Source organism: Lolium perenne, chromosome 6 (genome assembly GCF_019359855.2).
Source record: "Lolium perenne isolate Kyuss_39 chromosome 6, Kyuss_2.0, whole genome shotgun sequence".
Taxonomy (NCBI): Eukaryota; Viridiplantae; Streptophyta; class Magnoliopsida; order Poales; family Poaceae; genus Lolium; species Lolium perenne.
Genome location: NC_067249.2, coordinates 122,685,029 through 122,829,207, shown reverse-complemented (window position 1 = coordinate 122,829,207; position 144,179 = coordinate 122,685,029). Strand labels below are relative to the sequence as shown.

At 45.5% G+C, this 144,179-nt stretch overlaps 1 protein-coding gene across 2 annotated transcripts; it reads right to left on the bottom strand.

The window, feature by feature from the left end:
* Nucleotides 1-112,602: 112,602 nt before the first annotated feature.
* Nucleotides 112,603-113,802, bottom strand: LOC139832783 (uncharacterized). 2 transcript variants are annotated; one of them, XM_071822628.1, is made up of 2 exons: nt 113,663-113,802; nt 112,603-113,312 (listed from the first exon to the last, which is right to left on the bottom strand). In XM_071822628.1, the coding sequence occupies exon 2, from the start codon at nt 113,280-113,282 to the stop codon at nt 112,977-112,979; it is 306 nt and encodes a 101-aa protein (XP_071678729.1). In that variant the 5' UTR covers nt 113,283-113,312; nt 113,663-113,802; the 3' UTR covers nt 112,603-112,976. The 2 variants fall into 2 exon arrangements, with proteins under 2 accessions (XP_071678729.1, XP_071678730.1); XM_071822629.1 differs by having other exon boundaries at nt 112,603-113,309; nt 113,663-113,780.
* Between the last annotated feature and the right edge of the window lie 30,377 nt (nt 113,803-144,179).

Here is a 144,179-nt window from a genome sequence, read left to right as displayed (position 1 = left end):
ACGATGAGGGTGGCGAGGATTAGTAGAGTAGGATCAGTAGTACTCGAGCAATCGGCTCTTCTTTTGTTCCCCCTTTCTTGAGCAATCGGATCTTCATTGTAAAAAACCCTCCTTTATTAATGAAGAAGTGTTCCCAAATCAATTTTTTTCTTTTATGCTAATTTAGCCGATTTCCCCTCATACTGCCTTTGCCGATTGTCAACTTAATCAATGCCCAATGAGCCGATGGTAACGCATCGGTCCCTCGCAATCTATCCTTCAACTCTTCGACTGACGACTCTGAGAGCTGGTGTATAAATGTGGGAGACCCATGCCTTCAGGAGAGCCCTAGGACCGTTGCTGAAACAACTTGACGCTGAAGCTGATACTCTGTAGAATAGGTGCCACCTGCTCGCAAATCTCCCCGCGATAGTTTCCAGTGATGCTTTATAACCCTGCTCTATTTCTTTGCAGCAACAAGATGGCCCAGAGCCTGTCAATGATGATGGATCCCCTTTCAGATTCCTTTCAACAGCTCTGGTGGTCTTCTCCTGCAACAATTCACCACTTCTGAAGAAGGTTATGATGCAGAGCCAGCTGACAACACTCCAATCGGCTCTAAAAACAGAGGGTCTACCAGATCAGCTGCTCCCCGAGCCTCAGTTAAGGCGAGCACAGCGGCGAGGACGCACAGTTCAGTCGAAGGGCCTCGAACTCCGGCAATTCTGAGACAATCACCACGCAGAGCCAGCCAGACTTGCCACCGTCGGCTTCAAGAAAAGGTCAGCCCCTGAACCAGCCGTTTCCCAAACTCCCACCAAAAAAGGGCAGGGCAGCTCCATCCTCTCCTCGGCTCATGTTGCATGCCGACCCTTTGTCATTCTTATCGGCTAACCTCTTCCTCTGCAACTGATGACACCTCTAACAGCACTGCTGAACTGGCGACCTTGCACAAAGGGTTGGAGGTCCTCGAAGAGAAGGTTCGGGCAACAGCTCATTGAAGCTGAGGAAGCTCTCATCGTTCACTCCCTCGAGGAAGCAGAAGGCCTCGGGGCTGAACTGAAGACCGACTTGGTCGAAAAAACGCGTCTTGAACACGCGGCTGGTAGATCCTGTGTAATTTGTACTAGAGTTGATGGCTGTGCATCGGCTGTTCATCATGAGAATTTTTTTTTACTGGCCGATTTTTCTATCGGCCACTCAAATTTCACTGCCCATGTATCTCACATGTTCCTCTGATTATGTGCCCCCCGAGCTGAATCTGTCAGGTTACTGCAGATATCGGCTCTGCAGTTATCCAAGGCATTCTATTTGAACGTCAGCTCTGTTAGGACCAATGTTGACTTCTTCCAGCTCATCAGCCGATGTAAATCCGTTGCCCGTTCGATCGATGTTGAACACAGGCAGAACGTATGGTGAGGATAATTTTGGCCGATTGCTGGAATCGGCCTCCATGTTGATTAAATCACTCAATGAAGGTTTTGCAATGTTCGTGCTTCACTATGACTACGTGACATGCTTGAGACAAGATCATTACTTTTCATTTTTTGGGGGGGCGATCACAAGGATCGGCCTGCCCATGTACCTTCATAGACTTTGCTCCTGTTACACGGTCAGGCCAGTGGATAAGACCAGCCTCACCCCGTTTTTTGACACGTCGATGTACTCGCAGTCGTCCAAAGTGATGCCTGAGAGTGGCTCTTGGCCTTCCGTCTCCCAAACGTTCATGCCAGCCGTTGAAACCTCGGCTGTATCGTCTGCATGGACGACTTCTACTTCATCTCCATCCCACTGTATTAAGCATTGGTGCATCGTAGATGGAATGCAACAGTTGGCGTGGATCCAATCTCTCCCTAGCAGGACAGCGTAAGTGCTCTTGCTGTCGACAATGAAGAACGTCGTAGGGATGGTTTTCCTTCCTACGGTCAGATCCACGTTCAGAACACCTTGTGCATCAGATGCTTGGCCATTGAAATCACTCAGTGTCACGTTGGTCTTGATCAGATCCGAGCTAGAGCGTCCCAACCGACGTAGCATGGAGTATGGCATGATGTTGGATCGCCGCCCGGTGTCCACCGGCATCCTATTGACAAGCTGCCCATTGATATAACCTCGTAAGTACAGGGCCTTCAGTGTCTCAGAACTTCTTTCACGTGGCTTCTCAAAGATAACCGGCCGTGGGCCGCAGTCAAGTTGTGCCACAGGTGCTTCGTCTAATCCTGGAGCACAAAACTCCGCTGGAAGGATGAACACCATGTTTGTACTAGCCGATGTCTCATCATCGGCATTCCTTTGCTTGGGGCGCCACTCCATCTTTTATGGTCGACCCTCTTCGTCTAGGGTTCGTTGAATTTTCGCGGCCAGATCGGGCCGCGCCTTCCTTAGCGTGTGCAGGTACAACCTTTCGGCTTCCTCCAAACCGCGCAGTCGCTGAACCCTACGCTTTTGGGAATGGCTGAGTCCATCAGGGCACCACCTTGGCCGGTGGTACTTGTCCTCTTCTTCTTCATAGTCATCTTCCAACTCCTCGAGGTCTTCTTCCCGAGAGGACTCAGTTGGCTTGTTCTTAGATGGGAGAGGCCCAAGACGTTTGAACACTGACACGTCTGTTGCACCCTTCTTCTTCTGTCTACATTCTCGCGCTGCCGATTGTAGGCAATCGGCTCATTCCTGAATCCCAGCAGTGTTTGAAGAAAGGGCAGTCCCAGTGCTTGTCCACGTCGTCCTGTTCTCTCGACTTCTCCTTGGCGTAGCGCTCATATCCCTCCTCGTCGTGATCATGCCGACGATGTCTCCTGGCCTTCCTGCTAGCTAGACGATCCCATTCATCGTCTCTATTGTACCGCCGGCGCTGGTCATACTGACTCACATATTTATTGAGGAGATGATCAGAGAGAGGTCGTTGATATCGTACATTCTTCACTTCTCCCTCTGTGATGTAGCGCTTGCCATCGTGTCGGAGCCGATCGCGTGGAGCGGCTTCCTCTTTGTCCTTGCTACGAGAGCGGCTGCCCTCGCCTTTGTCCTTTCCAGAGTGGTGCCCAGGCTCGACCATGTTGATGCTTAACGAAAAACCTGGCTGGCACCCCTCGGGGTAAGCGTACTCCACCGTGTTAACGGCGGGGAAGGGGTGTGTGTCGACTTTCATGGCGTACTGGTTGAAGATTAGACGCCCTTGCTCTATCGCCATTTGGATCTGCTGACGCCACACCCTACAGTCGTTAGTGTTATGGCTGAACGTGTCATGCCATTTGCAATATGGCTTTCCATTCAGCTCCTGTGCTGTGGGGAGTTTGAGACCGTCGGGTAACTTCAGCTGCTTTTCCTTGAGTAAGAGATCAAAAATTTGCTCGGCTTTGGTCACGTCGAAGTCAAACCCTCTAGGAGGACCTTGTGGCTTCACCCATTTGCAGGACACGGGGGTTGCCCCCTGAGTCCATTCAGCTACTGCTACCTCTTGATCTCCCGCGGCCCCTTCATCTTCATCTGCTTCAACCAAGACTACCGCACGCTTGAATTTGTCCTGGTACAAGTCTGGGTGGCGCTGTTCATATAACGGCAGTTTCTGAACCATGTGCGCCAGTGAAGGGTAGTCTGCTTGGGAAGCCATATCCTTGATTGGTGATGCAAGGCCCACCACTGCCAACTCGACTACTTCTTTTTCAGTCACACGAGCCGAATAACATCGGTTCCTAACAGTTCTGAAGCACTGGATGTATTCTGCCACAGTTTCTCCACGCTTCTGACGTACTTGTGCTAGATCGGCAATGCCAGACTCGGAAGCCTCTGAGTGATACTGCATGTGGAACTGTTCTTCCAACTGCTTCCAAGTCCGGATCGAGTCTGGTGGCAACGAGGTGTACCACCCGAAAGCCGATCCCGTGAGGGACTGTGCGAAGAACCTCACGCGTAGTGGATCTGCAGCTGAGATCGTGCCCAGCTGCGCCAAATATCGGCTTACATGCTCGATTGAGCTGGAGCCATCTGCCCCACTAAACTTGGAGAATTCAGGGAGCCGATATTTGGGTGGTAGTGGGATCAAATCGTAGTCGTTGGGATACGGCTTGGAATAGCCGATTGCCCTCCTTTTAGGCACCATGCCGAACTGGTCTTTTAAGATCGTGCTGATCTGATCCGCCGTGCTAGCTGCAGGAGTTGAACTCTGAAGATTTGCTGGGGTGGCGTACTTAGCTAGCCACGCTTGCTTCTCGAGATCTGAGCTAGCCACAGGAGTTGAGCTCTGGAGATTCGTCGAAGAGGCATACTTAGCCAGCCACGTCTCGCTTTCTCAAGATCCGATCCGAAACTCCTCCCCGCTGTTCCGTAAGTCCCCCGCTGTTGCGGTCCGGTTCATGAGTGCCCGATTCTTGCTGTCCGGCACGTATGTGCACGTGTATCCGTGAGGGATCTCCTTGGGCGCCTCGTACAAGAACTGTAATCACTAGGATCGCCCCGATCTTGTAGACAACGAATGCCGGTGTATTCGGCACCTCTCGGTGCTGCCGCGAACGGCAGCGGTGGTCGGCTCTGGAGTGGTAGCTCCCCTTGATGAGTTCCTAGAGCTGGTCCTGACGGAGAGTACCGATGATTCTAGATTTCATGGAGCACTCGAAGAGCGACCCGCTCCAAAGTGTTCACCAGGCTCTCAGAGTGGCGGTGTAGCGAATGAGCTACCATGAAATTGATCTCCTAACGCAAGGACGTGGTGCGTTCTTCTGAAGGGGTGGACAGGTCCACTCCATCGAGCGCGCCTTCAGGTGAGAACCCTCTCCACCTGAGGCCGGGTGAGCGGGTCGGGGGGAAAGAGCCGCTGCGGTCGGCCGCGCGGAGAGCTTTGACATCGTCATACTTCTTCTTGAGCTCCTCTGGCAGATCCTCGTACGTGACTGGAGTACCTTCTGCCATCTCAGATGTAGATGGCGATGCAGTTGATGTCGAAGACGGTCCCACCGGGCGTGCCAGAATGTGTTGGCGTCCGAAACCCACCGGCGAGCTACGGCTGGCAACACGAAGAGCCGGGAACAACCTTAGGGCTGCGGCTGGCCCTGGTCCCTCCGAGCGACGGCCCGCAAAGCTCCTGGTACGCACGTCCCGATGCTGGTGCAAGGGCGTGCCACCTGACCTATACCTGGTCAGGAAGGTGATGGATTTGCTTCGCTTAGGTTTCCTGCATGGCATACACGTAAACATTAAATACGAGCCTCGATCGGCTCTCAGGTTTTCCCATGAATCGGCTCAAGGAGCCGATCCACCCATGATTCGTAAAGGGTTTACGATAGCATGGTGGTCCTGCTTGATCAACATAAAGCTAAAACGATCTACAACGATATAGGGTTTTCACCGCATAATCGGAACATCCTACTCGTGATTGAGCCTAGCAGCCACGCACGGTGTCAATAAACCAACCCTATATAAGGCCTAAAAACCAACATGAAGTTGATCCCCGGAACATCTTATCTAGGGTTAGCAAACTGCACCCTACGTGCCACCGGATCCTTCAACCCGTTTGCAAGGCCTAACTATGCAGATATTAAACTAATCCTTGAAGAACAAGGAACAATCATAACGGATCGGATCTACTAAATAATGATCAAGCAAGGTGCCGCCCTTACACCTAAGAAAGGTGTAAGGACGGCTAGACGTCTAAGGGTTGCATGAACGAAAGCATGTAGCAAGGTAAAACGATGCTAACCCTAACACATCTATGATAACTACGTTGCTCGCCATCAAAAAGGCTTCAGCACGAGCAACGCATGGACGATGAATAAACGTGTACTGCCTAGATCGCAAGATGCGATCTAGGCAGCATGATGCTTACCCGGAAGAAACCCTCAAAACAAGGGGTCGGCGATGCGCCAAGATTGGTTTGTGATGAACGTGATTGTTGTTTATCTCGATAACCCTAGATACATATTTATAGTCCGTAGACTTTCTAACGTGGGAATAATCCCAACCGTGCACGAGTCAAGTTTTATCTAACCGACACGTATCCTACTATATTTACAGATACAAGGGCAAACTGCCCAATCTTCGTGTATAAGGCCGGTTCACGTATTTCTTCTATGTATATTCTTCAAGCCCAATCTTGATCGCGGCCCACCTCTGACTCGGTCAAATTCGGGTGATAACAGGCATTGAGGTCAATCCGGTAAAAATCCGGGCAATTGAAAGAATGACTATACCGCGCGATCTCAAGGACGTGCAAAAGTTCACCGGTAGCTTGGCTTCGCTAAGCCGGTTCATAAGCAGGTTGGGAGAAAAAGCTCTGCCACTCTATGCTCTCATGAAGAAATCCGATACGTTCGTCTGGACCCCTTAGGCAGACACGGCGTTCAAATAGCTAAAAACAATGCTAGCCACAGCGCCCATACTGGCTTCACCTCTAGAAAGAGAGCCTATGCTATTATACATAGCAGCAACAAACCGGGTTGTGAGTGTAGTGGTTGTGGTTGAAAGAGAAGAGGAAGGAAAAACCGTCCAGAGGCCGGTATACTACCTGAGCGAGGTGCTCTCCCTCTCAAAACAAAACTACCCTCACTTCCAGAAAATGACTTATGGCGTGTTCATGGCCGCCACAAAGCTTAAGCATTATTTTGAGGAGCACCCCATGAAAGTGGTGAGCGAGGCGCCCATTTCCGATATCATGTGCAACAAAGATGCTAGCGGAAGGATCGCAAAGTGGGCAATTCAGATATCACCATATGTACCGGTGTATGAAAGGAGGGATGCCATAAAATCGCAAGCTTTGGCAGATTTCCTTGTTGATTGGGCTGAGATGCAATACAAGCCGCCGGATCAAAAGATAGAATACTGGAAGATGCACTTTGACGGATCCAAACTCAAAGAGGGTCTAGGTGCCGGTGTAGTGCTTACCTCACCTAAGGGAGATCATCTCCGGTATGTTCTGCAAGTACATTTCAGGGCATCAAAGAATGTCGCTGAGTACGAGGCTTTGATTCATGGGCTTAAAGTCGCAAAAGAAATCGGTGTGCACCGGATCATTTGCTATGGGGATTCAGATCTCGTGGTGCAACAGTGTTCCGGAGATTGGGACGCAAAAGATGCAAACATGGCCTCGTACCGGTTTCACGTGCAAAAGATTGCCGGCTTCTTTGAGGGCTATGAGTTTCACCATGTGCCACGAGCGGAAAATGAGGCCGCGGATGCTTTGTCCAAGTTGGGCTCATCTAGGCAAGAAATTCCTCCTGGAATAGCCTTGGCACACTTAAGGGTACCATCGATCAAACCAAGCCCGGAGTCGGAATCGATTTTCGTACCGGAATCGCACATAGTACCTATGGATATTGATGAAGGGAACCCGGGGACTGCTCCGGCAAACTCGGGGACTGCACCGGCAAACTCGGGGACTGCACCGGCAAGCTCGGGGACTGCTGCGGCTATACCGGAAGAAACAATGCTGGTGGATAACATGGAGATAGACGCACCGGTGTTTCTGGTTCGGGAGGCACCATCATGGGTTAAACCTATTAAGGAATTCCTGATCAACGGCACCTTGCCAGATGACGAAAACGAATCCAGAAGGATCCAGAGGAGGTCCAAAGCATACACCATCATCAATGGCGAGGTGTACAAGAGAAGTGTAACCGGTGTCCTTCAAAGGTGTGTGGAACCGGAAGAAGGAAAAGAAATGCTTGAGGAGATTCACCAGGGAGAATGTGGGCACCACGCTTCATCAAGGGCACTGGTAGCAAAGGTGTTCCGGCATGGGTTCTATTGGCCTACTGCTTTGGAAAATGCTGAGGATTTGGTAAGAAAATGCAATGGGTGCCAGAGGTACGCCAAGAAAAATCATACCCCAGCATCCGGTTTAAAAACTATACCACTAACTTGGCCGTTTGCTGTTTGGTGCCTTGACATGGTTGGCCCATTCAAAACTGCAAGAGGGAATATGACCCGCATCTTGGTTATGGTGGATAAATTCACCAAGTGGCTAGAAGTAAAACCTATTGCAAAGTGTGATGGGCGCACAACGGTGAAGTTTTTAAAAGATGTTATCTTGCGGTATGGATACCCGCATAGCATTATCACTGGCAATGGAACCAACTTTGCTCAAGGTGAGTTCAAAAGATTTTGTGAGGATAACAACATCCGGTTGGATTTGTGCTCAGTGGCACACCCACAAGGCAATGGCAAAGTGGAGAGAACGAATGCTTTGGTGCTTTCCGGTATCAAACCGAGACTAATCGAAGCGGTGGAAAAGTCACCGGGGTGTTGGCTCGATGAGCTACCATCAGTGTTGTGGAGCATAAGAACAACTCCAAACCGGTCCACCGGATACATGATGCGTGTGGTTGACACGTCCGTTGGGAACCCCAAGAGGAAGGTGTGATGCGCACAGCGGCAAGTTTCCCTCAGTAAGAAACCAAGGTTTAATCGAACCAGTAGGAGTCAAGAAGCACGTTGAAGGTTGATGGCGGCGGGATGTAGTGCGGCGCAACACCAGAGATTCCGGCGCCAACGTGGAACCTGCACAACACAACCAAAGTACTTTGCCCCAACGAAACAGTGAGGTTGTCAATCTCACCGGCTTGCTGTAACAAAGGATTAACCGTATTGTGTGGAAGATGATTATTTGCAGAAAACAGTAGAACAAGTATTGCAGTAGATTGTATTTCAGTATAGAGAATTGGACCGGGGTCCACAGTTCACTAGAGGTGTCTCTCCCATAAGACAAACAGCATGTTGGGTGAACAAATTACAGTTGGGAAATTGACAAATAAAGAGGGCATGACCATGCACATACATATTATGATGAGTATAGTGAGATTTAATTGGGCATTACGACAAAGTACATAGACCGCCATCCAGCATGCATCTATGCCTAAAAAGTCCACCTTCAGGTTATCATCCGAACCCCCTCCAGTATTAAGTTGCTAACAACAGACAATTGCATTAAGTATTGCGCGTAATGTAACTAGTAACTACATCCTTGAACATAGCACTAATGTTTTATCCCTAGTGGCAACAAGACATCCACAACCTTAGAACTTTCTCACACTGTCCCCGTATATCAATGGAGGCATGAACCCACTATCGAGCATAAATACTCCCTCTTGGAGTTACAAGCATCTACTTGGCCAGAGCATCTACTAGTAACGGAGAGCATGCAAGATCATAAACAACACATAGACATAACTTTGATAATCAACATAACAAGTATTCTCTATTCATCGGATCCCAACAAACGCAACATATAGAATTACAGATAGATGATCTTGATCATGTTAGGCAGCTCACAAGATCCGACAATGAAGCACAATGGGGAGAAGACAACCATCTAGCTACTGCTATGGACCCATAGTCCAGGGGTAGACTACTCACACATCACTCTGGAGGCGACCATGGCGGCGTAGAGTCCTCCGGGAGATGATTCCCCTCTCCGGCGAGTGCCGGAGGCGATCTCCTGGATCCCCCGAGATGGGATCGGCGGCGGCGGCGTCTCTGGAAGGTTTTCCGTATCGTGGCTCTCGGTACTGGGGGTTTCGCAACGGAGGCTTTAAGTAGGTGGAAGGGCAAGTCAGGAGGCGGCACGAGGGCCCCACACCACAGGGCCACGCGGCCAAGGGGGGGCCGCGCCGCCCTAGGGTGTGGCCACCTCGTGGCCCCACTTCGTCTCCTCTCCGGACTTCTGGAAGCTTCGTGGCAAAATAGGACCCTGGGCGTTGATTTCGTCCAATTCCGAGAATATTTCGTTACTAGGATTTCTGAAACCAAAAACAGCAGAAACAAAGAATCGGCACTTCGGCATCTTGTTAATAGGTTAGTTCCAGAAAATGCACGAATATGACATAAAGTGTGCATAAAACATGTAGATAACATCAATAATGTGGCATGGAACATAAGAAATTATCGATACGTCGGAGACGTATCAGCATCCCCAAGCTTAGTTCTGCTCGTCCCGAGCAGGTAAAACGATAACACAGATAATTTCTGGAGTGACATGCCATCATAACCTTGATCATACTATTTGTAAAGCATATGTAGTGAATGCAGCGATCAAAACAATGTATATGACATGAGTAAACAAGTGAATCATAAAGCAAAGACTTTTCATGAATAGCACTTCAAGACAAGCATCAATAAGTCTTGCATAAGAGTTAACTCATAAAGCAATAATTCAAAGTAAAGGCATTGAAGCAACACAAAGGAAGATTAAGTTTCAGCGGTTGCTTTCAACTCATAAAATGTATATCTCATGGATATTGTCAACATAGAGTAATATAATAAGTGCAATAAGCAAGTATGTAGGAATCAATGCACAGTTCACACAAGTGTTTGCTTCTTGAGGTGGAGAGAAATAGGTGAACTGACTCAACATTGAAAGTAAAAGAATGGTCCTCCATAGAGGAAAAGCATCGATTGCTATATTTGTGCTAGAGCTTTGATTTTGAAAACATGAAACAATTTTGTCAACGGTAGTAATAAAGCATATGTATCATGTAAATTATATCTTACAAGTTGCAAGCCTCATGCATAGTATACTAATAGTGCCCGCACCTTGTCCTAATTAGCTTGGACTACCGGATCATCGCAATGCACATGTTTTAACCAAGTGTCACAAAGGGGTACCTCTATGCCGCCTGTACAAAGGTCTAAGGAGAAAGCTCGCATTGGATTTCTCGCTATTGATTATTCTCAACTTAGACATCCATACCGGGACAACATAGACAACAGATAATGGACTCCTCTTTTATGCATAAGCATGTAACAACAATTAATAATTCTTCTCATATGAGATTGAGGATATTTGTCCAAAACTGAAACTTCCACCATGGATCATGGCTTTAGTTAGCGGCCCAATGTTCATCTCTAACAATATGCATGCTTAACCATAAGGTGGTAGATCGCTCTTACTTCAGACAAGACGAACATGCATAGCAACTCACATGAAATTCAACAAAGAGTAGTTGATGGCGTCCCCAGTAAACATGGTTATCGCACAACAAGCAACTTAATAAGAGATAAAGTGCATAAGTACATATTCAATACCACAATAGTTTTTAAGCTATTTGTCCCATGAGCTATATATTGTAAAGGTGAATGATGGAATTTTAAAGGTAGCACTCAAGCAATTTACTTTGGAATGGCGGAAAATACCATGTAGTAGGTAGGTATGGTGGACACAAATGGCATAGTGGTTGGCTCAAGTATTTTGGATGCATGAGAAGTATTCCCTCTCGATACAAGGTTTAGGCTAGCAAGGCTTATTTGAAACAAACACAAGGATGAACCGGTGCAGCAAAACTCACATAAAAGACATATTGAAAACATTATAAGACTCTACACCGTCTTCCTCGTTGTTCAAACTCAATACTAGAAATTATCTAGACCTTAGAGGAACCAAATATGCAAACCAAATTTTAGCATGCTCTATGTATTTCTTCATTAATGGGTGCAAAGCATATGATGCAAGAGATTAAACATGAGCACCCAAGACATTAATAGCAATTACTACATGTATCATTTTCCAATTCCAACCATATAACAATTTAACAAAGAAGAAACTTCGCCATGAATACTATGAGTAGAAACTAAGGACATACTTGTCCATATGCTACAGCGGAGCATGTCTCTCTCCCATAAAGTGAATGCTAGGATCCATTTTATTCAAACAAAACAAAAAACAAAAACAAACCGACGCTCCAAGCAAAGCACATAAGATGTGATGGAATAAAAATATAGTTTCAGGGGAGGAACCTGATAATGTTGTCGATGAAGAAGGGGATGCCTTGGGCATCCCCAAGCTTAGACGCTTGAGTCTTCTTGATATATGCAGGGGTGAACCACCGGGGCATCCCCAAGCTTAGAGCTTTCACTCTCCTTGATCATGTTGCATCATACTCCTCTCTTGATCCTTGAAAACTTCCTCCACACCAAACTTAGAACAACTCATTAGAGGGTTAGCGACAATAAAAATTAACATATTCAGAGGTGACACAATCATTCTTAACACTTCTGGACATTGCATAAAGCTACTGGACATTAATGGATCAAAGAAATTCATCCAACATAGCAAAAGAGGCAATGCGAAATAAAAGGCAGAATCTGTCAAAACAGAACAGTTCGTATTGACGAATTTTATCGAGGCAACAGACTTGCTCAAATGAAAATGCTCAAATTGAATGAAAGTTGCGTACATATCTGAGGATCACTCACGTAAATTGACATAATTTTCTGAGTTACCTACAGAGAAAACAGCCCAGAACCGTGACAGCAAAGAAATCTGTTTCTGCGCAGCAATCCAAATCTAGTATGAACTTTTCTATCAACGACTTTACTTGGCACAACAAAACACTAAACTAAGATAAGGAGAGGTTGCTACAGTAGTAAACAACTTCCAAGACACAAAATAAAAACAAAGTACTGTAGGTAAAAACATGGGTTGTCTCCCATAAGCGCTTTTCTTTAACGCCTTTCAGCTAGGCGCAGAAAGTGTGTATCAAGTATTATCAAGAGACGAAGTGTCAACATCATAATTTGTTCTAATAATAGAATCAAAAGGTAACTTCATTCTCTTTCTAGGGAAGTGTTCCATACCTTTCTTGAGAGGAAATTGATATTTTATATTACCTTCCTTCATATCAATGATAGCACCAACAGTTCGAAGAAAAGGTCTTCCCAATATAATGGGACAAGATGCATTGCATTCAATATCCAAGACAACAAAATCAACGGGGACAAGGTTATTGTTAACGGTAATGCGAACATTATCAACTTTCCCCAAAGGTTTCTTTGTAGAATGATCAGCAAGATTAACATCCAAATAACAATTTTTCAGCGGTGGCAAGTCAAGCATATTATAAATTTTCTTAGGCATAACAGAAATACTTGCACCAAGATCACATAAATCATTACAATCAAAATCTTTAACCTTCATTTTAATGATGGGCTCCCAACCATCCTCTAGCTTTCTAGGAATAGAGGCTTCGCGTTCTAGTTTCTCTTCTCTAGCTTTTATGAGAGCATTTGTAATATGTTGTGTGAAAGCCAAATTTATAGCACTAGCATTAGGACTTTTAGCAAGTTTTTGCAAGAACTTTATAACTTCAGAGATGTGGCAATCATCAAAATTCAAACCATTATAATCTAAAGCAATGGGATCATCATCCCCAATGTTGGAAAAAATTTCAGCAGCTTTATCACGGTGCAGTTTCAGCAGCTTTTAGCAGTTTGTAGTTTCTCGCGCTTTGCATTAGAAGTGGAAACATTGCTAACACCAATTCTTTTATTATTAATAGTAGGAGGTGCAGCAACATGTGTAGCATTAGCATTACTAGTGGTGGTAATAGTCCAAACTTTAGCTACATTCTTCTCTTTAGCTAGTTTTTCATTTTCTTCTCTATCCCACCTAGCACGCAGTTCAGCCATTAATCTTATATTCTCATTAATTCTAACTTGGATGGCATTTGCTGTAGTAGTAATTTTGTTATGATGATTTTCATTAGGCATAACTTTCGATTTCAAAAGATCAACATCAGCAGCAAGACTATCGACTTTAGAAGCAAGTATATCAATTTTCCCAAGCTTTTCTTCAACAGATTTGTTAAAAGCAGTTTGTGTACTAATAAATTCTTTAAGCATAGCTTCAAGTCCAGGGGGTGTGTTCCTATTATTGTTGTAAGAATTCCCATAAGAATTACCATAGCCGTTGCCATTATTATAAGGATATGGCCTATAGTTGTTACTAGAATTGTTCCGGTAAGCATTGTTGTTGAAATTATTATTTTTAATGAAGTTTACATCAACATGTTCTTCTTGTGCAACCAATGAAGCTAACGGAACATTATTAGGATCAATATTAGTCCTATCATTCACAAGCATAGACATAATAGCATCAATCTTATCACTCAAGGAAGAGGTTTCTTCGACGTAATTTACCTTCTTACCTTGTGGAGCTCTTTCCGTGTGCCATTCAGAGTAGTTGATCATCATATTATCAAGAAGCTTTGTTGCTTCACCAAGAGTGATGGACATAAAGGTACCTCCAGCAGCTGAATCCAATAAATTCGCGAAGAAAAATTTAGTCCTGCATAGAAGGTTTGGATGATCATCCAAGTAGTCAGTCCATGGGTTGGGCAATTTTTAACCAAAGATTTCATTCTTTCCCATGCTTGTGCAACATGTTCAGTATCTAATTGTTTAAAATTCATTATGCTACTCCTCAAAGATATAATTTTAGCAGGGGGATAATATCTACCAATAAAAGCATCCTTGCATTTAGTCCATGAATCAATACTATTCTTAGGCAGAGATAGCAACCAATCTTTAGCTCTTCCTCTTAATGAGAAAGGGAACAATTTTAATTTTATAATGTCACCATCTACATCTTTATATTTTTGCATTTCACATAGTTCAACAAAATTATTAAGATGGGCAGCAGCATCATCAGAACTAACACCAGAAAATTGCTCTCGCATAACAAGATTCAGTAAAGCAGGTTTAATTTCAAAGAATTCTGCTGTAGTAGCAGGTGGAGCAATAGGTGTGCATAAGAAATCATTATTATTTGTGGTTGTGAAGTCACACAACTTAGTATTTTCAGGGTTGGCCATTTTAGCAACAGTAAATAAAGCAAACTAGATAAAGTAAATGCAAGTAACTAATTTTTTTGTGTTTTTGATATAGCAAACAAGATAGCAAATAAAGTAAAACTAGCAACTAATTTTTTTGTATTTTGATTTAGTGCAGCAAACAAAGTAGTAAATAAAACTAAGCAAGACAAAAACAAAGTAAAGAGATTGAGAAGTGGAGACTCCCCTTGCAGCGTGTCTTGATCTCCCCGGCAACGGCGCCAGAAATTTGCTTGATGCGTGTGGTTGACACGTCCGTTGGGAACCCCAAGAGGAAGGTGTGATGCGCACAGCGGCAAGTTTCCCTCAGTAAGAAACCAAGGTTTAATCGAACCAGTAGGAGTCAAGAAGCACGTTGAAGGTTGATGGCGGCGGGATGTAGTGCGGCGCAACACCAGAGATTCCGGCGCCAACGTGGAACCTGCACAACACAACCAAAGTACTTTGCCCCAACGAAACAGTGAGGTTGTCAATCTCACCGGCTTGCTGTAACAAAGGATTAACCGTATTGTGTGGAAGATGATTATTTGCAGAAAACAGTAGAACAAGTATTGCAGTAGATTATACTTCAGTATAGAGAATTGGACCGGGGTCCACAGTTCACTAGAGGTGTCTCTCCCATAAGACAAACAGCATGTTGGGTGAACAAATTACAGTTGGGCAATTGACAAATAAAGAGGGCATGACCATGCACATACATATTATGATGAGTATAGTGAGATTTAATTGGGCATTACGACAAAGTACATAGACCGCCATCCAGCATGCATCTATGCCTAAAAAGTCCACCTTCAAAGTTATCATCCGAACCCCTCCGGTATTAAGTTGCTAACAACAGACAATTGCATTAAGTATTGCGCGTAATGTAACTAGTAACTACATCCTTGAACATAGCACTAATGTTTTATCCCTAGTGGCAACAACACATCCACAACCTTAGAACTTTCTGTCACTGTCCCAGATATCAATGGAGGCATGAACCCACTATCGAGCATAAATACTCCCTCTTGGAGTTACAAGCATCTACTTGGCCAGAGCATCTACTAGTAACGGAGAGCATGCAAGATCATAAACAACACATAGACATAACTTTGATAATCAACATAACAAGTATTCTCTATTCATCGGATCCCAACAAACGCAACATATAGAATTACAGATAGATGATCTTGATCATGTTAGGCAGCTCACAAGATCCGACAATGAAGCACAATGGGGAGAAGACAACCATCTAGCTACTGCTATGGACCCATAGTCCAGGGGTAGACTACTCACACATCACTCTGGAGGCGACCATGGCGGCGTAGAGTCCTCCGGGAGATGATTCCCCTCTCCGGCAGGGTGCCGAAGGCGATCTCCTGGATCCCCCAAGATGGGATCGGCGGCGGCGGCGTCTCTGGAAGGTTTTCCGTATCGTGGCTCTCGGTACTGGGGGTTTCGCAACAGAGGCTTTAAGTAGGCGGAAGGGCAAGTCAGGAGGCGGCACGAGGGCCCCACACCATAGGGCCGCGCGGCCAAGGGGGGGGGGGCCGCGCCGCCCTAGGGTGTGGCCACCTCGTGGCCCCACTTCGTCTCCTCTTCGGACTTCTGGAAGCTTCGTGGCAAAATAGGACCCTGGGCGTTGATTTCGTCCAATTCCGAGAATATTTCGTTACTAGGATTTCTGAAACCAAAAACAGCAGAAACAAAGAAGCGGCACTTCGGCATCTTGTTAATAGGTTAGTTCCAGAAAATGCACGAATATGACATAAAGTGTGCATAAAACATGTAGATAACATCAATAATGTGGCATGGAACATAAGAAATTATCGATACGTCGGAGACATATCAATACACTCCATTCTTCATGGTTTACAGAGCAGAAGCGGTCATACCAACCGACATCATCCATGACTCACCAAGAGTGCAGCTGTATACCGAGCAAGAGGTAAAAGAGGCCAGAGAAAATGATGTGGACTTGCTAGAAGAAGCAAGAGAGTTGGCATTGGCAAGAACAGCCATTTACCAACAAAACCTCAGACGCTATCATAGCCAGAAGGTTAACCCGAGAGTATTCCGGGAAGGAGACCTGGTGTTACGCCTGGTGCAGCACACTGAAGGCCGGCATAAACTTTCACCCCCATGGGAAGGTCCCTTCATTGTGAGCAAAGCTCTCCACAATGATGCCTATTACTTGATCGATGCACAGGAATGGAAAAAAGGAAAGGCGGACAGGTCCGGAGAGGAGAGCAAGCGTCCATGGAACGTAGCCCTGTTGCGTCCATTCTACTCTTGAAGTTGTGGTGTAAGAAGTTCCTTTTTGTACCTTATATGCTATGAATAAAAGATGTGGGAACCTCGAATGAATCTCGGGGACTACCCCTAAAGTTGCATGCAATATGTTTATTTTTTCAGTTCACCGGTTGCTTAGTGAACATTTTTTCTTTCCGGTTTAGTAGCGTGCTAAACCTACCGGAATCTTCGACTCTGCTGTTGTCCGCAACCCGGATTCATGGCAAGCAAGATAAACCGGTAGCAATTAAGCACGCGAACTACGAAAAGAGAGAGTGGGAACGAACAATCCGAAAAAGCTTAACTAACCCCGGTTAAACCAGTTTTTTGTGAAAATTTCGAGTTATTTCTAAGTTCAAGAAAGTGCTTGCTTGGTAAAAGAACTTTGTGCTCATATGCCAAAGAACGCCCAGAGAAGGCAGGCAGAGCCAAAGCAAAAGAGCCAAGTGTGCATCGAATTGGATGCGGAAACAATTCCGAAATCTTTGCAGTGCAAGAAAAAAGCAACATGATAAGCAAATACGCTAAGGCAAACATAAGTTAATTAACTACCGGTATAGTGTACCGGCATAAAATGTTGTAGCACAACCAGAAGATCGATTAAGTTTATCTTACATCATAGACCCCGGCATACCGGGGTAGAATTTAACAGACATTGTTTTGAAGTTAAACAGGGCAGACATGCAGATAACATGCAGTACTTAAGCAACAGGGGCTTCAGGAGGAGCGTCGTCGGCGTCGGGACCTTCCGGAGGTGCATCACCAGCTCCGGCCTCCTCATCATCTTCACCTTCCTCCTCGTCGCTCAGATAGTCCTTGACGTCTGGAGGAGGGGGGATGAAGGTGCGCATCTCGGCGTACTCCGCGATGTGGTACGCTCGATCCTGCCGCTTCGCGGTGAGGACCGGGTCCAAGTCAGTGGGAGCTTGCTCGCGCACGCCGATGAGGGCGTCCAAGTCCAGGTCCGGATACCAGGAGCAGGCAACGCGAAGCGCTGAGTCCGCTCCAGCACGGGCAGCTGAGCACTACCACTCCTGGATCCTTCGACCGGCACCCTTCAGGCGGTCGCTGATGAGCGAGAAGGTGTCCGGCACCTCTTCTCTAGGCCAGAGAGTCCGGAAGAGCTGGGTGGCCACCTGCGGAATGTCAGAGAGGTTCCGATCCACACAACGCATGTGGGAGACCCGCGCGTTCAGCGCGACCAAGTGGTCATAGGGGTCCCAGGGCGCATCCAAGTTAGCATATGCCTGTGCAACCCGGCGCTCTCCAACCTTCTTCACGGCGTACGCCTGGGAGTCCGGGAAGAGCCCTGCAAGACAAAGGAAAGAAGCTAAGCAAATGCTACCGAAAGAGATAAGCTTATAAGCAGAAACCGGAAAAGAAAAAAGAGAAACTTACGGAGGGCAAGCGCGTCAGTTTGCGTGACCAGAAGGTCATACTCCTTCTGCTCCGCCTCCAGCCGCGCGGCCTTGTCCTCGGCTGCTTTCCGCGCCTTGGTGGCCTCCTCCAGCTCAGCCTGCAACACCACATTGGAGTTGCCAGCATCCTCCAGCGTCTCGTGCAGCTTGGTCTCCGCAGCGGCTTGGGTGGCCTTCATCTCCTCGTTGTGCTTGAGCCCAAGCTGGATGAGCTGGTCCTTAAGCTCCTTGGAGATGGCCTTCTGGGTGCTCAGGTCCTCCTGATGCTGCCGGATGAGCTGGTCCTTTTCCTCTGGAACCCGGAAAGAAGTTGTTAGCAAAAGTTGAACTGATAAAGTGAAGAGGAAACAAGTCAACCGGAAAAGAAGAAGCAGTACCTTGGACGGCGGCAAGCTGAGTCCTGAGGGCCTCAATAGAAGCTTCCGGGATAGCTGTTAAAGCAGACAATCATAAGTACTAAGAGAAAGAAAATCTTCCGGTAAGAGGATGCCGGAGGCACAGAAGTTTACCTTGGCTCTTGCTGTGTGCCTCAGCGAGATCCCGGTGCTCCCAAAGAAGCTCCTCAAAGAGGATCTTCCGAGCGTCAGCCGTGGTCTGATCAAGAAAAAGATGTTAGCTAAGTTTCGCGCTAAGTGCAAAGATCTTAACCCGAAACTCGGGGACTGGCTATGCCGGTTTCGCGCGTTTTTAGCTAAGTTTCGCGCTAAGAGCAAAGTTCTTAACCCGGAACTCGGGGACTGGCTATGCCGGTTTCGCGCGTTTCTAGCTAAGTTTCGCGCTAAGAGCAAAGATCTTAACCCGAAACTCGGGGACTGGCTATGCCAGTTTCGCGTGTTTCTACTTAAGTTTCGCGCTAAGAGCTACGCTCTCAACACGAAACTTGGGGACTGGGAAGATAGACAAGATTCAGCAAAAGAGAAACTGGCATAGATTTTAAAAGTTGAAGGGAAAATAGAAAAGATCCGGAAGAAAAGAAACCGGTGTGAATCGAAAAACGGAAAAGGTTGGTGAGACTTACCATCATATTGTTCGTGGCATCGAACCACGCGCTGTTGATACGTCCAATTTGCATCACTATTTTATATCATAATTTGCTGTTATTCATTGATATATTTCATATTGGGACACAATACTTATGTTATTTCATCTATTTTGCATGTTTCATCATTATTGGAGGATCAAGCACCGGAGCTGTGGATTCTCACTGGAAAAAGCACCGTCAGAGCGCAATATTTCGGAAGATCAACTGTGGGAGGAAATTATACCAAAAATTCTATTTTTCAAGATGACGAAGGAAGCCAGAAGGAGGAGCCAGAAGGAGCCAGGGTGGGCCCACACCCTAGGGCGGCGCGGCCCAGGCCCTGGCCGCGCCGCCATGTGGTGTGGAGGGCCCACGGCCCCTTTCGCCTCCTTTTCTTCGCCAAACCCTTCGTCCCGAAGACCTAAGCCACAGAGGGTACCTCGTGAAGAGTTACAGCCGCCTCTGCGGGGCGGAGAACACCAGAGAGAAAAGAGCTCTCCGGCGGGCAGGAATCCGCCGGGGAAATTCCCTCCGGGAGGGGGAAATCGACGCCATCGTCACCGTCATCGAGCTGGACATCATCGCCATCACCATCATCATCATCTCCACCATCATCACTGCCGTCATCACCGCTGGACACCGTCACCGCCGTAGCAATTTGGGTTTGATCTTGATTGTTTGATAGGGGAAACTCTCCCGGTATCGATTTCTACTTGTTGTTGATGCTATTGAGTGAAACCATTGAACCAAGTTTATGTTCAGATTGTTATTCATCATCATATCACCTCTGATCATGTTCCGTATGATGTCTTGTGAGTAGTTCGTTTAGTTCTTGAGGACATGGGTGAAGTCTAAATGTTAGTAGTGAACTATGGATGAGTAATATTCAATGGTGTGATATTTAAGTTGTGGTGTTATTCTTCTAATGGTGTCATGTGAACGTCGACTACATGACACTTCACCATTTATGGGCCTAGGGGAATGCATCTTGTACTCGTTTGCCAATTGCGGGGTTGCCGGAGTGACAGAAACCTAAACCCCCGTTGGTATATCGATGCAGGAGGGATCGCAGGATCTCAGAGTTTAAGGCTGTGGTTAGATTTAATTCTTAATTACTTTCTTGTAGTTGCGGATGCTTGCAAGGGGTATAATCACAAGTATGTATTAGTCCTAGGAAGGGCGGTACATTAGCATAGGTTCACCCACACAACACTTATCATAACAATGAAGATTATTTAGCCGTATGTAGCGAAAGCACTAGACTAAAATCCCGTGTGTCTGTCCTCGAGAACGTTTGGTCATTATAAGTAAACAAACCGGCTTGTCCTTTGTGCTAAAAAGGATTGGGCCACTCGCTGCAATTGTTACTCTCGCACTTTACATACTCGTACTTTATTCAACTGTTACATCAAAACCCCCTGAATACTTGTCTGTGAGCATTTACAAGAATCCTTCATCGAAACTGCTTGTCAACACCTTCTGCTCCTCGTTGGGATCGACATTCTTACTTATCGAAGATACTACGATACACCCCCTATACTTGTGGGTCATCAAGACTATTTTCTGGCGCCGTTGCCGGGGAGTGAAGCGCTATTGGTAAGTGGAATTGGTAAGGAAAACCTTTACTGTTGTGCTGATTTTATTTCTGCCTGCTGGTATAAGTCATTATGGAGAGATCTTCTCTTCAATTTCTATTTGGGAAATCTACTACTACTGCAACGGTAGTGGATGAGGCGCCAGGTGAGGAAGTAATACCATATAAAATACCTATGAAAATTATTGAACGTGTTATGGATAACCGCTATGAAGGGGATGGAACTGTCCACCCCGGTGATCATTTACTGTTTTTGCATGCATTATGCGGGTTATTCAAATGTGCAGGTATTGCTATGGATGAAGTGAGGAAGAAATTATTCTCTTTATCGCTGTCCGGTAAAGCGGCGCATTGGTATAAATTACTGGATAATGGGGATTCTCTTGAATGGAATGATATTGTGCCCCGGTTTTATTCTAAGTTCTATCCTCCAAGTGAAATTCATAAGGATCGGAATCGCATATATAATTTTTGGCCTCATGATGGAGAGAGTATTGCCCAAGCTTGGGGGAGATTGAAGTCTTTAATGCTCAAATGCCCCATTCATGAGCTTCCTGGTAATGTTATTATTGATAATTTCTATGCAAGACTTTCTTTTCAAGACAAGACCTTGCTGGATACTTCTTGTTCTGGATCATTTACACGCAACAAAGAAGAGTTTAAAAGGGACCTTCTCGATCGAATCCAAGAAAATACTGAAGGTTGGGAGAACGACAAGGATAGAGAATCAGGTATAATTTATGATTATAAATGCATTGAAGCTTTTATGGATACTGATAAATTTCGTAATATGAGTGCTACATATGGTCTTGATTCTCAAGTTGCTGTAAATCTTTATAAAGCTTTTGCCTCTCATTATGAATTGCCAAAGAAGAATTTTGATAAGTATCATGAACCGTATAAAGATAAAATTGATTCATCTATTAATAAATGCGTTGTAGTTGAAACTGCTGATCATGTTATTCCTGAAGCTTATATTGAAAAAACTCCTTTCCCTGCTAAAATGAAAGAGTACTCTGTTATAAATAGTGCGGTTCATAAAAATGAAAAGAAACCTGTAGAACCTGAAGAACAAATAAAAGTTGAACTCATTGTTGCAATAGTTAAAGATCTTGTGACTGAAAATGTGGAGGATGGTCATATTATTTTCTGTGAAGATGCTTCTAATATTGTTTCACATCCTAATAAACCCAAACAAGCTAGTGTTCCTATGCTATCTGTTAAAATTGGTGATCATTGCTATTATGGATTGTGTGATATTGGTGCAAGTGTTAGTGCTATTCCTTATGAGCTTTACACGGAGATTATGCACGAAATTGATTCTTGTGAACTTGAAGATATTGATGTGGTTATTCAGCTGGCTAATAGAGAAACTATTTCTCCAATTGGTATTGTTCGAGATGTGGAAGTTTTATGCGGTAAGATTAAATATCCTGCTGACTTTTTGGTACTTGGTTCTGCTGCTAGTGATTATTGTCCTATTATTTTTGGTAGACCTTTTCTAAATACTTGTGGAGCTATTATAGATTGCAAGAAAGAGAAAATTTTGACTAAATTTGCTGGTGAATCTTATGAGTTTAACTTCTCTAAATTTACTAAAACTCCTTATAAAGCTGATTTGCCTAGTAATGATTTTAAAATGGAGCAATGTGCATCTATTGTTCTTGTTCCTAACAATCCTTTGCAGCAACATTTGGAGGATAGCGAGAGTGAAATTTTTAGGAAAGAAAGAGATGAGCTTGAGGAAATTTTTCTTCGCCAACCTATTCTCAAGCATGATTTACCGGTGGAAGATTTGGGTACAACACCGCCACCTAAGGACGATCCTGTTTTTGGTTTAAAGCCTTTACCCGATAATCTTAAATATGCTCATATTGATGATAAGAAAATATATCCTGTTATTATTAGTTCTAAGCTTTCAGAGATTGAGGAAGAAAGGTTATTGGAAATATTGAAGAAGCACCGAGGCGCTATTGGCTACACTCTTGATGATTTGAAAGGGATTTCTCCTTCTATTTGCCAACACGCTATTAATATGGAAGATGATGCGAAGCCTGTTGTTGAACCTCAGCGTCGTCTAATTCCAAAGATGAAGGAAGTGGTAAGGAATGAGGTATTACGACTTCTTGAAGCTGGTATTATATATCCTATTGCTGATAGTAGGTGGGTTAGTCCTGTGCACTGCGTTCCCAAGAAAGGAGGTATGACTGTTGTGCCTAATGATAATGATGAGCTCATTCCTCAAAGAGTAGTTGTAGGGTATAGAATGTGCATTGATTTTCGAAAAGTTAATAAAGTTACTAAGAAAGATCATTACCCTTTACCATTTATTGATCAAATGTTAGAAAGATTGTCTAAAAATACTCATTTTTGCTTTCTTGATGGTTATTCTGGGTTTTCACAAATTGTCATAAAGCTAAAGATCAAGAGAAAACCACTTTTACTTGTCCCTATGGAACTTATGCTTATAGACGCATGCCTTTTGGTTTATGTAATGCTCCTGCTACTTTTCAAAGATGCATGTCTGCTATTTTTCATGGTTTTTGTGAAAGTATTGTAGAGGTATTCATGGATGATTTTTCCGTCTATGGGAATTCTTTTGATAGTTGCTTGCGAAATCTTGATAAAGTTTTGCAGAGATGTGAAGAAACTAACCTTGTTCTTAATTGGGAGAAATGCCACTTTATGGTTAATGAAGGAATTGTATTGGGACATAAAATTTCTGAGAGGTATTGAAGTTGATAGAGCTAAAGTTGAAGCAATTGAGAAGATGCCCTATCCGAGGGATGTTAAAGGTATTCGTAGTGTTCTTGGTCATGCTGGGTTTTATAGGAGATTTATTAAAGATTTCTCCAAGATTTCAAAGCCTCTTACTAATCTTCTTCAAAAAGATGTACCATTTGTTTTTGATGATGATTGTAAGGAAGCTTTTGATACTCTTAAGAAAGCCTTAACAACTGCTCCTATAGTTGAACCCCCTGATTGGAACTTACCCTTTGAAATTATGTGTGATGCTAGTGATTTTGCTGTAGGCGCTGTTCTTGGACAGCGAGTAGATAAAAAGCTGAATGTTATTCATTATGCTAGTAAAACTCTTGATGCTGCTCAAAGAAATTATGCTACAACTGAAAAAGAATTATTAGTCGTAGTCTTTGCTTGTGATAAATTTAGATCTTATATTGTTGATTCAAAAGTTACTATTCATACTGATCATGCTGCAATTAGATACCTAATGACAAAGAAAGATGCTAAGCCGAGGCTTATTAGATGGGTACTTCTTTTGCAAGAATTTGATTTACATATTGTAGATAGGAAAGGTGCTGATAATCCCGTTCTTTGATAATTTGTCTAGATTGGAAAATATTGCTTATGATCCTGTTCCTGTTAATGATAGTTTTCCAAATGAACAATTGGCTGTAATAAAGGTGAGCTCGCGAGACAGTCCTTGGTATGCTGATTATGCTAACTTTATTGTTTCCAAGTACTTGCCTCCAACCTTTTCAGCTCAGCAAAGGAGGAAATTCTTTTATGATTTGAGGCATTATTTCTGGGATGACCCACACTTATATAAAGAAGGAGTGGATGGTATTATGCGAAGATGTGTTCCCGAATATGAACAACAGGAGATATTGAGTAAATGTCATGGTAGTGCTTATGGAGGACACGCCGGAGAAAGAACCGCGCAAAAGGTTCTACAATCAGGTTTTTATTGGCCAACTCTCTTCAAGGATGCGAGAAAGTTTATTTTATCTTGTGATGAATGCCAAAGGGTTGGTAATATCTCCAGACGCAATGAAATGCCCATGAATTATACTCTTGTTATTGAACCGTTTGATTGTTGGGGATTTGACTTCATGGGACCTTTTCCGTCTTCGGAAGGTAACACTCATATACTTGTTGCTGTTGATTATGTTACTAAATGGGTGGAAGCTATAATTACAAAAAGTGCTGATGGTGAGACCTCTTTAAGAATGCTTTTAGATATTATTTTTCCTAGATTTGGAGTACCTAAATATATTATGACTGATGGAGGTTCTCACTTTATTCATGGAGGTTTTAGAAAAACTCTTGCTAAGTATGGTATTAATCATAGAATTGCTTCCGCTTATCATCCTCAAACTAGTGGTCAAGTAGAATTATCAAATAGAGAGATTAAATCTATTTTGGGAAAGAACGTTAATAAAACTAGAAAGAATTGGGCTAGTAAATTGAAGGATGCACTTTGGGCTTATAGAACTGCTTATAAAAATCCCATGGGAATGTCACCTTATAAAATGGTTTATGGGAAAGCTTGTCATTTACCTTTAGAACTAGAGCACAAAGCTTATTGGGCTGTTAGAGAATTAAATAAAGATCCTAAACTTGCCGGTGATAAGAGGTTGTTGCAATTGAGTTCTCTAGATGAATGGAGAAGTGAAGCTGATGAAAATGCTAAACTCTTTAAAGAGAAAGTTAAAAAATGGCATGATAGGAGGATTATCAAAAGAGAATTTAATATTGGGGATAAAGTCCTATTGTATCGGTCTCGTCTCAGATTCTTTGCAGGAAAATTACTCTCGAAATGGGAAGGACCATATGTTGTCGAGGAGGTGTATCGTTCAGGAGCAATCAAAATTAGCTCTCTCCAAGGCAATGCTACACAAGTGGTGAATGGACAAAGACTCAAGCATTATATCTCAGGTGATTCCTATAATGTTGATGTTGATATTATTCAAGTGGAAACACCGGAAGCTTTCATCAAAGGGCAAATTGACAAATCTCATTTAACTCGACTTTGAATAGGTAACAGTACTGGTAATGAAAAGTACGCAATTTACTTTCCGAACTATATTTTTGCTGTTTTTGGAAAATATGAGAAATTACGAGTTCGAAACGGAGTGGAAAGGACGCACGAGGGGGTGCCACCATAGGGCGGCGCGGCCTGACCTGGGCCCGCGCCGGCCTATGGTTTGGCCGCCCCGTCGCCCCTTTCCGACTCTGGTTCGATCTGGTACTTTCCGTTTGTCGTGAAAATTTTTGCTATATAATCCCCCGGACCCCTGGAGGTCCGTATATCGTGTTTTTGACGCGTTTTGTTTCGAGCTGTTTCTGCCAGGATCTGTTTTCGGTTTAGAAGCACCATGGTCTCCAGGAACAAGGGCAAGGAGTTTCCGGATGAAGATGATCGAGATCTTGGGTGGAAAGAGGAAGACAAAGACGTCAAGAAAGAAGATGAAGAAGAGGTGGAGGAAGACTCGCGCGCACGCCCGCGTGCTACCATCGCAAGCATCAAGGTGGTGGACAACCCTTTTAGTGCAAACAAGAGCGCAAGAATTCGCACTGGAGGAGCGGTTCCACGTCATTACCTAGCTCCGAAAACATCTCCATCAGGCACTCATCACCCCTTCCACAATCTAATTTTCAATAATCAAATTGAAGGGACTCCCAAGGCAGCTTTGCCTAGCCAGTGGGATATAGATCGCTCTAACATTGCAGGAGAGAAGGAGCCTGAGGATGAAGAGTGGGGAAATAACTCCAAGAGCTGGGATTCGCCATCAGACAGACTCTTTAACCGCGTCGAGCACAACTCAGAGATGATTCGCAATCTCATATACAGGATTGACGAGCTTCAGGAGCTTATTGAGAAGCTTGTCAGGAATTCATCACCACCATCGCCGAAGGAGTAATTCATCATCGGTATTGGCATCCCCTTGGTTTGTTCCAAGCTTGGGGGAGTGCCGCGGTATCACATTATCACTACCTTTTACTTTTTATTGTCAAGTAGTGTCATATCATGAGTAGGGAAGTTATCATATAAGATGGGTTGCGTTTGGAAGTATCTCTCCTTTAGTTGGTTATCTATGTATCCCTTGGTGTGAGTTATCGTTATGGAATATTAATGAGAAGTCTTATCATTTACATATTGCACATCTTATTTAGTTTGCAATCTCTACTATATGATTCACCTTGTTGTTAGTATTGGTATCACTTTGGGAGCATTGAATAAATCTATTTGGTTTTGGCAAACTTTGCATTGGTCAATAGCAACAACATTTTGAGGTTTAAATAGAAAAAAGAAATACATGTAGATGTTTTATTGTCTTTCTTGTTTGCTCATAGCTTATTATTCTGAAGTTAAGATTGTTTGTGCTTACAAGGAAGATGCTTGATTGTTTCTATCACATGTATATTTGTTTGTTTCCCTCGACTCTTATGCTTGCTAATTAACCTTGCTAGCCAAAGATCTGTACTGAGAGGGAATACTTCTCGTGCATCCAAACCTTAACCCAAACCTATGTCATTTGTGTCCACCATACCTACCTACTACATGGTATTTTCTGCCATTCCAAGTAAATACTTCATGTGCTACCTTTAAACAATTCAAAACTTAGTATCTCTTATTTGTGTTAATGTTTCATAGCTCATGAGGAAGTATGTGGTGTTTTATCTTTCAATCTTGTTGGGCAACTTCCACCAATGGACTAGTGGCTTCATCCGCTTATCCAATAATTTTGCAAAAAGAGCTGGCAATGGGATTCCCAGTCCCAAATTAATTAAACTAAATAGACACTCCTCCATGGTATGTGATTGATGGACGGCACCCGAAGGATTCGGTTAGCCATGGCTTGTGTAAGCAAAGGTTGGGGGGAGTGTCATCATCATAATAAAACTAAAATAAAAAGGCACTCCTTCATGGTATGAGATTGTTGGCAGGCACCCGATGATTCGGTTAGCCATGGTTCGTGAAAGAAAGGTTGGAAGGAGTGCCACATAAAATGAAAATAATATGGGAGCCGCTCTTAGGAGGTTGTCTGGCAAGGGGGTTAGAGTACCCGCTACCAGTCGTTGACAACAACAAACACCTCTCAAAATGTTACTTTTATTATCTCTATATGATTTCAAAACTGAAAAAGCTCTAGCACATGATTTAATCCCTGTTTCCCTCTGCGAAGGGCCTGTCTTTTACTTTATGTTGAGTCAGTAAACCTATTTCCCTCCATCTCAAGCAAGCATTTGAGTAGTTGTGATCAAACCATTATATTGTGATTTGCTACATCATGTCTTTTATTCTTCCTTGTTTAGTACAAGTTTTACCTGAATGAATATAGCTTTGCAAGTTATCAATGATCATGAGAAGACCATTATGATTGAGTATGCAAGTTGTGCCTTATAAACTTTAACATGAGAGCGCTGCTCAATGAGATAAATATAATCTGTTAATTGTTCTCTGACCAAGAACGAAGTTTGCCATCACCAATCATGATTTCTCATGCACCTTTACTTGAGATTACCTTATACTTGCTTCAATATGAGTTATAAGAGGTTGTTTACTATAATGTCCTGTGTGAATGAATATGATGCTTCTTGTCCGTATTTTATTCATCGACTCTTCACTCCATAAACATGTGGTCATGTCTATCGAGCTCAGTTTCGCTTGGGGACAAGCGAAGTCTAAGCTTGGGGGGAGTTGATACGTCCAATTTGCATCACTATTTTATATCATAATTTGCTGTTATTCATTGATATATTTCATATTGGGACACAATACTTATGTTATTTCATCTATTTTGCATGTTTCATCATTATTGGAGGATCAAGCACCGGAGCCAGGATTCTGCTGGAAAAAGCACCGTCAGAGCGCAATATTTCGGAAGATCAACTGTGGGAGGAAATTATACCAAAAATCCTATTTTTCAAGATGACGAAGGAAGCCAGAAGGAGGAGCCAGGAGGAGCCAGGGTGGGCCCACACCCTAGGGCGGCGCGGCCCAGGCCCTGGCCGCGCCGCCATGTGGTGTGGAGGGCCCACGGCCCCTTTCGCCTCCTTTTCTTTGCCAAACCCTTCGTCCCGAAGACCTAAGCCACAGAGGGTACCTCGCGAAGAGTTACAGCCGCCTCTGCGGGGCGGAGAACACCAGAGAGAAAAGAGCTCTCCGGCGGGCAGGAATCCGCCGGGGAAATTCCCTCCGGGAGGGGGAAATCGACGCCATCGTCACCGTCATCGAGCTGGACATCATCGCCATCACCATCATCATCATCTCCACCATCATCACCGCCGTCATCACCGCTGGACACCGTCACCGCCGTAGCAATTTGGGTTTGATCTTGATTGTTTGATAGGGGAAACTCTCCCGGTATCGATTTCTACTTGTTGTTGATGCTATTGAGTGAAACCATTGAACCAAGTTTATGTTCAGATTGTTATTCATCATCATATCACCTCTGATCATGTTCCGTATGATGTCTTGTGAGTAGTTCGTTTAGTTCTTGAGGACATGGGTGAAGTCTAAATGTTAGTAGTGAACTATGGATGAGTAATATTCAATGGTGTGATATTTAAGTTGTGGTGTTATTCTTCTAGTGGTGTCATGTGAACGTCGACTACATGACACTTCACCATTTATGGGCCTAGGGGAATGCATCTTGTACTCGTTTGCCAATTGCGGGGTTGCCGGAGTGACAGAAACCTAAACCCCCGTTGGTATATCGATGCAGGAGGGATCGCAGGATCTCAGAGTTTAAGGCTGTGGTTAGATTTAATTCTTAATTACTTTCTTGTAGTTGCGGATGCTTGCAAGGGGTATAATCACAAGTATGTATTAGTCCTAGGAAGGGCGGTACATTAGCATAGGTTCACCCACACAACACTTATCATAACAATGAAGATTATTTAGCCGTATGTAGCGAAAGCACTAGACTAAAATCCCGTGTGTCCTCGAGAACGTTTGGTCATTATAAGTAAACAAACCGGCTTGTCCTTTGTGCTAAAAAGGATTGGGCCACTCGCTGCAATTGTTACTCTCGCACTTTACATACTCGTACTTTATTCAACTGTTACATCAAAACCCCCTGAATACTTGTCTGTGAGCATTTACAGTGAATCCTTCATCGAAACTGCTTGTCAACACCTTCTGCTCCTCGTTGGGATCGACATTCTTACTTATCGAAGATACTACGATACACCCCCTATACTTGTGGGTCATCAGCTGTCCAGCTCCTTGACGGCCCGACGCAGCCGCATAAAGTGCTCCTCTGAGCACCGAGTACCAGCAGGGTCAGGCGCCGGTAGCCGGTCCTTGCCCAGGCCGCGGGTCGCCTCAGACACGTCCACGGCGTTCCACTTTTCGGCGTAGGGCAGCAGGTGCCCCAGCTCTCGGCCTTCGCGCTGGAACTCCGTAATCCGGCCAAGCAGGCCGGTGGCCTTTTCACCGGCAGCGATGGCAGCGCGGGTGGCGTGCAGCACCAAGGGCTGCTGGCCGCCGGAGGAGGTACCGGAAGCCGTCGCCTTCCCCTTGACGATCTTCAAGGTTTTGGGCGGCGGCGGCGTTGGCGTGGCCCCGGCTGGCTCAGCGCGAGGAGCTTCCGGTGGTGGCGTTGGCGTGGTCCTGGGAGAAGGGGGAGCGTCAGGCGCGTCACCCGGGTTGGAGCTTGTCGGCGCGGAAGTATCCGGCGCGGCTCTGGAGGGGGAAGAATCCTTGGTCTTCTTCTTCTTTCTTTTCTGGACGGGAGGAACCAAAGGTTCCGCCCGCCCGACAGCTTCTTCTTCGGCACCGATGTTGCTGGCGCCGGTGTCTTCTTTTTCTGGAGGGGAGATAAGTTCCTCCTCCGCGCGGTGATCTGGCGGTGTAGGGGCCGCGCGCCCCGCACTTGTCGTGCCTCCCAGAGGGGAGGCAGAAGCGTTGCCGGCACCAGATGGTGTCGGGCTTGTATGAGGAGGAGGGGTTGAGGTCCTTGCAGATCCACCAGAGCCCTCAGGCCTTGGGCCGAGCTTGAGCGCAGGGCTGAATGAGAGAAAAAGAAAGGGTTGGAAAAAAGCAACCGGAAAAGAACTTGGTAAAAACAAAACAAGTAGAGAAGCGGGGGCTTACCCAGAAGAGGTCGGCATCTGTTTTCCCTTGTAGCGCCTCACGCCTGCGACCTTCCCCGCAAAGGGTTCCGTCCGGAAGCGCTTGGAAGGAGGGGCCTGGCTCGAACCGGCGTCAGACGCCGGAGCTTTGTTCTTCTGGCCTTGGGCCATGAGCTTCTCAACAAACTCTTGGCATGCCTCGGCCCGCAGGGGAGGAACATGCTCGTGGACCTGCGGGTTGGTGTTGGCTGAGGGAACATCTACAGAGGAACAATAACAGAAGAATATAAGAGATCAAAAAGAAGAGCTACCTTGTCAACACCCGGATTTTTGAAGTCCGGATGCCTATTATGTCATACATCGCAATCCCAGGAAATTGTTGTTGCGAGGCATAATAGTTAAGTATCACAGTCATCATTCATTACAACCCATAATGTCTTACAACTTGGAATCACATGACCCATATTACACAAATAGTTGATCTACTGATCAACGAACAAACACAAGTTCATAGCGGAAGCGTAAGATACAAGGACTCTCTAGTCCACAGGCCAACGCTTGACGTTAGAAGCTCCTAGTTGTGGTAGACGTCCTGCTGATCGTCATCCTCGTACTGCTGCTCGGCTTCATAGTCTGGCCATTTGAATAGCCAGGGACAAAGCCGTGAGTACTTTATGTACTCGCAATCTAATACTAATGTAAGTACTAACATTACTATTGAGGGTGTTCTAAGCTCTAAGTTTATTTGCACAAAGCCAATTTTATTTCATAAACACTTTTGTAAACAACTCCCCGAATGCTAACTAACTCAAGTGGGAACATTAGTGTCATTCCCACAACTCAGTTGTGATTCAAATTCAAAGTCACCATTCAAGTTCAAAAAGATATAAATTCTGATGACGAAAACAGAATGGCCTTTCCAATTGTCCATATCCGCGGACGCGGCTATTCGAATAGTTCTACACTCTGCAGAGATCGCACACTTGTGCCACAACATTTGATTTCATCCGTCAGGGATAAAACCCTGAATAATCGTAACTCAGTACGCGGATCATCAACCATTAACCTTTCACTTACGCACCCTAGTATAGGCACCTCTCCCCATGAGCTTGGCCTCCCGGTGAAAACCAACTGTTAACCCGGGAACTGCACAGGGCTTGGGCCGGACATTCACCTCATATTCACGTCATATCATATCATCTCTTTTGTTGTAGAGGCAGCTTTCGGCATAACCCCGATGACGCTTGTTTAGAGGGAACCCATACTAAGACACATAAACTTCCAGTTAAGCCCTACCCATAATCAGGTATTGTGGGGGTACTTAATATTGGGAAGGTATCGCATCCAACTCAATCATCAGTTTTTAACCAAAGTCACCAAGTCAAACTTCAGTGTCATATTCACCTTCAAAATCTTTCAATGGAAATGACTAATCATTCCAAGGTTTTCACCATCATCATTTCATCAACACATGTTCCCATCTAGAGTAGTCATTTTAAATTTAGCACTAGCAACTATGTATGAGGGGTGCTAAGTATTTGCTTTGCTTCTAGGCTAAGTTTGATACTCTTGTACTAACTCCATACTAACCTAGTAAATCATAAATCAAAAAGTACTTTGATAAAACGAAAGTAAATAAAGCTTGTAAAGTAAAACTGGGGAATAGGCTCATAAGCATAAAGTAAATGGGGTAATGCCTTGCTCATGGTGAGCTTTGCACTTTGCAAGAGTATTATCTTGCCTTGGTTGGGAAACTGGTCAAAGTGGTCTTCTTCTTCCTGGAAGTAGACCTCCTCCTCCTCCTGATACTCCTCGGTACTAGCGTCTAAAATACGAATACGGAGTACACAATCATCACACCAAACTAATCTACTAAGCTATGCACAATCATGGTTCACACACTTAAACTAGCCTCACATATTACTATTAAATTGGTGGATGGTTTCTTCTTATCAATTAAGAAAAATAATTTCCTCTCATTATCTTATTAAGATTTAATTTCTCTTATGCATAATATGTGACCTAGGTTGACCCAAGTCAACCTCTTCACACTTATCATTTAGAGAAAAGATTTAAATGAGGTGAGCACCTCATACCATTTAATTCTAGCATAACAAGGATTTAATATCACCAACAATTCCTATGGGACCTAAATAACCAGAGTCTCCACTTCACTTGGAATTGGTGGTGACAAGATTTAAATGAGGGAAACTCCCACATAAGATTTATTAATAGTTTTGGACAAAATCTTTGACTAGAAAATAGCCATAAGGGCATTTAAATCAACTCAACCATGATCATTCAAAGTAAGCATGGCATATTTTTGTAGAAACAATTAGTATAAGTGAAATGTGAATTATTGGAGGTGGAATTAACTGAAAAGCATTTATGGTTGATTTTTAAGAATTATTATAAGGCAGAAAAGTCCCTGCCTTGTTTATTTTGTCATTTTAATTCTACAAAAGATCTAGGGTTCTATCCAGTGGCATTGTGTAGATAATTTCATAAGGTTTCCAGAAATATAAAGTTTGTAAAATTTGGCCGAGTAGATTTGTCACAATTGAATTTCAAAGTTTGCATCAGATTGGATATTTCATATACTCTGGAAAATTTGAATTCAAACTGGTGGGCTTGCGCGGGAAAAAGGAGTTGGGCCGGCCCACTTCGCGTCCAGCGCGAGCAGGCCGTCTGACGGCGGGTCCCACGCGTCAGTGGGTTTTACCCCAGCGAAACGGTATGTGGAATGTGAGCCGCACGATTAGAAGAGGATCGCACGGCCCAGAGACGTCATCGTCTCCGGCGAGAGAGGAGCTTACGGGCGGCGACGGTGGACGGTGGGCGAGGTCGTCGGAGCTCCGGGGTCGTCGGAGGGGTGCGCCGCGTCGTTGTCGAGGATGGGGAGGCGCCTGGAAGCAGCGGCGTCTCCAATGGTGGCCTCCTGCTCCGGCGGCGTCCGTGTACTGGCGGCGGCGTCGATCTTGCGATTGGCGGTCTCCGGCGGCTTTTCTATGAAATTGAGGTGGCAGGGGGAGTTCTGAGGAAGAGTGGAGGCGATTGGCGTGCTCAGTTTGGACGGAGGGGTCCTCCTTTTATAGCGGCGAGAGGTGGCTGTGGCGCCCGGCTAGGTTTGCCATGGTCGCCGTCGGTCCAGGGCCGCGAAGAGCCAAGTGATGGGCGCGGAGTGTTGGCGACGTCCATGCGGTGCTGACGCGCTTGACGGTGATGAAAACGAGGCACTACAGCGGCGGTGAGCTTGACGGGAGCTCGCGGGCAGTGGCGGATGGGCGTCGACGCGTTCGTCACCTGCGGCGTTCCCGCGGGCCAGCGAGCGTGTCCAGGCGTGTCACGGTGAGGTGAGGCGTCGACTGGCGGTGAGCGTGAGGGCTGAGGTGATGCGTGGACGCGGGGCGTCGTCACGCTCTGGGCGTCCAGGGTGCTCGCCATGCGCGCTCTGGCGCGGCATGGGCGTTGCCTGGGCGTCACTGGGCGCGCTGTTTCCGGCGTGTGCGTGCGTCGTGTTGACCAGGGGATGGTACGGGCGTGTCCAGGAGAGTGAGGGGAGGCTAGTGGACACGGTGGTGCAGGCCAGAATCGACCAGGTGAGGAGATGGCAAGGTGAGGCCATGCCATGCCACGGCATGGCATGTTTGAGGTGATTTAATCTAACCATGGCCAGTGCAAGTGGTGAAGTGATGTGGTGAGGTGAGAGGGAGACTCCAGGGTGCAGGGAGGTCCAAGTTGGACCAAGTCCAAGTAGAAAAATGAGGCATGGGCTCAAGATTTTACCCTGCCTGCAATGTGTTCGACAAAATGCCCGCAAGAAAATTATTTTCGAATTTTGAAATTCTTTTTGGTGGGTTGAAATCATATATTAAGTGGAGCATTTTGGTGGTGGTGGTGGTCAAAATGAATTTGATATGCAAAATCACATTTTGCATATGATCTTAAATCTGTTTCAAAGTCCTGACTTTGCTTGCTTGTCATTTCAAATTGGTGATGAATTTGGGGTGGTGACTTTGGGCAAAGTTGAAGTGCTTGATGTTGTCTTGGATGAGGTGTGAAGAGTTGACAAAGTTTAGAAGTGGAAAGAAGAAAACCAGGGGCTCAAAGTGGGCATCAGACTAAAAATGGCACAAGTGACCATATTTCATGTGACTTGGAAATTGAATTTGATTTTGGTTTGATTTGAGTTTCTTCACTTCCAATAGTGTTTAAAAGTGTTTAGTAACCATTTACACACAAAGGTGCAAGCCAAAGTGGGCTAGGTTAAGTATTAGCAAAAATGGCATAGGCCTTATGTGAGAGGTAAATGGATTTTTGGAAATTCTTTATATTTCCATTTTATTTGGCTAGGGGTGATCAAGTGATCATTGCTAGGTTTTTAGAGTGAGAGTAACACACAACAAGCATCATGGCAATTGCACACTCAAAATAATTAATAAGGTGATCTATATGCATAAACCTATATGATAAGAAAAAGTTTTTGTTAACCCTGATTTTTGGATTCTTGAAAATCTCCCTTGTTCATTTTATTGAAAAGTGGGATGTTACATACCTCAAGCAAGGTCAGGTCGTCGGACGAACCGGATGCTTCCGGTGGAGATTTACCGAGGCGCGAGGCTGGCATCCGGCCCATCTTCAGATCTTGCCAATGAATGTAGGGGTCCGGGTCTACCGCGTCCAGAGCGCGTTTCCGGCAAGGGCCTCGCCGATCCGAATCGATGCGAGGAAAGCGGTCCTTGGCCTGCAACAAATGAAAAGAAGGTAGCGACCAAGAGGCCGGAAGCCCCATTCCCAATCAATTGGCATGGCAGTCTGGCAGATCTGCCTAGCCTTGAGGACAATGTCCTTCTTGCTGAGAGGAAGGCCGGTGATCTTGGTAGGATCACCGGGACCGTACATCTCACTCATCTTGTGAGCCCGACGCTTAAGAGGAAGCACCCGGCGCGGATGATATCATCAGAGCAGATGTTGGTCTCCTTCATTAGCTGCTCCATGAAGCGTACCACCCGGTTTGTTTCGACATGATTTGTCTTCGGGCTGAAGCCCCAGTTGACTTTTCTGGGCGGCGCCGGATTGAAAGGTGGCAGATTGATGAGATCTGCGGCGCCGTCGTTCTTCACGTAGAAGAAGGTCCCTTGCCATAACCGGCATGACTCGAGACCGGAAAACTTGAAGAAAGGGCTCCCTTGGCGGGAGCCGATGATGGAAGACCCGCATTGCACGGGGGTTTGGGTTTAGGAATTTCCTTGCCGTGAACGGAATTGATCCGAAGAGCAAAGAAACGGGCAAACGTCTCGCGAGTGGGACGAATGCCGATATAAGCCTCCATAAAGGTGGCATAACAAGAGAGGTAAAAAACGGCGTTGCCGGGAAGATGGTGAGGTTGGAGTTGGTAAAAATCAAGGAAACTCCGGAAGAAATCGGAGGCGGGGAGGCCGAAGCCGCACTCGAAGTGAGCGCAAAAAACGACGTGTTCGCCGGGCAGAGGCACCGGATCGATCTCGTCGCCAGGAAGCCGGCAGGATACTCCCTCCGGAATCCTTCTGGACCGGTAAAGCCAGTCAATCTCGTACTGGCTAACGTTAGAGCCCATCCAGGCTCCGCGTGTGATACCGGCAAGATCTACGCCGGAAGCTTGGCTAGAGCTGCCGGCCTTTTGGTCGCTACCGGCATCGACGTCCATCTGGACAAGATCGGCGGTTAAACCGTCGGAAGATTGGCTATGGTGGCTACTGGAAGATGAAGCGGAGGAGGACTCTTCGCTAGACATAGGAATCGACGCAGAAAAACACAATCCCCAAGATTTACCCCCGTGCGAAGATCTACGAGTAAGAGAAAAAGCAAAAGAAAAGAGGAAGTAAATATACTACCGACCCAAGATCTAGAAAGCAAGCAAAAGAGGGGCAAAAGCAGATTGAGCCTAACCTGAGGCAGCGGCGTCGTTGAGGAGGAAGTTCTCGCCGGTGGAGCGGCGAACTAGCGGTTGACGAGGAGCTCCGGCGACGGCGAGGTGGAGAAGAGCTCGAGGAGGCACTAATGCCGCGGCCGCGAGAGGAGCACCACGAAGATTCTCCGCGCGGTGAAGTTCGGCGAGGTTCGGCGGAGCGGCAGCGGAGGTTCGCCGGGCGGCGAGGTGCGAGCGACGAACGGGAGTGACGGAGGCGCAGAGGGCAAAGAGCTCTGTGCGCGAGGAAGTGGGGAATGCGAAGAAGGAAGAAGAAGGGGCGGTTTTCTCCTTATAAAGGAAGAGGAAGAAGTGGGCCGAAAACCGCTGGGCCGCGACGGTTCGCGCCGCAGGCCACCACGTGGCACAGCGATACACGCGAAGAAAGCAGAAAGCCACAGGGAGGCCACATGGATCCGAAACGGCGGCCAGGATCCGCTGTGCAGCAGTTAATGCGGGCGCAGAAGCCGAAGGGAAGTGACCCCTGACACTGGCGCGTCAGTTATAGTGCGCATGTCACTGACAGGCGCGGGGCCCGAGAAATTCTCGACTTCACCGAGGAGATGTTTAATGACTAAGATACCGGAGGATAAGATACCGGAAAATGCCTGGCAAAGAGAGAGAACGTGAGTCCGGGCAAAGATGCCGGATCTGAGCTAACCGCCGGAAAGATTAAACCGGTATCCTAAGATATGAGAACCTGGCATGGTCTGTTGGATAGAATTCACCAGACTATACCAGCTTCGAGGACTAATGTTGGGGGGATGACCCCCGGTATGCCAAAGGCATGCCAAACCGGATGGTTTGAACCATCAAGATACCGGTTTAATGTTTATACCGGAGCACAAAGATAAGAGTTTGGTTAAGTAACGCCAGGCCGGTATCCCCAAGAGGGGCATACCGGGACCGGATGAAGAAGACACCGGGCTACCTGTAAGAAGAGCATGTCGGCAAGACTGGTCAAAGATTCTCTTCAGAACTAGAGGACAAGGATGAGCTAAGCAAAGTAGCTTTAAACGAAGCCCTGGCGCCAAAGAGAGAGATGACGCTGAAAGAAGCCGGAGGACGTCACTCTGCCTGATTAAAGAAGACCCCGGCGTCATATATGATTAAAGTAGCTTTGTAAAGTAGTTTGTCCAGTCAAAGATGCCATTAGGGTTTCTTGCCCTGTAAGCCACCCTCTCCCCTATATAAGGAGAGGGGGCATAGCCTTTACGGGCACGGTTGCACAGACGATGAACTAGTAGAGGAATAGAGGAACCTTGTAACCAGAAACTTGTACCATGTTCAGATCAATGAAGATCGTGATCTAGAGCAGAGTTCTTCCTTGTGTGTTTCTTCTTGTATCACTGCCTTTGGCTGAGTTCTTGAGGAAAGCATCCGGAAGTTCATCCCATCTAATCACAAACCCTCCCCCGAATCCTCTTGCGCCCATTCGGCCCCAACTTAAGCCATCCCATGGCATCTGCTCGTTCGCCACAACGACAATTGCCTCGAACTAAGTATGGTCACGATTCAATATTTGTGGTGGTTGATAGATTCTCTAAAATGGCTCATTTTATACCTTGCTCCCGAGCGGATGATGCTTCACATATTGCCTCCTTGTTTTTAGGGAAATTTTGAGACTCCACAGTGTACCAAGAAGCATTGTCTCAGACCGAGATGTCAAATTCATGAGCTACCTTTGGAAGACACTAATGAACAAGTTCAACGTCAAGCTTTTGTTCTTATCATCATCACACCCCCAAACCGATGGGCAAACCGAAGTGGTGAACCGAAGCCTCTCCACACTACTACGAGTCCTTGTCAAGAAGAATTTGAAAGCATGGGAAGATTGCATCCCGCATGCGGAGTTCGCCTACAATCGCGCCAAGTACTCGACAACAATGAGAAGTCCCTTCATGGTTGTATATGGGTTCGAACCACTAATGGCGATCGACCTACTTCCTCTTCCGCTACATGAGCAATTAAACATGGACATCGACAAGCGAGCCCAATACATGAAGAAACTCCATGAAGATACAAGAGCAACAATCGAGCAACAAGTGCTTCGTCAAGCCACTAAACTCAACATGAAGAAAAAGTAAAGGATCTAGTGTGGATACACCTTCGCAAAGACTGTTTCCCTCAAGAACGCAACTCAAAACTCAAGCCCCGAGGTGATGGTCCCTTCAAGGTCCTCAAGCGCATTAATAACAATGTCTACGTCGTCAACATACCATCATCTAAGTACTTGGTGAGCAACATATTCAATGTGTTGGATCTTTCACCCTATCATGGAGATGAGGAGAACATAGAGTCGAGGACGACTCTTTCGCAAGGGGGCAGATGATACGGGGTGGCTTTTGGACACCTCCTCCTCAAGATCGACAAGCCCTCCTCGTGGCCCAATGACACGAGCTCGGGCCAAAGCCATACACCAAGAGGTGAATTCGCTCCTTTCCACGTATATGTTTGATACCTCATTGGATGGAATGCTACCTCATGCTGAAGCTCTATGTGTCATTAGGTACAAGTCTCACCAAGGATCTGAAGAAGAAGAAGCTCCATTGGTCAAGGAAGAAGAAGAGAAGAATGGAGAACCACTTCAGCTGGTGGCATCAGCTCAAGGCTGGCACTGCTACCCTCCATAGGCCAGTAGTGCCGGTGGACGCACCCCGGCACTGACGACCTCAACGCACCTGCACTGCCGGCTGATACGTCCATTTTGCATCACTATTTTATATCATAATTTACTGTTATTCATTGATATATTTCATATTTAGAGTTTATGTTATTTCACCTATTTTGCATGTTTCATGATTATTGGAGAATTACTCACCGGAGTCAGATTCTGCTGGAAAAAGCACCGTCAGGATACAATATTTCTGAAGATCAACAATTGACGGAAAATATACCGAAGCTCTTATTTTTCCAGAAGAAGGGGCCAGCCAAAAGGGGAGGCCGAGGAGGGCCGCCATGGGCCCTCCCCATAGGCCGGCGCGTCGCCACGTGGGGAGGGGCCCACGACCCCCCTCGGCCATCTCCCTTTCGCGTACTTCATCTACCCGAAACCCTAAGGTGCAGAGGATGATCGAGAATAGACACAGCCGCCTCTACGGGGCGGAAAACACCAGAGAGAAAAGAGCTCTCCGGCAGGCTGCAATCTGCCGGGGAAATTCCCTCCCGGAGGGGGAAATCGTCGCCATCGTCACCGTCATCGAGCTGGACTTCCTTGGGATCATCATCATCTCCACCACCGACACCGTCATCTCCACCGCTGCACCTCGTCTCCGCTGTAACATCTAGGGTTGAATCTTGATTATTTCATAGGGAAAACTCTCCCGGTGTTGATTACTCCTTGTTATTGATGCTATTGAGTGAAACCGTTGAACCAAGATTTATGTTCAGATTGTTATTCATCATCATATCACCTCTGATCATGTTCCATATGATGTCTTGTGAGTAGTTCGTTTAGTTCTTGAGGGCATGGGTGAAGTCTAAATGTTAGTAGTGAACTATGTTGAGTAATATTTAATGGTTTGATACTTAAGTTTTGGTGTTATTCTTCTAGTGGTGTCATGTGAACGTCTACTACATGATACTTCACCTTTATGGGCCTAGGGGAATGCATCTTGTATTCGTTTGCTAATTGTGGGGTTGCCGGAGTGACACTAACCTGAACCCCCGTTGGTATATCGATGCATGAGGGATAGCAGGATCTCAGAGTTTAAGGCTGTGGTTAGATTTATCTTAATTACTTTCTTGTATTTGCGGATGCTTGCAAGGGGTTTAATCAAAAGTATGTATTAGTCCTAGGAAGGGAGGTGCATTAGCATAGGTTCACCCACACAACACTTATCAAAGCAATGAAGATTAATCAACTATATGAAGCGAAAGCACTAGACTAAATCCCCGTGTGTCCTCAAGAACGTTTGGTCATCATAAGTAAACAAACTGGCTTGTCCTTTGTGCTAAAAAGGATTGGGCCACTCGCTGCAATTATTACTCTCGCATTTTACTTACTTATATTTTATTTATCTGCTATATCAAAACCCCCTGAATACTTGTTCGTGAGCATTTAAAGTGAATCCTTTATCGAAACTACTTGTCAACACCTTCTGTCCCTCGTTGTGTTCGACACTCTTTTTTATCGAAAGTACTATGATACACCCCCTATACTTGTGGGTCATCACCGGCCCCGACCCGCACTGCTAGCCTCCACACGCCGGCACTGCCGCCCGAAGACAACACAACAGCATGTGGCCGACACTGTCATTGGGCGCACCCCGACACTGCCGGCCCCATCCGAGTTGACTTCATGTGAACCGTTGATTTTAATCATGTGGCTATGTTTATTTCGTAAATGACTAAGTTACCCCTGTTTTGGATCTGACCTATATATAGGTCTCCCCCAGCCACGAATTAGGGTTAGACTTGTTTTTGAGATTGATATGAGCTTAGATCCTCCCCCAAGGGAAACCCTTCTAGAGATGAATCTATGAAGTGTATGAAGGATCTTCTGAGTGATTGGTCTCGTCCATCCTAGGGATTCTAGTGTTTGTGGTTCTTTTGCTCTTGCAATTCTATCTATTTGCACTCTTTCCCTCTTTGGAACTCTACCAATTGCTTGCCAATCTTTTGTGAGGGATTCTACTCCTTGTGGGTCTTTGCCTTGCAATTCTATTGGGTTGGTGTATCAGGCCAACGAAGAACAACCGGTTGTGTGTGTGTTGCGTTTGTATCTCCGATCCCCTTCGCTTTCCACCCGTGTTCTTCATGTTCTTCACCACCGCCATTGAATCCGTGAAGATCGGGCCTCCCCTAGGGCTCAGCCCTTATCACATTACTTGGCTGAAAAGCCTTATTGTAAAATAAAAAAGTAAGTGATCGATTCAAAGCTTAAGCGTAGAAGTGTCGCAATTGTGCAGCGTTCCACGGGTTGCCTTCCACTAGTCCTATTGTAGTTTTGATACGATAGGCTCCTCCTGGGATAACTTCAGTGACGATGTATGGTCCTTCCCATGGAGATTCAAGCTTCAGATGTCCCTTCTGCTTTAATCGTAGTACTAGATCGGCTACGTCAAAGCTTCGAGTGCGCACCCTTCGGCTGTGATAATTCCATATCGCGTGATGATATACTCTTGTTCTCGCTAGAGCAACATATCGACCTTCATCGATGAGATCCACAGCGTCTTGTAATGCTTGAACAAAGGCTTTCTCATTGTATGCCACCACCCGAGGTGCCTCGAAGCAAACGTCGCCAGGCAGAACGGCTTCGGCTCTGTGCACAAGGAAGAAGGGAGTATACTGCATCGATCTATTCAGCGTAGTCTACAGGCTCCAAAGTACCGATGGAAATTCTTTGACCAAGGCTCCAGCTGCTTTTGTGAGATTTTTTTAATGCCATCGCAGATTAAGCCATTGATTCTCTCTACTTTCCCACTGGTTTGAGGATGCGAAACCGAAGCAAAACTAAGCTTGATGCCATTATCTTCACAAAATTCGTGAAATTCTTTGGATGCAAAGTTGGTTCCATTGTCCGTGATAATGCTATGAGGTACGCCGAGGCGACAGGTGATGCCTTTGAAGAATTTGACAGCCGTTGTAGCTGTTTGGTTGGTTACTGGTATAGCCTCAATCCACTTGGTAAATTTGTCGACTGCCACAACAAATATGTATGGCCACCTGGCGATGATTTTGGCATTGGACCAACTTGGTCAAGTCCTCATTGTGCAAAAGGCTATGCCAGAGGTATTGTCACGAGGTCCGTAGCAGGTGCGTGCAGTTTTGGTGCAAAACGTTGACAAGGATCGCATTACCGAACTAAGTCTCTTGCATCGGCTGCTGCTGTTGGCCAATAGAACCAAATCTGAAAGTTTTAGCCACAAGTGCTCTGTTGCTTGCATGATGACCACACGTGCCATTGTGTATCTCTCGCAGCAGGGCCTTTCCATCGTTGATGGCGATGCACCGTTGAAAGATGCCAGAAATACTTCGTTTATAAAGTTCACCATCCACTATAGTAAACGCTTTGGAGCGTCGCACAATGCGCCTAGCCTCTGCTGGATCATCTGGCAACTTTTTTTGAAGTAAATACGCCAGAAAGGGTTCAGTCCACAGAGGCTCGAGGAGTAGAAGTTGTTGTTCGGGTCCAACAATAATATCTTCGGCAACATCTTGGGGCGTAACCCCCGAGTCAGTAGTCAATTTTTCAGGAGGTGCCGAAGTCTTTATTTTAATAAACCGTTGAGTAATTACTTCATAGAAGACTCCATCTGGAATTGGAGAGCACGTAGATCCGATATTCGCCAAGGCATCAGCTTCCTTGTTGCTAGCTCTGCTGATATGTTTTAACTCGCAACCTTCGAACTTGGCTTCCATCGATTGATACATTTGGCGATAAGCGATCATGTTGTCGCAGATGGCGTCGCACAAATTCATTGACTACTGAACCACGAGGTTCGAATCTCCATAAATATCCAAACGGGTAGCTCCACATGCCTTGGCCATATACATACCATGGAATAATGCTTCGTATTCTGCTTTGTTGTTTGTTGGCAGCGAGAGGTTCATTCTCATCACATACATCATCTTGTCTCCTTGTGGTGAGATTAACACTACACATGCGCCTGCACCCGTGCTTCGTTCGGAGCCATCAAAGTACATAGTCCAAGAACCAGACATATCGGGTGCCGCCGGAGTTTGAGATTGAATCCAATCGAAAAAGAAATCTGGGAGGACCTGAGACTTGATAGATGTTCGGTTGATGTAGGAAATATCATGCGGTGCTAGCTCGATACCCCACTGAGATACCTGACCTGTAGCATCTGGATTGGTGAGTATATTCTTCAGCGGAGCTTCGGTTACAATGATAATCGGATGCTCGGTGAAGTAATGCCTCAACTTCCGTGCTGTCATCCATACAACATATCCCAACTTCTGGTAATGTGGATACCGTTGTTTTGGTGGTGTAAGTACTTCGCTGAGGTAATAAACAAGGCGTTGTACACCGTCAACTTTCCCCTCTTCCACGTGCTCGACAACAAGCACAGTGCTGACAACTCGACTGGTTGCCACGATATAGAGTAACATCGGCTCCCTGTAGTGTGGAGTAACGAGGACCGGAGAAGTTGACAAAAACTTATTCAAATTGTCGAAAGCATCTTATGCTTCTGTTGTCCACTCAAATTTTTTCGATTTCTTCATTAACTGATAGAAGGGCGCAGAGCCTTCTCTCCTAGTTTTGCAATGAACCTGTTAAGAGCTGCCACTCATCCTGCTAACTGTTGCACCTGCTGTAAAGTCCTTGGTGGCTATATGTCCTGAACGGCTTTAATTTTTAAAGGATTTGCCTCTATTCCCCTGGCTGAAATAAAGTACCCGATTACTTGGCCTCCTGGTACCCCGAAAAAGCATTTCTTCGGGTTCAACTTGATTTTGTAACGGCCGAGGTTGTCGAAGGTTTCTCTCAGGTCGTCAATGAGCGTGGCGGCGTTTCTAGTTTTGACGATGATGTCGTCGATATAAACCTCAATATTCCGGCCAATCTGCTCCCCGAGGCAGGCTTGCATGCACCGTTGATAGGTTGCACCCGCATTTTTTAACCCGAAAGTCATGACGTTGTAGTAGTAGACACCATGCGGTGTGATGAATGCTGTTAATTCCTAGCCTTCTTTTTTAAGCTTGCTCTGATTATATCCTGAGTAAGCATCGAGAAAGGAGAGGCGATCGCAGCCTCCATGGAGTGGACTATTTGATCGATGCGGGGCAACGGGAAATGATCCATCGAGCAATGCTTGTTGAGGCTCGTGAAGTCAATGCACATACGAAGTGCTGTCGTATCTTTCTTCGGCAGCATGACTAGGTTAGCTACCCATTTGGCTTCCTTGAGCTCTCGAATAAACCCGGCTTTGTGGAGCCGATTAACTTTATCTCCAATGGCTTTTCTTTTCGGTTACAAAAAACGACGTAACATCTGTTGTACATGCTTGGCTTTGGGGTCAGCATTGACGGCGTGCTCAGCGAGTTCCCTGGGAATACCTGGCATGTCAGATGGTTCCCATGCAAATATTTCCCAGTGCTCACGGAGGAACTCGATGAGCGCGCCTTCCTATGCGACAGTAAGATCTGTCGATGCATTGATTGTTTTCTTCGGATCAAAGGGATGCACTTGATGCTTCTTTGCTTCCTTAGCGGCGTCAAACTCATCGGACTTTGTGTTCCGATTATCAGCAGGTGGCTGTGTATGGTCGGTGAGTACGTCTAGTGCATTGTGCTCTTCCGTGACTCCGAATTTGGAGGCGATCTTCTGGAAGTCTTTGTCGCAATTATCAGAATGAGAAAAACTTCCGTGAACAGTTATTGTACTCCCGTTATTGCCTGGCATCTTCAGCTTCAAATACGCATAATGAGGAACTGCCATAAACTTGGCAAATGTTGGTCGGCCGAGGCTGGCGTGGTATTGTAATTCCTAATCTACCACCTCGAACTCGAGTCTCTCCTCCCTGAAATTGCTAGGTGTGCCGAAGACAGCGTCCAGAGAAATCTTGCCAAGGGGATATGCGGGTCAGGTCGGGATGATGTCATGGAAACCAGTGTTGGATTCTTTTAACATATCGACTGTCAAACCCATTGCCTTCATTGTTCTTGCAAACAAGAGATTTAGATCACTTCCTCCATCCATGAACACATTGCTCATGTTGTATCCTATGATATGTGCCTCAAGGATTAGGGCTGCGTGACCGGGACTTGGGATGGCCATTAGATGATCTGCCCTGCTAAACAGGATGTTTTGATCTGACCAATCGATAAAGTCGGGTACTATCACCATAGCACTTCTGCAAGCTTTATCTCCCATGAAAACTTCTTGGACTCCCTTTTTGGAACGGTGGCCTTGTGAATCATGTTCACTTGCCGTTGAGATGCAGGGTAGACTTCGGTAGGTATATAGATATCTTCGTCTGGCACATACTACTGTTGTTGAGGATGAGCGTTATCGGCCATTCCTCCTTTTACCAAACATGCCTCTACTTCCGAATAAGACCTTAGCTCTTCACACAACTTCTGAATATCGAAGAACTGCCGACAATCTTTGAGTAGATGCGATCTAATATCCCAGGTTTAGAGGCAACAAAATGAGAGAACACCAAAGTGTGCATTGCATTCATGCATAGAAAATCCGGGGAATTTTCGCGCTTCCAAATAAAACTTACCACAGTAACTGAAGTTTCACTTGACTTGCTGGAATTGAAGTAGATCATCAAGTCAAGCGCTATAAACTTCATTGTGATCTTTGTTAAAACCTTGTTTTGGGTAGAGATGATTTGATCTATGGATTAGATCAAATGGAATTAGATTTACAACAACACATTCTTTAAGAATCAAACCCTAACTTATTAACCCTTAAAAGTTAGCAACTACCTTTGTGTGTAAATTAATTCACTTCTAAACTTATTACCAAATAAGGTAAACCACAGGGTTTAAAGTGCATAAAAGCCACACATTCTTATTTAAATCATAACTTATTAAATACATGGAATATCATAAAACTAAATCCATTTACATTACGACTTATAGTCCACACTATTTGAATAAGACTAACTATGAGTATTTTGAAACTCATATGATCATGCCTTGGTGAAATCAAACACCAACTATCCAAATTTGAGGAATAACCTTCAACCTTGATCTTTTGACCAATATTATAATATAAATCCAATCTAATATGATATAGTGACTCATCAACAATAGTAAAACCATCCACAAGATATTTAGTAGCAAATGCCACTTGGCTATCCAAAAATAAATCATATGAGAGGATAATGATCTTGCCACATGGGATGAAAATATCTACATGACTTGCATCCCAAGCTTTGCCACCTCATGCTCAAAGGATTGCTATGGATGAGGGCATGACAACCAAGCATCTTACTCATCAAACCAACACAAGAGTCACCACCTATGTGTCATGATGCTAGAGCTTGCCCAAGCCTATAAATAGAGCCACACCCTTCATCCATTTCATCATCTTGTAGCATGATACAAGGATCAAACACTTGAGACCTTCCATGTGAATTAGATAGGATCAAGATGAAGAAGCTAGGAGGTGGAGGCATACCACAAGATGCAGGTTAATCAGATTTCCTGAAGAACAAGCTACATAAGTTACCAAGGTAGAATTCCTAGGCAGACCATATTTTTAGAGGATCATATCATCATCTCTTAAGTAGGACCTTAGGATATTCCAAGATATTGAGAAGTGAGAGAAGATATAATATTAACCATAGCCATGTCCATACAAGAATATTAGAATAGTACTAAACTTAGTTGTTCAAGACAACAATTGATCTTGGAGGTGAGAACCCTATTCCAATAGCAATACCTTAGGAAACCAATTCCATAATCATCACAATTTGGTATTAATTATAAACCCTATGAATCTAGGATGAGTGTGATGAGAGGAATATTAAAGAGGGATTAGTGAGGAATGAGTGGATCTTGTCTAATGCATGATCTTACCTTATAAATTTAGATGGTAAGTTCAACCTATATATGTGATCAATAGATCTCATCTATCACATGAAATGATAAGTAAATCACTAGTAGATAACTAAACCAATACTCATGCCTTGTGTAGTATTGATATGGTATTTAAACCGTGCCTATCCAAACACTTGAGACAAACCTAGCATTGCCTTGATACAATAATTCTACCTATGTGAGGAGGATAACCCTAGCCACTAAAACATGATCAAAGCTTGTACCATATCTTAATCCTAGTTGTGTATCACATTGGTGATCATAACTAAAACCCTATGCCATGTTTGAATTTCAATCCAAGTATCACTTTGGATTATAAGTAGAACCCTGCCATGCCTCATGCCTACTTATATTACAATTTAATGAAGAGTATGCAAAATCTACACCTTTTCACATAGGATCCATTCCACATAAAATAACATGTCCTAACTTGTGTATCTTAGATCACAAGTATAAACCAAGCCATATATACCTAATGACTAAATGCCATTTGGTGAGAGGAGTAAAACCAATATCCAATTCTATTTGGTATCCCAAGTACTTGTTTAGTTAACCAAATAGGAAAATGTATCATAGTTTGAACCATCACCTTAGCAAGTGAATTGACCAATGATGAGCTTGGGAATTATCCTAAGTAATCCAAGTAACAAGTTGCTAAGCAAGATTAGTAATTATAGAGTTAATTAAATCATCTTCTTAAACCCTTAGAAGTAATTCTCCACATGAAATCATGAACCAATCCCATCTCAACACCATTTAATTTAAACTCTAGCAATAATTATAAACATGGGAACAAATCATATTATTAAGTACTAGCTCAACCTAATCATGTGTTCATTATGCACAGGTTATAAATTTTCAAACCACTTAAATAGATTTGGTTCTCAAATGAAAAAGGAATGGAGATAAAAATCTAAAACTATTTCTATGTTAATTAAACCTCACAACATATCAATCCAATCAAAAATTCAATGTTTATTTAAACAACAAAATGATACAGTAAGCATTATTATCAATTTATGTTGATATTCAAATAGTTTAGAACCTGCAAAACAGAGCAGAAATCAAATTTGAATTCAAACCAGAAAATAGAAAACAAAACAAAATTCAAAACAGAAATTTAAAAGAGAATGAGAGGGAAACTTACCTGGCAGGCCGTCGCAGCCCAGCAGCAACCCACGATGTAGCGCAGCACAGCAGCATCCCGAAGCCAACCAACTCAGCCCAGACTCGGCCCAGCCCACGAATGAAAACAACCCAGGTACCGTTTCGGCTTGCTTCAAAAATCGTGCGAGGTGTCGTCATGGCGAACGAACAGATGCCATGGGATGGCTTAAGTTGGGGCCGAATGGGCGCAAGAGGATTCGGGGGAGGGTTTGTGATTAGATGGGATGAACTTCCGGATGCTTTCCTCAAGAACACTGCCAAAGGCAGGGATACAAGAAGAAACACAAGAGGAAGAACTCTGCTCTAGATCACTATCTTCATTGATCTCAACATGGTACAGGTTTCTGGTTACAAGGTTGATCGCGCCTACAAAGGGCTGTGCCCCCTCTCCTTATATAGGGGAGAGGGTGGCTTACAGGGCAAGAAACCCTAATGGCATCTTTGACTGGACAAACTACTTTACAAAGCTACTTTAATCAGGGATGACGCCGGGGTCTTCTTTAATCAGGGGCGCTGACGTCCTCCGGCTTCTTTCAGCGTCATCCCTCTCTTTGGCGCCAGGGCTTCGATTAAAGCCACTTTGCTTAGCTCATCCTTGTCCTCTAGCTCTGAAGAGAATCTTTGACCAGTCTTGCCGACATGCCCTTCTTTCCGGTAGCCCGGTGTCTTCTTCATCCGGTTCCGGTATACCCCTCTGGAGATACCGGCCTGGCTTTACTTAGCCAAACACTTATCTTTGTGCTCCGGTATAAACATTAAACCGGTATCTTGATGTCTCAAACCATCCGGTTTGGCATGCCTTTGGCATACCGGGGGTCATCCCCCCAACATTAGTCCCCGAAGCTGGTATAGTCTGGTGGATTCTATCCGACAGACCATGCCAGGTTCTCATATCTTAGGATACCGGTTTAGTCTTTCCGGCGGTTGGCTTGGATCCGGCATCTTTGCCCGGACTCACATTTTCTCTCTTTGCAAGGCATTTTCCGGTATATTATCCTCCGGTACCTTAGTCATTAAACACCTCCTCGGCGAAGTTGAGAATTTCTCGGGCCCCGCGCCTGTCAGTGACATGCGCACTGTGACTGACGCGCCAGTGTCAGGGATCACTTCCCTTCGGTCTCCGCGCGCGTATTAACTGCTTCACAGCGGATCCTAGTCACCGTTCCGGATCCGTGTGCGCCTCCCTGTGGCTTTCTGTTTTTACGCGTGTATCGCTGCGCCACGTGGCGGCCCGTGGAGCGAACCGTCGCGGCCCGCGGAGCGAACCGCCGCGGCCCAGTGGTTTTCGGCCCACCTCTCTCTCTTCCTTTATAAGGCGAAACCGCCCCTTCTTCTTCATCTTCTCGCATTCCCCACTTCTTCGCGCACTGTGTCCTTTGCCCTCTGCGCCTCCGCCGCTTCCTTCGCCGCTCGAACCTCTCCGCTCGGTGAACCCTTGTTGCTGCTTCGCCGGACTTCGTCGCGCGAAGAATCTGTGCGGTGCTCCTCTCGCGGCCGCGGCATTGGTGCTTCTTGAAGCTCTTCTCCACCTCGCCGTCGACGGACCTCCTCGTCAACCGCAAGCTCGCCACTCCACCGGCGAACCACTTCCTCTGCGACTCCGCCGCCTCAGGTTAGGCTCAATCTGCCTTTTCCCCTCTTTTGCTTGCTTTCTAGATCTTGGGTCGGTAGTGTATTTACTTCTCCTTTTCTTTTGTTTTTTCTCTTACTCGTAGATCTTCGCGCGGGGGTAAATCATGGGATTCGTGTTTTTCCGCGTCTAATCTCATGTCTAGTGAGGAGTCTTCCTCTGCCTCTTCTTCTGCCTCTTCTTCTACCTCTTCCTCTGGTAGCCGGCATAGCCAATCCTCCGACGGATTATCTTCTGATCTTATCCGGATGGACATCGATGCCGGTAGCGACCAAGAAGCCGGTAGCTCTAGCCAGGCTTCCGGCGTAGATCCTGCCGGTACCACACGCGGGGCCTGGATGGGCTCCAACGTTAGCCAGTACGAGATTGACTGGCTTTACCGGTCCAGAAGGATTCCGGAGGGAGTATCCTGCCGGCTCCCTGGCGACGAGATTCAACCGGTGCTTGAACCCGGTGAACACGTTGTTTTCCTCGCTCACTTCGAGCGCGGCTTCGGCCTCCCCGTCTCCGAGTTTTTCCGGAGTTTTCTTGATTTTTACCAGCTCCAACCTCATCATCTTCCCGGCAATTCCATTTTTTACCTTTCTTGCTATGCAACCTTTATGGAGGCTTACATCGGCATTCGTCCCACTCGTGAGACGTTTGCCCGTTTCTTTTCTCTACGGATCAATTCCGTTCAGGGCAAGGAAATTCCTAAACCCAAACCCCCCGTGCAGTGCGTGTCTTGTATCATCGGCTCCCGCCAAGGGAGCCCTTTCTTCAAGTTTTCCGGTCTCGAGTCATGCCGGCTATGGCAAGGGACCTTCTTCTACGTGAAGAATGACGGCGCCGCTAATCTCATCAATCTGCCACCTTTCAATCCGGCGCCGCCCAGAAAAGTTAACTGGAGCTTCAACCCGAAGACAGATTATGTCGAAACCAACCGGGTGGTACGCTTCATGGAGCAGCTGATGAAGGGGACTAACATCTACTCCGACGATATTATCCGCGCCGGGTGCTTCCTCTTAAGCGCCGGCAGCATAAGATGAGCAAGATGTATGGCCCCGGTGATCCCACCAAGATCACCGGCCTTCCTCTCAGCACGAAGGACATCGTCCGCAAGGCTAGGCAGATCTACCAGACTGCCATGCCAGATGACTGGGAATGGGGCCTCCGGCCTCTCAGTTCCACTAACCCTCTGACCCAAGAAGTAAGAGATTACGCAACTCGGGTTGGTTTACCGGTAACTTTTATGCTGCTGTTAACCTTCTTTTTACTTGTTTCAGGCCAAGGACCGCTTCCCCCGCATCGACGCGGACCGACGAGGCCCCTGCCGGAAGCGTGCCCTGGACTCGGTTGACCCGGACCCTTACATTCGTTGGCAGGACCTGAAGATGGGCCGGACCAAAGCTTCGCGCCTTGGTAAATCCCCGCCGGAACCATCCGGTTCGTCCAACGACCTGACCTTGCTTGAGGTAGTTCTCTTTTTGATCTCTTATACTTTTTCATCATTGTTCCTCTGTAGATGTTCCCTCAGCTAGCTCCAACCCGCAGATCTACGAGCACGCACCTCCCCTGCAGGCCGAGGCTGGCGACGAGTTCGTGGAAAAGCTCGAGGCCCAGGGCCAGAAGAACAAGGCTCCGACCTCAGACGCCGGCTCGAGCCAGGCCCCTGCATCCAAGTGCTTCCGGACTGAGCCCCTTGCGGGGAAGGTCACAGGCGTGAGGCGCTACAAGCGCAAGCAGATGCCGACCTCCTCTAGGTAAGCTCTTGTTTCCCTGCTTGTTTCGTTTTTACCAAGTTCTTTTCCGGTTGCTTTTTTCCAACCCTTTCTTTCTCTTTCTTTCAGCCCTGCGCTCAAGCTCGGCCCCAGGCCTGAGGGCTCTGCTGGATCCGCAAGGACCTCAACCCCTCCTCCTCATACAAGCCCGGCACCATCTGGTGCCGGCAACACCTCTGCCTCCCCTCTGGGAGGCACTACAAGTGCGGGGCGCGCGGCCCCTACACCGCCAGATCACCGCGCAGAGGAGGACCTTGTCTCCCCTCCCGAGAACCAAGACACCAGCGCCAGCAACATCGGCGCCGAAGAAGAAGCTGCCGGGCGGGCGGAACCTCTGGTTCCCCCCGTCCTAGAAAAGAAGAAGAAGAAGAAGACCAAGACGTCTTCCCCCTCCAGAGCCGCGCCGGAAACTTCCGCGCCGGCAAGCTCCAACCCGGGTGACGCGCCTGACGCTCCCCCTTCTCCGAAAACCGCTCCAACACCGCAGCCGGAAGCTCCTCGCGCCGAGCCAGCCGGTGCTACTCCAACGCCGCCGCCGCCCAAGACCTTGACGCTCGTCAAGGGAAAGGCAACGGCCTCCAGCACCCCCTCCGGCGGCCAGCAGCCCTTGGTGCTGCACGTCGCCCGCGCCGCTAGCGCTGCCGGCGAGAAGGCCACCGGCCTGCTTGGCCGGATTATAGAGTTCCAGCGCGAAGGCCGGGAGTTGGGGAACTTGCTGCCCTATGCCCAGAAGTGGAACGCCGCGGACATGTCCGTGGCGACCCGCGGCCTGGGCAAGGACCGGCTGCCTGCGCCTGATCCTGCTGGTAGCCGGTGCTCAGAGGAGCACTTTATGCGGCTGCGTCGGGCCGTCAAGGAGCTAGACAGCGCGTGGTTTGATGCCACGAACAATATGATGGTAAGTCTCACCAACCTTTCCGTTTTTCGATTCACACCGGTCTCTTTTCTTCCGGATCTTGTCTATCTTTTCTTCATCGTTTAAACTTTTGCCGGTTTCTCTTTTTTACTGAATCTTGTCTATCTTCCCAGTCCCCGAGTTTCGTGTTGAGAACGTAGCTCTTAGCGCGAAACTTAAGTAGAAACACGCGAAACCGGCATAGCTAGTCCCCGAGTTTCGGGTTAAGATCCTTGCTCTTAGCGCGAAACTTAGCTAAAAACGCGCGAAACCGGCATAGCCAGTCCCCGAGTTCCGGGTTAAGATCCTTGCTCTTAGCGCGAAACTTAGCTAAAAATGCGCGAAACCGGCATAGCCAGTCCCCGAGTTTGGGGTTAAGATCTTTGCTCTTAGCGCGAAACTTAGCTAGAAACGCGCAAAACCGGCATAGCCAGTCCCCGAGTTTTGGGTTAAGATCTTTGCTCTTAGCGCGAAACTTAACTAACATCTTTTTCTTGAACAGACCACGGCTGACGCTCGGAAGATCCTCTTTGAGGAGCTTCTTTGGGAGCACCGGGATCTCGCTGAGGCACACAGCAAGTGCCAAGGTAAACTTCAGTGCCTCCGGCATCTTCTTACCGGAAAGCTCTCTTTCTCTTAGTTCTTAACACTTATGATTTTCTGCTTGAACAGCTATCCCGGAAGCTTCTATTGAGGCCCTCAAGACGCAGCTTGCCGCCGCCCAAGGTACTGCTTCCTGTTTTCCGGTTGGCTTGTTTCCTCTTCATTTTATCAGTTCATCTTTTGCTAACAACTTCTTTCCGGGTCTCAGAGGAGAAGGACCAGCTCATACGGCAGCATCATGAGGATCTGAGTGCCCAGCGAGCCATCTCCAAGGAGCTCAAGGATCAGCTTATCCAGCTTGGTCTTGACCATAACAAGGCGCTGAAGGCCGCCGAAGCCGCTGCGGAGGCCAAGCTGCATGAGACGCTGGAGGATGCTGGTAATGCCAATGTGGTGTTGCAGGCTGAGCTGGAGGAGGCCGCCAAGGCGCGGAAGGCAGCCGAGGACAAGGCCGCGCGGCTGGAGGCAGAACAGAAGGAGTACGACCTTCTGGTTACACAGACTGACGCGCTTGCCCTTCGTAAGTTTCTCTTTTTTCCTTTCCGGTTTGTGCTTATAAGCTTATCTCTTCCGGCAGCATATGCTTAACTTCTCTTCTTTGCCTTGCAGGGCTCTTCCCGGACTCCCAGGCGTTTGCCGTGAAGAGGGTTGGAGAGCGCCGGATGGCACAGGCATATGAGAACCTGGGTGCGCCCTGGGATCCCTATGACCACCTGGTTGCGCTGAACGCGCGGGTTTCGCACATGCGTGCCATAGACCGGAACCTCTCTGATATCCCTGATGTGGCCACCCAGCTCTTCCGGACTCTTTGGCCTGGAGAAGTGGTGCCGGACACCTTCTCCCTCATCAGCGACCGCCTGAAGGGTGCCGGCAGAAGGATCCGTGAGTGGCAGTGCTCTGCTGCCCGTGCCGGAGCAGACTCAACGCTTCGCGTTGCCTGCTCCTGGTACCCGGAGCTGGACCTGGACGCCCTCACCGGAGTGTGCGAACAAGCTGAAACCGATCTGGACCCGATCCTCACCGCAAAGCTGCAGGATCGAGCGTACCACATCGCGGAGTACACTGATATGCGCACCTTCATCCCCCCTCCTCCAGACGTCAAGGACTATCTTAGCGACGAGGAGGAAGGTGAAGGCGATGAGGAGGCCGAAGCCGGTGATGCGCCTCCAGAGGGTCCTGATGCCAACGACGCTCCTCCCGAAGCCCCTGTTGCATGAATATCTGCTGTTACTTGTTTGCCTGTGACATGGTTGTTTGCCCTGCTCAACTTTGAAACATTGTCGGTTAAATTCTACCCCGGTATGCCAGGGTCTATGATGTAAGATAAACTTAATCTCTCTTTTGGTTGTGGTACAACAGTTTATGCCGGTACGCTATACCGGTAGTTAATTAACTTATGTTTGCCTTAGCTTGTTTGCTTGTTGATTTGCATTTTCTTGTACTGCAAAGATTCCGAAATTGCTTCCGCATTCAATTCGATGCACATCTGGCTCTTTTGCTTTGGCTCTGCCTGCCTTCTCTGGGCATTCTTTGGCATATGAGCACAAAGTTCTTTTACCAAACAAGCACTTTCTTGAACTTACAAATAACTCGAAATTTTTGCAAAAAACCGGTTTAACCGGGGTTAGTTAAACTTTTCCGGATTGTTCGTTCCCACTCTCTCTTTTCGCAGTTCGCGTGCTTAATTGCTACCGGTTTATCTTGCTTGCCATGAAGTCGGGTTGCGGACAGCAGTAGAGTCGAAGACTCCGGTAGGTTTAGCACGCTACTAAACCGGAAAGAAAAAATGTTCACTAAGCAACCGGTGAACTGAAAAAATAAACATATTGCATGCAACTTTAGGGGTAGTCCCCGAGATTCATTCGAGGTTCCGACATCTTTTATTCATAGCATATAAGGTACAAAAAAGGAACCTCTTACACCACAACTTCAAGAGTAGAAGGGACGCAACAGAGCTACGTTCCATGGACGCTTGCTCTCCTCTCCGGACCTCTCCGCCTTTCCTTTTTTCCACTCCTGTGCATCAATTAAGTAAGAGGCATCATTGTGGAGAGCCTTGCTCACAACAAAGGGACCTTCCCATGGAGGTGAAAGCTTATGCCGGCCTTCAGTACGCTGCACTAGGCGTAGCACCAGATCTCCTTCCCGGAATACTCTCGGGTTCACCTTCCGGCTATGATAGCATCTGAGGTTTTGCTGGTAAATGGCTGTTCTTGCCAATGCCAATTCTCTTGCTTCTTCTAGCAAGTCCACATCGTTTTCTCTGGCCTCTTTGACCTCTTGCTCGGTATAGAGCTGTACTCTTGGTGAGTCATGGATGATGTCGGTTGGTATGACCGCTTCTGCTCCGTAAACCATGAAGAATGGAGTGTATCCGGTGGACCGGTTTGGAGTTGTTCTTATACTCCACAGCACTAATGTTAGCTCATCGAGCCAACACCCCGGTGATTTTTCCACCGCTTCGATTAGTCTCGGTTTGATACCGGAAAGCACCAAAGCATTCGTTCTCTCCACTTGGCCATTGCCTTGTGGGTGTGCCACTGAGCACAAATCCAACCGGATGTTGTTATCCTCACAAAATCTTTTGAACTCACCTTGAGCAAAGTTGGTTCCATTGTCTGTGATGATGCTATGCGGGTAGCCATACCGCAAGATGACATCTTTTAAGAACTTCACCACTGTGCGCCCATCACACTTTGCGATAGGTTTCACTTCTAGCCACTTGGTGAACTTGTCTACCATGACCAAGATGTGAGTCATGCTGCTTCTTGCAGTCTTGAATGGGCCAACCATATCAAGGCACCAAACAGCAAATGGCCAAGTTAGCGGTATGGTTTTTAAACAGGACGCTGGGGTATGATTTTGCTTGGCGTACCTCTGGCACCCATTGCATTTTCTTACCAAATCTTCAGCATTCTCCAAAGCAGTGGGCCAGTAGAAACCATGCCTGAATACTTTTGCTACCAGCGCCCTTGATGAAGCGTGGTGCCCACATTCTCCTTGGTGAATCTCCTCAAGCATTTGTTTTCCTTCTTCCGGTTCCACACACCTTTGAAGGACACCGGTAACACTTCTCTTGTACACCTCGCCATTGATGATGGTGTATGCTTTGGACCTTCTCTGGATCCTTCTGGATTCGTTTTCGTCATCCGGCAAGGTGCCGTTGATCAGGAATTCCTTAATAGGTTTAACCCATGATGGTGCCTCCCGAACCAGAATCACCGGTGCGTCTATCTCCATGTTATCCACCATCATTGTTTCTTCCGGTATAGCTGCAGCAGTCCCTGAGCTTGCCAGTGCAGTCCCCGAGTCTACCGGAGCAGTCCCCGAGTTTACCGGAGCAGTCCCTGGGTTCCCTTCATCGATATCCATGGGTACTATGTGTGATTCCGGTACGAAAATTGATTCCGACTCCGGGCTCGGTTTGATCGATGGTACCCTTAAGTGCGCCAAGGCTATTCCGGGAGGAATTTCTTGCCTAGATGAGCCCAACTTGGACAAAGCATCCGCGGCTTCATTCTCCGCTCGTGGCACATGGTGAAACTCATAGCCGTCAAAGAAGCCGGCAATCTTTTGCACGTGAAACCGGTACGAGGCCATATTTGCATCTTTTGCGTCCCAATCTCCAGAACACTGTTGCACCACTAGATCTGAATCCCCATAGCAAATGATCCGGTGCACACCGATTTCTTTTGCGACTTTAAGCGCATGAATCAGACCCTCGTACTCTGCAACATTGTTTGATGCCCTGAAATGTACTTGCAGAACATACCGGAGATGATCTCCCTTAGGTGAGGTAAGCACCACACCGGCACCTAGACCCTCTTTGAGTTTGAATCCGTCAAAGTGCATCTTCCAGTACTCTATTTTTTGATCCGGCGGCTTGTATTGCATCTCCGCCCAATCAACAAGGAAATCCGCCAAAGCTTGCGATTTTATGGCATCTCTCCTTTCGTACACCGGTACATATGGTGATATCTGAATTGCCCACTTTGCAATCCTTCCGCTAGCATCTTTGTTGCACATGATATCGGAAATGGGTGCCTCGCTCACCACTTTCATGGGGTGCTCTTCAAAGTAATGTTTAAGCTTGGTGGCGGCCATGTACACGCCATAAGTCATTTTCTGGAAGTGAGGGTAGTTTTGTTTTGAGAGGGAGAGCACCTCGCTCAGGTAGTATACTGGCCTCTGGACGGTTTTTCCTTCCTCTTCTCTTTCAACCACAACCACTACACTCACAACCCGGTTTGTTGCTGCTATATACAATAGCATATGCTCTCTTTCTAGAGGTGAAGCCAGTATGGGTGCTGTAGCCAGCATTGTTTTTAGCTCTTTAAATGCCGCGTCTGCCTGAGGGGTCCAGACAAACGTATCAGATTTCTTCATGAGAGCATAGAGTGGCAGAGCTTTTTCTCCCAACCTGCTTATGAACCGGCTTAGCGATGCCAAGATACCGGTGAACTTTTGCACGTCCTTGAGATCGCGCGGTATAGTCATTCTTTCAATTGCCCGGATTTTTACCGGATTGACCTCAATGCCCCGACTTGACACGAGAAAACCGAGCAACTTGCCGGCAGGGACACCGAAAGTGCATTTTGCCGGATTGAGCTTCATCCGGAATCTTCTCAAGTTATCAAATGTTTGCCGGAGGTTATCGATTAAGGTTTCTTTTACTTTGGTTTTTACCACAACATCGTCCACATAGACTTGCACGTTTTTTCCGATCTGGTCAAACAAGCATTTTTGCATACAGCGCTGGTACGTTGCACCAGCGTTGCGCAAACCGAAAGGCATAGTGACATAGCAATAAGCCCCGTGCGGGCTAATGAACGCAGTTTTTATTTGATCTTCCTTTTTCAAGGGGATTTGGTGGAAACCGGAATAAGCATCCAAGAAAGACAACAGCTCACATCCTGCAGTGGAATCAATCACTTGATCGATCCGAGGTAAAGGGAAAGGGTCTTTCAGGCAAGCTTTGTTCAAGTTGGTGTAGTCGATGCACATGCGCCACACCTTTGGAGCTTTTGCTTCCATGTTCTCTTCTTTCTTCTTCTCGACCAGAACCGGATTGGCTAGCCACTCAGTGTGTAGTACTTCCACGATGAAACCGGCAACCAGTAACTTTGTCACCTCTTCTCCTATGATCTTTCTCCTGTCTTCAGCAAACCGGCGCAGCGGCTGCCTTACCGGCTTCGCATCTTTCCGGACATTCAATGAGTGCTCAGCCAGCTCCCTCGGAACACCTACCAAGTCGTCAGTAGACCAGGCAAAGATATTCCGATTCTCACGGAGGAAGCTGACGAGCGCGCTTTCCTATGCTTCATTCATGCCGGCACCGATACGAACGGTGCGCTCAGGGTAAGCTGGGTCCAGCTCAATGTCCTTTGTTTCTTTTGTCGGCTTGAATGCTGGTGTGCCCAAGTTTGCACTCATTGCCGCTAAGCTCAGCTGTGAGGACTGAGCCAGCGCAACCGCAGTTTGCATTCTCCTCTTTTCCTCCGCGATCACCAGCGACTCTGCCAGGTTTGATCCGGCGGAAGCTGTTTCCAGTGAGACTTTGTAGTTTCCCACCACAGTTAAGGGTCCACGAGGTGCCGGCATCTTCATTTTGAGATACGCCGTGTGAGTTGAGGCCATGAAAGCAGCCAATGCTGGTCTCCCCAGCAACGCATGATAAGGGCTATCTAAGTCCACCACCTCGAACTCTAGGTTTTCAAGCCGGCAGTTGTCACGTCCTCCAAACGACACATCCACCCGAACTTTTCCAACCGGTGCACAGGACAGGCCCGGAACGATTCCATGGAAAGTTGTACGAGTTGGCTGAAGCATGTTTTCTGTTATGCCCAGCATGTTCATGGTGTGCCGGTACATGATGTTTATGCTGCTCCCATTGTCTATCAGCACCTTGCTGAATTTGACTCGAGCGTTTGGCCCTTGCATGATTGGGTCCAAGACAAGAGCATAGCCACCCGGGTTAGGCATGATCTTGGGGTGATCCTTGAACGACCACGAGATCTCTTGATCAGACCACAGCATGTATTTTGGTACTGCCGGCATCACCGCGTTCACTTCCATAGAACGGCGATGCAGGCTCTGTCTGTCGGTTGGCTCAGTTACGAACACAACGCAGCACATATCTGGGTCATGGTAAACATTTCGGCCCAAAGGTGCCGGTGGAGGTGGTTGGCCATTGCCCTTTCCCACCTGGTTAACTTGCTGATACTGCTGCCGGTTTTGCTGTACCAGTAAGGCGTTTGCCCCGGTAAGCGGTGGTGGTGGTGGTAGCTGTTGTTGCCGCGGCATGTCTTGTGGTGGTTGCGCATCTTTTACCGTTCCTTTGAGCATCAAGTACTTGGTCCAGGTACAATCCTTCGTTAGGTGATTTGACGGGTGAGCCGGATTCGGTGTGTGCCACCGGCAAGGTTGGTCCATGGCAGCTTCCATGGTGTACTTCGCGGGTTCTTGCCAGTTCTTTTTCTGGCCCCAGGGTTTCTTTTCGACCAACTATTTCTTTGGACCTGCCCATGGCTGCGATCCGGTTCTTTGCCTCTGACTGCCGCTGGCCTCAGAGTTATCTTGTACATCAGCAACTTGCTGCGGACCGTACCTTCGATCCGGAAAATCTTCCCTTCTTTTGTTGTTCCGGTTATCCCGGTGTTGCTCTTGGCGCTGCTGAGGCGGGTATGACTGTTCCGGCTCAGGTTGTACTGCCGGCTGCGTTGGATCTCCCAACGCATAGCTATCCGCCACACACGTATCATCTCCGCCAGCGTTGTCGGCATGTTCCGCTGCAGCTTTTGCCACAACGGCGAACCTCTTCTGCACCCGCTGCTAAACCAAGCAATGGCTTGCGCCTCTATCACCCCTTCACAGGAGTTCCTTGTGGTGTTCCACCGGCCAGGTAATCCCGGTCTGTTTCATTCTGGCGCTGTATGCACAGAGTGAGCTGTTGCGGCCTGTTTGGCCTTCGGTAGGTGCTGCTGAAGTTGCTCACAAAAGCTTCCTCAAAGTCCAACCAACCATTTATGCTTCCTGCCGGCAAGTTGTTCAGCCAGATTCTTGCCGGTCCCACCAAGAATGATGGTATGATTCTCACGGCCCAACGCCGGTTTCCTCCTCCTGCTACGCTTCCTCCGCCACCAGCGACGTATACCACGGTCACGTAATCCGCGAGCCAGTCTTCCGGCTTCGTGGTGCCATCGTATGTTTTTGTGTCACGGGGCAACTGGAAGTTGCGAACCGGTGGCCCCTCTTTCATGATCCTTGGACCAAAACACTTTGGGCCCGGAGGTCCTTCTGCCTCGATCATTTCTGACAAATATACTCTATCCAGACGGTGCCTCGCATCCAGTTCTGGCAGGTATCTTTCTCCCAAGCGTTCTCCCAACGGGTTCCGGTATGCTGCCGGTCTTGTGGAATCAGCCTCATCATAACATTCCGGCACCGCGGCCCTTGCCTGCCGGTACCTTGGGGGATCCATCTCCTCCTCATCATACGCCGCCCTTGCAGCTCGATAATTTTGCCCGGTTTCGTGTCTACCGGCATGATTGTTTCCGGCATAGCCTTCTTTGGCGTAGCCTCTGTTTGCCCCTTGGCTTTTTCTACCGGCATCGTGTTGCCCGGCTTGTTGTTTTACGGCAAGAACCGGATCGTACACAGTCATCTGCTGCGCATTCATCTCTTTTTCTCTTCTCCTGTCCGGATGGGGGGACGAAGCCTGCCCATGGGACTTGCTACCGGCATTCCTTTCGAACGCGCGGATTTTGAAGCCACAGCCTTGTTCAGTTTATCAAGCTGCTCAGCGTTCTGCTGCTCGATAGTTTCAAGCAACTCCCGGACACGCTCTTGTTGTTTTGCCAGAGCGTCCCCGGAAAGCGATTCACACAGCTGTACTGCAGCTTTAGCAGCTTTTATAGTTTTATCCGGGCTACTGTACTTAGGCTTCTCTACAATGCTCACAGATGCAGAGGTACTTTTGCCGGCATGAATTTCCTTACGTAGATCCTGATCTAGATTGCGAGCCTTAAGCCGGTTTTCCGGTATCCTAGCAGCATGAGCGCTAACAGAAGCAAAGCCACGGGCAGCGTTATACTCACGTATGGTTAGGTTCAGCTCGCGCTGCGCCCTGACGACGTCCTTGCCGCTCTCGAGCATCTTCTGGCGCTGTGCCTCCAGCTCCGCCTGAGCCGCTGCCGGGTCGATGTTCTGCGCGATGGGCGTGGCGAGGACGCTCATTGCCGCTTGGAGCGGTGTCTCCGGTAGCACTGACGATGCTCCCGCAGCGCCTACGTCGTGCTCCAGCGGTGGCTTGGCCGCACGGGTTGAAACCGCACGCCCAGCACCTTCTTCCACAGCTTCTTTGCCAGTGTCGACCGCGCCTGCCATCATCACCTCCACGCTGCCGGGTGCGCGGCCAGCATGTAACCATCTTGGCGGATCTGGCGCCACCAGCACCGGCGAGGGGCACTGGCGCACAGGAACGGTGCCGAAGTAGACGCAGTGGCTGCCGAACTTGATGATGCAGCCGTTCTTGGGGAAAATGCCGTCGTTGGCGAAGCAGCCCGCGTTGTCGTTGATGAAGTCCATGGCGTAGATGCGCTGCACCAGCGCGGACACCGTACGCTGGCCGGCGACGTCGAGGATGCCCGCCCGAATGTGAACTCCAGCAAGCGCCACTTCATGCCCCACGGTGGGCGCCAACTGTCGTCGTGGCGAACGAACAGATGCCATGGGATGGCTTAAGTTGGGGCCGAATGGGCGCAAGAGGATTCGGGGGAGGGTTTGTGATTAGATGGGATGAACTTCCGGATGCTTTCCTCAAGAACACAGCCAAAGGCAGGGATACAAGAAGAAACACAAGAGGAAGAACTCTGCTCTAGATCACTATCTTCATTGATCTCAACATGGTACAGATTTCTGGTTACAAGGTTGATCGCGCCTACAAAGGGTTGTGCCCCCTCTCCTTATATAGGGGAGAGGGTGGCTTACAGGGCAATAAACCCTAATGGCATCTTTGACTGGACAAACTACTTTACAAAGCTACTTTAATCAGGGATGACGCCGGGGTCTTCTTTAATCAGGGGAGCTGACGTCCTCCGGCTTCTTTCAGCGTCATCCCTCTCTTTGGCGCCAGGGCTTCGATTAAAGCCACTTTGCTTAGCTCATCCTTGTCTTCTAGCTCTGAAGAGAATCTTTGACCAGTCTTGCCGACATGCCCTTCTTTCCGGTAGCCCGGTGTCTTCTTCATCCGGTTCCGGTATACCCCTCTGGAGATACCGGCCTGGCTTTACTTAGGCAAACACTTATCTTTGTGCTCCGGTATAAACATTAAACCGGTATCTTGATGTCTCAAACCATCCGGTTTGGCATGCCTTTGGCATACCGGGGGTCATCCCCCCAACACGAGGCGAGTCATCATCTTCGTCTTCCTCCACGGCGTCGACAGCGCAGAGAGGAGCTCTGGCCACATCCTCGTCGTGGATAAGCTCACCCGTACGCCGCAGAAGGTTCTAGAGCTCCACACTATCAACCTCGCGTCCGAGCCTATCCGGAGACATCAAGATTTGTGCCCAAATTGTACTTCACCGTCGCCAGTACGTCTCCACCCCTGCCGCCGGCGAGATGACGAACGAGACCTCGTCGTGGTCTATAAATACGCCAATAGCTCCGCACTGAAACCCTAATGCCTCACTGCCTCACCATTCCCTCTCTAACTCAACCAAACTCTCGCCATCTTCTACTCTCTGTCGCCGGAGTCGAGGATGAGTTCGACGGAGGAGGCCACCCCGAGCTCGATTGAGCGGTCCAGGAGGAGCGCCTGGACTCCAGGAGCACACTGGAGGAGCAGAGCATCAAGGGGAGCAAGGAATCAACTCAATTTCGATGTTCCCTTCCGCAGCAGTTCGCCGGGAAATCATCAATCGCCGTCGTCTCCGTCGACCATCGCTGGAGCCGACCACACCTTGAGCTGCACGGTGAGATTCCGCGTCTGTAGAGCATACTCCCGCATCCTATCGACATCTGTAGCTCCGTTTAGCCACCTCGCCGGAGTGCACCGCCGCGGGACATGGTTTCCGACGAAGCTCCGGTGATCCCCTTACTAAACCAACACCACCATCATTCTCAGCATGTCGAGGAGAATAAAAAACCATCAGTAGCCCGTCCTAGGAGGCCCTGTAGCGTAGCGCCGCCGTAAATTGGTCGCCGGCGTTTAGCCGCCGGAAGCGCCAACGTGTCGTGTGGGGTCACGGGTCAATGTTGACTGGTCGTTGCCATCGTGGCAACTGACCTAGTCAACGGTCCCACTCGTCAGTGTCTGTAGCTAGGTGTGAACCGGTACATTTAGTGTTTTTGCTTTATTTCAAATTCCAGAAAATGCTGAAACTTTGCAAAATTGTATAAAATCCATTTCAACTCAGAAAATTATGAATAATATATCAAAATGCTCACAAAAATAAACTCTATTTGAATAAAATATAAAACAAAAATGTGTGTCAAAATAAAAATTCACTTATTTTAACCTTATTAATTATGCCATCTCATTTATTAAAAAATACAATTTGAATTCAATAATTAGTGAAGTTTCAAAATTAAATTTGAACTATTCAGTAACTAAGTAAAATGTTAAGATTAATTTTATTTATCATATTTGCATTAACTTAATTATTAGTGGTAATTCATAAACCCTAATTTGCAAATTACTATTTTCCATTTTCTTTAAATAGTAATAACTCAAGAAAATATTAAAAGCCAATATTATTTTAGTAGCCCAACAATTATGTACTTAAGAATTTTTTAGTTAACAAGTCATTATTTTAAAACCTAACAATAATTAGGAAACCCTGATTTCTAATTAAACCCTAACTAGTAATTATTTTAATTCTTAAACCCTCTAAAAATTAATAGCATGTTAAAATTATTAATAACTCTATTTCAAGTACTTAATCACATTAGTTCTAGTACCAAGTATTACTTTAAGAATTGGATCATAATTTAGAAACCCTAGTTTTAATATAAGTTAGAATCTGGATCCCATTATCTTATGTGATCATTTGAAAATGCTTTAACCCTAAACCCTAGTTGCTTATCACATGTGATCATGTGAATGTCACCTTACATAGAGAACCATTTTATGTGACCAACAAATACAAGTCATGATCCACTAGCATAAAACCAAGTCACATGAGATTATCATTTCATGTCCCTATTCAAACCTATATGATTCCCTAAGTGTCACCTAGGTATAAACTCTAACTTGTTAATTGAATTAGTACCATTGACCACTATCCTATATACCATACCATTAAGATCAACCTCAACCATCAAACCTAGTAGAACTATAATAATGAACTCTAATATCAACCTTGTGTAGCAATTCACAACACATGCTCCTATTCCACTAAACCTTAATTAGGAAATGATAATCCACTTAGCTTAGAAACCATTAGAGATTACTTAGTGAAGCAATTGTGAAACCATAGTAAACCCTAATAGCTAATTTATAGAACCATCTTGACCATCATCCTTTGATATGATACCATAATCAACCATAGTAATAAACCTGCCAATACTTGTTGTATATAGAACCAATCCAAGTTAAGAACCAACTAGTTCCTATTAGAAAACTAAATGAATCCAATAATAAACCCTAGAAAGCCATAGCTCCTATGTATAGTAGTTCATATTCTTATTTAACCTGTTCTTCAAAAGTTATTCTTTTGAAGTACAAATGTCAATCAAACCTTAGAAGCCTAATCCTTCTTTGAAATACTCATTATTTCTTAAACAACATGTTCTTCAAAAGTTATTCTTTTGAAGTATAGTATAAGTAATCATCAACCATGTTCTGTAGAACTTAAAATTTACAACAGTTCTTTACATATTATTCCACCACTATTCTTTTGTATGTAGGATTGCTATGATGTCTTATATCACTTGGTTATGATGCTATTATAACCAAACCCTAATAAGAACCTTGTGTGAGAACCATCCTAAAAGTGCAACACACCCTAAAGAAATCTTTACAACTCATCCATCCTAAATCATCGAGGTTAGGTTACGCTCGGGACGATTGCATCTCATACTATGCATTATAGCATCTTTGCCAGTGCTTTAAACATTGTCCTTACCGGACGATGATGGTATTTCAGCATTTGGAGTTCTCACGTATCGAAGCTTTTGCCTGCATAATCTTGTAGTCAAGAAAGGCAAGTTCATCGCTTGCTCATGTCATTTGATTATTTGTATCAAACTATATGCAAAGTACTATACTTATCACTCATGCATTGAAAAGCAAAGTATTATTTTACAATTATGAATATGACTATGTGGTGGGCAATGGAACCATGGTATGTGTTGATATGGTGGAGGTTCCATTGCATGGGTACTACTCATCTAGGACTAAGTACCAATGCCGTCCAGTGATTCTAGCGCCGTACATATCGCGTTGACCATAAGATCTATAACGGCTCTGGGGAAGTCAGCTGTATCTTTTCCCTTCTGCACGCCAACGGATTGGTAGAGCCACGGGGTGTTGGAGGCACTGCCGTAGGTTGGGATAGCCTTTTAAATCCCCATCCGTGTGTGATGTTGGGCTCTACGATCTATGATGGATTGTCCAAAGTACACCGTGAGTAAAGCCGTATTATCGGGAGAAGTCTACCGGGGGTGTACGGGTGGACAAAAGGGTGGGTTTGCAGTCGCGGAGAATGCAGTGATTGGCTTGGACCTTACACCAGGCCCCACACCAAGGAAGTGTGGACGGGAACGATCACCCGGTTGGTATCAAGGATAAGTTCTCTTATGGGAAAAGTAACGCACCTCTGCAGAGGATACTGAATTGTGACTGTCACTCCCTGTTCCGGGAAGGGAACTGCGAACGCGGCAGGAAAGGAACTCCACGAAGTTCTGGTCAACCTGTGAAGACAGACGGGCATAGTTTTCAGAATAAAATAAACCTTTTGAAGAAATGTTTATGAAAACTTGCATTGGCCTATGACTTTCTGGTCTATGGCTGTAGCTAGTGCATGATACACCTATTTCCTAATATGAACTTGCTGAGTACGCTCGTACTCATTCCCTCCCATTTGAACCCCCTTCTTAGATCAAGGCACCGAAGGAGAAACTACCGTGGAACTCGAAGACAAAGGAGTCAACTTCAACAAGATGAAGAATCCAGTCAAAGAAATCAATGGAGTCAACTTATGCATTAGCTAAGATGGAAACCTAGACTAGTAATAGAAGGGAACCTTTCCCTAATCCTAGCACCTAAGTAGCTAGATTTCTATAGCAAGCCAAGTAGCTCTTAAGCTTGAGTTAGCAACAAGTTAGACTACGAGTCGTTCTTCTGGAGCTTTATTTGAAGTTTTACCTCACTGTAAAGTAGGAGGCTGTGTGGATCTTATGTAAACAGTTCGTGTGTACTTCTATAGACATACCTTGGACTCGCATATGTTTCTGTTGTACCACTCTGAGAGATGTAATATGAGTGGAACGGTGTTTCACTTGTGTTATGTCAACGACTTTTGTACTACACCATGCCGTGGTACGCTGGGTCATCACAGCTGGTATCAGAGCAAATGCTTTGACCCCAGGATTAAAACCCTTTAAAGGATACCTATAGGTTTTGGTAGTGTCTATAGGAAGTTGTCTTAGCCAAACCAACTATTCTTCTGACTTGAGATGGGTATTCACTTGAGAATTATCCTGACACACTTGAGTCAATCTTTCTTATCTATTTTCTTAAGTAAAGTTAGTTAGTTATCTTGCTTCATTCCAAATAACTAGAACACCATTGAAGCTTAAGATAAAGGGTGGTAGTAGACCACAGTTGGTATACCACACATGGTAGTCCAAAGAAAGGATACAACCATAAGGAAGATATCCTATTGGAAGAAGTATACCAATACAAATATGGTTAAGTAAGAGTCATATAAAATGTCAAATGACTGATGTTAAGTAAGGGAGATAAGTTATATAAGGTAGTGTATGTCTATGATGAGTCAATCATAGGAGGTAGGGAAGAGTGATAGGAGTATTTAAGTCTACTTTTCATGGTAAAGTTGGTAATCATATATGATTCACTTAAGAATCATGATGTGAGGGAGTAGAACATCACAAGTGAATTACAAGAGTGTGATAATGTTATCACCAGAATTTGACCGAGTCGGAGGTGGGCCACGATCAAGATAAGCTTGAAGGTTATATATGAAGAAAATACGAAGATCGGCCTTTTATGCGGAGTTGGGCTAGGTTGCCCATTTATCTGTAATTTATTAGATCGTGTCTTAAGTTAGAAGTTAGAGTTTGTATCGTGCACGCTGGGATATTCCCACGTTAGAAAGTCCGCTGGACTATAAATATGTATCTAGGGTTTATGGAATAACAACAACACAACGTTCACCCCAAAACAAACCAATCTCGGCGCATCGCCAACTCCTTCGTCTCGAGGGTTTCAATCAGGTAAGCGACATGCTGCCTAGATCGCATCTTGCGATCTAGGCAGCACAAGCTCCACGTTGTTCATGCGTTGCCCGTACTGAAGCGTCTTTGATGGCGGGCAACGTAGTTATCATAGATGTGTTAGGGTTAGCATAGCTCTTCGTATAAACATGCTTACGTAGTGCAACCCTCGCATGTCTAGCCGCCCTCACGCCTATCTCAGGCGTGGGGGCGGCACCCTGCTTGTTCATCATCTAGTAGATCTGATCCGTTACGAGTGCTCCGTGCTCTGCAAGGATTAGTTTAATATCTGCAATAGTTAGGCCTTACGAAGGGGGGGAGGATCCAGCGGCACGTAGGGTGGCGTTCGCAAGTCCTAAACAGGATGTTCCGATGATCAACGTCACGTTGGTTGTGTGGCCTTGTTTAGGATCGGCTTACGAGCACCGTGCGTGGCCGCGAGGCCCAACCTGGAGTAGGATGATCCGATTATGCGGTGAAAACCCTAAATCGTCGTAGATCTCATTAGCTTTATCTTGATCAAGCAGGATCACCAAGTATTCGTGCACCCCGTACGGATCATGGGTGGATCGGCTCTTTGAGCCGATTCACGAGATAACCTCGAGAGCCGATCGAGGCTCTTATTTAATGTTTACGTGTATGCCATGCAGAACTAAGCGAGGCATCCCCATCCCCTTCCTGACCAGGTCTAGGTGAGGTGGCGCGCCCTTGCACTTCGCATCGCCGCGTGTGACCAGAAGAGCATTGCGGGCCGTCGCTCGGAGGGGTCTCAGCCAGCCGCAGCTCTAGGCTCTTCCCGGCTCTACCGTGTTGACAGGCCGCTGCCCGCCGGTGGGTTTTGGCGATCAACACATTCTCGCACGCCGGTGGGACACTCATCTACATCAACCACATCGCCATCTACATCGAGATGGCGGCGGACGGCACGCCGGTCACCTACGAGGAGCTGCCTGCTGAGCTCAAGAAGAAACATGACGAGATCAAGGCCACCCTCGAAGCCGACCTCATCGGCTCTTTCGGAGAACCCGTACCCATGGCATCGGATGGAAGGGGTTCTCACCACAAGGTGCACTCGATGGGATAGATCTCTGCCCCGTCGGAGGAACGCACCGTGGCCCTACGGCAGGAGATCAACTACTTGGTGGCTCACTCGCTACACCGCCACTCAAAACTTGGTCAACGTGTTGGAGCGTCTCGCTCTGCGCGTGATCCGGGAGATCATGAGCCACCGGTACTCGCCGTCAGACCAGCTCTCGGGACGCACCAAGGAGAGTTGCCACTCCAGTCCGTCCACCGCTGCCATATGCGTTGGCAGCACCAGCTGAAAGTGCCGGCTACACCGGCATTCGTCGTCTACAAGATCGGTGGTGACCCTAGTGACTACCGAGTTCTTGGCTGAGGCGCCCAAGGAGATCCCTCAAGGATACGCGTGCACGTATGTGCCAGATTGTGGCAATCGGCCACTCTCAAACCAGGCCACAACGTCGTGGACTCCGGCGCAAACAGAGGAACGTCGGCAACAGTAGCTTGAGAAGCGCACGTGGCTAACTAAGTACGCCACCCCGACGAAACTCCAGAGCCCAGCTCCTGCAGCTTGGCTCGTAGCTGGAAAAGCAAACATGGCTGGCTAAGTACGCCACCCCGGCGAATCTTCAGAGTGCAACTCCTGCAGCCAGCACAGCGGATCAGATCAGTACCATATTGAGAGACCAGTTCGGCATGGTGCCGAAAAGAAGGGCAATCGGCTATTCCAAGCCGTACCCCGACGAGTACGAGATGATCCCGCTGCCACCTAAATATCGGCTCCCTGACTTCTCCAAATTCAGTGGATCGGATGGCTCCAGCTCCATCGAGCACATCGGCCGATATTTGGCGCAACTAGGACCGGCTTCAGTGTCGGATCAGCTACGCGTGAGGCTCTTTTCACAGTCCCTCACAGGATCGGCTTTTGGATGGTATACCTCTTTGCCAGCAAACTCCATCCAGTCTTGGAAGCAATTGGAAGAACAATTCCATACGCAATACCATTCAGAAGCTTCCGAGTCTAGCATTGCCGATCTAGCACAACTACGTCAGAAGCGCGGAGAAACGGTGACAGAAAGTACATCCAGCGCTTCAGAATCTTAGGAACCGATGTTATTCGGTTCGTATAACTGAAAAGGAAGCAATCGAATTGGCGTAGCTGGCCTTGCAACACAGCTCAAGGACATGGCCTCCCAAGCAGATTATCCTCGCCGGGCGCACATGGTTCGTAAACTATCGGCATATGAACAAGCGCCACCTGCACTGTACCAAGACAAGTTCAAGCGTGCGTAGTCATGGTCGATGCGAGAGGAAGGTGAAGTGCCTGCGGGAGACCAAGAAGTAGCAATGGCTGAGTGGACTCGGGGAGGAACCCCGTATCCTGCAAATGGGTAAAGCCACCAGGGCCGCCCTGGGATTTGATTTTGACGTGACCAAGACTGAACAAATCTTCGACCTCCCGCTAAGGAGAAACAGCTTGACGATTCCTGAAGGTCTCAAGTTCCCTACGGCGCAAGAGCTAAACGGAAAGCCGTACTGCAAATTCCACAACTCGCTTTCCCATGCCACCAACGACTGCAGGGTGTGGCGTCAGCACATCCAAGCGGCGATAGAGAAGGGGCGTTTAATTTTCAACCAGTACGCCATGAAGGTAGACACCCAGCCCTTCCCCGCCGTTAACATGGTAGAAGTCATCTACCCCGAGGGCTGCCAGCCAGGTCCCACGTTCAGCATCAACATGGTAGGGCCTGGGAACCACTCTGGCAAAGATGGAGATGAGGGCAGCTGCTCTCATAGCAAGGACACAGAAGAGGCCGCTCCACGCGATCGGCTCCATCATGATGGCAAGCGCTACGTCACAGAGGGAGAAGTGAAGAACGTAAGATATCAGCGACCTCTCTCTGATCACCTCCTCAACAAATATGTGAGTCAGTATGACCAACGCCGACGGTCCAACTATGATGATGAAGGAGATCGTCTGGCTAGAGAAGCCAGAAGACATCGTCGGCAGGATCGCGATGAGGAGGAGCACGAGCGCCGTGCCACGGACAGGCCAAGGGGGCAAGATGACAACGCCAGACACTGGGACTGCCCTTTCTTCGGACACTGCTGGGATTCAGGAATGAGCCGATTGCCCACAATCGGCAATTGCCCAGAATGCAACAAGAAGAAGAAGGAGGCAGCCAACGTGTCTGTGTTTGAGCGCTTAGGGCCTCTCCCACCACCAAGCAAACGCGCTGAGTCACCTCGTTGGGCAGATCTTGAAGATTCCGAAGACGAGGGACTAGAAGAAGAAGAAGACAGGTACCACCGTCCAAGGTGGTGCCCTGACGGACTCAGCCGTTCACAGAAACGCAGGGTTCAGCGGTTGCGCGGCCTGGAGGAAGCCGAAAGGTTATACCTGCATACGCTAAGAAAGGCACGGCCTGATCTGGCTGCAAAGGTTCAGCGAGCCCTGAATGAAGAGGGTCGTCCATGGAGAATAGAGTGGCGCCCCAAACAAAGGAGAGCCGATGATGAAACATCGGCTGGCACGAACATGGTGTTCATCCTCCCTTCAGAGTTCAGTGCTCCAGGGTTAGATGAGACATCCGTGGCACAACTTGACTGCGGCCCACGGCCGGTTATCTTTGAGAAGCCACAAGATAAGAGCTACAGGCATCTGAAGGCCCTATATTTGCGAGGATATATCGATGGGAGGCCTGTGAACAAGATGCTGGTAGACACCGGAGCGGCAGTTAACATCATGCCGTATTCTATGTTACGTCGGCTGGGACGCTCTAGCTCGGATTTAATCAAGACCAATGTAACATTGAGCGATTTCAACGGCCAAGCGTCTGAGGCACAGGGAGTTCTGAACGTGGATTTGACCGTAGGAAGGAAAACTATCCCTACAACGTTCTTCATCGTCGATAGCACGAGCAGGTATCTTTGTCTTCTTTGGGAAGAGATTGGATCCAGGCCAACTGCTGTATTCCCTCCACGATGCACCAATGCATAATACAGTGGGATGGAGATGAGGTAGAGGTCGTCCAGGCCGATGATTCAGTTGAAGTTTCAACGGCTGGCATGAACGCATGGGAAGCGGCAGGCCAAGAACCCCTCTCAGGCATCAACTTAGACGACTGCGAACGCATCGATGTGACAAAGGGAAGGGTTAAGCTGGTTTTATCCACCGGCCTGACCATATAGTCGAAGCAAAGCGACGTGTAACTTGGCGAGGCTGATCCTTGTGATCGGCCCCAAAGGTCTATGAAGGGACATTACGGAACCTTCAGTCAGCGCTCCAATCATTATGGAGGCCGATCCCAGCAATCGGCCAAAATTATCCTCACCACATGTTCTGCTTGTGTTCACCTTTGACCCTATCAGGAGCCGACGTGCGAATTACAGAGCCGATATCTGCCATTCTTTAACAGATTCGGCTCGGGGGGCACCTAAATACTGGAACAGATGCAGGGGTACATGTGTGCAATGAATACTGGGGGCTGATAGGAGAAAATCGGCCAGTAAAAAATTTACAGCCGATGCAAGGGCATCGACTTTAGAATTGAAAGGCAGCCGATGCGCAACCATCGACTTTAGTGGAATTATGCAATGTCTATCGAGTCTCCACCAGATCCAGGCCAACGGTGGTACCTTCTGTTGCCTCGAGTGAGTAAAACAATGGAAACTTCTTCAGCTACTTCGAGCCGATCCGGGTTCCTGAACCCCGTTGTCAAGGATTTCCAATCTTTGGGGCTAGTTCAGCTGAGACGGAAGATTATCGGCTGATTGGAGGAAGAAAGAGGATCGGCTGTGGCGCATTCTCTTTGACATTCTCGCCCCGAGTAAGGCTCGGGGGGGCAGTAGGGGCGAGTAAGACTCGGGGGGCAACAGGCCTAGTGGATACTCTGTAAGAGCCGATGGGGATGCCATCGGCTGATTTTTCATTGCAGCCTCCTTCACAGATGATGAGTATTGAAAAGGACCATTGGTTTTGGTTGGAAGAATTCCAAGGTTTTCCTGAAGATTCTGCATTATCCGCCAGAATTAAAAAAAAAAAAATCATCAGTTGAAGAAGGAAAGGGCGAATTTCGAAGGTCCGATGCGGTGCTATCGGCTCATTACGCATTGGCAAAGGGGACGAATCGGCAAGGTCAGTAGAAGGAGGAATCGGCTAAATTAAACTCAAAGGAAATCGGCAAGATCAAATTGGGGAAAGTTCTTCATTGATTAGATTTCTTACATAAAGAGCTGATTGCTCTCAAAAGGAAGTACTAGGGGATACATTGCCCCATCTACTACTACTGGCCCTATTCTAGAGGTCCTATCTACGGGCCATCACTGCCCTCGTCATCGCCGTCGTCGCCGCTGTCGGCGCTGCTCCCGGCGGGCTCGTCGTCGCTCCAATTGCCGCCGACCGGGTCCTCGTTGTCTTCATCCTCTTCATCAGCGTCGTCCTCGTCGCTGTCGAAGTCGCTAAGATTGCCCGGCCAAGGGCAGAACCGCTTGGCCGGCGGCTCGTCGGAGGAGCTCTCGTCGTCGTCCTCCTCCTCCTCTTCCTGCTCCTCCTCCTCCCCGGAAGAGGTGAAGTCGCAGGAGAAGCTGTCGTCGTCGCTCTCCTCCTCCGTTGCCCCAACGGCGAGGAAGCGGAGGTCGCTCTCCCTGTCCGTCGAGGACTGGTCGTCCTCGGACCAGATGGAGAAGTCGTGGTCTGACTCCTCCCCGGCCGCAATGGCGTGGCGGATGTTCGCTGCATGGACCTCTGCCGGATTGTACTCCGGCGTCGGCTCACGGGATGCGGAGGACTGGCTGGAAGGACCCGATGGAGCAGAGGAGGAAGAAGACATGGTGGCAGGAGGGCTTTTGGAGTGCTAGTGCGATGGAGATACGGAGGAGAACTGTGCGTAGCGGTTAAATAAAAGGAGATATAGTGGAAATTCAATGCCACAGCAGTTTCCGAGGAAGTGGTGCCTAAGAAGAAAAAAAACTGCCAGATCACGCGGAGAAGTTGAGGAGGCAGGGCATCATGATGAAGGATACTGCGACGGTTCTGCCACGACATGACCCGACGAAGGAAAACAGAGTGATTTTGGAATTACCAATTCCAAAACCAGGGGGGCATGTGTTATCACCAGAATTTGACCGAGTCGGAGGTGGGCCACGATCAAGATAAGCTTGAAGGTTATATATGAAGAAAATACGAAGATCGGCCTTTTATGCGGAGTTGGGCTAGGTTGCCCATTTATCTGTAATTTATTAGATCGTGTCTTAAGTTAGAAGTTAGAGTTTGTATCGTGCACGCTGGGATATTCCCACGTTAGAAAGTCCGCTGGACTATAAATATGTATCTAGGGTTTATGGAATAACAACAACACAACGTTCACCCCAAAACAAACCAATCTCGGCGCATCGCCAACTCCTTCGTCTCGAGGGTTTCAATCAGGTAAGCGACATGCTGCCTAGATCGCATCTTGCGATCTAGGCAGCACAAGCTCCACGTTGTTCATGCGTTGCCCGTACTGAAGCGTCTTTGATGGCGGGCAACGTAGTTATCATAGATGTGTTAGGGTTAGCATAGCTCTTCGTATAAACATGCTTACGTAGTGCAACCCTCGCATGTCTAGCCGCCCTCACGCCTATCTCAGGCGTGGGGGCGGCACCCTGCTTGTTCATCATCTAGTAGATCTGATCCGTTACGATTGCTCCTTGCTCTGCAAGGATTAGTTTAATATCTGCAATAGTTAGGCCTTACGAAGGGGGGGAGGATCCAGCGGCACGTAGGGTGGCGTTCGCAAGTCCTAAACAGGATGTTCCGATGATCAACGTCACGTTGGTTGTGTGGCCTTGTTTAGGATCGGCTTACGAGCACCGTGCGTGGCCGCGAGGCCCAACCTGGAGTAGGATGATCCGATTATGCGGTGAAAACCCTAAATCGTCGTAGATCTCATTAGCTTTATCTTGATCAAGCAGGATCACCAAGTATTCGTGCACCCCGTACGGATCATGGGTGGATCGGCTCTTTGAGCCGATTCACAGGATAACCTGAGAGCCGATCGAGGCTCTTATTTAATGTTTACGTGTATGCCATGCAGGAACTAAGCGAGGCATCCCCATCACCTTCCTGACCAGGTATAGGTCAGGTGGCACGCCCTTGCACTTCGCATCGCCGTGTGTGACCAGAAGAGCATTGCGGGCCGTCGCTCGGAGGGGTCTCAGCCAGCCGCAGCTCTAGGCTCTTCCCGGCTCTACCGTGTTGACAGGCCGCTGCCCGCCGGTGGGTTTTGGCGATCAACAGATAAGGAGTAGGATTTAAGGAATAGTTCGAAAGCTTAGGCCTAAAAATCCTAATAACTGAACCAAATATGTTAGAACCATAGTCCTTAATTTAAAGAAGGCTTATTTAGTATATATCACATAGAGAAATCCGGGAGTTATAGGTGGTATATTCTAAACAATCATGTGTTTAGAGTAGACATGTTAGAACTAATTGTACTATAGGAAGTAGTCCTCCATAGCACATATATATGGTATACTATTTTGTTAGTACTTCCAAGGAAAACTAGGTTAACTTCAACTATCCCAGGCCATTTTGTTCAAGTTTGTCACATTGCAAATGTGCAATTAAGATAAATGTTGAGACAAATAGTAGAAATTCACGTATTCGTGCTAAGTATCACAACCTAAACCTATCTTATGTGGTGTTATATATTGCACATCTATGCCTGATGTTTATGGATGTTTTACCCAACTATTATATTCAGGCATATAAGGATGTGTATTATAAGCACAAAGCTGGATTTTCTTGGATTTTATGGATTTTCATTGATTGACTAGATCCATACATGAAGTTTGACTTTGATATGCAAATGCATGTTGCAATATCAAGCTCTTACTTCATGTTATAGGTCTAGAGGGTAAAGGTATTCGTGTGAGGAAGTGACGAATTATGAAGATTTTGAAGATAAGATGAAGGTTCATTAGAAGAAGGAAGTGAAGTTGTGGGAAGCAACCACAGCAATCTGAAGGAAGGACCAATCAAAACTCACTTTTATCCTTAATCAAGGAGTACTTCAACATGGAAGTATCATGAAAGTGAGAAAAATAGTGAATATTGAGCGGAAGAAGTAGAGCCGTATTCATTATGGAAGAAGGGAATGCAAGTGAAGTCACTTACAATACTATTTTCATAGTGTCAGCAAATGGTTATCTTGCAAAACAAACCCTAGAAGAAGGAAAATAGACAAGTGAAGTCGCAGCTGGTATAATAAGACCGCAGCTCATATAGGATAATCATGAAGAGAAAGTATGTGAAGTGAGGTATATCTTAACTAAAACTATAAAAGTAGCCACAACTGGTAGGTAGATGTTGACTAGAAACATATATAGTCCACAACTGGTATCAAATAAGCCACCTCTGGTGCTAGTTAATCTGCAGCTGGTACCAGATAGTCTGCAGCTTGGATATTCCTTTACTCTAAAAGAAAGAGGGATTCCGCAGCTGGTAAACATTTAGTCGGAGGATTCACATCGGATACCCACAATTGTGTGGATACACCGCAAAGAATTCTTCGTGAGACTTTAGAAAAGTACAAAGTATAAGCCAGACCAAGACCAACCTTCTAACCTTGGAGTTTAATGATAATGAGAAAAGACCATTAGTAAACTCCAAGGGGGAGAGGAAGGTTGAAGTAGAAGTATTGTGATATGACTTGGAGTATGACAAAGAATGTCTGAACTGAGAGGAAGTCCGATCCTATTTTCATAAGATTGGTGGAAAGTATCCATATAATCGTACTCTCAGGAGGTTGTCAGACCAGAAGCCGAGGTTCATATCTCGAGGAAGTAAGAGTTAGATTCTAACTTGAGTGGGTAATTTATAATTACTCAGAAGTAAAAGACCTCAAGTAAGTCTAAGATAATGGAGTTGGATGAAGAAGATGTCGAAGGACAAGCAAAGCCTAAGAATTGAAGATAGAAGACCAAAGGAGTTTGACCATACCACAAAATAAGACCAATAGAAAGATTCCTTTCATGGAACCTAAAGAAACCAAAAGGAGGATAACTAGCATAAACTAGAAGCCATGATTGGATGGACTAAATGAGTCTAATCCATTTGTAGGAATAAACCACCAGGACCATGCCTATTGTAAATACCTTACTAAGTACCATTACTTTCGTTATGGTAGTAAGGGAAAACCATACCCTACCTTAAATAAATCTTTTAGAATTAAGGTTTGGGCACCGCATCTGGTACACCGTAGTGCCATATTACACCGTAGTTGGTAGAATCAAGTTTTGGGTACCCAGATAGGAAGCTATCACCACAACCATTAGTAAAGTCCATTAGCATAAGAAGATGTCCTAATCTAAGGATATTTGAAGAGTAAGACTAGAAGCTTAGAGTGTTGGAAGAAATCATAGAATAGAAGAAACTATCAGTGCCGGATATTAGAAGACTACAAGAAAGATCTGAACAAGGGATATATCCAATTATATCTAGTGAGATCACTTCGGAGTTTGAAGGATTGTGATCTATTCAAGTCCGTTCCACATTCTGAAACATGAGAGCGTTCGAACTTCGGGACGAAGTTCAGTTTAAGGGGGAGAGGCTGTAATATCCCAGGTTTAGAGGCAACAAAATGAGAGAACACCAAAGTGTGCATTTCATTCATGCATAGAAAATCCGGGGAATTTTCACGCTTCCAAATAAAACTTACCACAGTAACTGAAGTTTCACTTGACTTGCTGGAATTGAAGTAGATCATCAAGTCAAGCGCTATAAACTTCAGTGTGATCTTTGTTAAAACCTTGTTCTGGGTAGAGATGATTTGATCTATGGATTAGATCAAGTGGAATTAGATTTACAACAACACATTCTTTAAGAATCAAACCCTAACTTATTAACCCTTAAAAGTTAGCAACTACCTTTGTGTGTAAATTAATTCACTTCTAAACTTATTACCAAATAAGGTAAACCACAAGGTTTAAAGTGCATAAAAGCCACACATTCTTATTTAAATCATAACTTATTAAATACATGGTGACAACGTATTAACTTGTCAATGCCTCCGGGTTGTAGACTAGGGTTTAGTTGGAAGTAGAGGGCAAGTAGATCTTGAAGGTTTCAGCCGAAAAGTACTCGACGATTACGAAACTAGGGTTTGAGAAACGATGATTCGATGCTTTCTTTGTCCCTCGACTCCCCCTTATATAGGAGGCGGAGCCGAGGGATTCGTATTGTACAAGTTACAGAGTCCGGGAAGGTTTCTAACTCATCCCGCAAGATTACAAATAATGCTTCCTATTACAACTCTACTTTCCTTAATAATATCTTGGGCTTCCGAATCTCCTTATTCTTCGGGTAGTGGGCCTTCAGTAAACCCCGAGTACTATCTTCGGCAGGCCCACTGGGGATGCCTATGTCAGTAGCCCCCGAGATTTTGCTTGAATCGTAGAGTCAGGGAAAATCTCCACTGTTTATTTTTACTCGACAACTTAAAACTTTTCTATATTTCTTCACATAAATTTCTATATTGTACAGGGATAGGTAGTTGGGGCTAGTTCATCTGACGGATCAGGTACTAGTTAACTGCTCTAGTGGCAATCCGCAAAAACCTACTTCAAGATCACGTCCCTGGACATGATCTCGGGATACTGGTGTAAACTTCGACATGTGCCGCTTAAGGTCTTACCATTCTGTCGAGTCCCAGTCAAATTTATCGGGTACCTAACGCGTCCGTTAGGATTTTTCTTCGTATCTGTTGATACGGATAAAAGTAGCAAACCGTCGTCAGAGACGGCGCCACGCCTCACAGAACGGATCTGGGGTCTTACCTTCGCAAAGTTTTGCGGCATTTAGAAATTGATCACAACTTTGGCGTTCTGAGAATATATTGTCGAGTGCTTATTCGGCTGTTGGAATGGCACATTTTATTGAGTCAAAGATGACTTATATTGCTCTCCCGATGGGAGTATATGCAGAGTTATTTATAACTCGAAATATACTCTTTTGCTCTTCTATCTTTCTTCTTTTCATTCTTTCTTTCTTTCTTTTTTATAATTTCATCGGGCACGCGAACAGCGTTCCCGATGGGAGTAGCCCCCGAGGCTACAGCCAAGGACTTGTGCTTGGGTGTAGGCTTCACGCCTTATGCTGCTATATTTTCTTTTTCTCCCGAAGTTTTATAATTTCTCGGGTGCGCGAACAGCGCTCCCGATGGGAGTAGCCCCCGAGGCCATGAGCAAATATTTGTATTTGATCATAGGCTCTCGCCATTTCTATATTGTCTTTCTTGATCTTTTCATTTTTTCAAAGTAGCCCCCGAGCATTTGATAAAAAACTTGTATTTGATCAAAGGCTCATCAATATTTTCCATATCGCCTTTTTATGAAGCTGTTGAGGTGAATTTTTCCTTCTGCCAAGGTGACGTTATTGCTGACGATAGCCACGATTGCGAGTCTGAAAATCGCGAGAAGTTTTCTCCCGCTGCCTTGCGGGCCCAAATTATCCATTATCTTGACACGTCGTGCAGGTGGGGGACACACGTCCTCCGCTTTTCCTGGCGCACGTACCGTAACTTCTCCAGTGTTAAAATACTTTCTTACCCCTATTCCACGTGGTTATCATTTGCCACACAATCTTTCCATCCAACGGTCCGCCGCTTTGCCGCACCTCTATATAAGATCTCCTTCTTCTTCCTCGAGCACTTTCGCTCGCGCCGTTCTCCTGCTCTCCTCTGCAAAACTTCCTCCTGCGCCCCACAACTCCCTAAGCTCATCTTCTCCAAGCTGCATTCCTGCGCCATTGTTGATGCCACCGCGTCGGTTGATCAAGCACAGCACGCCTGAATCATCAATGGCTGCCGTGGATCTGGGAAGCACGGAGTGGGAAAGGTCCAAAATTTCCACCCAGGACATCAACCTCTTGAAGAAGCTAGGGATCAGCAAGAAGCCGAAGGCGCTGTGCTTCCCTAGTGAAGAAAGCTACCCAACCCCTCCAATGGGGTATCGGGTAAGTTTCGTTGACCATCTCATCCGCGGTCTTTCCGCCCCCATTCATCCTTTCCTCCGCGGACTGCTTTTTGTTTATGGTCTGCAACTTCACCACCTCACGCCCAATTCTATCCTCCATATCTCCATTTTCATCACCCTCTGCGAGGCCTTCCTTGGCGTCCAGCCTAACTGGGCTCTCCCAATGTCGCCTACAATATAGGCGGCGTTGTTATTTCCATTCGCCCCACAGTCGATTACTTCGACGTCAAACTCCCTGACTCAGTTCAAGGGTGGCGCAAGAAGTGGTTGTACATTCAGGAGGAGAACCATGGATGTGCTGAAGACAACATCCCTCCTTTCGATGGTGCCGAGAAAATCCTTCGCCGCCGTTCCTGGGATGCAGAGGCTACCGAAGAAGAAAAAATATCGATGGAAGCCCTGATGACTCGCATCCATGAGTTGCAGAATACTCGCGGCAAAGAGCTGTCAGGTATTCAAATCACGGCGTATTTTCTTAGAACCAGAGTGCAGCCTCTTCAGGCTCGCAAATACCCTCTCTGGAAGTATGCTGGCGACAAGGACACAGATCGGTTGTCGGCGGATTTAGAGGTCAAAGACTTAGAGAAGCTTGTCCGAAAAATCTCCTCCCTCAGCAAAAAAGATCCTGTCCCTTCTTCTTGTCGTGTAAAACCGTACAGCACCACCAATGCGCTTCCCAAGGTAAACTTTGTCGATTGATTTGTTATTGCCTTGCTATCTTTTTTTTGTAACTCCTTTTTTGACATCTTCCCCTGTTTTTTATATAGAACCATCCAAATCTTGTCTCGCTTCCTCCCCTTCCTGAAGGTGGAGAAGTCGAGGAAAGGGCCGTTGTCACTGACGACAACCAAGATGCCCCCTCTTTTGTGAATGAACCCACAGATTCTCAAAAATCCGCGGGATCTTCTGAAAAGGAGGCTGTCTCCGAAGGTACTGCATCGGCACAATCTCCTCCTCCTACTGTTTCTCCAAGGAACAAAAGGAAAAGGGACGATGTCGAAGATTCCGGCACCTCCAAAGCCGAAGAAGTTGTTCCTTCACGCCAGAAGGCAGCTTATGATCCATACCTTGAGGCCCTCATCAGCTCGTAAGTCACCTTTTATTTCCCTTTATTTTCGTACTCGAAGATTTTTGTCTATCTTGCTTTTTATACTGCCGACATTTAATCGTAGTGATGATGAGGAAGAAGTACCAGCTGTTGATGTGGCTGCTCGAACGAGTACGTCACATACTCTGGTTGTTTCGGAGACGCCAGTCGAAGGAGAGGAATCCTCGCCTCCTCAACAAAACGTCGGCGCTCCTACTCCTCCTTCAAGCCCCCTTGTCCCTTCACCAAAAAGGACAAGAGTTGAAACAATCCCGGAGCCTACCCTCCAATTGGGTAGCTCTTCTAATCCTCTCTTGGATGATGTAAGTTCTTAATTTTCTTATCACTGTCTATATTTCCTCTGTTTGCTTCTTTATGCCATCATATTTTCCCCATACCGACGTTTTCTTTCTTTTTCCTTCTTTGATAGCCTATGACCAAAGAGCTTTCTCGCATCGGTGCCCAATTCATTGGGTACCGTGAATATGCCAGCAAGACTGAAGGTAATAATTCTTTGCTGGCCCTTGTTTATAACTTCTTGCTCCTGTTTTGTCGCAATTTTGACGATTCTTAACTATTTTGGCAGAAAAACTTGTGGAAGCCAACAAGCTTGTCAACACGCTTGCTCAGAAATTAGAGCAAAGTGAAGCGGCTCGCAAGAAGGCTGAACTTGATGCTAGCAAAGCTAAAGCGGAGGCTGATAAGGCCAAGGCAGAAGCTGCTGGTGTCGAAGATCTGCAAAAAAGACTTGATGATGCCGAAACTGCTTTGAACGAGCACAAAGTCGCACAGGCTACTCGTGAGAAGGCGATCATCATGCGCTTGAACACGCAGATTCGGCGCTTTGTTGGTAATTTTGTCGATCCATTCTATTTTTCTTAGACTTGCTTTTCTTTACTTACTGTCGACCAACATATATTTTCTGCGATAGGTAAAACAAACCAAGAATTTGAGCTTGAAGATCCCGACAACGATCCTCTTCTTGACGCGCTCTCTGTCTTTGAGCTTAATGGAACCGAAGCTCGCGAAGGCATTGAACAGGCTGATGCAGGATTGTCACGGCTATTCCCCTACTTCTTCCCGAAGAAAGCGGAACCCAAGACTTTCCTTGCTCTTGCCAAGGACTTCAACCCACCAGAGGATCTTGGACTGAAGATGCGCCAAGAAAACATGAAGATTGCTGTCGAAAGTACTGTCGCCTTGGTTGCCGACAGCCAACAAACTATCGACTGGGCGAAAGTAGGCAACACAGAACATATAGAGCAAACACAATGGCGATCGCTGATCAGGGCGGCAAAGCCCAACACGAAGAAAATCCTGGCCTATCTCGGAATCAAGCCATCTTCAACTCCTAGCTCATCAAAGCCGGAGGTCTAGTTGAATGCCCCTTCTTTTTATTTTTTCTGTTTCTTTAGCTATTGTCGCCATATTAGCTTTGGCGACAATTACCTTAGTAGTCCTTTTGAAGAACTCCTTCTGTAATATCCATGTAAATTTCCCAAAGATCAATGGATTTCTGTCTTTTGCAATCATTTGATATTGAAATTTTCTTTTCCAGTTGATATTTGATAACTATTCTGCCAATCCTCCTTCTGCCGATACTTCTCCTGCTTCCTCCTTCTCGAAGAAAACACTGGTCGATGCTAACCTCATCGGAGGTTCTTTAAGCCAACATTTGTCGCAAGATTTGCAAGAACTGCGCCAACAACTTCAATCCATGAAAAAACAGACTCTGGTAATGATGGAGCAATCGCGACAAGCATTCGAGAGAGAGAAAATTGCTCTTCAACAGGCGAAAGAAGCCATTGCTGCAAAGGATGCTGCTGTTGCTGAGGCTACCGAAGCTTCTTCTCGAGAAAATTATATGCTTCAGCTAATGACTGACGCCAGCCTGGACATGACAGGTATGTTTCCTGTTCATAACCATGCTGGATGTTGTTTTTGCTATTTTTCCTTCCTTGACAATTTACTTGCTGTACCAGGCTCATTTTTGGATACTGCTGCCGAAGATCAACGTGTTGAAGCTCGAGCGAATGTTCTGCTCAGACTGGCTGCACAACATGGTTCTAATTTTTGGGTTACCCCTGAGCGTACCCGCCAAATTGTCAGATTCCAAGATCGCGCGGCTCAGGTCCGTGACTTCCTTGACTTCTGTACGAAGACTTTGTTTTTAGTTTATGGAACCATGTTCCCTCGCAACAAGATGCCAGAAACTCTTCCTGCTTTAATGGAAAAATTTCGAGATGCTCCTCGAATCCATGGCTTTGTGCGGGCTCAACTCTCTGCTGGCGCAAGATTTGCTATGATGATGATAAAGATTTGCTATCCAAAATTGCCCATGAATCAAATTGTTCCCATGTGCCTGGCTAAGATGTCAAAGAAAAAGAGAAACATGGGCAAGATTGATGATCTGGTGACTCCTGTAGCCGAAGATATGATGGATGAACTTCTTCGAATGGATGCTGAATTCTTTGTGAAGGGTAGCTATGCCGAGCATAGTACTCGTCCTTCCAATGAGAGAATAACCAAAGACCATGTGCTAGGTATCCGCTGAGAATTTTTTCCTTTTTCTTGCTGTAGTTTCACCATTGATACGTCTTTGTTGTATTTGTAAACATGATCTATATTGTAAAGCTGTCAACTCTGAAAATATGTATTGCTTCTATTTTTGACCGTCAAGCCCCCGAGCCTTTGGCTGGAGTTCATACTGCTTTGTTATCCCGAAGATTTTTCTCTTGTTGCAAGGAGATATATTTTGCTGTCAATGGGTACGAGCCCCCGAGTGTCTTGGTGGTGACGTTCTATATTTTTGTTGCGAGGTTTTTTGACCAAAGCAGTAAAATTTTGATGAGTACACTATATTTATAGTTGTTAGCTTCCGATGTTCTATTTGGCGAGGTATTCTTGTACCAAGGCGAAATATTTCGGTAAGTCTAGTTTATCTATATTGTGTATATTTTGTAACTTGAAGGCGTTGAGCCCCCGAGCGTGTCGAAGAATAAGAAGTATATCTCCACTATCTTTATTATATTGCAGCACCGCGAGCCCGCCTCATTAAAAACCTTTCCGGCCCCACTCGGTGCCCCGAAAAGGAAAAGAGTGCGTCTGAAAACTCGCGGGCGTTTCAGTAGATTGTATTTTTACATAGGAGGACTATATTTCGACTCTAAGCGTAAAACCGCCTGAGCTGCGCCACGTTCCAGGGGTTTTTCTCGGGAACCCCTGTCTTCTTGTCCTTGATCCTATATGCTCCTCCGTCGATGACTTCCGTGACGACGTAAGGTCCCAACCATGGTGACTCGAGCTTTTCAGTACTTTGCTAGTTAAGCCGTAAGACCAAATCGCCGACCTGGAAAGATCTGGGCCGCAATCGTCGACTGTGGTAGTTTTTCAGGTCCTGCTGGTACTTGGTGACTCGTGATAGTACTTCATCTCGAGCTTCATCGAGTGCATCCATATCATCTTCCCAAGCTTTTCGTGATGTTTCCTCGTCATACTCTGTTACTCTTGGAGAATCATGCCCTATTTCAATTGGTAGTACTGCTTCGGCTCCGTGGACGAGGAAAAACGGAGTTTCTTGTGTCGCCATATTTGGTGTTGTTCGGATGCTCCACAAAACACTTGGCAATTCTTCTGGCCAGGTATGTCAAGCTTTTTCAAGCGGTCCTAGCAGATGTTTTTTAATGCCGTTGCAGATGATACCATTGGCTTTTTCGACTTGGCCATTGGTTTGTGGATGTCCTACTGACGCAAAGTGCAATTTAATGCCTACTTCTGCGCAGTATGCCTTGAACTCCTTAGCTGTAAAGTTGGTACCATTGTCTGTGACAATGCTATGAGGCACTCCAAACCGAAAAACGAGGCCCTTCACAAACTTTATTGCCGACGCTGCATCTGGTGAATTTATTGGCTTCGCTTCTACCCACTTTGTGAATTTGTCGACAGCAACCAACAGGTACTCATATCCTCCTGGCGAAGCTTTGTGCAACTTGCCCACCATATCGAGTCCCCATTGGGAAAAGGGCCACGACAATGGTATTGGCATCAGCTCTGCCGCCGGAGAGTGAGGTTTTGCGGCAAATCTCTGGCATGCGTCGCAGGTTCTTACTATCTCTTTTGCATCCTCGATTGCTGTCAACCAGTAAAATCCTGCCCGAAAAACCTTGGCTGCAATAGCTCGGATGCTCGCGTGGTGACCACATATTCCTTCATGCACATCCTTTAGGATTATCCTTCCTTCTTCGGGTGTGACGCACCTTTGCAGGATGCCTGAAATACTTCGCTTGTATAACTCCCCTTTGACCACTGTGAAAGCTTTTGACCGTCGAATAATTCGCCTTGCCACAACTGGATCGTCGGGTATTTCTTTCCGAAGGATATACGATATGTACGCTTGCATCCAAGGAACTTCTACCATCATCACAAGCTCTTGGTCCTCTTCGTCCTCCACGGCTTCTTTGAGAGGCGCCGAAGTTTTTTCTTCCTTTGCTTTTTTCTGCGTTTTCTTCACCTTTGTGGATCTCTCCGCTATTTCTTCCCAGAATACACCTGGCGGGATTGGGAGGCACTGTGACCCGATGTTTGCGAGAATGTCGGCTTCATCATTGCTCAACCTACTGATGTGATTTACCTCACATCCATCAAACAGCTTCTCAAGCTCATTGTACACCTCCTTGTATGCTATCATGCTATCATTGACTACATCACATTGGTTCATAACTTGCTGAGCCACCAATTGTGAGTCGCCAAAGATTTTTAGTTGAGTTGCGCCGCAAGCTTTCGCCATCTTCATCCCGTGTATGAGGGCTTCGTATTCTGCTTCATTGTTGGATGCGTTTGGGAACATCATCCGTAGGACATACTTTAACTTGTCGCCTTCGGGTGATATAAGTATCACTCCTGCGCCAGCTCCTTCTACTCTCTTGGATACATCAAAGTTCATAGTCCAAGTTCTCGATAAATCTGGGGGTCCCGTGTTTTGCAGCTCCATCCACTCTGCAATGAAATCTGGCAAAACTTGCGACTTGATTGCCTTTCTTTTTTCATACGTGATGTCCCGAGGGGAAAGTTCTATTCCCCAAAGGGAGACACGCCCTGTAGCTTCTGGATTGTTCAGTATATTTGAAAGAGGTGCTTCATTGACTACTATTATCGGGTGTGCCGAAAAATAGTGGCGCAACTTTCTTGCCGTTGTAATCACTCCATATGCTAGCTTCTGGTACTGCGGTTACCACTGTTTGGAAGGCGATAAAACTTCACTGATGAAATATACCGGCCTTTGCACTCCATGGAGTTTTCCTTCTTCTTCTCTTTCAACGACTAACACCGTGCTAACCACCTGGGGTGTGGCTGCAATGTACAGCAGGAGAGGTTCTTTTTTCTTTCGGCGCCACAAAGATTGGTGGTGTCGAGATTGCGCGTTTCAGATCCTCGAAAGCTCTGTCGGCTTCTTCGTTCCACTGAAATTCTCCCCTTGCTTTATTAAAGCGTAGAACGGTAACGCTTTTTCTCCCAGCCTGGCGACGAATCTGCTTAAAGCTGCGACTCGCCCAGTTAGTTGCTGTATTTCTTTCAACTTTGTTGGCTTCCTCATTGTTACGATGGCTTGTATTTTGTCGGGATTTGCTTCAGTCCCTCTTGCTGAAACTAGGAACCCAAGAAGTTCTCCTGCTGGGACGCCGAATGAGCACTTCGTCGGGTTCAGCTTGAGGCAGAATTTGTCGAGGTTGTCAAAGGTTTCCTTGAGATCCTCGATCAACGTCGTCCCCTTTTTTGACGTTAAGACGACATCGTCGATGTACACTTGCACATTTTTTCCAATCTGTGTCGCCAGACACTTCTGCATCATCCTCTGATATGTTGCTCCCGCGTTTTTTAAACCAAAGGGCATTGTTCTATAGCAAAACACGCTGTAAGGTGTGATGAATGCTGTTTTTACTTCGTCTTCTTCTTTTAATCTGATCTGGTTATAACCAGAATATGCGTCCAAAAAGGAAAGACGTTCACATCCTGCCGTGGAGTCGATAATTTGGTCGATCCTCGGGAGGGGAAAGTGATCCTTTGGATAATGTTTATTGAGACACGTAAAGTCGACGCACATGCGAAGGACCTTAGTGTTTTTCTTCGGCACCAACACTGGATTTGCTACCCATGTGGCCTCTGTGTGTAGCTCCTTGATAAAACCAGCTTCTCTTAGTCGATCAATTTCTGATAGCATAGCCTTGCGGTTTGGTTCCGAAAAACGTCGCAAAGGTTTTTTGATTGGTCTCGCTAGTGGATCCAAGTTTAGGTGGTGCTCGGCAAGTTCCCTGGGTACTCCTGGCATGTCAGCTGGACACCATGCAAAGATTTTCCAGTTCTCACGGAGGAACTCGACGAGCGCGCTTTCCTATGCGAGGTCCATGTCATTTGCGATGGACGTCGTCTTTTTCGGGTCTGTCGGGTGAATCTGCACCTCCTTAGAATTTTTCTCAGTATTGAAAGTTGATTCTTTATTTGGCCTTCCAACGTCTGGCAGCACGTCGTAGTCAGTCATGAGCCTTGACGCCAAATACTCAGCTTGCATCCCGAAAGTTTCTGATATTCGATGAAAATCCTTATCACATTTATCGGCTAGGGCGAAGCTTCCTTTGACTGTGATTGGTCCCTTAGGGCCAGGCATCCTCCACAACAGGTACGTGTAATGTGGTACCGCCATAAATCTAGCATATGCTGGTCGTCCCAACAGAGCGTGGTACTGTGACGGGAAATCTACGACTTCAAACTCCAACTTCTCGATTCTGTAATTTTCTCGGGTCCCAAACTGAACGTCGAGATTAATCTTCCCCAGCGGATAGCTTGGCTTCTCTGGTGTGATACCGTGGAATCTCGTGTCTGTTGGCTTCAGGTTTGCTAGGGATATGTTCATCTTCCTTAATGTATCTGCGTACATAAGGTTTAGGCTGCTGCCGCCATCTATAAACACGCGAGATACGTCAAATCCTGCGATGACCGCTGGTAGTATGAGTGCTGACTGCCCTGGTCGAGGAACTTGCTGTGGATGGTCCGCTATGGTGAAGCCAATGTCTTGCCCTGACCAATTAAGATACTCGACTGTTGGTGGAGGCATTTTTTCTGCCATGAACACCTGCCGCGAGATTACTTTCTGAGCTCTATTGGATGGCCTTCCCTTCTGAATCATCGAGACCGCTCCGTTAGAATTAGGATCCACGTAAGGCGGTGGTGGAGGTGCTGCCGCTATTCTGAGCTGATGTCGATTGTCGTCCGTAATCACGGGAGGAGGTGGCAAGTGAATCTCACTCCTGGGTTCTCGAGGATTTCTCTGTGCTGCCTGAGCATTAGCATGCCCTGCATACCTTAGCATTGCCTGGAAATTGCGACAATCCTTTTGCAGATGTCCTGACTGTCTTTTTCCGTTGCTGTCGAGGAAAAAGTGCATCTGACACGGCCCGTTCATCATCTCTTCGGGAGACACGAAGGGTCTCTGGAACCTTGGCCCGCTATTTTGCCTATTGTTTCGAGAGTCATCTCTATTGTCGCCTCGTTGCTTCTCTGGTACTCATCTCTGTTGTTTCCTCCTGCGCTTGCTCGGAAACCAGCCGAGATTTGTCCTGGAGCATCATAGCTTGAGTACTACCGAGGAAATCGTCGCCTTGGTTGATAATTTCGACCGCGGTCTTCCTCTGGCGACCTATGTCGTTTGTTGTGAACAACATCTTCTCCATCTGCCCATCTGTTTGCTATTTCCATTAATGCGGATACTGTCTTTGGATTGGTCCTCCCCAAATCCTCGACAAAATCTCCACGCCTGATCCCTGCGACAAACGCATCTATTGCTCTCTCGTCAGATATGTTTTCTGCCGAGTTTTTGATGATATTCCACATTTGGATATATTTTCTCATCGGCTCGTCTGGATTTTGTCGGCACGCTCTTAGCTCCTCTAATGACGCAGGTTTTTTGCATGTGGATCGGAAGTTCTTGACGAACACGTCCTCGAAGCTATCCCAGCTGTCGATAGATCCTGGAGGAAGTTTCTTTATCCAAGATCGTGCGGCTCCACTCAAATGCACCTAGATGCTTTGCATAGCTGTTGCTCTGGTTCGTCCTGTGAGTTTCACCGTCTCGAGATAATCAACTAGCCAATCCTATGGATCTTGAAGGCCGTCGAATTTCTTGAAGTTATCGGGTAACTTGAATCCTGAAGGGACTCGAGTTTTTTGAACTCTCCTTGTGAAGCATGGCAACCCACACATATCCTCGTCGTTTAGCTCTGGGGACTGCCGATGTTCCCTTCTGCTTTGTCGCGCTCTATCGACCCTTGCTTGTGCTGCCGTGTCCCTTGCTCCACTTGGTCCTTCGGCAGCTGCTGCTGTTGCTGCCGCAGGTCGTGGACTATTTTGCCTTGCTGTTCCTTCGGGAGGTGTTGATACAAACGCCGTCCCCATGGCTCCAACTCCTGCCATTGCCATGTTATACAGTGCCTCCCTTGGATCTCCTGGTGGTGGCCTGGATGCAAGGATGAAAGCTTGTGTCGCCATATACCCAGCTTCTGGTGTCTTGGGGATGATGTTCCCTCTCGTGTCTATCGACATAAAAGACATGTCGAGGTTTTGAACCAAGTGCTCTCTTTCTCCTTCAGGTACGTTTTGCAACCTTGATCTTGCTCTGTTCCGAGCTTCCCTGTGGCTATCACCCGAAGTTCTAGATTGTCGACTCAGCTCTGCCCTTCGCCTACTTGATGCAGAGGCTGCCTCCTTTCTTCTCTTTAGCTCAGCTGTCTGTTTTTCCAATTCCCTTGCAGCTCGTGCGAGCCTATATTGATATGCTTGTAATTCTTCCGGCGTGGTTGTGGTGGCCATTGGTTCTGAGCCATCCATAGCCCTTGCGGCTCTATCCCATGCTGCTTGCGGGAGTTGGACTCTATCTCGCGGCTGTGGCCCGATATATTTATTGCCTAGGCCTCGTCGCAAATCAGAGGGATCAACGTATGGATTTCCCAAATCACCGAAAGCCTCAGATGTTTCCTCCTGATCACGACTTGGCTCTCCGATGACATAAATCTGATGATACTTTGTATTCAGATCTATGTTGGGTTTGGTGACACCATCATGAAGATTGGCGAAGACCTTGCCCACTGTAGTAGATTTGTCGATGAAGTCGTAGCTGTCGACACTGCTTGAGCCATCGCTTATATAGGAGTCCGCAGATGACTCAAACGACATGTCGCTGAAGATCTTGGCAAGTTTTTCTCTTGCCCTGGTGCTGATGAAGCGTGACGACGAAGTTTCTTCCTCTCCTGATTCGGTTGACAATGTATAGCTTGAAAAATCGGAATCGACCGCCGACGATCCCGACGAAATCGGAATTTCAACACGATACGATCCCTCTTTCTCGACGCGAAAGTGAAATCTTCCGAACGTCATCTCCATAGGCTCCTCCAGATACGCATATGCATCCAAACGGGAGGGCGGGTGAGGAACAAAATCGACAAGACCAGTTGCGATCTGTTTACCTCGATCCATCGCGTTGCTTGCGGTTGATGAAGTCGACGATCTTGAACGTGCCATCGAGATCGGATCCTTGATGCCTCTAGTTCCCACAGACGGTGCCAATTGACAAGATATTAACTTGTCAATGTCTACGGGTTGTAGACTAGGGTTTAGTTGGAAGTAGAGGGCAAGTAGATCTCGAAGGTTTCAGCCGAAAAGTACTCGACGATTATGAAACTAGGGTTTGAGAAACGATGATTCGATGCTTTCTTTGTCCCTCGACTCCCCCTTATATAGGAGGCGGAGCCGAGGGATTCGTATTGTACAAGTTACAGAGTCTGGGAAGGTTTCTAACTCATCCCGCAAGATTACAAATAATGCTTCCTATTACAACTCTACTTTCCTTAATAATATCTTGGGCTTCCGAATCTCCTTATTCTTCGGGTAGTGGGCCTTCAGTAAACCCCGGGTACTATCTTCGGCAGGCCCACTAGGGATGCCTATGTCACATGGAATATCATAAAACTAATCCATTTACATTACGACTTATAGTCCACACTATTTGAATAAGACTAACTATGAGTATTTTGAAACTCATATGATCATGCCTTGGTGAAATCAAACACCAACTATCCAAATTTGAGGAATAACCTTCAACCTTGATCTTTTGACCAATATTATAATATAAATCCAATCTAATATGATATAGTGACTCATCAACAATAGTAAAACCATCCACAAGATATTTAATAGCAAATGCCACTTGGCTATCCAAAAATAAATCATATGAGAGGATAATGATCTTGCCACATGGGATGAAAATATCTACATGACTTTCATCCCAAGCTTTGCCACCTCATGCTCAAAGGATTGCTATGGATGAGGGCATGACAACCAAGCATATTACTCATCAAACCAACACAAGAGTCACCACCTATGTGTCATGATGCTAGAGCTTGCCCAAGCCTATAAATAGAGCCACACCCTTCATCCATTTTATCATCTTGTAGCATGATACAAGGATCAAACACTTGAGACCTTCCATGTGAATTAGATAGGATCAAGATGAAGAAGCTAGGAGGTGGAGGCATACCATAAGATGCAGGTTAATCAGATTTCCTGAAGAACAAGCTACATAAGTTACCAAGGTAGAATTCCTAGGCAGACCAAATTTTTAGAGGATCATATCATCATCTCTTAAGTAGGACCTTAGGCTATTCCAAGATATTGAGAAGTGAGAGAAGATATAATATTATCCATAGCCATGTCCATACAAGAATATTAGAATAGTACTAAACTTAGTTGTTCAAGACAACAATTGATCTTGGAGGTGAGAACCCTATTCCAATAGCAATACCTTAGGAAACCAATTCCATAATCATCACAATTTGGTATTAATTATAAACCCTATGAATCTAGGATGAGTGTGATGAGAGGAATATTAAAGAGGGATTAGTGAGGAATGAGTGGATCTTGTCTAATGCATGATCTTACCTTATAAATTTAGATGGTAAGTTCAACCTATATATATGATCAATAGATCTCATCTATCACATGAAATGATAAGTAAATCACTAGTACATAACCAAACCAATACTCATGCCTTGTGTAGTATTGATATGGTATTTAAACCTTGCCTATCCAAACACTTGAGACAAACCTAGCATTGCCTTGATACAATAATTCTACCTATGTGAGGAGGATAACCCTAGCCACTAAAACATGATCAAAGCTTGTACCATATCTTAATCCTAGTTGTGTATCACATTGGTGATCATAACTGAAACCCTATGCCATGTTTGAATTTCAATCCAAGTATCACTTTGGATTATAAGTAGAACCCTACCATGCCTCATGCCTACTTATATTACAATTTAATGAAGAGTATGCAAAATCTACACCTTTTCACATAGGATCCATTCCACATAAAATAACATGTCCTAACTTGTGTATCTTAGATCACAAGTATAAACCAAGCCATATATACCTAATGACTAAATGCCATTTGGTGAGAGGAGTAAAACCAATATCCAATTCTATTTGGTATCCCAAGTACTTGTTTAGTTAACCAAATAGGAAAATGTATCATAGTTTGAACCATCACCTTAGCAAGTGAATTGACCAATGATGAGCTTGGGAATTATTCTAAGTAATCCAAGTAACAAGTTGCTAAGCAAGATTAGTAATTATAGAGTTAATTCAATCATCTTCTTAAACCCTTAGAAGTAATTCTCCACATGAAATCATGAACCAATCCCATCTCAACACCATTTAATTTAAACTCTGGCCATAATTATAAACATGGGAACAAATCATATTATTAAGTACTAGCTCAACCTAATCATGTGTTCATTATGCACAGGTTATAAATTTTCAAACCACTTAAATAGATTTGGTTCTCAAATGAAAAAGGAATGGAGATAAAAATCTAAAACTATTTCTATGTTAATTAAACCTCACAACATATCAATCCAATCAAAAATTCAATGTTTATTTAAACAACAAAATGATACAGTAAGCATTATTATAAATTTATGTTGATATTCAAATAGTTTAGAACCTGCAAAACAAAGCAGAAATCAAATTTGAATTCAAACCAGAAAATAGAAGACAAAACAAAATTCAAAACAGAAATTTAAAAGAGAATGAGAGGGAAACTTACCTGGCAGGCCGTCGCAGCCCAGCAGCAACCCACGACGTAGCCCAGCACAGCAGCAGCCCGAAGCCAACCAACTCAGCCTAGACTCGGCCCAGCCCACGAACGAAAACAACCCAGGTACCGTTTCAGCTTGCTTCAAAAATCGTGCGAGGCGAGTCATCGTCTTCGTCTTCCTCCACGACGTCGGCAGCGCAGAGAGGAGCTCTGGCCACGTCCTCGTCGTGGATAAGCTCACCCGGACGCCGCAGAAGGTTCTAGAGCTCCACACTATCAACCTCGCGTCCGAGCCTATCCGGAGACATCAAGATTCGTGCCCAAATTGCACTTCACCGTCGCCAGTACATCTCCACCCCTGCCGCCGGTGAGATGACGAACGAGACCTCGTCGTGGTCTATAAATACGGCAGTAGCTCCGCACTGAAACCCTAATGCCTCACTTCCTCACCATTCCCTCTCTAACTCAACCAAACTCTCGCCATCTTCTACTCTCTGTCGCCGGAGTCGAGGACGAGTTCAACGGAGGAGGCCACCCCGAGCTCGATTGAGCGGTCCAGGAGGAGCGCCTGGACTCAGGGAGCACACTGGAGGAGCAGAGCATCAAGGGGAGCAAGGAATCAGCTCAATTTCGATGTTCCCTTCCGCAGCAGTTCGCCGGGAAATCATCAATCGTCGTCGTCTCCGTCGACCATCGCCGGAGCCGACCACACCTTGAGCTGCACGGTGAGATTCCGCGTCTGTAGAGCATACTCCCGCATCCTATCGACGTCTGTGATGACCCACAAGTATAGGGGATCACAGCAGTCTTCGCGGGAAGTAAATCCCAATTTATTGATTCGACACAAGGGGAGACAAAGAATACTTGGAGGCCTTAACAGCGGAGTTGTCAATTCAGCTGCACCTGGAAACAGACTTGCTCGCAAGAGTTTATCAGTAGTAACAGTTTTATAGCAGTAGCAGTAGTGAAATAACAACAACAGAGTAACAGCGACAGCAGTAGTGATTATAGTAAACAGCAGGATTAAAATACTGTAGGCACGGGGACGGATGACGGGCGTTGCATGGATGAGAGAAACTCATGTAACAATCATAGCAGGGCATTTGCAGATAATAATAAAACGGTGTCCAAGTACAAAGCAATCAATAGGCATGTGTTCCAATTATAGTCGTACGTGCTCGCAATGAGAAACTTGCACAACATCTTTTGTCCTACCAGCCGGTGGCAGCCGGGCCTCAAGGGAATCTACTGGATATTAAGGTACTCCTTTTAATAGAGTACCAGAGCAAAGCATTAACACTCCGTGAACACATGTGATCCTCACATTACCATCCCCTCCGGTTGTCCCGATTTCTGTCACTTCGGGGCCATTGGTTCCGGACAGCGACATGTGTATACAACTTGCAGGTAAGACCATAAACAATGAATATCATGATGAAATAATAACATGTTCAGATCTGAGATCATGGCACTCGGGCCCTAGTGACAAGCATTAAGCATAACAAGTTGCAACAATATCATCAAAGTACCAATTACGGACACTAGGCAATATGCCCTAACAATCTTATGCTATTACATGACCAATCTCATCCAATCCCTACCATCCCCTTCGGCCTACAGCGGGGGAATTACTCACTCATGGATGGGGGAAACATGGCTGGTTGATGGAGAGGCGTCGGTGTTGATGATGGCGATGATCTCCTCCAATTCCTTGTCTCGGCGGAGTGCCAGAACGGAGACTTCTGGCTCCCGAGACGGAGTTTCGCGATGTGGCGGCGTTCTGGAGGCTTTCTGGCGACTTCGACTTCTCCCCGTGCGTTTTTAGGTCGAAGGCAATATATAGTCCGAAGGAGGGCGTCGGAGGCCGGCCGAGGGGGCCACACCACAGGGCCGCGCGGGCCCCTCCTGGGCCGCGCCGGCCTTTGGTGTGGGGCCCTTGGGCCTCCACCTGGCTTGCCCTTCTGGCTCCGCCAATATTCTGGGAAAATAGGGCCTTCTGCATAAATTCCGAGGATTTTCCTAAAAGTTGGATTTCTGCAAAAAAACGAGACACCAGAACAGTTCTGCTAAAAACAGCGTTAGTCCGTGTTAGTTGCATCCAAAATACACAAATTAGAGGCAAAACAATAGCAAAAGTGTTCGGGAAAGTAGATACGTTTTGGACGTATCAACTCCCCCCAAGCTTAGCTTATTGCTTGTCCTCAAGCAATTCAGTTAACAACTGAGCGATAAAAGAACTTTCACGAACACATTTGCTCATATGATGTATATATTCTCATGCTATGGCTAACACTTAGGCAGTTCATAATGAGATGCATACAAATAAGATCATCTAACAACTATGTCGATCATGGAGAGGTACCAACAATTAATAATAAGCATCATGAATCATGTATATAAGCAGGATTGCAATGTTCATAAGAGAGTATGATAAGGTGGTATCTCGCTTGCCCATATTTGATCGGCAAAACATAAATGCCCAGGCACCTCTGAAGTTCATAGAAAGACTAGAAGTAATGATTGTCAAAGATAAAAGCATCAAAGTTATACCACAATCAATCATATTTTGAGACAAGCATATTATACTAAGAATGACAGTTGTGCTCTCAAGATAGTGCTCAAAGAAAGGATGGAGACACAACATAAAAGTAAAAGATTGACCCTTCGCAGAGGGAAGCAGGGATTAACATGCGCTAGAGCTTTTCATTTTTTTAAACAGGAGTAAAATTATTTTGAGAGGTGTTTGTTGTTGTCAACGAATGGTAATGGATACACCAACTACCTCGCCAACCGGACTTCCAAGAGCGGCTCCCATGAATTATTTTTATGTTTATGTGGCACTCCTTCCAACCTTTCTTTCACAAACCATGGCTAACCGAATCCTCGGATGCCTGCCAACAATCACATACCATGAAGGAGTGCCTTTTTATTTTAGTTTTATTATGATGACACTCCCCCCAACCTTTGCTTACACAAGCCATGGCTAACCGAATCCTTCGGGTGCCGTCCAACAATCACATACCATGGAGGAGTGTCTATTTAGGTTAATTAATTTGGGACTGGGAATCCCATTGCCAGCTCTTTTTGCAAAATTATTGGATAAGCGGATGTGCCACTAGTCCATAATCAAAGTCCGTCAAAAGTAAATGACAAGATTGAAAGTTAAACACCACATACTTCCTCAAGAGCTATGAAACATTAACACAAATTGAGAAGCATTTTGAAGGTTTTAAAGGTAGCACATGAGAATTTACTTGGAATGGTTTGAAATGCCATGCATAGGTATTTATGGTGGACACTTTGGAACAACTTGGTTTTAAGGTGTTTGGAAGCACGAGCAGCGTTCCCGCTCAGTATGAGTGAAGGCTAGCAAAAGACTGGGGAGCGACAAATTAAGAGAGCAGTAACTGTCATAATCATGCTTGCGGCAAAATAAATTAACGGAGGCATAAAAATGATACAAGAACTCTGAAACAATGTAAATCATAGAGGCTTAATTGACTTTTGTTCAGTCATATGCATGCGTGAGCATGTGCCAAGTCGATATAAATGAATTATTCAGAGGAGGATACCACAATGCCATACCTACTTATGAATAAAACAATGCAAGCAAACATCCATGACATGCTACACATATTAATAAATTGGAGCTAAACATGAGAGATCATGAACTACTAGACTTTCTCAAATGACATATACTTCACATGAACCAACTAAGCATGCTCACATGGATGAGTATATGTAAAAAAATGAAAACAAATAGAGTTCATACCAGCCTCTCACCACAATCCAATTGTCGTAGATCGTCATTATTGCTTTTCACTTGTGTAGCTTGGATAATATGAAATGAGAACCATGCTCCAGCCACCGAAGACCATTGAACTCATGATGAACTTTACAAACCAAAGAAGAACAGCAAATATTTTCGGTGTTTTCGAATTTGAAACAAGAACAAAGGAAAACAAGCAAACAAAGCAAAATCTTTTTGGGTTTTCTTATAGCAAACTATAAATAGCAAATCAAGCGAAATAAATGCAAAAAATCAAAGCAAACAAATGATGAAGAGAAACAACAGAAATATTTTTGGTCTTTTTGTGTTTTGGGAAAGAAACAAAGCAAAAACAAGAAATAGCAAACTAGAAAACTCACATAAACACAAAGCAGCAGGAATTCGTCAAACTTGACAGCAGTACAGTACTCGATTTTTAAGAAATTCTTCTACTGCTCAAATCGAAAAGTGTTCAACTAATGAAAATTAGATAACAACCTGTGGAACATGCACAAAAATTGGCTTCACAAAATACTGTTCTGGCTATTTTTGGGAATTTTTTCGGTAACAGTCCATAATCTGTTTTCAGGCAGCACTTCCCCAAATATCATCTCCCTCTCATTAGAAAACCACTCAAACAAACTAAACAAGTATATACAAGTATCCAGCAACCATAATATGCAAAGAATGAGTGATGCCGGTATACCTCCCCCCAAGCTTAGGCTTTTGTCCTAAGTGGAGTTCAACCCCAACGAGGGTCGCTGTTCCTCGCCGGTGGATAATGCATGGCGTAATCGTAGTAAGGTTTCTGTGCAGAAGAAAAGCGTGGAGGCTCCACATGCCCAACATGTTGATGCGAGGAACTTGCTGCATCGGACGATGAGTCGAGGTGTTCCTCGGCCTCCTCCGTGTTGTCTCTTGCATGATGGCCTCCTCCCTCTATGTGTGCATTCAGTGCACTTTCTGTGACTGACCAGTCCTCCCTGGAATCAAGGTTAAATAGAACAGGCGCAGGCAATCTCACTAGTTTTTCAGTTTTCTTAGTCGTTCTCCAAGACTTCTTGTAATATGTTATCTTATAAAACAGGTTACCCAAATTAGATGAATCAGAAACAAATTCATGTTTAATCATGGAGACTATGTCAAGTTTTTCTATGGAAAGTTGAATATCAAGATGATGAGGTTCTACATTATGCAAAGCTAGTAAACGAGAGGCGATAAGACCTCCACAAATTCCACCTTTCTCACGGTTAGTAGCAAGTCTATAAGCTATCAATGCCCCCAAATTATAAGTCTTACTACCTTGCAGTGCAGCAGCTAGAAAAGCTAAATCCTGGGTAGATAGTTTACCACCACTCTTTCTAGCAAGAACGCATTTAGTAATGAAATAAGCAAAGTAGCGGATAGCTGGGAGTTGAATGCTAGTGATTTTACCACCATCGTCTGAGAAACTCCTCCCATGACAAATCATCTCGAAGAGGCTTAAAAGCTCTCGCGGCGATCCCCTTATCTTCTCGCATGACCCCCATTGCGGTACTCTAATTGTTGTACAAAAATCATTGAATGGCAAGTTGATAGTTTTATTATAAATCTTATACTGAACCATGGGGTTAGATCGCGACCAATTGAACTTAAAGTCATGCACAACAGACATAGTCAATTTTGCATATTGGCATGGTTCTCCCTCAACAAAATCATTCAGCCCTGCACGAGAAATTAGATTCTGAACATCTTCCAGTATTCCTGCGCTTCTCATGAAATCTGTGCACGGGTAGTAAGAGGGGTATACTCCCTCTTCGCGGTTCACTCTCATGACTTGTTGCACCTCCAATTCTTGTTGGTTTAGTTGATATTTATTCCACTCCATTTTCTGAAATTTTTCAACAAGTGATATAAAACTTGATTTGGTGACATATAATCAAGGGGAACTACTATAGGAACTTGCTAGAGTACTAATCATGCTTCAAAACTAGTTTATACAACTTAGAACAAGCATGCAAGCTCACTAAACATGTTACCTACAGCAGCAAAATATTCAAGATATACTCAACCAAACAAAATTCTACTTGGATAATCGGAGGAGTCACATACCGGAGAGCAAATGTGCCAAATTTCAGACAGAAATCTGGGCTGAGCAAAGAGATTGAAAAAATTCTGAGCTCTTGAGCAAAAACGCGAGTGAGAGGAAGCTGGTGTTGATTTTTTCGGGAGAGAGAAGAGTCTGGGAGGAAGAGATGCTGAAGTGGGGTAAAGGGGGCCCCACACGACAGGGTGGCGCGCCCCCCTTCCAGGCCGCGCCGGCCTGTGGTGTGCCACCCTGGGGTGCCCCACAGGTCATCCTCTGGTGCTCCCAGGTGCATTTTCGAAAAATAGGACCAACGGTATAATTTTTGTGAATTTTTGAAAACTTTGAAAAATGCACATTTCTGGGTATTAAGTTTATTATTACTGGCCAGGAAATTTTTTGAAATCTCTAATTAACTAAGGAACTTTGCAAATCAAAAGTGCTACAGCAAATAAAGAGTGGAGGAAGAAAGAGATGTTGTTTACCGCCTCTATGCATATAAAAAGTATTCGTTAACAAGGTTGATCAAGTCTTGCCACCGAATAATTTTTACATAGCATATGAAGAAATAAACCTCAAATCAATCATGTTACCTTGAATTGTATTGATATGGATCCAATCATAAGACTTTGATAACCTTCTTTAGGCTCATATATAGGACAATCAATAGTTCCAATTTTGATAGTTCTCAAATTAGAGATAGTATTGACTCCGCATACTTTATCAATCCTCTTGGGGAAATAGACGGTATGCTCCTTATCATCAACATTGAAAGTAACTTTTCCTTTATTGCAATCAATAACAGCCCCTGCGGTGTTAAGAAAAGGTCTCCCAAGAATAATAGACATATTATCATCTTCAGGCATTTCCAACACAACAAAATCAGTTAATATCAAGCAGTTATTAGTAACTTGAACAGGAACATCCTCACATATACCAACAGGAATAGCAGTAGATTTATCAGCCATTTGCAAAGATATATCAGTAGGTATCAACTTATCTAAGTAAAGCCTCTTATAAAGAGAAAAAGGCGTAACACTAACACCGGCTCCCAAGTCACATAGAGCAGTTTTAACATAATTATTCTTAATAGAACAAGGAATAGTAGGTATACCTGGGTCGCCCAACTTCTTCGGCACCTTGCCATTGAAAGAGTAATTAGCAAGCATAGTGGAAATTTCCTCATTGGGGATTTTCCTTTTGTTAGTAACAATATCTTTCATATACTTTGAATAGGGAGGCAATTTAATAGCAACAGTCAAAGGGATTTGCAAGAATAAAGGTTTCATCCAATCACAAAATTTATTATAGTGTTCTTCTTCCTTTGATTTTAGTTTCTTAGCAGGAAAAGGCATTTGCTTTTGCACCCAAGGTTCTCTTTCATTACCATGTTTCTTAGCAATAAAATCTTCTTTAGTGTACTTTTTATTTTTATCATGCTTTTCAGGTTCATCTTCTACCTCTTCTTTATCAGAAGCATCATTCTTATCATTATCATTATCATGTTCATTACCACTTTCAGTTTCAGCATCGGAAATAGAAATACTATTAGGATCATTAACAGGTTCAGAGGATTCTACAACATTTTTATGTTTTTTCTTCTTTTTCTTCTTAGAAGGAGTACTAGGTTCAATTCGTTGAGAATCTTGTTCAATTCTTTTGGGATGCCCTTCAGGATATAGAGGATCCTGGGTAGAGACACCACCTCTAGTTGTTACTTCATAAGCATGTTTCTCTTTAGAATTATTTTTTAGCAAGTCACTTTGCACTTCAGTGAGTTGATCAATTTGAGTTTGAACCATTTGAAAATGTTTAACAAGCATCTTAACATCATTGGAGGTTCTCTCCACAATATCATGCAAATTGCTAATAGCTTGAGAATTTTCCATTAGATGATTCTCTACTCTCATATTAAAATTTTCTTGCTTAACAATATAATTATCAAACTCATCTAAGCATTGAGCAGGAGGTTTTGAATACGGAATATCTTCCCTAGTAAAGCGCTGAAGGGAGTTTACCTCAATCATGGATGAAGGGGGAATTATCTCACATATATCTTCTATGGGAGGTAGATTCTTCACATCTTCGGATTTAATACCTTTCTCCTTGAGAGACTTCTTGGCTTCCCTCATATCTTCATCATTCAATTCAATTAAACCCCTCTTCTTCAATATTGGCATTGGAGTTGGTTCAGGTGTATTCCAATCATCATGATTCCAGCTTATTCTAGCCAATAATTCTTCAGCTTCATCTGGAGTTCTTTTCCTGAAAACACAACCAGCACAACTATCCAAATATGCTCTAGATTCAATAGTTAGTCCACTATAAAATATATCAAGTAGATCATTCTTTTCTAAATCATGTCCAGGTCGAGCTCTGATAAGAGAACAAAATCTTGCCCATGCCGCAGGCAATTTCTCTTCATCTCCTTGGTCAAACCTATAAATTCTCTGTAAAGCAATATGTTGAGCACTAGCACGAAAATATTTTTGAAAGAAAACATCATGCAAATCAGTTGGACTTTTAATAGAACCAGGAGGCAAATTATTATACCAAGTTTTAGCATCATCCTTTAATGAGAAAGGAAATTTTTTAATGACAAAGTAAGTACGCATCTTGTCATCATCAGAAAACAAGCTACTCATAGAAGAAAGTTCATTCATGTGTTCTACAGCACTTTCTTTTTCAGTACCACAAAAGGGTGCTTTCTCTACAATAGCTATATGAGATAGATCAAGAGAAAAATCATAATCTTTATCCTTAATGCATATAGGTGATGTGGCAAATTCAGGATCAGGAGATAGCTTATGTCTAACAGTATATTGTGCGAGAAACTTTTTAATGTTTCTTGCATCAGCAGTAGCATTGCATCTATTAATAAGATCATCATTAAGCTCCACATAATCTTCATCAGGATCATCACTAGAATAATCAAGTTCAGGTGAACTAACAGGTGTAGTGGCATTTTCATTAGGAGTTTCAGCATTTTCAATTTGTCTAGACCTAGCAATTGTAGCATCTAGAAAGGATCCCAATGAACCACTATCATCAAGCACAGCAGAAACATTATCAATATTATGAGAGTTTTCAGATTCAGCAGAAGTACCACCAAGAGAAGCTTGTGGCGGTGAAACAAGTTGACTTATCACAGATGGTGAATCAAGAGTAGCAGAGGTACTCAGAGTTGTACCTGTTCTTGTAGTGGATGGTAATATGGCGACTTTAGAATCGCGAGTTTTACCCATGATGGAGAATTTGCAGCGAACAATATCAATCCAAGTGAACTTCCAAATAAAGCTATGCTCCCCGGCAACGGCGCCAGAAAACAGTCTTGATGACCCACAAGTATAGGGGATCGCAGCAGTCTTCGCGGGAAGTAAATCCCAATTTATTGATTCGACACAAGGGGAGACAAAGAATACTTGGAGGCCTTAACAGCGGAGTTGTCAATTCAGCTGCACCTGGAAACAGACTTGCTCGCAAGAGTTTATCAAGAGTAACAGCTTTATAGCAGTAGCGATAGTGAAATAACAACAGCAGAGTAACAATGGACGATAGTGATTATAGTAAACATCAGGATTAAAATACTGTAGGCACGGGGATGGATTACGGGCGTTGCATGGATGAGAGAAACTCATGTAACAATCATAGCAGGGCATTTGCAGATAATAATAAAACGGTGTCCAAGTACAAAGCAATCAATAGGCATGTGTTCCAATTATAGTCGTACGTGCTCGCAATGAGAAACTTGCACAACATCTTTTGTCCTACCAGCCGGTGGCAGCCGGGCCTCAAGGGAATCTACTGGATATTAAGGTACTCCTTTTAATAGAGTACCGCAGCAAAGCATTAACACTCCGTGAACACATGTGATCCTCACATCACTACCATCCCCTCCGGTTGTCCCGATTTCTGTCACTTCGGGGCCATTGGTTCCGGACAGCGACATGTGTATACAACTTGCAGGTAAGACCATAAACAATGAATATCATGATGAAATAATAACATGTTCAGATCTGAGATCATGGCACTCGGGCCCTAGTGACAAGCATTAAGCATAACAAGTTGCAACAATATCATCAAAGTACCAATTACGGACACTAGGCACTATGCCCTAACAATCTTATGCTATTACATGACCAATCTCATCCAATCCCTACCATCCCCTTCGGCCTACAGCGGGGGAATTACTCACTCATGGATGGGGGAAACATGGCTGGTTGATGGAGAGGCGTCGGTGTTGATGATGGCGATGATCTCCTCCAATTCCCCGTCCCGGCGGAGTGCCAGAACGGAGACTTCTGGCTCCCGAGACGGAGTTTCGCGATGTGGCGGCGTTCTGGAGGCTTTCTGGCGACTTCGACTTCTCCCCGTGCGTTTTTAGGTCGAAGGCAATATATAGTCTGAAGGAGGGCATCGGAGGCCGGCCGAGGGGGCCACACCACAGGGCCGCACGAGCCCCTCCTGGGCCGCGCCGGCCTATGGTGTGGGGCCCTCGGGCCTCCACCTGGCTTGCCCTTCTGGCTCCTTCTGCATAAATTTTGAGGATTTTCCCGAAAGTTGGATTTCTGCTCAAAAACGAGACACCAGAACAGTTCTGCTGAAAGCAGCGTTAGTCCGTGTTAGTTGCATCCAAAATACACAAATTAGAGGCAAAACAATAGCAAAAGTGTTCGGGAAAGTAGATACGTTTTGGACGTATCAGTCTGTAGCTCCGTTTAGCCACCTCGCCGGAGTGCACCGCCGCGGGACATGGTTTCCGACGAAGCTCCGGTGATCCCCTTACTAAAACAACACCACCATCATTCTCAGCATGTCGAGGAGAGTCAGAAACCATCAGTAGCCCGTCCTAGGAGGCCCTGTAGCGTAGCGCCACCGTAAATTGGTCGCCGGCGTTTAGCCGCCGGCAACGCCAACATGTCGTGTGGGGTCACGGGTCAATGTTGACTGGTCGTTGCCATCGTGGCAACTGACCTAGTCAACGGTCCCACTAGTCAGTGTCTGTAGCTAGGTGTGAACCGGTACATTTAGTGTTTTTGCTTTATTTCAAATTCCAGAAAATGCTGAAACTTTGCAAAATTGTATAAAATCCATTTCAACTCAGAAAATTATGAATAATATATCAAAATGCTCACAAAAATAAACTCTATTCGAATAAGATATAAAACAAAAATGTGTGTCAAAATAAAAATTCACTTATTTTAACTTTATTAATTATGCCATCTCATTTATTAAAAAATACAATTTGAATTCAATAATTAGTGAAGTTTCAAAATTAAATTTGAACTATTCAGTAACTAAGTAAAATGTTAAGATTAATTTTATTTATCATATTTGCATTAACTTAATTATTAGTGGTAATTCGTAAACCCTAATTTGCAAATTACTATTTTCCATTTTCTTTAAATAGTAATAACTCAAGAAAATATTAAAAGCCAATATTATTTTAGTAGCCCAACAATTATCTACTTAAGCATTTTTTAGTTAACAAGTCATTATTTTAAAACCTAACAATAATTAGGAAACCCTGATTTCTAATTAAACCCTAACAAGTAATTATTTTAATTCTTAAACCCTCTAAAAATTAATAACATGTTAAAATTATTAATAACTCTATTTCAAGTACTTAATCACATTAGTTCTAGTACCAAGTATTACTTTAAGAATTGGATCATAATTTAGAAACCCTAGTTTTAATATAAGTTAGAATCTGGATCCCATTATCTTATGTGATCATTTGAAAATGCTTTAACCCTAAACCCTAGTTGCTTATCACATGTGATCATGTGAATGTCACCTTACATAGAGAACCATATTGGGTGACCAACAAATACAAGTCATGATCCACTAGCATAAAACCAAGTCACATGAGATTATCATTTCATGTCCCTATTCAAACCTATATGATTCCCTAAGTGTCACCTAGGTATAAACTCTAACTTGTTAATTGAATTAGTACCATTGACCACTATCCTATATACCATACCATTAAGATCAACCTCAACCATCAAACCTAGTAGAACTATAATAATGAACTCTAATATCAACCTTGTGTAGCAATTCACAACACATGCTCCTATTCCACTAAACCTTAATTAGGAAATGATAAGCCACTTAGCTTAGAAACCATTAGAGATTACTTAGTGAAGCAATTGTGAAACCATAGTAAACCCTAATAGCTAATTTATAGAACCATCTTGACCATCATCCTTTGATATGATACCATAATCAACCATAGTAATAAACCTGCCAATACTTGTTGTATATAGAACCAATCCAAGTTAAGAACCAACTAGTTCCTATTAGAAAACTAAATGAATCTAATAATAAACCCTAGAAAGCCATAGCTCCTATGTATAGTAGTTCATATTCTTATTTAACCTGTTCTTCAAAAGTTATTCTTTTGAAGTACAAATGTCAATCAAACCTTAGAAGCCTAATCCTTCTTTGAAATACTCATTATTTCTTAAACAACATGTTCTTCAAAAGTTATTCTTTTGAAGTATAGTATAAGTAATCATCAACCATGTACTGTAGAACTTAAAATTTACAACAGTTCTTTACATATTATTCCACCACTATTCTTTTGTATGTAGGATTGTTATGATGTCTTATATCACTTGGTTATGATGCTATTATAACCAAACCCTAATAAGAACCTTGTGTGAGAACCATCCTAAAAGTGCAACACACCCTAAAGAAATCTTTAAAACTCATCCATCCTAAATCATCGAGGTTAGGTTACGCTCGGGACGATTGCATCTCATACTATGAATTATAGCATCTTTGCCAGTTCTTTAAACATTGTCCCTACCAGACGATGATGGTATTTCAGCATTTGGAGTTCTCACGTATCGAAGCTTTTGCCTGCATAATCTTGCAGTCAAAAAAGGCAAGTTCATCGCTTGCTCATGTCATTTGATTATTTGTATCAAACTATATGCAAAGTACTATACTTATCACTCATGCATTGAAAAGCAAAGTATTATTTTACAATTATGAATATGACTATGTGGTGGGCAATGGAACCATGGTATGTGTTGATATGGTGGAGGTTCCATTGCATGGGTACTACTCATCTAGGACCAAGTACCAATGCCGTCCAGTGATTCTAGCGCCGTACATATCGCGTTGACCATAAGATCTATAATGGCTCTGGGGAAGTCAGATGTATCTTTTCCCTTCTGCACGCCAACGGATTGGTAGAGCCGCGGGTTGTTGGAGGCACTGCCGTAGGTTGGGATAGCCTTTTAAATCCCCATCCGTGTGTGATGTTGGGCTCTACGATCTATGATGGATTGTCCAAAGTACACCGTGAGTAAAGCCGTATTATCGGGAGAAGTCTACTGGGGGTGTACGGGTGGACAAAAGGGTGGGTTTGCAGTCGCGGAGAAGGCAGTGATTGGCTTGGAACTTACACCTGGCCCCACACCAAGGAAGTGTGGACGGAAACGATCACCCGGTTGGTATCAAGGATAAGTTCTCTTATGGGAAAAGTAACGCACCTCTGCAGAGGATACTGAATTGTGACTGTCACTCCCTGTTCCGGGAAGGGAACTGCGAACGCGGCAGGAAAGGAACTCCACGAAGTTCTGGTCAACCTGTGAAGACTGACGGGCATAGTTTTCAGAATAAAATAAACCTTTTGAAGAAATGTTTATGAAAACTTGCATTGGCCTATGACTTTCTGGTCTATGGCTGTAGCTAGTGCATGATACACCTATTTCCTAATATGAACTTGCTGAGTACGCTCGTACTCATTCCCTCCCATTTGAACCCCCTTCTTAGATCAAGGCACCGAAGGAGAAACTACCGTGGAACTCGAAGACATAGGAGTCAACTTCAACAAGATGAAGAATCCAGTCAAAGAAATCAATGGAGTCAACTTATGCATCAGCTAAGATGGAAACCTAGACTAGTAATAGAAGGGAACCTTTCCCTAATCCTAGCACCTAAGTAGCTAGATTTCTATAGCAAGCCAAGTAGCTCTTAAGCTTGAGTTAGCAACAAGTTAGACTACGAGTCGTTCTTCTGGAGCTTTATTTGAAGTTTTACCTCACTTTAAAGTAGGAGGCTGTGTGGATCTTATGTAAACAGTTCGTGTGTACTTCTATAGACATACCTTGGACTCGCATATGTTTCTGTTGTACCACTCTGAGAGATGTAATATGAGTGGAACGGTGTTTCACTTGTGTTATGTCAACGACTTGTGTACTACACCATGCAGTGGTACGCTGGGTCATCACATGCAATGCCCTATCAATGTTGTCCTTTGGGTCGATGTAAGTATGCAAGTAACATGGAGCAACAAGTTATTCTGCGGCTGGCAGGTAAGGCGCACAACTGCAACTTTTAGTTAATTGCACGCTATAACACCCTTCGTTGCGTTGATAAGGATGATTTACGGCCCAATCAATTGCCTCGTGATGAAGATCCCTTATCCTTTTCCGACGCTCCTGTCTGCTCCCAGTGCTACTAATATTTCTTCGGATGCTTACATCGTTGTTACCGAATGAGTACGGTGAATTAACCGCAACTAGCGGCGGGATGGCGATTTTTGGAGTCAAAGTCCTTGACGAGCCTGGCGCATCTGAGCCTGGAAGCCGTAGAAAACCTCCGGAGTCTATGATGAAGTGGACACCGCCGAATGTTGTGTCCATGTCGCCGCGTAACTCCGAGGGAGTTGGACACTACGCCCTGTTAGAGCATCTCCAACAGGCGCTGTAAAAGCCCCGCGCGGCAAAAAAAATGCCGGTTTGCCGCGCGCGGGCGCTGTTCCAGAGGAGGCGGGAAAATGGCGCGCGCGCTAAATTTTTTGCCGCCCGCGGGCTTTCGCGCTATCCCGCGCGGGATATGTGCCGCGTGCGCTACCGCGCGCGCTATAAACACGCCACGCGCCAAGCGGCCAACTGCTGTCCCTCCCACGCGTCTCCGCCTCCGTCCGTCTCTCTCCCCGCCTCTCTCCCTCCCGCGCCGCTCCACCTCCGGCCGTTCCGCCTCCACGCGACTCCGCCGTCGTCCCCTCCGCCCCCGCGCGAAGATGCCTCCGCGCCGCCGCCCCGCCTCTGGCTACCACGGCGTTCGGGCGCGGCCGAGCGGCCGATTCGACGCGGAAATCCGTTTCGGCGAGGAGCGGATCTGCCTCGGCACGTTCGACACGGCGCGGGCGTACGACGCCGTCGCGTGGCGGCTGGGCCGCTCCCGCCGCGCAATGAACTTCCACGACGTGTTCACGCGGGAGCAGGCGGAGATGCTCGCGCCGCCACCGCCGGTGATCACGCGGGAGCAGCAGCGCCGACAGCGGGAGCTGGAGCAGCGCCTTCTCATCGCCGAGCGCGACGAGGCGCTTCGCCTTGAATGGGCGCGCCGCTTCCCCGAGGACGTCGCCGCCACGGCGGCCTTCTACGCGGAGAAGGAGCAGAAGGAGGAGGAGAAGGCGGCGGCGAAGGCGAAGAAAAAAGCTAGCCGCGACAAGCGCCGCGCCAAGTCCGCGGCGAGGAAGGCGGCGAGGAAGGAGGAGGAAAAGAAGAACGGCACAGGGCCGTCGACCATCGTCCTCTCCTCCTCCTCCTCCTCCTCCTCCTCCTTCGAGTGGACGATGACGCCGGTGTCGGAGACAACTCCGAGCAGCTCGGACTTCGATTGGGAGTCGGACGAGTAGTTAGCAGTTCTATATGTTGCATTGCATCGTTAAACTTTTAAAATATATTCGTATTTTCGATCAAATTTTCATAGTTTGTTTGATTTAAATTTTCAAAAAAACGGTCGGATTAGCAGTTTGTGCCGCGCGCGCTGCAAAATAGAGCCTCTGCCAGAGGTGCGTTTTTCGCACAGCAATGCGCGCTGCAAAATAGAGCCTCTGCCGCGGGCAAATTCGCTAACACGCGCGCTAGCGGAATACAGCATGCCGAATCGCCGGTTTACAGCGCCAGATTTTACAACGCCTGTTGGAGATGCTCTTACGTGGGGTAAACTCGAAGGATCCGTAGCTAACTGAGTCCCTCGAGTCTGAAGGTGTTGGTGATGTCAGCACGAACGCTGCTGATGTGACTGGAGCAGCCGATGATGTGCCTTGTGCCGACATGTTTCCCACAGACGGTGCCAATTGACGAGGGTGCTCCCTGGCAATTCCCACCATGAGGGCCTTAGGGTTGATGGAATCCTGCAGGCTGACACGAGGCATCAGATACCAAACAAACGGGGAGAGAGATTTACCCAGGTTCGGGCCCTTGATGATGTAAAACCCTTACTTCCTGCTTGTCTGATCTTGATTATCGAATATATCATGTTACAATGGGGTAGCCGAAGGCTATAGTTGTGATTTCGTCGAGAGGCTAAGATTCTAAGGTTCTAGCTCTTGACTTGCGGCGAATCTATGTGTTGAAGTTGTTGTCCGGCAGACCCTCTCCTGGCCCTTATATTGCAGGCTAGGTCCGAGAGTTCTGCCCAGATTGGACTAGGTTACAAAGAGATCTATTCTAATATTTCCTTGTTAACGTCTTCTTGCCTTGTTCGTCAAGAATCCTTCTTCGGGTGAGTCTTCTTTACTGGAACCGATGTATAGGCCCACCCTGGTCGTTGGACAATCTTCATGGGCCCCTAGTTGGGCTGGAGGAGGTAAACCTAATATTGGTTACCCGAAGGGCAATGCCCACATCAAATATATTGTGGAAAAAGTGGTGTACATCTGCAGAGTGTATTGAATGTGGCTTGTCACTCCTTGTTTCGGGAAGAAACTGCGAACACAACGGTAAAGGAGCTCGGTGAAGTTCTAAACACCCTATGAAGGCTGGCACACGTAGCTTTTCAGAATAAAATCAATATTTTGAAGAAATATTTGCACAATATGCATTGGCCTATGACTTCCTTGTCAAAGGCCGTAGTTAGTGCATGAAACATCTTTTTTTCCTTTAAGTTGAGCTTGTTGAGTACGCTCGTACTCACCCCTTTACTTCTAAAAACCCTTGCTAGACCGTGAGCATGATGGGGGAGACTACACCGAAGAACCGGAGGGCAGCTATGATGTCTACTATGAAGAGCCTGATCGGTTAGGTGGAGTGGAAGGCGTAGACTAAGACGTAGTCTACAAAAATTGTGGAGGTCGAGACCGAGCAGTAGGAAGAGTCCGCGTAGTTGTAGAGGAACCGAGCAACCTAGAACCTTACTTGAATAAACTACTGAGTTCCAATGGTACTTAGTTGAGTACTTCTTCTGTTTTGTAAGTTGTTTAGAATCGGAGGTGAGTTGGAGTGGTATAGTCATTAGACCCATGAGGATATCGAAGTATTGGTACACTTTTGACTTGTAATAATAAGTGTTTGATATGTAGACCTACAATATTTATGTTATACACTGATGCAATATTTGTGAATTGGTACTTTCAAAAGTGTTATGTTAATAAATTGCATCTACAACAAGCAATGGTATGTCGGGTTACGATAAGTTGCTAGCCTAGGCTGCAGCTCAACCAATTCACCTTAAAATTTCCACCATTGGTCATGGAGGCTATCATCATGCTCATCATCAATGGTCATGTTGTGCATGATCACACAAGGAGTCATCCCCTCCCACATGTTCTCACTCGTCCAAGTTCTAGCAGGGTGAAGAACAATAGCCCACCGAGACTGGAGCACACCAAATACCTGCTCCACATCCTTCCTACACACTTCTTGTTGTTTGGCAAACCTTTTTTCTCTTCTTTAGGAGCGTGAACTGTTTTACAAGTGTGGACTAGTCAGGAACTCAGGATAGATGGACGAGGGCCGCCACGGCCATCATCTTTTCGGTATCACCGTCTGAGACATCATCCGATGATGTGTCGGTGGAATTCTTGTAAAAATACTTGATTGAGCTACTGAGATTCATATACGTACAACATGAGACAATGGTCATATAATTATCACAAGTGAATATCTATGCCAACATAAATGGCCGATAGACCAAGTTTTATACCTCAAATTCAGCCGTGCAAATAGCCAAACAAGCCATGTGCATCGATGTTGGCGGGTGGGCTCGAGTTGACGGATGGCGAAGTGGACCTTTCGAGACGACAAGTGGGCGCAAGACCGCCGGCCAATGGACTGGCCTCTGTCAAGCAGCGGCTAAATTGGGCGGTACCGGCAACGGAGATGGGCGGGCCAGACAGCAGCATCATAGCACAGAGGAAAGGGTGCGATCTAGGTCAAGTGACTTGTGTGCCACTGGCGTGCGGGGTGAGAGCACGAGGGGACACCCGCCAATGCTGTCTGCGCAAACGTATTTCAACCAAATTTTGGGCCGAATGAGTCTGTTCACACGCCTCCGTCCGTTTGCCATTGGGTCAGTTCCTTCTATGCTCCTACTTGCCAGGACCAAAACAGACAATCTCGATTCGTTTGCTCCCGCCGGTGGAGCCGCCCTTGTAACTGATAATGAGAAAAATATTTACCTGGACTAAGGCTGGTGCCAATGTATAGCCTCACTCTCACCCGCCACGTCAGCTTTTTTTCCTCACTCTCACCCCACTCCCCACGGTGCCAGTGCACAGGCTATAATGTCAACTTTACTTCTCTTTCCTCCACGTCAGCTTTTCTCTCTCCTCGACATCAGCATTTCATTTTCAGATTACAACAATATAAATATTGCAAGGAAATTATTTTATTGAACTAAAATTGTTACCGATTACATCATAAAATAGTGCCAGCTCTATTTAAATTTTTGTGCAAAAAGCCCCTCAAAATTTGGCTCAAAACACCCTAAAATGCCAAATCCTACCATGTTTTTATTTTTCCTAAGCAAATCCTAAAGTCCAGGGGGTTTTCTGCAAAACCCCCTTTATCTTCTTCTCCACGCACGCAGCCAAGCTGCTGCTTGTCGACGCCGTGGCCGTCGATGGCGCTGGCGGCCAGGATGGCCCTCGCCGCCCCTGGCTCCGCCGCCATTGGCTCCGCCGCGACGTCCTGGTCCTCCTCCACCAAGCGCCGGCCGCCGGGGAGCCCTCTTCTGCGCCAATCGGGCGACGTCTGCGCCGCCGGTCTCCGCCGCTCGCCGGCGATTCCGGCCCCTCCCTCTCGCCCTGTGCCGCCAGCCGCGCCGCCCGCCTCTCGCCCGCCTATCGCCTCCTCTCGCCCCCGAGGCGCGGGCGGTGGCCGGCGGGAGCGGCGATAGCGCCCGGCGCCAGCGCCACCGCCCCGCGCTGCCCTGTCGCCCCTCCCTCGCCTCTCTCCCGCCCCACGCCGGGCGATACCGCCTCCGCTCGCGCCTGCGTTGGCACCCGCCTAATCAAAATCATCAGGGTCACGGCGTCACGGGTCTATGGATCTGAATAAATATCTTATCTCATTCTGTGCGCTGTCGTCGGAACCCCACGATGGTCCATGGTAGTGCCGTAGTGGGCACCTTTCCCCCAGGCGAACCTGGATGGTAGTGAAATATACCGAAAACTAGTAAACAGATAGGAACAGTGAATGATCTCCGAATCCGTCATGCTCAAGCAGCCCAACCAAAACTGGAACAGGAAAATTAGGGGAAGATTGAGCCAGAAACCACCATTGGAACCAGTAAGTCGTCATCTTCACTCCATATCTCCCGGATTTCGGCATCATGTCGTCTCCTTCCCGTCACAGCAAAAGATTTCTATAGAAGGGGTCCATGTCTTGAACCGAAAGAGACCCATCTGATAGTATGATCTACAAACATGATCTACAAACGTAGGGTTCCAGCTGACAAATCCACAAGTTGTAATCAGCATCCTTATCGGACATACATGTTGTAATCAACAACCACCACCACCAAAGGTAAGTGGACATGATAGCTCAAAAGTTCACACGATCTCAGGCGTAGCAACAAGAAGGGACTTCAATAGGATGGTAATTATACATATGTAGAGAAGACCCACCTCCACTAGAACTAGAGGGCCCTTTCTTCCCATTTCCCAGATTATAGTAGTCCAATAGAAAGGGCGTGGAATTACTTCGCTCAAAGCAAGAAGTCATGCCATCATAGATAGATAGAGAGTCTAATCCAACACATCAAAAAGAGAAGAAACAGGGTAGAGGCGGAAAAAGAAGTCCAATAGCATGGAGATCACAACAAGGGAAATAGTAGTAAAAATAAACTCCCTTTTGATGATATGTTATGATGTTCTTTTCTTGCTTCCCATCTCCTCATCTTCATGATTTTTTGTTGGCCTGACGATAGTGCAGTGGGGTGCGTCACTGCGAGGAGGTGGGGGACGATTCCGGCGGGGACGAGGCGGAGGCCCCGGCCGGAGAGACCGGAGGGGAAGGGTGGAGGTGCCCGTGGCCCTGGGAGTTGGTGCGGTGAAAACGGCACTTGAACGATCCTGCGTGCGTCGCTGGCGCGCAGACGCACTTGCCCGCGCCGCCGCCGTGGCTGCCCGAGGACGCGGACGAGAAGCTCCGGCGCATCACACGCGGGGACGACGCCGCGGCTCCCGTGGGGGTCGTGCTTCGGAAGGTGCCCTCCTCGCCGGTGGCGTCGACGAAGTTGGAGGCCATTAGTTTCTGCGCCTCTCCCTCTCTGATCTGCTGCAGATGCCAAAAGGAGAAGAGATGTCAAGACTCGAGTTCATGAGTCCGGAAGATACAGAGCAAAACACATTTCAAAATTAATTATGCGAATTCGATCGTGATGTGCACGCTCTACTAGCAACCAGTACTACAAAGAACGGACAAGGAATCGAGCATCGAGCAACAGAATGAAACGTGCTCGATCTTGTGCAGAATTTGCCCGGCGACGACAAAGAAAGAAGAGATAAGCGTCTGCTATCTTATCTGTCATATACTAGCTAGTATATTAGTCCACAAGATAAGAGTGGAGACTTTGAGAGAAGATAAGAGTGGAGACTTTGGGAGAAGATTAGAGTCGAAGACGCTACCTATGAGGAAGGACCGCAAGAGGAAGAGACGGCCGGCAAACTGCGTTATTCAGGACTTGGCGCCCTTTCTTATAGCGGCCTCGGAGGAGGAGCTGCCCACGGGCAGGGGCAGGCCTGCTCTGCCCGGGATTCCACTCACCTCTCCACCCAACCCGCGGGGCCCACGGGCCCGCCACATCGCCAGCAGCCCTTGTGGCTCTGTCGCTGTGTGCGTACGGCCTAACCTGATCAAATACGTTACCACCGGTGAGCGGAATGACAACGGCACCCTCGCCGTCCAGAAGACACGGCAGGGATCAGCAGGTAGGTGTGGAAACGGATCGGATGCATGCGGATTGGATAGCGCTATTTCCATATTCGTTTCCATATTTTCAAAACGGATACAAATACTTTTTTTTTTTTTTTTTTTTTTGAGGAAGGATCCGACCCATATATTCAAGATACTCAGTACAAATTACAAGCAAGTCCACCAAAGAAAAGAGAAGAAACAAAGAGGACCCGGAAATTTGCACAAAGCACCCTGAGCAATCTGAAAGAAAAGCAATCGGATCCAAAGCCGGCTCCCAAGAAACCTAGACTTCGCCGCCGTCGCCGTACCTCGATCCGCCGGGGAAGGAGCACCGCCACATGTTGTAGATGGCCGCAAGAGCCGTCCGCCGCCTCGCAACGGAACCTAAACGCGATGAACGCGCACGGCCACAGCACCACCTCCCTAGCACCGCCCATCTTCCAGCCGACGAGGCGCCGCCTGGGCCAACCACCACCTGCACCCAACTGCCTCCAGCCGCTGCTCCCCACGCCGCCACGGCCAGCCAGAGCAGACACGCCGAAGAAGAAAACCACCTCCACCATAAGCACCAAAAACGGATCACCACCAACCACCAGCTTCTCCCCTCGCCGCCACGGCCGGCCAGAGAAGCAAGGACGGAGCTCACCGGACGAACCACCTCCACAGCCTCCCCAGCGTCGCCGCTGGAACGGGGAAAGGAGGGGGAGGACGAAGCCCTATACACAGACGCCACCGCCGCCGTCTTCGGAGACGCCATGGGCACCCACACCTAGAAGCCCTAGGACTAACTACACGCACGGACAGAGCCGAGGCTCCCCCCCACCTCGCGGCGCCGAAACGGCGGCCGGAGGCGGAGGGGAGCAGCAGATCCGCCGGCGAGAAACTCTGGACCCGGAGTCGCCTCCTTTTCGCCCCTGGGCACTGTAGCAGGACTTAGAAGGGGATTCTTAAAACGGATACAAATACGGATGTAGATGTTGCCGAATATAAATTCGGAGCGGATGTTACTCGAATACGAATACCGATCGGATGTTTTCTCGATTTGAAGCGGATACGAATATAAGAAAATAATAGATTCATGTCTTATAATGAGCCAACTATAAAATGGTAGAGGGATAAATATACTGATATAATGCATAGTAGTTTCAAATGAAATGACATAAAAGAATATTTGGCCGATTTGTTAGTTTCTCTACGTAGATAATTGGCATATTGGGGTCAAATTACTAAAATTGGATGACATAATATTATTCGGATACGGATATATCCATTTCCATATCCACATTTGCTTCAAAATTCAAAATCATATTTGTATTTGCATTTTGTAAAATGGATCCGGATATTTACCATATCCATTTTCACAGACGTCCGGATCCGGATATTACCACTTCCATTTTTAATTTCTCGAATACGAATATCGGATAATATGGACTATCCACTACCAATTTTCACCCCTATCAGCAGGGGCTAATCGGAAATGTCATCAGCAGTTATGCTTTTTAGTGTACCTGGTCGGCATCATCTGGCCACACGATAGCCGAATATATCTATAAGCATTTTTAGCAAACTATTTTAGTTCACTAAAACAGAAGATTATGAAAAGAGTGATAACATTTATCCTTTTTGGATAAAGGGAATAGGTTAATATAAAAAGATACCAAATAGGCTCAGTCTCTGCAACGACGCCCCACCCTAGTGGCAGAACGAATGCACACAGCTAAAAAAGAGTAAAGAAAACTAAGAAATAAAGGTCCCGTTACATCATTCCGGACCTAGCAACAGCAATACAACCACAATATGGATAACATTTATCCTACTGATGAGGATTAATGAAAGCATACAAAGCTGGATCAAAAGGATCAGTAATTGTTGATATGGTGCCTAAATGTATTGTAAAAGAGGTATATCATGTCGATGAGGATCAACAAGGACATGGAAAGCTGAGTTTAAAGGGTCATGTATGGCTATATCTGGGCATTCTTCTGGCCAGGCCGAACAAAGGACAATGCAAAAAAAAACTCAAGCCCGGACTCGACCGGGCACTACTGGGCCTAATTTTCAAGCCTCGGCCTGGCCCATCACTGCAAAAGACCGTCGGGCCTTAGGTTGGGCTCCTTCCCTATTTCATACTTTGTCATATGCGAATAATAGGGGTGCATCGACAAGTATGTAGGGAAGTAAGGATTCCATGGAGGCCCGAGGGGCCGAGGTTAGGGAAGCATGGAAGTGAAGATGAATAGTAGGAGGTGCCAGGAACAGTATTCTGCTCAGGATGACCGGTACTATCAGACCAAGATCGATGCTGCATAGAATACACTAGCATGTGTTTGGATGCACAGAATTAGGCTTTAGAATTGTGGAATTGGAATTTAGGCCACAAATTCAGCTGTTTGGGTGTGTCTAGAATTAGGGTCTAGAAACTGGAGGCATTTCCAACCCAGACCCGCACGGGCGCGTTTTCTACATTACCAAATTCGGAGGGTGAGAGCTCTGTATTAGCCTGGAATTTGCGTCCCGAAGCAGTACGAGGGGAGGGAGGCTTCTTCTTCCCGAAGACTACAACTCTCCCATCACAGGCGAGCGAGCTCCTGAGTAACTCACCGTTGGCGCACCTTGCCTCCCAGACCTCCTCCCTCTCTCCCAGCTTCAGCATCCCCGCACTATCCCGTTGTTCTCTCGATGAGCAACAACGCCGCCATCCCTGTTGTTGCCCTGCCCAAACCCTAGGATTGGGGATAGCATAGGATACGGCAGTGGTGGCCGTCGCCCCGCAGGCCTTTCCCCAGGTGATGATGCCAGCGTTGCCGAGGCCCCCACGCAGAAGCTTGCGCAGCCGCGGGCCGAACGTCGCCGAATCTATACCATCCCGATGCGTCCGGTCAAAGTCCATGCCCTTGGCCCGCAACAGCGTGATCGACTCCTGCGCTTGGTTGTGGCGCCGGCGAACTCATGGAAGTTAAATCCCACATGTACTTCGCCAGTGCCGTGGTGCGGGAGCCAGCCCGCAGCGATGAGAAGGATGAGGCTGGCGCATGAGGTCGTGCAATTCAATTCAACTACTAGATGACACCCAAACAGAATCAGGAATTGACTACTCTATTGATTCCAACAACCCATATTTTGCACAACCAAACACTAGAATTGGTATTAAAGCTCATTTCAATATGATGGTTGATTTGGTATTGGGAAAAATTCAATTCCAAGCTTCCAATTCATTACATCCAAACACAGCGTAAGGAATTGACGTGTGACTCCTCTGGACATTCCAATAACAAGGGACAATACTACCGTTCTGATACGAGGTTCCCACCTGGTCCTCGCGAGGTTTGACCGATCTTTCACAACGAGACAACCTGGTAGTAGATACTCCCAATCACGTGTGGAACACAACCTGAAGTAGAAGAACGAATCTAGCAAACAACGTATCGAAGAACGACACGCCTCAAACCCTAGCTTGATAATCCTTGATGAACACAACAACCCTCGCAACAATCTCTATTGGAAACAGATAAACGGCATCGCCGTCCCCGAAGGGATGCTAAACCATGAGCACAAGCGAGAGTACTTAGACTAAACTTCAAACGTATGCTAACCCTAACCCAACCCTACGCACCATCTCCTTATATGAGGGGGTGGTGGCCGGCCAAGCCCTAGTGGGCTTTCCTAGTTCGACTCAGACAGGCCCAAGTCGAAAACACACAACTTATTAAAAACACTAATTGGCCCACATATGACCAGAAATATAAAAGACATAAAATAAGATAACAAGGTTGGTGGAGTCCTGAATTGGGCTTCACCTCAGCCTTCATGCCCGTATCATCCTCCCCCCTTCAAGAAGCGTTGTCCCCAACGCGGCAGGGTCTTCTCGAAAAGGTGACATGATATGAACATCATAGATCCGCGTCGTCTTCGAGTCTTGCCTGCTTACCACACCACATCCCCCTCTCGGCGTGCTTGACTTGATACAACACTTGGCGCCTCCTTTCTTCGCAACATGAACTTGGACTTTGGCGCCAACATCTTCTTCTTATTAACTCTTGTTGGACCCATGTGTTGCTGAACATGACCCTACACAAGATGTGTAATGCATGGACCACATAAATGTTGAACACGTCCATCCTTGCCTCGATGCATCCGCACTATGGCTGAATTTTGGCCGACAGTGCCGGTGTGCACTGCCACTGGTGCCATTCTCCTGTGACGCGCTCGCCTCCCGCTCCTCCCTTGCGCATCTCAGCACTGACCTCCACATGAGAAGCACAAACATCATCATTCTGAACTCCTATATCAACACAGAATGGAACAATAGTACATGCTGCAACATCCTCATCAACAATAGTCTTGACTTCAACCGGCTTGTCACCAACAAGGACAGACTTGTCATGTACATGCATGGCTGAAACATCACCAACATCGATGCTTGGAACATCATGCACCTCATGTTGCACTTTAGGCTTGTGCAACTTCTCCTTACGTACCACTAAATCCACATCGGACTTGATATGATCATCACCCATAGTCTTCAAAGTCCGTTGTTTGCCACCATGTATAAAAGAATATGTATTTGCTCTCCCAGCATGTGTCACATTACGATCATACTGCCATGGATGCCCAAGTAACAATCCACACACCTCCAATGGAAACACATCGCACTCTATCTCATCAACATAATCATCAACTATAAATGGCACACGCACCTTATGAGTAACTTTTAGCATACCACAGCTATTCAACCACTCAAGATGCTTAGGCTCAAGAAGACACCATGTAGACAACCCCAATGCTGCTACCATCGCCTTGCTTATGCCATTAATATAGCTACCACCATCAATCGTCAACTTGCAAACCTTGCCCTTTATAATGCACTGAGTCTGAAACAAACTCCACCAATGACCCTTGTCAACTGTCTTGCAAGCATCATCTTGTACCTTGTTGAGTTGCAAGTTCAGCCAACTCAATGGTACATCCTCCTCCATGGTAGTGTTAGAGCACACCACCTTCTTGTCCAGCTCCGTGGACTTTACCAAAAATCTAGCACGCAAAAACTGCTTGAAATCTTCCCAGCTAGATGTTCCACCAATGATACCTTTCGCAGCCCTGTCTTCACGCCACCAACTAGCAACCACTTCATCAACACGCCGATATGCAAGAACAAATTCAGTGTGGCCACCAAACTTGCTATCAAATACCTTGCATCTCTCAAAACCACCGTCAATATGGGACTCCCAAATCTGAAATTCTTCCGGTGTCACGGAACTAGCCAACCCCCACTTGATTCTAGTTGCATCAAATGTCGAACCAGTCAGTCAAAGTAAACATCTTCCTTCTTATCCGTAACACCACCAAAACGTGAAGAAACCATAGTTGTGCGTGAAGCGAACAACAACAGCAGGAAATCAAACAGCAGCAGCAGGGACAATTGCCGGCCTAGGCGCTGGTCCTGCCGACCTGGGCGCCGGCACGGCTGGCCTGGGGCCCGGTACTACCGACCTGGGGACCGGATCTTCCGGCCTGGGGACCGGTATGCCGGCCTGGGGGGCGGGCGAGGGGACTTAGCTCCCTAGATGGTACCCCGGTGTGCACCGGCGTGGGAGCCGGTTTTTGCCGGGTCGGCCGTTGGTATAGTCGGCAACGCCGGGCCTAGTGTTGGGTCGTCCGGTGAAACGGCCGGTGCTGCCGGGCGTGATGACGGAACCGTCACGAATATACTTCTTCTTCCTAACGATTTTTCCTCTTCATCGCGATTTTTCCTGTTGTAACAGCCCTGGATGGTAGAGAAAAGGCTTCCTGGTAGAGAATCTGAAGCACACTCTTTCCTCCACGTCAACCTCCTTCAACCTTGAGCAAAAACTCTTCCAATGCAAACCGATCTGACAAGATCGATCAACAATTCCTCGCTGTGAGCAACCCAGAGCTCTGATACTACATGATACGAGGCTCGGACCTGATCCTCGCGAGGTTTGCCCGATCTTTCACAGCGAGACAACCTGGTAGTAGATACTCCCAATCACGCGCGGAACACAACCAGAAGTAGAGGGACGAATCCACCAAGCAACGTATCGAAGAATGACACGCCTCAAACCCTAGCTTGATAATCCTTGATGAACACAAGAACCCTCGTAGCAATCTTTATTGGAAACAGTTAAACGGCATCGCCGTCCCCGGAGGGATGCTAAACCACGAGCACAAGCGAGAGTACTTAGACTAAACTTCAAACATATGCTAACCCTAACCCTAGCCGCACCATCTCCTTATATGAGGGGGAGGTGGCCGGCAAGCCCTAGTGTACTTTCCTAGTTCGACTCGGACATGCCCAAGTCAAAAACACATAACTTATTAAAAACCCTAATTGGCCCACATATGACCAGGAAATATAAAAGACATAAAATAATATAACTAGCTTGGTGGAGTCCTGAAATTGGGCTTCACCTCAGCCTTCATGCCCGTATCATGCTCGATCAGCGCTACCGGAACTAGCGGTAGTACCTCCCCTGAGGACCGGTACTAACGGCCCTACTAGTCAACACTAGGAAGCCCTTCCCACGAGTTGTGTCTTGTTTTGCCTATCTTTTGTATCCAAACTACCCCTCCACTTGTAACCCTATATAAGGACCCCTTGGGGTCAGATCTACAGTTAGAAATCATGAAATGAAGAACTAAACTTAGGCATCAACCTCCCATGTGGGAATTCAACCCTCTCTTAGACACAAATCTATGAGTTGTATCCAAGGCCCTCTTTTTTGTGACTGATATTTCATGTGTATGATTCTAGTAGAAGAAAGTCTATTCCGATTGTCAACTCTACTTTTCTACTACTCTTTCATGCTTGTGATTCTATCATTTTCATATTGATCTTTGTCTTGGAGATTCTACCTTGTGTCTTTCTATTGAGTTATTCCATCGAACAATAGTTTGGGTCATTGAGAGCAAATCAGATTGTATTGGGTTATTTTTGAGTGTGTTCATCGTGTTCTTTTTTTTCATTCATGTTCATCCTTGACCCTCCCTCATTTCCCATGGTTAACTCGTGAGATCGAGACACCCTTGTAGGCTTGGCCCACATCAGCTACTAATGTAGATGATCGGGCAGATCTAATTGCTTCGAGGCCTATGTCGTGGGGAAATCGAAGCCATCATCATCATCAACTCCTACTTGGCTTAGGGGAGAGCCTCTCCATCAGCATCTCCATAGTCCCCAACATCAACACTGACTTCATATCAAAGATGTCCTCCATAACCCTCATAGTTTGTGATAGATCGGAACCATGAATAACTTTGTAGTGTTGTGTACATGCTTGTCCTTTGGTGGTGAAGTAATATTTTCAGATTGTGTTGTATAAAAAGTGGACCGGGGTTCATGGGTTCACTTGACTATTCTCTCTTAAAGTTGTGGCGGACAAAAAACAATTCATAAATGAGATATGAAGGTGCAGATAATATTATATGTAAGATCAAAATTAATATAGGCATCACTTCCTATCATAGAGATGATGAAACACACCTCTCTTATACTCCACAAGAACGAAACTTCATCAATCTTGTATTAAGAATTAACAGAGCATAGCAATAAGTACTTTGACATGAACTTTGAATATCAAATATGCTACCTTGAACAAACAAGATCATCATTACTGTCACATGATGAACATAGCACATGCATTCACTTTATCCCTAGTGAGGTTGCAAAAGAAAGGAAGCCATAATAGATTTTGAACATATTGTCACTATCCTCACTAAAACTGTGCTACTCATCTAACACACACATCACCCCACACACGCTCTTGCATAGATGTTGGATCAGAACATAAACTTAAGAACGGGGTACATAATATGCATCTATCAATATGTCTCACCATATAATAAGATCGGATCTTATAAAAATATCATAGAATAAGGATCCACCACATAGGTATTACAAATATGACCATAATCATGATAGGAAGCTCATATGGCAGTAAGAACTAGGAACAACATGAGATAAATAGATCAAGCTACTGCCACAAACCCATATTCCATAGGTGGACTACTCCCTCTTGGTCATGGTTATGATGATGAAGACGTTGGAGAAGGTGGAGATCCCTCCGGCGGTGATCCCGGTGGAGTTTCGCCCTCAAATCTACAACATCCTCCGTTTTTGTGTTGTTGTGTTTGTGTTGTGCTCTCCTCCCTAGAACTATTCGGGGTTATATATATAGTCATTTTTAGGGAAAAATACGTCGGTTCGCGAAAGAATCAAGACAAACGGGCGATCGACGGCTGAAAGAGGGGGGTGGCGCGGCCTGACTTCCTGGCTGCGCCACCTGGCCTCTTTTGGCCCTCGGGCTGAGCTTCTAGGGCCCATCCCGCTTCTCCCGATGAAAAAATGACGCTCCAAAAAATCTCAGGTCAATTTCACTCTGTATAGGTCTGTGAAAGTGAAAAATACACAAAACAGGGTTTTCCCGTTCTGCAGCGTTATAACCTAAATAAAGGGGGTCATTGGTAAATCCCCTTAAACAAACGTAAAACATGGCATTATCATCATATATGTTGCAAATATGCGGGAATTCAATATGATAAAGGACAAAGTTCATGTATGCATTTTACATGCATCAACATCCCCAAGCTTAACCTATGTTCATCCCGAGCATGAAGGAGATAAAACTAACATGAACTTTGGATTTTATAATATATAGCTTCTAAATAATCATGCAAAGTATCATAAGGTTCAGTCAATAAAGAATGATAATAAGTAATATGAACTCGTCAAGTGATAACTCTTACATTCTACATAGCATGCATAAAAGTAAATAGCATTGTAAGAAACATGAATGATGAGTATTATGAATCATAAAGCATGCTTGAAATAATCCTAAAGAACTGTTGGAAGACTCTTTGTCCTCTCTTTTCAGGAATATTTCTTTTGACTCTTGAACACAAGAAAGTAAGCAGGGAATGCATATGCTAAACCTCCAACAAAATAAAACGTAGAGAGCATAAAATATGGTTTTGAGCTATGTAATTCATGTCAACAATAATAATAATGATGGGGTACCAAGTATCTCATGTATGAAGATATCTATGTGTCATGAGTTTGACCTCTGATGAGTAAGTGTTGCCTCATTTTTCTGAATACTAAGGAATACACCTCTCGTTTCACAACTTCGGGTTACCAAGACCTTTCAACATACATGTTTTAACCAAGTATTTCAATTGAGTACCTTCATGCCGCCCAAAGGGCCAAAGGAGATGTGCATCTCAAATATAGGGAATCCATATCGGGACAACATGAACAACATACGCTGAGCATCCTCTCTAACTCTCTCTCACTTTTTTCTCATACTCTTTTTTCTTTTCTCACACTTTTTTCACACAACTCTTTTTTCACACAACTCTTTCTTCACTCTTTCTATTGAGGATGCTCGTTGCTGAAACTTCCACCATGATTAGGCATGGCTTCGGTTAGCGGCACATTGCTCTTCTCTAACTATGCATGCCTACTTGCTTAAAATAACTACCATTCATTCCACAAGAGATAGCCATCAACAAAACAAAATAAATGATGATCAACGCAGGGTGCAATACCCAAAAGTGCGATGTTGAAAGACTTCCCCAGTAAACATGGTTACGGTCTAGCTCATTACTCATAATCAGTCAAACCAACAACATGTATAGTTGTATTTCCTACCAAACCTTACTTTCTTATGGGCTTTAAATTACACAAAAACAAAATTTTGAAAAGGTTGGCGGCAAAAAAACACATTATACTTGGTTCATGGGTTCACTTGACTATTCTCTCTTAAAGTTATGGCGAACAAAAAACAATGCATCAATGAGATATGAAGGTGCAGATAATATTATATGTAAGATCAGAATTAATATAGGCATCACTTCCTATCATAAAGATGATGCAACACACCTCTCTTATACTCCACAAGAAAGAAACTTCATCAATCTTGTATTAAGAATTAACAAGGCATAGCAATAATTACTTTGACATGAAGTTTGAATATCAAATATGCTACCTTGAACAAACAAGATCATCATTACTATCACATGATGAACATATCACATGCATTAACTTTATCCCTAGTGAGGTTGCAAAAGAAAGGCAAAACCATAATAGATCTTGAACATATTGTCACTCTCCTCACTAAAACCATGCTACTCCATCTAACACACACATCACCCGACACACGCTCTTGCATAGATGTTGGATCAGAACATAAACTTAAGAATGGGGTACATAATATGATCTATCAATACGTGTCACCATATAATAAGATTAGATATCATAAAACAATATCATATACTAAGGATCCACCTCATAGGTATTACAAATATGACCACAATCATGATATGCAGCTCATATGGCACTAAGAACTATGAAGAACATGAGAGAAATAGATCAAGCTACTGCCACAAACCCGTAGTCTAGAGGTGGAATACTCCCTCTTGGTCATGGTGATGATGATGAAGATGTTGGAGAAGGTGGAGATCCCTCCGGCGGTGATCCCGACCGAGTTTCCCCCTCAAATCTTCTCTGCAGCAGCCTCCGTTTTCGTGTTTCTGTGTTTGTGCGGTGCTCTCCTCCCGAGAACTCTTCGGGGTCATATATATAGTCGTTTTTAGGAAAAAAAAATATGTCGGTTCGTGAAAGAATCAGGGCAAACAGGCGATCCACGGTTGAAAGAGGGGGGTGGCGCGGCTTGACTTCCTGGCCGCGCCACCTACCTCTTTTGGCCCTCATGCCTCTCCAGGTGAGCTTCCAAGGCCCATGTTGTTTCTCCCGGTGAAAAAGTGACGCTCCGAAAATCCCAGGTCAATTTGACTCCGTATAGGTCTGTGAAAGTGAAAAATACATAAAACAGGTTTTTCCTATTATGCAGCGTTATAACCCAAATAAAGAGGATCATTGGTAAATTGTAACACCCCAAATTTGAAAACAAAGAGAAAATGAATTTCCCTTCTTCAAAAATGAGAACCAACAAAAAAAATTCCTACATAGAGTGCTATGCATAGTGCTCCTACCAAATACTTGTGTTTTGCCATGATTGTGTGTTTATTATTTTTGAACACATTCCCAAAACCCTAAACCCTAACCTTCTCAAAAACAAAGGGGATCAATTCTGAGAAACCCAAAATAAAAGAAACAGACATATGTGGGCATATAGCCCTAATATGTAAATCTTGAACCCTACCTTTCTTATTTAGCTAAATGGTGGTGAACCATGGTGAACCCCACTAAACCCTAAACCTCATCTCTCTTAGCACCAACCTTTGGAAAACAAAATAAAAAGAAATGATCTTAAATAAGAAAAAGGCATACGCAAGCCTATGGCTACTTTTTGCAAATGCTAAAACTTTGATTGTCTACCTTGGTAGATGGTTTGGAAATACCTCAACAAACCTGAATTTAAGGCTTACCACTCAAATCTTGGTGAAACCAAAAAGAAAACAAAAATCAAGAAAGCATATGCATAGAGGCATATGTGGCACTTAGCCAAAATATCAAATCTTGACCTAGGCACCCACATTACCCCAAAATGGTTTGAACCCTTTACCCAACTCAATCTAACACCAAATAAACCTCACCCATGTCAAAGTGAAGCAAAGAAAAAGATAAGAATAAAAAGTAGAAAATCACAAAACCCTCACATATGGTTTATGCCATTTTTGCAAATCTTGGACCTAGACCATTTTGGCCTTCACCATTAGTTGTATTATGTTACTAAACACTTATTACAACTTTTGGAATCAAAGAAACACAAATCAAATAAAATTCAAACTCAAATTGTGATCACATACGATAATGGTCAAATCTGCCATTTATATTCTGAACACTACTTTGAGCCCCTCTATCTCAAGTTTTTTAAACTAAACTTTTCCAATTCTTTGCACCTCATCCAAGAGCACCTCAAGGTGAACAACTTTGGTAAAGACCACCATGTCAAATTCATCTTGGATCAAAAACTATGCTCATGCAAAGTTGGGACTTTTTATCAAATACAACAATCTCACACATAATTCTTTTATTTTTAAAAATTCCACCACCACTTGTGAATGTCTCTGGTCATTTGAAACTTATCCAAATGCACCATTTTCAAATTTTGGAACCCCTTGAACCAAACCCAATTTAGCAAAATTTGCAAATTTCCAAATAGGCATCAATTCAAACACTATTATAAATAGTGCTCTAACCTACCCTTGACCTCCACTTGACACCTACTGGTTCCCTTGTCCCCTCTCTCCCTATTTCAAGCATAGCAACTCTAGTTGGAGGCTAAACCTAGCCATGGACATGCCCATGCCGGCCATGTTCCACTTGGCACACTCCCCTCCTCTCCTCACCTCCTCAACCCTGGCCACCGTGTCCAGGAGCTCCACCTCGCTCCCCTACACCTACCTGCGCCCGCCATTGCCGGAGGAGAAGCTCACAGGGCTGGCACACGTCGCGCCCAGGGCCATGCCGAGGACGTCGAGCACGCGCCCATGGACGCGCGCAGACCACACGCCGCTCCAGCACTCTGCGCCTCCCCCAAACCCCACTCCTGCAAGTTGAGCTTCGCCTCCGCGACACAAAACCGCCGGACACGCCCCCGTGCTCTCGCAAGCGCCGTCGCCTTCGACCACCTCGCCAATCTCCCGCAACCGTGCCGCCAGACATCGACGTCGCCCTCGCTCACCAGGCCGTCCCCCACCTAGCTAGCAAGCGCGCTAGCTTCGCATTGCCGCCGCCTACGCAGCCCTGCCGTCGCCTACCTCGATTGCTCGCCGGAGTTGTCGCGCTGCTGTCGACCCCCACGGCACCCTCGCAGCACCTCGAGCATCTATAAATAGAGCCCTCCCCGTGCCTCCTTCGCCACACCAAATCTGCTCGCCTCCTTCTCCTCGACCTCCTCGACCCCTGCTCCACCTCGATTAGGCCCTAGATAGCTCCAATTGCTCCATCGATCACCGGAACCCGACGCAGAAGTCGCCGTCGATTTACGCCTCCCCGAGCGACGCCGCTGGTACCAGTCGACTCCTCGTCCTCGACATCGTCGACCTGCACCTCGCCAACCCCTCGCCGGAGTCCCAGCTCGCCGCCGACCCCCTACCTCCGCCGCGGCAGCAACCCTCTCTCGTCGACGTAGACGACGCCTGATGTCTACGCACGCTTCTATTCCTGTAGACAGTGTTGGGCCTCCAAGAGCAGAGGTTTGTAGAACAGCAGCAAGTTTCCCTTAAGTGAATCACCCAAGGTTTATCGAACTCAGGGAGGTAGAGGTCAAAGATATCCCTCTCAAGCAACCCTGCAATTACGATACAAGAAGTCTGTTGTGTCCCCAACACACCTAATACACTTGTCAGATGTATAGGTGCACTAGTTTGGCGAAGAGATAGTGAAATACAAGTAATATGGATGATTGTAAGTAGTAATTGCAATCTGAAATAAAAATGGCAGCAAGCGAACATGTAGCAGAACTTGTTGGAAACGGTGTTTCAATGCTTAGAAACAAGGCCTAGGGATCATACTTTCACTAGTGGACACTCTCAACATTGCAATCATAATTGAATATAAATATAAGCACTTCATCATACTACTCTCTTATTGGATAGAGAACTCAAATTCATTGGGCAAGTGTGCAAAAGCACACCTCAAAGGCGTATTTCCAAGTACTAATAAACACCCCACACCGTCACCGTGAGCATTCATAGGAGGCACTAACACAACCACAATTCATAAGGGAGTTACACACGGCGCACACACTGTCACCATTACACCGAGGTCACATTAACCCCAAAGTTCACATAATTAAGCACTTGAATAGCATATGACATCTAGATTACAAAGCTCATCATATGGATCTCAATCATGTAAGGCAGCTCATGAGATCATTGTATTGAAGTACATGGGAGAGAGAGATGAACCACATAGCTACCGGTAGAGCCCTCAGCCTCGGGGGAGAACTACTCCCTCCTCATCATAGGAGACAGCAACGACGATGAAGATGGCGGTGGTGTCGATGGAGATGGCTCCGGGGGCAATTCCCTGTCCCGGCAGGGTGCCGAAGGCGATCTCCCGATCCCCCGAGATGGGATTGGCGGCGGCAGCATCTCTGGAAGGTTTTCCGTATCGTGGCTCTCGGTACAGGGGTTTTCGCGACGAAGGCTTTAAGTAGGTGGAAGGGTAGGGTTGGAGGCGGCGCGAGGGCCCCACACCATAGGGCGGCGCGGGGCCCACCCTGGCCGCACGGCCCTGTGGTGTCGGCGCCTCGTCGCCCCACTTCGTAACTCCTTCGGTCCTCTGGAAGCTCCGTGGAAAAATAAGACCCTGGGCGTTGATTTCGTCCAATTCCGAGAATATTTCCTTTGTAGGATTTCTGAAACCAAAAACAGCAGAAAACAACAACTGGCTCTTCGGCATCTTGTCAATAGGTTAGTGCCGGAAAATGCATATAAATGATGTAAAGTGTGTATAAAACATGTGAGTATCATCATAAAAGTAGCATGGAACATAAGAAATTATAGATACGTTTGAGACATATCAAGCATCCCCAAGCTTAGTTCCTACTCGCCCTCGAGTAGGTAAACGATAACAAAGATAATTTCTGAAGTGACATGCTATCATAATCTTGATCAATACTATTGTAAAGCATATGAGATGAATGAAGTGATTCGAACAATGGTAAAGACATCGATTAAACAACTGAATCATATAACAAGGACTTTTCATGAATAGTACTTTCAAGACAAGCATCAATAAGACTTGCATAGGAGTTAACTCATAAAGCAATAGATTCAAAGTAAAGGCATTGAAGCAACACAAAGGAAGATATAAGTTTCAGCAATTGCTTTCAACTTTCAACATACATATCTCATGGATAATTGTCAACACAAAGTAATATAATAAGTGCAAATAAGCAAGTATGTAGGAATCAATGCACACAGTTGACACAAGTGTTTGCTTCTCAGATAGAAAGAAGTAGGTAAACTGACTCAACATAAAAGTAAAAGAATGGCCCTTCGCAGAGGGAAGCATGGATTACTATTTTTGTGCTAGAGCTTTTCATTTTGAAAACATAGAAACAATTTTGTCAATGGTAGTAATAACGCATATGTGTTATGTATAAGACATCCTATAAGTTGCAAGCCTCATGCATAGATTACCAATAGTGCCCGCACCTTGTCCTATTTAGCCTAGATTTACATGGATTATCATTGCATAACATATGTTTTAACCAACTGTCACAAAGGGGTACCTCTATGCCGCCTGTACAAAGGTCTAAGGAGAAAGCTCGCATTGGATTTCTCGCTTTTGATTATTCTCAACTTAGACATCCATACTGGGACAACATAGACAACATATAATGGACTCCACTTTAATGCATAAGCATTCAACAACAGATAATATTCTCATAATAGATTGAGGATTGTTGTCCAAACTGAAACTTCCACCATGGATCATGGCTTTAGTTAGCGGCCCAATGTTCTTCTCTAACAATATGCATACTCAAACCATTTGATCATGATAAATCAACCTTACTTCAGACAAGACGAACATGCATAGCAACTCACATGATATTCAACAAAGGTGAAATAGTTGATGGCGTCCCCAGGAACATGGTTACCGCTCAACAAGCAACTTATAAGAAATAAGATACATAAGTACATATTCAATACCACAATAGTTTTTAAGCTATTTTTCCCATGAGCTATATATTGCAAAGACAAAGAATGGAATGTTAAAGGTAGCACTCAAGTAATTTACTTTGGAATGGCAGAGAAATACCATGTAGTAGGTAGGTATGGTGGACACAAATGGCATAGTTTTTGGCTCAAGGATTTGGATGCACGAGAAGAATTCCCTCTCAATACAAGGCTTAGGCTAGCAAGGTTGTTTGAAGAAAACACAAGTATGAACCGGTACAGCAAAACTTACATAAGAACATATTGCAAGCATTATAAGACTCTACACTGTCTTCCTTGTTGTTCAAACCCTCACCAGAAAATATCTAGACTTTAGAGAGACCAATCATGCAAACCAAATGTCAACAAGCTCTACAGTATTTCTTCATTAATAGGTGCAAAGTACATGATGCAAGAGCTTAAACATGATCTATTTGAGCACAACAATTGCCAAGTATCAAATTATTCAAGACATTATACCAATTACCACATGCAGCATTTTCTGTTTCCACCCATATAACAATGAACGAACAGTTTCAACCTTCGCCATAAACATTAAGAGTAAAGCTAAGAACACATGTGTTCATATGCAATAGCGGAGCGTGTCTCTCTCCCAAACAATGAATGCTAGGATCCGATTTTATTCAAACGCAAACAAAAATAAAAACATACAGACGCTCCAAGTAAAGCACATAAGATGTGACGGAATAAAAATATAGTTTCACTAGAGGTGACCTGATAAGTTGTCGATGAAGAAGGGGATGCCCAAGGCATCCCCAAGCTTAGATGCTTGAGTCTTCTTGAAATATGCAGGGATGAACCACGGGGGCATCCCCAAGCTTAGAGTTTTCACTCTTCTTGATCCTATTGTATCATCCTCCTCTCTTGACCCTTGAAAACTTCCTCCACACCAAACTCCAAACAAACTCATTAGAGGGTTAGTGCATAATCAAAAATTCATATATTCAGAGGTGACATAATCATTCTTAACACTTCTGAACATTGCACAAAGCTACTGAAAGTTAATGGAACAAAGAAATCCATCAAACATAGCAAAACAGGCAATGCGAAATAAAAGGCAGAATCTGTCAAAACAGAACAGTCCGTAGAGACGAATTTTTCTGGGGCACTTAACTTGCTCAGATGAAAAAGCTCAAATTGAATGAAAGTTGCGTACATATCTGAGGATCACGCACGTAAATTGGCAGATTTTTCTGAGTTATGTACAGACGGGGCTGCTCAATTTCGTGACAGTAAGAAATCTGTTTCTGCGCAGTAATCCAAATCTAGTATCAACCCTACTATCAAAGACTTTACTTGGCACAACAATGCAATAAAATAAAGATAAGAAGAGGTTGCTACAGTAGTAACAACTTCCAAGACACAACAAAAGAGTAGCAAAATAAAAACATGGGTTATCTCCCAAGAAGTGCTTTCTTTATAGCCATTAAGATGGGCTCAGTAATTTTAATGATGCTCTCGCAAGAAATAAGAGTTGAAGCAAAAGATAGCATCAAAATCAAATAAGAAACACTTTTAAGTCTAATCCACTTCCTATGCATAGGAATCTTGTACACAAATAAATTCATGTAGAACAAAGTGACAAGCATAGGAAGATAAAACACAAGCAACTTCAAAATTTTCAGCATGTAGAGAGGTGTTTTAGTAGCATGAAAATTTCTACAACCATATTTTCCTCTCTCATAATAATTTCCAGTAGCATCATGAACAAACTCAACAATATAACCATCACATGAAACATTCTTATCATGAGCTACATGCATAAAAGTATCATTACTCTCCACATAAGCATAATCAATTTTATTAGTAATAGTGGGAGTAAAACTATCACAACCATCATTGTAATCATCATAAATTGCAGGCATGGTATAATCATAATAAACTTTATCCTCCATAGTAGGTGGCACCAAAATACCATTATCATTATAATCATCATAAATGGGAGGCAAAGTATCATCAAAGAAAATTTTCTCCTCAAAACTTGGGGACTAAAAATATCACAACCAGCTTCCCCAAGCTTAAATTCTTCCATAGCATTAGCAATAATAGTGTTCAAAGAGTTCATGACAATAACTTTGCTACAACTATTTTGAATACAAAGTTCCATGGGTTTTTTAATTCTCTCTTCAAACACATCATGTCCTAATTCAATATAAAGTTCATAAAGATCTCTAATTTTTTTGTTGTTTTCCATTAAGCCTAACTAGTGAAAAATAAAAACAAGAAACAAAAAGATATAATTGCAGAATCTAAAGGAAATAACTTCGAGCACTCACACACCGGCAACAGTGCTAGTAAATAGCTTAGTAGTCGGAGGATGTGAATACCTTTTACCTTACCTCCCCGGCAACGGTGCCAGAAAATAGCTTGATGTCTACGCACGCTTCTATTTCTGTAGACAGTGTTGGGCCTCCAAGAGCAGAGGTTTGTAGAACAGCAGCAAGTTTCCCTTAAGTGAATCACCCAAGGTTTATCGAACTCAGGGAGGTAGAGGTCAAAGATATCCCTCTCAAGCAACCCTGCAATTACGATACAAGAAGTCTGTTGTGTCCCCAACACACCTAATACACTTGTCAGATGTATAGGTGCACTAGTTCGGCGAAGAGATAGTGAAATACAAGTAATATGGATGATTGTAAGTAGTAATTGCAATCTGAAATAAAAATGGCAGCAAGCGAACATGTAGCAGAACTTGTTGGAAACGGTGTTTCAATGCTTAGAAACAAGGCATAGGGATCATACTTTCACTAGTGGACACTCTCAACATTGCAATCATAATTGAATATAAATATAAGCACTTCATCATACTACTCTCTTATTGGATAGAGAACTCAAATTCATTGGGCAAGTGTGCAAAAGCACACCTCAAAGGCGTATTCCCAAGTACTAATAAACACCCCACACCGTCACCGTGAGCATTCATAGGAGGTACTAACACAACCACAATTCATAAGGGAGTTACACATGGCGCACAGACTGTCACCATTACACCGAGGTCACATTAACCCCAAAGTTCACATAATTAAGCACTTGAATAGCATATGACATCTAGATTACAAAGCTCATCATATGGATCTCAATCATGTAAGGCAGCTCATGAGATCATTGTATTGAAGTACATGGGAGAGAGAGATGAACCACATAGCTACCGGTAGAGCCCTCAGCCTCGGGGGAGAACTACTCCCTTCTCATCATAGGAGACAGCAACGGCGATGAAGATGGCGGTGGTGTCGATGGAGATGGCTCCGGGGCAATTCCCCGTCCCGGCAGGGTGCCGGAGGCGATCTCCTGAATCCCCCGAGATGGGATTTGCGGCGGCGGCGTCTCTGGAAGGTTTTCCGTATCGTGGCTCTCAGTACAGGGGTTTTTGCGACGAAGGCTTTAAGTAGGCGGAAGGGTAGGGTTGGAGGCGGCGCGAGGGCCCCACACCATAGGGCGGCGCGGGGCCCACCCTGGCCGCGCGGCCCTGTGGTGTCGGCGCCTCGTCGCCCCACTTCGTAACTCCTTCGGTCCTCTGGAAGCTCCGTGGAAAAATAAGACCCTGGGCGTTGATTTCGTCCAATTCCGAGAATATTTCCTTTTTTAGGATTTCTGAAACCAAAAACAGCAGAAAACAGCAACTGGCTCTTCGGCATCTTGTCAATAGGTTAGTGCCGGAAAATGCATATAAATGATGTAAAGTGTGTATAAAACATGTGAGTATCATCATAAAAGTAGCATGGAACATAAGAAATTATAGATACGTTTGAGACGTATCAACGCCGGTAAGCCGCACGATCATCTTCTGATCCTACGTCCCACGTTCACCCATACTGCTTCGGCGTTTAACATTCACTGACCACTGGGTCCCACTGTTAGTTGGCCCGCAGCGCTGCTGGGCTGGGTTTTCTCATTTTCAAATCAATTCGGCCCATTCGTTTCCCGCCTAGGCCCATCAATTCAATTTCGTTCAAATTATGTTTAGTGATTTTTCAATACTGGACCTCACTTTGAAATTGAATAGTTTCAAACTGGCTGGGCCAAATTTAACAAACTTTATATTGTTGGAAAGCTACTGAAAAGATCTACAAGACCCCACTAGTCTCAATTTGAGATCTTTTGTAGAAATAATGTGACAAAATTAACAAGTCAGAGACTTTTACCACTTAAAATAATTCTTAAAAATCAACCAAAATTGATATTGAGTTGATTTCAACTCTCATAGCTCACATTTCACTTACACTAATTGTTTATGCAAAAATATGGCAGGGTTACTTTGAGTGATCATGGCCCAAATTAAATAGAGGACTATATGGCTATTTTAGTTAGTTGATATTGTCCAAAACTATTATGCAAATCATATGGAGTGTTTTACTTCATTTAAATCTTGTCCCAAATACTTTCATATGAAGTATTGACCCTGGTCTAAATACTCTCACATGAAATACTTGGTGATTTTAAATCACAATTAGAATTGTTAAATGGTATGAGGTATTCTACCTCATTTAAATCATTTTCTCAAATGATGATGATGAATGGTTGACTTAGGTCAACATGATTTCATGTATGATTGTTTGAGGAAGTTAAATCTTAAGAATATTCAATGAGAGGAAATTATTCCTCAAAAACTAAATGGAAACTATCATTTACATAGGTAATGAGAGGAAATTCTTTCTCTAGCACTAAGTAAGAAAACCCTAGAATAATTTTTGGTAGCAATGCTAAGTGATGATGCTAGATCATTTGGAGTGAGCCATTAAGGCTAATTAAGGCTACTTAAGTATTGTTTGGTGATTGTTATCCTCGTATTCATGTATAGACGCTAGTACCGGAGAATACCAGGAACAGGAAGGATTCTACCCAGAAGAAGAAGAGAACTTTGATCACCTCAACAACCAAGGCAAGCTAACACCTTTGCAAGCTCTATGGTTGCAAGCTAATATTCTTGCAAAGTGCAAAGCCCTTTGGGGCAAGGCACCATTAGTCTTACCCTTCTTACCACAATCCTATCCCAAGTTTTTACCATACAAGTTTTTACTTGTTTATTTCAAGAGATACTTTTATAGTTAACTTTGGTCTAAGTTAAAGGAGGTTACTAGAGTAGCAAAGTTAGTCTCAAGCTAGCTAAGCAAGATAGCACCCCTCACGATTAGTGCTAGTGCTAAATACTAAAACTTGACTACTCTAGATGGGAACATGTGATTTGAAATGAATTTGAAACCTTGGAATGATGAGTCATTCCATTGAATGAATTTTGAAGGTGAATATGACTTGGAGAAGATGGTGATTTTTGATAAAACTGATATTGGTTTGAATGCAATACCTTTCCAATTTTGAGTACCCCCACAATACCTGATTATGGGTAGGGCTTAACTGGAAATTTATGCATCTTAGTATGGGTTCCCTCTGAACACACATCATAGGGGTTATGCCGAGGCTGCCTCCGTTGTTGAGAAATGATGTGAATTGAGGTGAATTGTACGGCCAAGCCCTGTGCGGTTCCAAGGTTGACAGTTGGTCTTCACTGGGAGGCCAAGCTCATGGGGAGAGGTGCTCATACTAGGGTTTGTAAGTGAAAGGTTATGGTTGATGATCCGCGTACTGTGTTACGATGATTCGGGGTAATCCCGACGGATGAAATCAAATGTTGTGGCACAAGTGTGCAACCTTCTGCAGAGTGTAAACCTATTCGAATAGCCGTGTCCACGGTTACGGACGGTTTGAAAGGCCATACAGTTTCCGGTGTCAGATTCTTGAAAATGTTGGTGAAGTGAATGGTGATTGGTGACTTGTTTTTGAATCACAACAAAGTTGTGGGAATGACACTAATGTTCCCACTTGAGTTAGTTAGTACATGAATAAGTCTTTTCCCAAATACTTGTGAACTAAAATTGGCTTTATGCAAATAAACTAGAGCTTAGCACCCCTTACTAAAATTGTTAGCTCTTACATTAGTATTAGTTTGCGAGTACTTTAAAGTACTCACGGCTGTGTCCCTGGCTATTCAAATGGCCAGACTATGAAGAGGAGCAGAACTATCAAGATGACGGCAATCAAGAGGTCTACGACAACTAGGGAATCTTCTGACGTCAGATGTTGGCCTGTGGACTAGAGAATCCCTTCTAATTACGCTTCCGCTATGAACTTTGTGTCCGTGGATCAATAGATCAACTATTTGTGTAATATTGGATCATGTGATTTCTATTTGTAAGACGACTATGGTATGTAATGAATGATGACTTATGATATTCAACTGTTATGTCTCGCAACAACAATATTCCTGGGATTGCGATGTATGACATGACAGGTATCTGGACTTAAAAATCTGGGTGTTGACAAGTTGGTATCAGAGCCATTGTTTGACCTTAGGAGACCCTAGTTAGAATGGACGTCTGAAAAACTTAGTTTCAAAACCAATGAAGTGAATATTTATGAAAATTTATTTTCACTCTTATCCTTGAGATCTTTTAAAAAAAGTGACATTCATACTCTACCTTTCTTACTACATAAAAATTTGGCACACTTGGGCACTTCTCTAACTTACTCATCCTAATTGCTCACAGATGGAGTACAAATGGGAGTTCTATCAGCTTGGTCACGAAGAAGACCTGATGTTTGAAAAGGATTTGAAGCAACTAGTAGAATATCTAGGACGCCCGTATCCCGAGTTCTTCGGAACACCCCTCAATAATCAGTTGGGAGGACCACCCCGATGGGAAGTTTCTGCAGATCTACGAAGAAAGCTTGGAGCCCCGATATGGGAAACCATATGGTATTCTGTAACGGGAAACACTTGGAAGGAAGGACTAGTCAGAGCTATGCAAGAAGCAATTGCCCGTCTGTGTGGATAGAATTTGAACAAGCTCAATAATACCCGCTTCATTTACTACCCAAGACATGACCCCGTGGGAAGACCAATAATCATGCCACCGCACCCGGAGATGAACCACTATGTGGCATATCTAGATTTCATGTTGTACAAGACCCGCAAGGAGTTGGACAACGCCCTCACCTTTTGCCAAGCACATTACCCCTGAAGATGAAGAACCCACCATGAAAAGTAGCATCTCTAGAGCACTCTCGTAGGTGTAAGTTGTATTAGTATCCCCTTGTATTGTAGAACGAATGAATGGTTCTTCAAACCAACGGTGTGTTAGCTTTGTAATGTGTGATGTTTGGTATGAATGAAAAAGTGTTGTTGGTTTTTACCCCCGCAACACTACTCAAGTTTTCAATTTATAAACTTTTTAAACTTTAACAAAACAAACCATAGAAATTTCCCTCTTATCTTATCATCTACCTCAATGTTCAGATGGCCCCACCAACCTGCAGCACCAACCAAGATGCAATGATGCAGATGCTGCAAATGATGATGGCAGACTGAGAAGCTGAGAGAGCTGAACGACAAGCCAATATTGCTGCACTGCAACAGATAGCTCAGAACAATCAAGACCATGATCACCCTGGATCAAAGTTGAAGAACTTTCAGAACACCAACCCACCTATGTTTAGCAAGACAGAAGAGCCCCTAGATGCTGATGACTGGCTCCAAACCATGGAGAACAACCTAGAAGTTGCGGGAGTTGAAGCCGCAGAGAAAGTACTGTTCGCCACCCACTACCTGTCAGGACCTGCACGAGCCTGGTGGACAAGCGCCCGCGCAATGAATGCGGGACAGATGATGACCTGGGAAGACTTCAAGCTGAAGTTTAGCAAATACCATGTGCCCCAAGGACTGATCAAGAAGATGAGAGACGAGTTCCGCGAACTCAAGCAAGGCAGAATGTCCGTGGTAGAATACCGCGACAGATTCCTCACTCTGTCAAGGTACGCCCCGGACGAAACCGACACCAATGAGAAGAGGAAAGAGAGATTTCTGAACGGATTACACGACGAGATGCAGACTGTACTGGTCAACATTCCCTTTGCTGACCTAGAAGCCCTGGTGGACTCCGGCATCCAGATGGAAGGGAAGCTTCACCAAGCCAACGAGAACTGCAAGCGCCGGATGATGAACCAGCATGGGTCCAGCAATACCCAGAAGTACCGCAACAACTCATCTGGAGGATTTGCTCCAAGATACAACAAGCCCACTGCCCAGACTTACCGCCCAAACTACACCAACAACCATGGAGGACCCCCAAAGCCCGGAGGCAACAACAACAACAATCACACCAGCAACAACAACCCCAACAGCAACAACAACAACGGGAACAACAACAACAACACTGGCCCTAGGACTGGAAGCAACGCCATCCCCGTCGCCACCAAGGACAAGGCCACCATCACTTGTTATGAGTGTGGAGTGGTTGGGCATTACTCCAATAAGTGCCCCAAAAGGTTAGCCAAGATTGCCGCCAACACCGCTGCACCCGCTCAGAACCAGCGCCGCTTTGCCGCAAGAAGGAACCCGAACAACAACAACGGCCGCCTCTACAACATGACTGCAACAGAAGCCCAAGAAGCACCTCAGGCCATGCCAAGTAGGTTTTCCTGTTAAATCATATCGCCCAATCTCTCTTAGGAACCTAACTTTTCTTAAAATCTCGGGACGAGATTTGTTTAAGGGGGAAGGGTTTGTAACACCCCAAATTTGAAAACAAAGAGAAAATGAATTTCACTTTTTCAAAAATGAGAACCAACAAAAACTTTTCCTACATAGAGTGCTATGCATAGTGCTCCTACCAAATACTTTTGTTTTGCCATGATTGTGTGTTTATTATTTTTTAACACATTCCCAAAACCCTAAACCCTAACCTTCTCAAAAACAAAGGGGATCAATTCTGAGAAACCCAAAATAAAAGAAACAGACATATGTGGGCATATAGCCCTAATATGTAAATCTTGAACTCTACCTTTCTTATTTTGCTAAATGGTGGTGAACCCCACTAAACCCTAAACCTCATCTCTCTTAGCACCAACCTTTGAAAAACAAAATAAAAAGAAATGATCTTAAATACGAAAAAGGCATATGCAAGCCTATGGCTACTTTTTGCAAATGCTAAAACTTTGATTGTATACCTTGGTAGATGGTTTGGAAATACCTCTACAAACCTGAATTTAAGGCTTACCACTCAAATCTTGGTGAAACCAAAAAGAAAACAAAAATCAAGAAAGCATATGCATAGAGGCATATGTGGCACTTAGCCAAAATATCAAATCTTGACCTAGGCACCCACATTACCCCAAAATGGTTTCAACCCGTTACACAACTCAATCTAAAACCAAATAAACCTCACCCATGTCAAAGTGAAGCAAAGAAAAAGAAAAGAATAAAAAGTAGAAAATCACAAAACCCTCACATATGGTTTATGCCATTTTTGCAAATCTTGGACCTAGACCATTTTGGCCTTCATCATTAGTTGTATTATGTTACTAAACACTTATTACAACTTTTGGAATCAAAGAAACACAAATCAAATCAAATTCAAACTCAAATTGTGATCACATATGATAATGGTCAAATCTGCCATTTATATTCTGGTCACTACTTTGAGCCCCTCTATCTCAAGTTTTTCAAACTAAACTTTCCCAATTATTTGCACCTCATCCAAGAGCACCTCAAGGTGAACAACTTTGGTAAAGACAACCATGTAAAATTCATCTTGGATCAAAAACTATGCTCATGCAAAGTTGGGACTTTGTATCAAATACAACAATCTCACACATTGCAATTTTGCAATTCTTTTATTTTTTAAAATTCCACCACCACTTGTGAATGTCTCTGGTCATTTGCAACTTATCCAAATGCACCATTTTCAAATTTTGGAACCCCTTGAACCAAACCCAATTTAGCAAAATTTGCAAATTTCCAAGTAGGCATCAATTCAAACACTATTCTAAATAGTGCTCTAACCTACCCTTGACCTCCACTTGACACCTACTGGTTTCCTTGTCCCCTCTCTCCCTATTTCAAGCATATATATAGCAACTCTAGTTGGAGGCTAAACCTAGCCATGGACATGGCCATGCCGGCCATGTTCCACTTGGCACACTCCCCTCCTCTCCTCACCTCCTCAACCCTGGCCACCATGTCCTGGAGCTCCACCTCGCTCCCCTACACCCACTTTGCCCGCCATTGCCGGAGGAGAAGCTCCCAGGGCTGGCACGCGTCGCGCCCAGGGCCATGCCGAGGACGTCGAGCACGCGCCCATGGACGCGCGCAGACCACACGCCGCTCGAGCACTCTGCGCCTCCCCCAGACCCCACTCCTGCACGTTGAGCTTCGCTGCCGCGACACAAAACCGCCGGACATGCCCCCGTGCTCTCGCAAGCGCCGTCGACCACCTCGCCAATCTCCCGCAACCGTGCCGCCAGACATCGACGTCGCCCTCGCTCACCAGGTATTCCCCCACCTAGCTAGCAAGCGTGCTAGCTTCGCATTGCCGCTGCCTACGCAGCCCTGCCGTCGCCTACCCCGATTGCTCGCCGGAGTTGTCGCGCTGTTGTCGACCCCCACGGCACCCTCGCAGCACCTCGAGCATCTATAAATAGAGCCCTCCCCGCGCCTCCTTCGCCACACCAAATCTGCTCGCCTCCTTCTCCTCGACCTCCTCGACCCCTGCTCCACCTCGATTAGGCCCTAGATAGCTCCAATTGCTCCGTCGATCGCCGGAACCCGACGCAGAAGTCGCCGTCGATTTACGCCTCCCCGAGCGACGCCGCCGGTACCAGTCGACTCCTCGTCCTCGACAACGTCGACCTGCACCTCGCCAACCCCTTGCCGGAGTCCCAGCTCACCGCCGACCCCCTACCTCCGCCGCGGCAGCAACCCTCTCTCGTCGACGTAGACGATGCATGTAAGCCGCACGATCTCCTTCTGATCCTACGTCCCACGTTCACCCATGCCGCTTCGGCGTTTAACAGTCACTGACCACTGGGTCCCACTGTCAGTTGGCCCGCAGCGCTGCTGGCTGGGTTTTCTCATTTTCAAATCAATTCGGCCCATTCGTTTCCCGCCTAGGCCCATCAATTCAATTTCGTTTAAATTCTGTTTAGTGATTTTTCAATACTTGACCTCACTTTGAAATTGAATAGTTTCAAACTGGCTTGGCCAAATTTAACAAGATTTATATTGTTGGAAAGCTACTGAAAATATCAACAAGACCCCGCTGGTCTCAATGTGAGATCTTTTGTAGAAATAATATGACAAAATTAACAAGTCAGAGACTTTTACCACTTCAAATAATTCTTAAAAATCAACCAAAATTGATATTGAGTTGATTTCAACTCTCATAGCTCACATTTCACTTACACTAATTGTTTATGCAAAAATATGGCAGGGTTACTTTGAGTTATCATGGCCCAAATTAAATAGAGGACTATATGGCTATTTTAGTTAGTTGATATTGTCCAAAACTATTATGCAAATCATATGGAGTGTTTTACTTCATTTAAATCTTGTCCCAAATACTTTCATATGAAGTATTGACCCTGGTCTAAATACTCTCACATGAAATACTTGGTGATTTTAAATCACAATTAGAATTGTTAAATGGTATGAGGTATTCTACCTCATTTAAATCATTTTCTCAAATGATGATGATGAATGGTTGACTTAGGTCAACATGATTTCATGTATGATTGTTTGAGGAAGTTAAATCTTAAGAATATTCAATGAGAGGAAATTATTCCTCAAAAACTAAATGGAAACTATCATTTACATAGGTAATGAGAGGAAATTCTTTCTCTAACACTAAGTAAGAAAACCCTAGAATAATTTTTGGTAGCAATGCTAAGTGATGATGCTAGATCATTTGGAGTGAGCCATTAAGGCTAATTAAGGCTACTTAAGTATTGTTTGGTGATTGTTATCCTCGTATTCATGTATAGACGCTAGTACCGGAGAATACCAGGAAGAGGAAGGATTCTACCCAGAAGAAGAAGAGAACTTTGATCACCTCAACAACCAAGGCAAGCTAACACCTTTGCAAGCTCTATGGTTGCAAGCTAATATTCTTGAAAAGTGCAAAGCCCTTTGGGGCAAGGCACCATTAGTCTTACCCTTCTTACCACAATCCTATCCCAAGTTTTTACCATACAAGTTTTTACTTGTTTATTTCAAGAGTTACTTTTATAGTTAACTTTGGTCTAAGTTAAAGGAGGTTACTAGAGTAGCAAAGTTAGTCTCAAGCTAGCCAAGCAAGATAGCACCCTCATGATTAGTGCTAGTGCTAAATACTAAAACTTGACTACTCTAGATGGGAACATGTGATTTGAAATGAATTTGAAACCTTGGAATGATGAGTCATTCCATTGAATGAATTTTGAAGGTGAATATGACTTGGAGAAGATGGTGATTTTTGATAAAACTGATATTGGTTTGAATGCGATACCTTTCCAATTTTGAGTACCCCCACAATACCTGATTATGGGTAGGGCTTAACTGGAAATTTATGCATCTTAGTATGGGTTCCCTCTGAACACACATCATAGGGGTTATGCCGAGGCTGCCTCCGTTGTTGAGAAATAATGTGAATTGAGGTAAATTGTACGACCAAGCCCTGTGCAGTTTCCAGGTTGACAGTTGGTCTTCACTGGGAGGCCAAGCTCATGGGAGAGGTGCTCATACTAGGGTTTGTAAGTGAAAGGTTATGGTTGATGATCCGCGTACTGTGTTACGATGATTCGGGGTAATCCCGACGGATGAAATCAAATGTTGTGGCACAAGTGTGCAACCTCTGCAGAGTGTAAACCTATTCGAATAGCCGTGTCCACGGTTACGGACGGTTGGAAAGGCCATACAGTTTCCGGTGTCAGATTCTTGAAAATGTTGGTGAAGTGAATGGTGATTGGTGACTTGTTTTTGAATCACAACAAAGTTGTGGGAATGACATCAATGTTCCCACTTGAGTTAGTTAGTACATGAATAAGTCTTTTCCCAAATACTTGTGAACTAAAATTGGCTTTATGAAAATAAACTAGAGCTTAGCACCCCTTACTAGAATTGTTAGCACTTACATTAGTATTAGTTTGTGAGTACTTTAAAGTACTCACGGTTGTGTCCCTGGCTATTCAAATGGCCAGACTATGAAGAGGAGCAGAACTATCAAGATGACGGCAATCAAGAGGTCTACGACAACTAGGGAATCTTCTGACGTCAGACGTTGGCCTGTAGACTAGAGAGTCCCTTCTATTTACGCTTCCGCTATGAACTTTGTGTCCGTGGATCAATAGATCAACTATTTGTGTAATATCGGATCATGTGATCTCTATTTGTAAGACGACTATGGTATGTAATGAATGATGACTTATGATATTCAACTGTTATGTCTCGCAACAACAATATTCCTGGGATTGCGATGTATGACATGACAGGCATCTGGACTTAAAAATCTGGGTGTTGACATAAATCCCCATAAATCAATGTAAAACATGGTATTATCATCATATATGTTTCAAATATGTGGGATTTCAATATGATAAAGGACAAAGTTCATGTATGCATTTTACATGCATCACTAGCGTGTCTACCGCGGTAGTGCCGGGCCTGTCACAGTGTACCTCTTCCACGCCATAGTTGATGATGATGTGGCTGAAGCAGGCGCTGGTGACGATGTCGATGATGATCACGAACTTTGTTTTCGATGACGAAGGTTGTCGATGCCGAAACACGAGCGCCCCCCTACCTGGCGCGCCAAATGTCGCGTCTCACCTATGCGAACACCGGGGATGAACACACACCCATTTTTGTTCGGTAGTGGGCACGAATGCGCTCCAGCCTCAACGCCGCCTTAGGATCATGCTAAGGCGGAGGAAAATCATACAAAAAGCACAAACGAGCATTTTTTTTACCCAGGTTTAGCCCACCCTTTGGCTAACAATCCTATGTCCTGCTTTTTTGGATTATCTCAAGTGGATATTGTACAAGATGATGAACTCTCAAGTGTACGGAGGATGCTTTCTTTAGCTACTACACCTCCCGGGCTTCCTCTTTCTTATTCTATCCCTTTTCTCTCTTCCTATTCAGCTATATTGTGTTGTGAATTCGATTAACGCTTTCTCTCCTTGTCCTGATCTTTTCCTTGACGTCGTCAAGTGTCTCGCCTGACTTGGTTGGTTGGTTTCCTGGTTCGTTGGTTCGTTCCCTTTTTTCCCTCCTTTCTTGGTTGGTTCCTTCCTGATAACCCACAAGTATAGGGGATCGCAGCAGTCTTCGCGGGTAGTATAACCCAATTTATTGATTCGACACAAGGGGAGACAAAGAACACTTGGAAGCCTTAACAGCGGAGTTGTCAATTCAGCTGCACCTGGAAACAGACTTGCTCGCAAGAGTTTATCAGTAGTAACAGTTTTATAGCAGTAGCAGTAGTGAAATAACAGCAGCAGAGTAACAGAGACAGCAGCAGTGATTATAGTAAACAGCAGGATTAAAATACTGTAGGCACGGGGACGGATGACGGGCGTTGCATGGATGAGAGAAACTCATGTAACAATCATAGCAGGGCATTTGCAGATAATAATAAAACGGTGTCCAAGTACAAAGCAATCAATAGGCATGTGTTCCAATTATAGTCGTACGTGCTCGCAATGAGAAACTTGCACAACATCTTTTGTCCTACCAGCCGGTGGCAGCCG

Bases quoted from the DNA above. Each gene is read 5' to 3' on its own strand.
- LOC139832783 (XM_071822628.1), bottom strand. From the start codon at position 113,282: ATGGCCTCCAACTTCGTCGACGCCACCGGCGAGGAGGGCACCTTCCGA.